General features: G+C 49.1%; 3 protein-coding genes across 4 annotated transcripts; 1 reads left to right on the top strand and 2 right to left on the bottom strand.

Moving 5' to 3' along the window:
- Positions 1–39,842: 39,842 nt before the first annotated feature.
- h1-10 (H1.10 linker histone) lies at positions 39,843–42,025 on the bottom strand. Its single transcript, XM_072473070.1, has one exon. It carries the CDS (start codon positions 41,808–41,810, stop codon positions 41,280–41,282), a length of 531 nt encoding a protein of 176 aa, XP_072329171.1. The 5' UTR covers positions 41,811–42,025; the 3' UTR covers positions 39,843–41,279.
- A 29,609-nt stretch (positions 42,026–71,634) lies between these two features.
- Positions 71,635–128,201, bottom strand: rab7a (RAB7a, member RAS oncogene family). Of its 2 annotated transcripts, none has more exons than XM_072473067.1 (6): positions 128,042–128,201; positions 93,881–93,942; positions 79,976–80,102; positions 74,991–75,209; positions 74,746–74,874; positions 71,635–72,655 (listed from the first exon to the last, which is right to left on the bottom strand). In XM_072473067.1, the coding sequence occupies exons 2-6, from the start codon at positions 93,931–93,933 to the stop codon at positions 72,560–72,562; spliced, it is 624 nt and encodes a 207-aa protein (XP_072329168.1). In that variant the 5' UTR covers positions 93,934–93,942; positions 128,042–128,201; the 3' UTR covers positions 71,635–72,559. The 2 variants fall into 2 exon arrangements, with proteins under 2 accessions (XP_072329168.1, XP_072329170.1); XM_072473069.1 differs by having other exon boundaries at positions 128,092–128,199.
- On the top strand, positions 124,782–125,138 carry LOC140387641 (DNA-directed RNA polymerases I and III subunit RPAC2-like). The gene has a single exon (XM_072470837.1). It carries the CDS (start codon positions 124,782–124,784, stop codon positions 125,136–125,138), a length of 357 nt encoding a protein of 118 aa, XP_072326938.1.
- Positions 128,202–144,179: the final 15,978 nt, after the last annotated feature.

Here is a 144,179-nt window from a genome sequence, read left to right as displayed (position 1 = left end):
GTGAGTGTAGTGTATTAAGAATAGTTAGAGGTTCCCAGTTTATTGTTTTGTAATGCATGTCCCTGTTTGACATAGCGCCCTTAGAATTGTTAGTTAACATTTTTTTGCATAGCTATGGTCAGTGCAGAGGCCATGAAGGAAGTGCCTCCCCCCAGGTCAGGGAATGGAAAGCAACATAGTTTTGTGATCCTTCACGCTTTGCGTTAGGATCACAAGGAGGGTATGTAGCCAGTTAAAATGGCTAACTCCCGATTTAGAATCGCTAACTCCCAATTTAAAATGGCGAACGGCAATGGCTGATGGGAAAGTCAGCCAACAGGACACAAACGAGCAGTTGCGGGTTGAGTGTGTGTTTACCTCTGGAAAGGCCAGACAAGATCGATACCAGCAACCATCAGCAGAACAAAACACCAGCCATCTGCATATTAATGAGCAATCCCCGGGAACAATGAGCAACATTTAGACACAAAGCCAAACCAGACTCTTTGGCGCCAGCAGAAGCCTACACAAAGGGAGGTGAACGACCACCTCAGGACCGCCCATCGATCAGGGAACCGCTCCAGCATTGGAGAAAATCGAACCAAGCGATTGGGACAAAGTCCAATCACTTGGGACCAGGTACAGGGTCCGCCCCAAAAGGCGGGAAGCCCCTGGGGACTATAAGAATCAAGCCCCAAGTTCAAATCGTCCTTCTTGATCGGGTCACTCAGCAACGCGAACCTACCCTTGACAGTTACCGGTTCAGCCGCCGCCGATATCCAGTAAGTCTTACTTCAACGCTCGCTACGAGCTAGGCGCTCCTAGCTACCAATCTGTACCAACTTCAAACCCCGCAGACTCAGAACCCAAACGAAAGGCCATTCGTTTCCCTGACCTGGTGGGCCAGTTCCAAGTATTGGCCTGTTAGTCGTAGAAGTTGCTTAGACGTAGAATTTGTACATGAGTAGTGATTACAGTGTATAATAAATGTGCTTTGATTTAAATCTTACTAAGCGGTGTATTGGATTATTGATCATTACTCGGACTTGAACCACGTGGCGGTATAAAGATACCTGGCGACTCGAGAGCAAAGGTGATAAAACAGAGCAATTAAACTAAGGCAAAAGTTAGCAACAGTACCCGGCGAGGTATGGTGTACTCTGTATGGGGTAGTGTACCCGGCAAGGTATGGTGTACTCAGTATGGGGTAGTGTACCCGGCGAGGTATGGTGTACTCTGTACGGGGTAGTGTACCTGGGAAGGTATGGTGTACTCTGTGTGGGGTAGCGTACCCGGCGAGGTATGGTGTACTCGGTATGGGGTAGTGTACCCGGTGAGGTATGGTGTACTCGGTATGGGGTAGCGTACCCGGCGAGGTATGGTGTACTCTGTATGGGGTAGTGTACCTGGCGAGGTATGGTGTACTCTGTATGGGGTAGTGTACCTGGCGAGGTATGGTGTACTCTGTATGAGGTAGTGTACCTGGCGAGGTATGGTGTACTCGGTATGGGGTAGTGTACCCGGCGAGGTATGGTGTACTCTGTATGGGGTAGTGTGCCTGGCGAGGTATGGTGTACTCTGTATGGGGTAGTGTACCCGGCGAGGTATGGTGTACTCTGTATGGGGTAGTGTACCCGGCGAGGTATGGTGTACTCTGTATGGGGTAATGTACCCGGCGAGGTATGGTGTACTCGGTATGGGGTAGTGTACCTGGGAAGGTATGGTGTACTCTGTATGGGGTAGCGTACCCGGCGAGGTATGGTGTACTCTGTATGGGATGGTGTACCCGGCGAGGTATGGTGTACTCTGTATGGGGTAGTGTACCTGGCGAGGTATGGTGTACTCTGTATGGGGTAGTGTACCCGGCGAGGTATGGTGTACTCTGTATGGGGTAGTGTACCCGGCGAGGTATGGTGTACTCTGTATGGGGTAGTGTACCTGGCGAGGTATGGTGTACTCTGTATGGGGTAGTGTACCCGGCGAGGTATGGTGTACTCTGTATGGGGTAATGTACCCGGCGAGGTATGGTGTACTCGGTATGGGGTGGTGTACCTGGGAAGGTATGGTGTACTCTGTATGGGGTAGCGTACCCGGCGAGGTATGGTGTACTCTGTATGGGATGGTGTACCCGGCGAGGTATGGTGTACTCTGTATGGGGTAGTGTACCCGGCGAGGTATGGTGTACTCTGTATGGGATGGTGTACCCGGCGAGGTATGGTGTACTCTGTATGGGGTAGTGTACCCGGCGAGGTATGGTGTACTCTGTATGGGATGGTGTACCCGGCGAGGTATGGTGTACTCTGTATGGGGTAGTGTACCCGGCGAGGTATGGTGTACTCTGTATAGGGTAGTGTACCCGGCAAGGTATGGTGTACTCTGTATGGGGTAGTGTACCCGGCGAGGTATGGTGTACTCTGTATGGGGTTGTGTACCCAGCGAGGTATGGTGTACTCTGTATGGGATGGTGTACCCGGCGAGGTATGGTGTAGTCGGTATGGGGTAGTGTACCCGGCGAGGTATGGTGTACTCTGTATGGGGTAGCGTACCCGGCGAGGTATGGTGTACTCCGTATGGGGTGGTGTACCTGGCGAGGTATGGTGTACTCGGTATGGGGTAGTGTACCCGGCGAGGTATGGTGTACTCTGTATGGGGTAGTGTACCCGGCGAGGTATGATGTACTCTGTATGGGGTAGTGTACACAGCGAGGTATGGTGTACTCTGTATGGGGTAGTGTACCCGGCGAGGTATGGTGTACTCGGTATGGGGTAGTGTACCCGGCGAGGTATGATGTACTCTGTATGGGGTAGTGTACAAGGCGAGGTATGGTGTACTCGGTATGGGGTAGTGTACCCGGCGAGGTATGGTGTACTCGGTATGGGGTAGTGTACCCGGCGAGGTATGGTGTACTCTGTATGGGGTAGTGTACCCGGCGAGGTATGGTGTACTCTGTATGGGGTAGTGTACCCGGCGAGGTATGGTGTACTCGGTATGGGGTAGTGTACCCGGCGAGGTATGATGTACTCTGTATGGGGTAGTGTACACGGCGAGGTATGGTGTACTCTGTATGGGATAGTGTACACGGCGAGGTATGGTGTACTCGGTATGGGGTAGTGTACCCGGCGAGGTATGGTGTACTCTGTATGGGGTGGTGTACCCGGCGAGGTATGGTGTACTCGGTATGGGGTAGTGTACCCGGCGAGGTATGGTGTACTCGGTATGGGGTAGTGTACCCGGCGAGGTAAGGTGTACTCTGTATGGGATGGTGTACCTGGCGAGGTATGGTGTACTCTGTATGGGGTAGTGTACCCGGGAAGTGACTTTTGAATCAATAGTCTATTTTTTTGATGCGCTGGTGAACGCGTGGGCATTTGTAAGAAATCAGAGGATGGGAGTGAGTTGATTGGGGTTTGTGTGGGGTATTCAGATGTGGGGTTTGTTATGTATGTTGATATTTCCTTGTTCTTGGGTGTGTTGATGATTTCAAACGTTGGTTTTGGGTGAGGGCTCAGGGTTATGAGGGGGTAATTGGTCTTTGTGTTATAATTGTTGAGGGGAAATGGTGGTTCCCTGTTGGAGTTTGTGCTGGCAAGGCGTTGTGTTCTATTTTCGTGCTGTTGTCAATATTTTTCTTAACTCTGGACAGGAGCCGCCCTGCTGGCTGTACTGTTAGCTAGTTAACGGGAGCGGAGTGGGGGGGACGGGATGCTAGCTGCAGCTTATTGTCTTAGTTTAGATAATTGGCATTAGTCTTTTTGTTAAGTTTGGGGTTAGGGGTAAGATTTTGAGGTTTGCCTTTTTGCTATGTGTATATACTTTTGGGTGTGGTTCCGTTTGGGGGTGGGGAGGTGGGGGGTTGGGGTTGGGGTTGGGGTGGGGGGGATCGAGATAGTTTGCTGATGGTGACAACTGATTCTTTTGAATTGTTGGTGGGTTTAGTGGCCATCTTGGGCGGGCCTGGTGCCTGTCCTCTCGAAGTAATTGTTGGATGACACCTCTTGATGCAAATGGCTGACTCCGGATCAAAGTGGGTTGGGAGGCTCCCAATTCGGTTGGTCACCTGGAACATAAGGGGGTTGATTGGCCCAGTGAAAAACTCGAGTGTATCTGCGTACCTGAAAAGTGTGAGTGTTGCTGCAGAGACCCATTTGCAGTGAGGGACCAGACAAGGTACGTAAGGGTGGGTGAGCCAAGTATTTCACTCGGGTTTCGATGGTTGGGCCGTGGGGCGAAAGGTTTGATCAATAAAAGGGTCCAGTGTTCGGCTGCTGGAGCTGTGTCAGATACTAATGGTGGATGTGTGATTGTGAGTGGGTCCTGGGCAGGCACCCTGTGGTCCTGGTTAACTTTTATTATTTTTGTTTTAAAAATTCCAATTAAGGGGCAATTTAGCGTGGCCAATTCACCTACCCTGCACATCTTTGGGTTGTGGGGGTGAGACCCCCACAAATATGGGGAGAACATGCAAACTCCACTGGTTAACATTTATGCGCCAAATTGGGATGATACGGATTATGTCAATAAATTGTGGGCTCCATTCCTGAATTGAACTCTCATCAACTAATCCGGGGGGTTGGGCAGCACAGTCGCGCAGTGGTTAGCACTGCAGTCTCACGACGCTGAGGTCCCGGGTTCGATCCCGGCTCTGGGTCACTGTCCGTGTGGAGTTTGCACATTCGCCCCGTGTCTGCGTGGGTTTCACCCCCACAACCCAAAGGTGTGCAGGTTAGGTGGATTGGCCACGCTAAATTGCCCCTTAGTTGGAAAAAATGAATTGGCCACTCTAAATTTTTTTTAAAAACTAATCCAGGGTGAGACAGAAACAGTGTTGTTGCACCAAGAATAGATGGATGCAGGCCCAGATTGCTGGCTCCTTCTGGGATGGCGGAGACATTGTTAGTTTTTATGGAACAGATAATGGGGGCGAATCTGTTATAAACTCGGGGATAAAGACTTTTCTTTTTTCCTATGTCCACCAGGTTTATTCACGGATTTACCTTTTTTGATGGGAAGGTCTCTCCTGTCCTGGGTGAAGGGGGTGGGATATTTGGCGATTTTTAATTTCAGACCATGCTACTGTGGATTTGACCCTCCAGTCAGGTGCCTCCCTACACCCGCCCTGGAGGTTGGATGCGGCACTGCTGGCAGACAAAGGTTTTTGCGAGCGTACGTCCTCCGCTATTGGGGAGTATATCAAATTCAATAAAAGCGAGTCTTTTCTCACCTTCTACACTGTGGGAAGCCCTTTATGTGGTCATTAGGGGGAACAATTTTGTACGAGGCAAAGGCCAGTGAGGCTAGAGCGGCAGAGACTGGTGGACTCTATCCTGGAAGTGGACCAACGGTCCCCGCTTGCCCCTACCCCGGAGTTACTCGCAAGCAGGAAAAAACTACACACGCAATTTGATTTATTAAGGGGGAGGCAGTGGCGTAGTGGTATTGTCACTGGACTAGTAATCCAGAGACCCAGAGTATTGCTCTGGGGTCCCAGGTTCAAATCCCGCACTGCAGACGGTGAAATTTGAATTCAATAAAAATCTGGAATGAAAACTCTAATGATGACCATGAAACCATTGTCGATTGCCGTAAAAACCCATCTGGTTCACTAATGTCCTTTAGGGAAGGAAATCTGCCGTCCTCACCTGGTCTGGCCTACATGCGACCTCAGACCCACAGCAATGTGGTTGACTCTTAAGTGCTCCTCAAGGGCAATTAGGGATGGGCGATAAATGCTGTTACAGTCTGCGACGGCCACGTCCCGTCAACAAATACAAAAATATATCAACAAATAGGGCAGTGAGTCTGTTGCAGCTCCAAACATTTTATAGGGATCTCCATAGATTGGAGGACCCGGAGGAAGTTTCGGACATGATAACGTGTTTGGATGGGTTGACCTTCCCGGTGGTGGAGAGAGAGAGACGGGGGGAGTTGGAATCTCCGTTAGGTCATGAGGAAATTACGAGATGTATTGGGTTAATACAGACGGGTAAAGCTCCCGACATTAATGGATTCCCCATTGAGATTTACAAAACGTTTGCAGGTCAGTTGATCCCGGTAATATTGGACATGTTTATCATAGAATCTCAACTGTGCAGAAGGAGATTCTGGGGATTCATTGCCTCTATTTCACTGATCTTGAAGAAGGATAAGGACCCTACAGATTGTGGGTCGCATCGTCCCATTTCGCTTTTGAATGTGAATGTTAAACTGCTCAAAAAGGTCCTGCGCTGCGGTTGGAACCCTGCCTTCCAGAGATGATCAAGGAAGAACAGACAGACTCCGTTAAGGGGTGGCAAATGTTAGCCAATACACAGCCGCTGTTGAATGTCATTCTTTCCCCTTCTCTTGTGTCCGAACCAGAGGTGTTTGTGCCCATGGTTGCCGAAAAGGAGTTCAATAGGGTGGAGCGGGGCTTTTTTGTTGGTATTTGTGGGAGGTTTGGTTTTGGGCCAAGTTCATTTCTTGGATTTGTTTAGTGTTCCGGGGCCCACTGCTCGTGTTCGCACCAACACGTTACGGTCGGAGTATTTTCCGTTGAGTAGGGGTACGACGCAGGGATGCCCATTGTCTCGCTTCTGTTTACTTTAGCAATTGAACCACTGGCCATAGCTTTAAGATCCGCCAGTAAGTGGAGGGGGGTAAGTTGGGGCAGGAGGGACCGGAGGGTGTCCTTGCACACACATGATCTACTTCCTTATATTAATGGACCCAGTTTCCACTATGGATGAGATAATGAAGATACTGAGGAGTTTGGGCTCCTTCTCTGGTTGAATGTGGACAGGAACGAATGCTGACTGGTTAACCCCCGGGGAGGGCAGCTATTTGGGGATGTCGCCTTTTTTCCAGGCCGGATCTAGCTTTTGTTATCTGGGAAATCCACGATTGGGTCTTGCTTCAGAATTTAAATTCTGCTAGTCTGGTGAATGGGGTCAAGTCAGACTTGCAGACGTGGAATAACCTCCCTCTTCCCTTGGCGGACACGGTGCAGGCTATTGAAATGAATGTCCTCCCGTTGCTTTTGTTTCTTTTTCAGTCGCCCCCACTTTTCTCCCTAAATCCTTTTTTGCTGGTTAACAAGTTAATGTCCTCCTTTATTTGGGTTGTCAAGAACCCAAGAATCGGTTGGGTGTTTCTGCAGAGGGATAGTTTGCTCTCTTTTGGTTGGTTCTTAATTTGGCTCTGTTTAATCACGTTTGCTCAAGAGTCGCCAGGTATCTTTCGACACCGCCACAAGGTTCAGAACCGAATACTGATCAATGACTCGATACACCAGTTAGTAAATTCAAAAGCAATGCTCATTTATTTACACACGGTCAAATCTACTCATGCATAAACTCTACAAACTAAACTACCACTATTACTAAAGCCTATACTTAGCTTCGGGTGCCCACTCAGTCAGAGGAACAATGGCCGTTGCTCGGTTCTGAGGCTGTTGGGTTGAGCTGGTTACAGGGTAGCAACTAGGAGCGTCTATCTCGTAGCGTGCATTGACTTGGGACTTACTTGGTCTGGCGTAGCTGCTCGGCTGGTCTCTCTCTTCGCTGAGAGCCAAGGCCAAAGAAGAAAGATTCTCTCTTGGGGAATACCTTTTATACCTAAAATTGCTTCGCGCGCTTTTGGGCGGGCCTTGAACTTGGCCTCAATTAATTGGGCCTTTCCCAATCATTAGTATGTAGATGGCTTAGCAGTTTCTGTCCTGCCTGAGAGTCAAGGCTCTAGTCAACAGAAAACCTTGCACCCTCAATTCGGTGACGTTTACGTTAATGATGGAAAGGGATAAGTATACACCACAGGGCAAGAGTTATAGCTGGGGGAAGGGCAATTATGATGCCATTAGACGTGACTTGGGGGGGATAAGGTGGAGAAGTAGGCTGCAAGTGTTGGGCACACTGGATAAGTGGGGCTTGTTCAAGGATCAGCTACTGCGTGTTCTTGATAAGTATGTACCGGTCAGGCAGGGAGGAAGGCATCGAGCGAGGGAACCGTGGTTTACCAAGGAAGTGGAATCTCTTGTTAAGAGGAAGAAGGAGGCCTATGTGAAGATGAGGTGTGAAGTTTCGGTTGGGGCGATGGATAGTTACAAGGTAGCGAGGAAGGATCTAAAGAGAGAGCTAAGACGAGCAAGGAGGGGACATGAGAAGTATTTGGCAGGAAGGATCAAGGAAAACCCAAAAGCTTTCTATAAGTATGTCAGGAATAAGCGAATGACTAGGGAAAGAGTAGGACCAGTCAAGGACAGGGATGGGAAATTGTGTGTGGAGTCTGAAGAGATAGGCGAGATACTAAATGAATATTTTTCGTCAGTATTCACTCAGGAAAAAGAGAATGTTGTGGAGGAGAATGCTGAGCCCCAGGCTAATAGAATAGATGGCATTGAGGTACGTAGGGAAGAGGTGTTGGCAATTCTGGACAGGCTGAAAATAGATAAGTCCCCGGGACCTGATGGGATTTATCCTAGGATTCTCTGGGAGGCCAGGGAAGTGATTGCTGGACCTTTGGCTTTGATTTTTATGTCATCATTGGCTACAGGAATAGTGCCAGAGGACTGGAGGACAGCAAATGTGGTCCCTTTGTTCAAAAAGGGGAGCAGAGACAACCCCGGCAACTATAGACCGATGAGCCTCACGTCTGTAGTGGGTAAAGTCTTGGAGGAGATTATAAGAGACAAGATTTATAATCATCTAGATAGGAATAATATGATCAGGGATAGTCAGCATGGCTTTGTGAAGGGTAGGTCATGCCTCACAAACCTTATTGAGTTCTTTGAGAAGGTGACTGAACAGGTAGACGAGGGTAGAGCAGTTGATGTGGTGTATATGGATTTCAGCAAAGCATTTGATAAGGTTCCCCATGGTAGGCTATTGCAGAAAATACGGAGGCTGGGGATTGAGGGTGATTTAGAGATGTGGATCAGAAATTGGCTAGCTGAAAGAAGACAGAGGGTGGTGGTTGATGGGAAATGTTCAGAATGGAGTACAGTCACAAGTGGAGTACCACAAGGATCTGTTCTGGGGCTGTTGCTGTTTGTCATTTTTATCAATGACCTAGAGGAAGGCGCAGAAGGGTGGGTGAGTAAATTTGCAGACGATACTAAAGTCGGTGGTGTTGTCGATAGTGTGGAAGGATGTAGCAGGTTACAGAGGGATATAGATAAGCTGCAGAGCTGGGCTGAGAGGTGGCAAATGGAGTTTAATGTAGAGAAGTGTGAGGTGATTCACTTTGGAAGGAATAACAGGAATGCGGAATATTTGGCTAATGGTAAAGTTCTTGAAAGTGTGGATGAGCAGAGGAATCTAGGTGTCCATGTACATAGATCCCTGAAAGTTGCCACCCAGGTTGATAGGGTTGTGAAGAAGGCCTATGGAGTGTTGGCCTTTATTGGTAGAGGGATTGAGTTCCGGAGTCGGGAGGTCATGTTGCAGCTGTACAGAACTCTGGTACGGCCGCATTTGGAGTATTGCGTACAGTTCTGGTCACCGCATTATAGGAAGGACGTGGAGGCTTTGGAGCGGGTGCAGAGGAGATTTACCAGGATGTTGCCTGGTATGGAGGGAAAATCTTATGAGGAAAGGCTGATGGACTTGAGGTTGTTTTCGTTGGAGAGAAGAAGGTTAAGAGGAGACTTAATAGAGGCATACAAAATGATCAGGGGGTTGGATAGGGTGGACAGTGAGAGCCTTCTCCCGCGGATGGAAATGGCTGGCACGAGGGGACATAGCTTTAAACTGAGGGGTAATAGATATAGGACAGAGGCCAGAGGTAGGTTCTTTACGCAAAGAGTAGTGAGGCCGTGGAATGCCCTACCTGCTACAGTAGTGAACTCGCCAACATTGAGGGCATTTAAAAGTTTATTGGATAAACATATGGATGATAATGGCATAGTGTAGGTTAGATGGCTTTTGTTTTGGTGCAACATCGTGGGCCGAAGGGCCTGTACTGCGCTGTATTGTTCTATGTTCTATGTTCTATGCTCGTTTCTCAGTATTGTCCAATTTTCCCTGCATTCTTTGCAAGTGCCCATTTTGTAATGGGGACGTGGCCATCCCAGATGGCTACAATAGACAGTCAGGTGGTTTACCTTTACCCCATTTGTTATTTAATTACTGGGCTGCCAATATTGAGAGAGTGCTGGAGTGGCTCAGTGATTCGAGCTCCATTTGGGGGGAAATGGAGGTGAGTTCTTGTCGGGACTCCAGTTTGGGTGTTGGTGATTGCCTCACTTCCTTTCTCACCTGCGAGATTTTCTCTGAATCCGCCATCCACCCTGAGAACCTGGAAGCAGTTCAGGCGGCATTTTAAATTTAGCTCCAGGCCGTTGTCGACCTCGCTTGGACCCGACATTTAGGACATGGGAGGGGAAGGATCTAGAAAGGTTTGGGACGACTGGGTGGAGGGAAGGTTTACCAGTTTTGAGGAAATATTTCAACCCCCTGCGACCAGTTTGTTCCGATTGTTTGAGATCCGTGAATTTTTGCGGAAGGCTATTCCGCCCTCTTTTCCCTCCGGCATTACCGTCCTCCCTGCTGAAGAGGATTTTATCCTTGGCCAGATCTGGTGGGGAGAGTAAATGTGGAGCTCGAGACCCTGTTGGATGCAGTGGAGGAGAGGCGGGGTCACCTGTTCCCCGGGGTGGGAAGGAGGTTGCCACCCAACGCCGTACTCCAGGCCTGGGCACAGCCGTGAGCGCCATGGGCCCCACCGCCAGGACTGACCAGCAGTGCCGTAAAAAGCTGCACAACCTCCTCACGACATTCAGGGTGAGTAACCAGCACCGTGCCCCTGGCACACTCAGGCCACTAGCTGCCCACCCCCTGTGCTGCCCGTGTCCCACTGCCTCACACTGCATTTTCTGTTCCCCCCCGCCCAAGAGGAGGCGGCGCATAATCACAGGGAGAGAGATCAGACTGGGGGGGCTCGCCAGACCTGCGGCTCCCTCACCCCACGAAGCGACGGGCACTGGACCTTGTCGGTGGGCAGTCGCCAAGGCGGGGGTTAGCATCGGAGAACCAAGTGAGCTCCTGCTGAGTTGGCACCATCGCACCACCCATCACCCCCCTCCTCAGCACCCACCACCTCCACACCGTCCCTCCACCACCCCCACCCCAGCACCTACACCTCCCCCCCCCCCCAGCACCACATCAACTCCACATCGCCCATCCATCACCCCCACCCCAGCACCTACACTCCCTCCCCCCCACCACCACATCAACTCCACATCGCCCATCCATCACCCCCACCCCAGCACCTACACCTCTTCCCCCCCAGCACCCCATCAACTCCACATCGCCTCTCCACCACCCCCATCCCAGCACCAACACCTCCCCCCCCAGCACCCCATCAACTCCACACCGCCCATCCATCACCCCCACCCCAGCACCTACACTCCCTCCCCCCCAGCACCCCACCAACTCCACACCGTCCCTCCACCACCCCCACCCCAGCACCAACACCTCCCCCCCAGCACCCCATCAACTCCACATCGCCTCTCCACCACCCCACCAACTCCACACCGCCCATCCACCACCCCCATCCCAGCACCTACACCTCCCCCCGCCCCCAGCACCCCATTCACCTCCCACTACCCCTCCGCCACCCCCACCCCCACGCCAGTGGGAAGATGGTGGCTTTGATCAGTGGGCGGGCTTTGTCCGCATAGTTGGGGACCCACTGGGCGTAATAGGAAAAGAACCCGAGGCATCTTTTCAGGGCCTTGGGGCAGTGGGGGAGGGGGAGTTGCAGGAGGGGGCGCATACGGTCGGGGTCGGGCCCTAGGACACCGCTTTCCACGACATAGCCGAGGATGGCCAGTTGGGTTGTGCGGAAAACGCATTTCTCCTTGTAAAAAGTGAGGTTGAGGGCTTGGGCGGTTTGGAGAAACTTCTGAAGGTTGGTGTCGTGGTCCTACTGGTCGTGGCCGCCGTTGATGACGTTGTCCAAGCACGGAAATGTGGCCCGCAGCCCGTACTGGTCCACCATTCGGTCCATCGTTCTTTGGGAGACCGAGACCCCGTTGGTGACGCCGAAGGGGACCTGGAGGAAGTGGAAGAGGCGGCCGTCTGCCTTAAAGGCCGTGTAGTGGCGGTCTTCCGGGCGAATTGGGAGCTGGTGGTATGCGGACTTCAGATCTACCGCGGAGAACACCCGGTTGTGTGCAATCTGATTCACCATGTCCACTATCCGGGGAAGGGAGTACGCATCGAGTTGCGTGTACCGGTTTATGGTCTGGCTGTAGTCTATCCGGTTCTTTTCCCCGATCCTAACGACCACCACCTGGGCTCTCCAGGGGCTGTTACTGGCCTCAATGATCCCCTCCCTCAAGAGCCGCTGGACCTCGGACTTGATAAAAGTCCTGTACTGGGCACTGTACCGCCTTGTCCTGGTGGCAACGGGTTTACAGTCGGCGGTGAGGTTCGCAAAGAGCGGGGGAAGGTCGACCTTTAGGGTCGCGAGGCTACATATGGTGAGAGGGGGTAGGGGCCCGCCGATCTTCAGGGTCAGGCTCCTGAGGTTACACTGGAAGTCCAGTCCCAACAGGAGAGGGGCGCAGAGATCGGGGAGGACATATGGTTTAAAATTTGCGTACTCGGCGCCCTGTATCGTGAGGTTCGCGACAGTGTACCCCCGGATCTGCACTGAGTGCGATCCAGAAGCGAGGGAGATTGTTTGAAGTGCGGGGGAGATTTGGAGAGAACAGCGCCTTACCGTGTCTGGGTGTACGAAGCTCTCCGTGCTCCCGGAGTCAAACAGGCTGGGCGTTTCGTGCCCATTGACCCGGACGGTCATCATCGAGTTCCTGAGGTGCTTTGGGCGTGACTGGTCGAGGGTGACCGCGCCGAGTTGCGGATAGCCGGCGTGGTCGGTGGTAGCGGGGTGGTCCCATGATGGCTGCCCTGATAGGTCGCACGTGTCAGGCGGCGATGAAGATGGCGGCCAAGGTGGCAGCCCCCATGAGTTGCACATGGCGGGCCGCGTGGGGGACGCCGGCCAAGATGGCACACGTGTTGTGTCGAGTCGAGGATGGCTGCCCCCACGTGCAACACGAGGCGGATGACGCGTCCGAAGGGGGCGGAGCCGGCAGGCACGCAGCGGGGTCTACGGGACTGTGAGTCTGAGAGTCGGGCCTGTGATTTGGAGGACTTGGGCCGGGCCAGGCAAACTTTGGCAAAGTGTCCTTTCTTGCCACTGTCGCTACAGGTCGCGTTCCGAGCCGGGCAGCGCTGCCTGGGGTGCTGGTGCTGGCCGCAGAAATAGCAGGGCAGCCCCCCGGGTTGGGCGGGCAGCCGCACGGCACAGGCCTGGGGTACTCTCTGATCGGGGGTCCACGAGGGGGTCGCGTGGTCGGAGGGGAAAGCGTTGAGGCTCTGAAACGCTACTTCTAGGGAGGTGGCTAGTTTTACCGTCTCTTCTAGGTCGAGGGCGCCCTTCTCGAGCAGGCGCTGTCTGCCGTAGTTGGACCAGACTCCAGCCACATAGGCGTCCCGGATGGCGAGTTCCAAGTGTTGTGAGGCCGTGACGGCCTGGTAGTTGCAGCTTCGCGCGAATACTTTCAGGTCACGTAGGTACTCCTCCAGTGATTCCCCGGGGCGTTGGTGGTGAGGAGATGCCGCGCGAACACTTCGTTCACCGGCCTCCCGTATTGCCGCTCCAGGATCGCGACCGCGTCTGCGTATGTGGTCGTTTCCTCGATTTGCACGGAGATTCGATGGCTCACCCGGGCGTGGAGGAGACTCAGCTTCTGTTCGCCGGTGACGGAGGGCGAGGAGGAGGCGGCGAGGTAGGCCTCAAAACAGCGGAGCCAGTGCGAAAAAATCCCTTTGGCTTCAGCGGCCTGGGGGCCGAGTTCCAGTGGGTCGGGTTTGACGGCTGCTGCCATCGTGATGTTATAGCTGATTAAATTGATGCGACCATCAATTCACACGAGACGGAGAGTTGAAGTGAACAGTGGCTTTAATCAGCTAGAACAGTGCCTGCCTGCGACTGCTCTGCACTGGGAGCTGCCTACAGGACAGCAGCTCTATATACCTCCCCCAAGGGGGCGGAGCCCACAAAGGCACCAACATGATAAAATGCGGTGTAATACAATGCAATGGTCCACAGGTGGCGCCCACAAGGGCAACAACATAGTACAATGCAATACAGTGGTGAATGGCTGCCATAATACATTCACCACAGTATCAAACTATACGGAAGGACAGAGTGGATGGTAAGGGAATAACTGAGGTGTAGCTCTGTTATTTAAGGATGACATCCGGGCAATAGTAAGGAATGACATCGGTGGTATGGAGGATAAGGTTGAATTGATTTGGGTGGAAATCAGGAATAGTAAGGCGAAAAAGTCACTGATAGGAGTAGTCTATAGGCCACCAAATAGTAACATTATGGTGGGGCATGCAATAAACAAAGAAATAACAGATGCATGTAGAAATGGTACCGCAGTTATCATGGGGGATTTTAATCTACATGTCGATTGGTTTAACCAGGTGGGTCAAGGCAGCCTTGAGGAGGAGTTTATAGAATGTATCCACGATAATTTCTTAGAACAATATGTAATGGAACCTATGAGGGAACAAGCGGTCCTGGATCTGGTCCTGTGTAATGAGACAGGATTGATTAATGATCTCAAAGTTAGGGATCCTCTCGGAAGGAGCGATCACAATATGGTGGAATTTAAAATACAGATGAAGGGTGAGAAGGTAAAATCAAACACTAGTGTTTTGTGCTTAAACAAAGGAGATTACAATGGGATGCGAGAAGAGTTAGCTAAGGTAGACTGGGAGCAAAGACTTTATGGTGAAACAGTTGAGGAACAGTGGAGAACCTTCCAAGCGATTTTTCACCTTGCTCAGCAAAGGTTTATACCAACAAAAAGGAAGGATGGTAGAAAGAGGGAAAATTGACTGTGGATATCTAACGAAATAAGGGAGAGTATCAAATTGAAGGAAAAAGCATACAAAGTGGCAAAGATTAGTGGGAGACTAGAGGACTGGGAAATCTTTAGGGGGCAACAGAAAGTTACTAAAAAAGCTATAAAGAAGAGTAAGATAGATTATGAGAGTAAACTTGCTCAGAATATAAAAACAGATAGTAAAAGTTTCTACAAATACATAAAACAAAAAAGAGTGGCTAAGGTAAATATTGGTCCTTTAGAGGATGAGAAGGGAGATTTAATAATGGGAGATGAGGAAATGGCTGAGGAACTGAACAGGTTTTTTGGGTCGGTCTTCACAGTGGAAGACACAAATAACATGCCAGTGACTGATGGAAATGAGGCTATGACAGGTGAGGACCTTGAGAGGATTGTTATCACTAAGGAGGTAGTGATGGGCAAGCTAATGGGGCTAAAGGTAGTTAAGTCTCCTGGCTCTGATGGAATGCATCCCAGAGTGCTCAAAGAGATGGCTAGGGAAATTGCAAATGCACTAGTGATAATTTACCAAAATTCACTAGACTCTGGGGTGCTCCCGGCGGATTGGAAATTAGCAAACGTGACACCATTGTTTAAAAAAGGGGGTAAAGGGCAGCACAGTGGCACTATGGGTTAGCACTGCAGTCTCACGGCGCCGAGGACCCAGGTTTGATCCCGGCTCTGGGTCACTGTGCGTGTGGAGTTTGCACATTCTCCCCGTGTTTGCGTGGGTTTCACCCCCACAACCCAAAGATGTGCAGGCTAAGTGGATTGAACATGATAAATTGCCCCTTAAATTGGAAAAAATTAATTGGGTACTCTAAAAAAAAATTTTTTTTTTAAAGGGGTAGGCAGAAAGCGGGTAATTATAGGCCTGTAAGCTTAACTTCGGTAGTAGGGAAGATGCTGGAATCTATCATCAAGGAAGAAATAGCGATGCATCTGGATGGAAATTGGGCCATTGGGCAGACGCAGCATGGGTTCATAAAGGGCAGGTCGTGCCTAACTAATTTAGTGGAATATTTTGAGGACATTACCAGTGCGATAGATAACGGGGAGCCAATGGATGTGGTATATCTGGATTTCCAGAAAGCTGTTGACAAGGTGCCACACAAAAGGTTGCTGCATAAGATAAAGATGCATGGCATTAAGGGTAAAGTAGTAGCATGGATAGAGGATTGGTTCATTAATAGAAAGCAAAGAGTGGGGATAAATGGGTTTTTCTCTGGTTGGCAATCAGTAGCTAGTGGTGTCCCTCAGGGATCAGTGTTGGGCCCACAACTGTTCACAATTTACATAGATGATTTGGAGTTGGGGACCAAGGGCAATGTGTCCAAATTTGCAGACGACACTAAGATGAGTGGTAAAGCAAAAAGTGCAGAGGATACTGGAAGTCTGCAGAGGGATTTGGATAGGTTAAGTGAAGGGGCTAGGCTCTGGCAGATGGAATACAATGTTGACAAATGTGAGGTTATCCATTTTGGTAGGAATAACAGCAAAAGGGATTATTATTTAAATGATAAAATATTGAAACATGCTGCTGTGCAAAGAGACCTGGGTGTGCTAGTGCATGAGTCGCAAAAAAAGTTGGTTTACAGGTGCAACAGGTGATTAAGAAGGCAAATGGAGTTTTGTCCTTCATTGCTAGAGGGATGGAGCTTATGACGAGGGAGATTATGCTGCAATTGTATAAGGTGTTAGTGAGGCCACACCTGGAGTATTGTGTTCAGTTTTGGTCTCCTTACCTGAGAAAGGACATACTGGCACTGGAGGGCGTGCAGAGGAAATTCACTAGGTTAATCACAGAGCTGAAGGGGTTGGATTATGAGGAGAGGTTGAGTAGACTGGGACTGTACTCGTTGGAGTTGAGAAGGATACAGGGGGATCTTATAGAAACATGTAAAATTATGAAGGAAATAGATAGGATAGATGTGGGCAGGTTATTTCCACTGGCGGGTGAAAGCAAAACTAGGGGGCATAGCCTCAAAATAAGGGGAAGTAGATTTAGGACTGAGCTTAGGAGGAACTTCTTCACCCAAAGGGTTGTGAATCTATGGAATTTCTTGCCCAGTGAAGCAGTTGAGGCTCCTTCATTAAATGTTTTTAAGATAAAGATAAAGTCCCGAAAGGCCTTACTCACCCCTGCCGAGTCCCCAACTAAGTTCCCATCCCCGTTAATAACTTTCCCTATTTCCCTAGCTGCCTCCCTCTTTCTGAGCTGCTGTGCAAGCATCCTGCTGGCCTTCTCCCCGTGCTCGTAGATCGCCCCCCTCGCCATTCTGAGCTGCTCCACTGCCCTCCCTGTGGTTAACAAACCAAATTCCGCCTGTAGCTTCCGGTGTTCCCTTAAAAGCCCTGCCTCTGGAGCCTCCGCATACCTCCTATCAACTCGTAAAATCTCCTTTACCAGTCGGACTGTCTCTGCCCTGTCCGTCCTGTCCCTGTGAGCCCGGATCGAGATCAGCTCTCCTCTCACCACTGCCTTCAGCGCTTCCCAGACCACCGCTGCTGAGACCTCCCCCGTATCATTTACCTGCAGGTAATTCAGCGTGCACTTCCTCAGCCTCTCTCTCGCACACCGCTTCGTCCGCCATCAGCCCTACATCCAACCTCCATTGCGGGCGCTGCTCGCTATCCATACTCACCTGCAGGTCCACCCAGTGCGGAGCATGTTCCGAGATCGTGATTGCCGAGTACCCCGTGTCCACCACCCCAGCCAGTAGGGCCCTACCCAAGACAAAGAAATCGATCCGCGAATACACCTTATGTACGTGGGAGTAAAAAGAAAATTCCTTCGCCCTTGGCTGCTTAAATCTCCATGAATACACCCCCCCCCCCCCATCAGCTCCATGAACCCTTTCAGCTCCTTTGCCATTGCGGGCATCCTGCCCGTTCTCGAGCTTGACCGGTCCAGGCCGGGATCAATAACTGTATTAAAATCCCCTCCCATGATCAGCTTGTGCGAGTCCAGGTCCGGAATCGTACCCAGCACCCTCGTTATAAAATCCCCGTCATCCCAATTTGGCGCATATACGTTGACCAGCACCACCTTCATCCCCTGCAGCCTGCCACTAACCATGATATATCGACCTCCCACATCCGAGACTATTCTCCCTGCCTCAAATGCCACCCGTTTGTTAACCAGGATCGCAATCCCTCTAGACTTTGTATCCAGCCCCGAGTGGAAAACCTGACGAATCCAGCCTTTCCTCAATCTAATCTGGTCCGCTACCCTAAGGTGCGTCTCCTGCAGCATTACCACGTCCACCTTCAGTCCCCTCAGGTGCGCAAACACATGTGCCCTCTTAACCGGCCCACTTAGCCCCCGAACATTCCAGGTGATCAGCCTAGTTGGGGGCAAAGTGCCCCCCCCCCCCCAGCTGATCAGCCATCCCCTTGCTTGGGCCCGCCTCCAGCCCCTGCGCCGCACCTCCGGCCCGCCCCACAGCGGCCCCCACCCCCGACCTCCTCAGTGTCCCTCCACTGAAGTCCCTCCCTCGTCAGCAGAACCCATCCCCACCCCCAGCAACACTACTCTAAAACCTAACCCACCTAGTAAACTAAACATATGCACACCCCCCACTGTGCTTCCGTGAGCTGGCTCACCCAGCTAGCTTGGTGGCCCCCGTCCCCAGTGCCAAGAAGTCTCCCACCTATTGTTCCCTCGCTCCCCTCCCACCGCTCATACAAACAAACTCCCTCATCTAACAAACCCCAAGCAAACACCCAACAGCAAGAAGACACAAAAACAAAAGCACCACCCACCGAAACTCAAACAGGCACGTCTCCATCCCACAAAAGTGCACATCAATAAAAACAAAAGGGACATTGCCAACATCCACCGAGAAAAAGAACCCCAAAATGAAAAATCGACTTTCCCCCCCTCTCTTTTTCTTAAACAGAACCCCCAGAACAGACACGAAACAATCAGAGAAGGCAAAACTAATTTAAAAACAGGGAAACAAAACCCCCAAAACCAAGGGGGAAAAACAGAAAAAAGGGGCCCAATATAGGCCAACAAGTTGTCTCAAAGTCCGAGAGTTCTCAGACCCCCACCAGTCCTTTTCTTTTAGAAAAGTCCAGCGCCTCCTCGGGCGACTCAAAATAGTGATGCTGGTCCTCGTGCGTGACCCAGAGACGCGCCGGGTACAGCAGACCGAACTTCACCTGCTTCTTGAAGAAAATAGCCTTGACTTGGTTAAAGCCTGCCCTCTTCCTCGCCACCTCCACGCTCAGGTCCTGGTACACCCGCAGGATGCTGTTGTCCCATTTACACCTCCGCGTTCGCTTGGCACACCGAAGAATGCATTCCTTGAATCTCACCACCATTGCCCTCGGAGGGTCCCCCGCTCGCGGCGTCCTTGCAAGTGCTCGGTACGCCCTGTCCCCCTCCAACGGATGGGGGAATGCCCCCTCCCCCAGCAGCTTTTCGAACATACCCACTATGTATGCCCCAGCGTCTGCTCCCTCTGCCCCCTCCGGGAGCCCGACAATTCTTAAGTTCTGCCGGCGGGACCAGTTCTCAAGGTCCTCCACCTTCTCCAGGAGCCTTTTCTGCTGTTCCCGAAGAATCCCCACCTCCAGCTCCACCGCTGTTTGATGCTCCTCCTGTTCAGCCAGCGCCTTCTCGACCTTCTGAATTGTCCAATCTGCTCTCCAGCCGATCAATCGATTCTTTAATCGGGTCCAAACATTCCCGCTGCTGCCTGGCAAAACCATCCTGGTTGGCCTGCATCACCGGGTCCGTTGGTCGCTGCGCTGCCACCCCAGGGGTCCGGTCCTCGCCCATACTGCCTCCCGCTGCAGCTTCAACACAGCTCGTGGCTAAATTCTTATTTCTGTCCTTTCGTGCACTTCTGGTCCTTTGCGCCATACACCGAATCGTGGAAACGGTGCCCAATTGCCTCAGCTTTCGAGTCCACCGTTCAAAACCAGAGAAAAGTCCGGGGGGGGAAGGTCCAAAAACCCGACCCGAGCGGGAGCCACCAAATGTGCGACTTACTCCTCCATAGCCGCCACCGGAAGCTGTAATGGTTGACTCTTAATTGCCCCCCTCTGAAATGGCCAAGCACGGAAGTGATATGTGGGGAGCAACCAAGTTAGATAGGGATCTAGCCGGGGGGGGGGGGGGGGGGACAACTGGGTTGCTGCTGCGGAAATCCAAAAGGAAATGGCTAAAGAGAAGGTGGTCGGGGGCGGAATGCGACGCTGGGGGAGCGAGCGGGAGCGCGGAGGCGGGATATGGGACTGGCCTAGAGAAGGTAATGGCTAGTCGACATGGGAGGGGGGGCAGGTAGCCCCCCAGTGAGGCTGATCACGTGGAACGTGAGAGGCCTGAACGGACCGATAAAAAGGGCCCGAGCGCTCGCGCATTTGAAAGGACTAAGGGCAGATGTGGTTATGCTCCAAGAGACGCACCTAAAAGTGGCGGACCAAGTTAGGCTAAGGAAAGGATGGGTGGGACAGGTGTTCCACTCAGGACTGGACACAAAGAATAGAGGGGTGGCCATTTTGGTGGGGAAACGGGTAGCATTTGAAGCAAAGAACATCGTAGCAGATAGTGGAGGTAGATATGTAATGGTGAGTGGTAGGCTGGAGGGAATGGAGGTCGTGTTGGTTAATGTGTATGCCCCAAATTGGGACGATGCGGGGTTCATGAGACGGATGCTGGGGCGTATTCCGGACCTGGAGGTAGGAAACTTGATTTTAGGAGGGGACTTCAATACGGTGCTGGACCCGGGGCTAGATAGATCCAGCTCAAGGACTGGAAGAAGGCCGGCAGCGGCCAAGGTACTTAAGGGGTTTATGGACCAAATGGGGGGAGTGGATCCATGGCGATTTCTTAGACCCAGGGCTAGGAAGTATTCCTTCTTCTCCCACGTCCATAAAGTGTACTCCCGGATAGATTTTTTTGTTCTAGGAAGGTCGTTGATCTCTAGGGTGGAAGAAGCTGAGTACTCAGCCATAGCGGTTTCGGATCATGCCCCACATTGGGTGGACCTGGAAGTAGGAGAGGACAGGGAGCAGAGAACACTCTGGCGATTAGATGTGGGACTGATGGCGGATGAGGGAGTGTGTGCAAGAGTGAGGGGGTGTATCGAGAGATATCTGGAGGTCAATGACGACGGCGAGGTCCCTGTGGGAGTGGTCTGGGAAGCACTAAAAGCGGTGGTCAGAGGAGAGCTGATTTCTATTGGGGCCCACAAAAGGAAAACAGAGGCCAAGGAAAGGGATAGATTACTGGGGGAGATTTTAAGGGTGGACAGGGAATTTGCAGAGACCCCAGAGGAGGAGCTGTACAGGGAGAGGAGACGACTCCAGACCGAGTTTGACCTTCTGACCACCAGAAAGGCGGAGGTACTGTGGAGGAAGGCACAGGGGAGGAGGTATGAATATGTGGAAAAGGCTAGTCGCCTGATGGCGCACCAACTGCGAAAGAGGGCAGCAGCGAGGGAGATAGGAGGAATTAGGGATGAAAGGGGAGACACCGTGCGAAGGGCAAGAAAGATAAATGAGGTGTTTAAGACCTTTTATGAAGAACTGTATAGGTCTCAGCCCCCAGAGGGAGAGGAGGGGATGCGGCAGTTCCTGGACCAGTTGAGGTTCCCAAAAGTGGAGGAGCAGGCGGTGGCAGGCCTGGGGGCGCCGATTGAGGTGGACGAGGTTATTAAGGGACTGGGAAGCATGCAAGCAGGGAAGGCCCCGGGGCCAGACGGGTTCCCGGTGAAATTCTACAGAAAATATGTGGACTTGTTGGCCCCGTTGTTGGCGAGGACGTTCAATGAGGCCAGGGAAGGGGGGATACTACCCCCGACAATGTCGGAGGCGGCGATATCGCTAATTTTGAAGAGGGACAAAGATCCGATGCAGTGTGGGTCCTATAGACCAATTTCATTATTGAACGTGGACGCCAAACTGCTAGCAAAGGTGCTGGCATCGAGGATAGAGGACTGTCCCAGGGGTGGTGCACGAAGACCAGACAGGGTTCGTAAAAGGGAGACAATTGAATGTTAACGTGCAACGGCTATTAGGGGTGATAATGATGCCCTCAGTGGAGGGGGAGGCAGAGATAGTGGCGGCAATGGACGCAGAGAAGGCATTTGATAGGGTGGAGTGGGAGTATTTATGGGAAGTGTTAAGGAGGTTTGGGTTTGGGAACGGATTTACTCGCTGGGTTAGACTACTTTATGGGGCACCAATGGCAAGCGTAGTTACAGGTCGACATAGATCGGAGTATTTCCGATTATATAGGGGAACAAGACAGGGATGCCCGCTGTCTCCATTGTTTGCACTGGCAATTGAACCTCTGGCCATGGCGCTGAGAGACTCCAGGAAATGGAGAGGGGTGACTAGAGGGGGAGAAGAACACCGAGTCTCGTTATACGCGGATGACCTATTGTTATACGTGTCGGACCCAGCGGGGGCAATGATACAGGTTATGCGAATCTTGAGGAGGTTCGGGGAATTTTCGGGGTATAGGTTAAACATGGGGAAGAGTGAATTATATGTGATACATCCAGGGGACCAGAGTAGAGAGATAGAAGGCTTACCGCTAAGGAAAGTGGAAAGAAACTTCCGATACTTGGGGATTCAGATCGCTAGGAGCTGGGGAACCTTGCACAGACTTAATCTGACACGGCTGGTAGAACAAATGGAGGAGGACTTCAAGAGGTGGGACATGCAGCCTCTGTCGCTGGCGGGCAGGTTCTTATTTGTATTTCAATGTCTCCCTATTTTAATCACCAGGACCTTTTTTAATAAAATAGATAGGAGCATTACGAGCTTTGTGTGGGCAGGGAAAGTTCCGAGAGTAAGGAGGGGGTTCCTGCAGCGCAGTAGGGACAGAGGAGGACTGGCACTACCGAACTTGGGAGATTATTATTGGGCCGCCAATGTGGCAATGATACGTAGATGGATGATGGAGGGTGAGGGAGCGGCGTGGAAAAGGCTGGAGAGAAGGCCCTGTAAAGGGACAAGTCTAGAGGCGCTGGTGACGGCGCCGCTACCGTTCTCACCAAAAAAGTACACCACGAACCTGGTGGCGGCAACACTGAACATATGGGGACAGTGGAGGCGACAGAGAGGGGTGCGGGGAGCCCTGGTGGGGTCCCCTATCAGGAACAACCATAGGTTCGCCCCAGGAAGAATGGATGGAGGATTTCAGAGCTGGTACCAGTTGGGAATTAGGAAGGTGGGAGATTTATTCATAGATGGGACTTTTGCGAGCTTGGGAGCACTGGAGGAAAAGTATAAGTTACCCCGGGGGAATTTCTTGAGATATATGCAGGTGAGGGCGTTTACTAGACAACAGGTGAGGGAATTTCCGCAGCTCCCGACACAGGGGATACAGGACAGGGTGCTTTCAGGGGTGTGGGTCGGAGAGGGCAAGGTGTCAGAGATTTATAGAGAGATGAGGGAAGAGGGGGAGGAGTCGGTGGGCGAACTAAAAAGAAAGTGGGAAGAAGAATTAGGGGAGGAGATAGAGGAGGGTATGTGGGCTGATGCCCTAAGCAGGGTAAATTCCTCTTCCTCATGCGCCAGGCTTAGCCTGATTCAATTTAAGGTGCTACATAGAGCACACATAACGGGAGCAAGATTGAGCAGGTTCTTTGGAGTGGAGGACAAATGTGGGAGGTGTGGCGGGAGCCCGGCAAACCATGCACATATGTTTTGGGCGTGCCCGGCACTGGCAGGGTATTGGAAGGGAGTGACGGGAGTGATTTCGCAGGTGGTGAAGGCCCGGGTCAAACCAGGCTGGGGGTTAGCTCTATTTGGAGTTGCGGAAGAGCCGGGAGTGCAGGAGGCGAAAGAGGCCGATGTCGTGGCCTTTGCGTCCCTAGTAGCCCGGCACAGGATCCTACTCATGTGGAAGGAGGTGAAACCCCCCGGACTGGAGGCCTGGGTAAACGATATGGCGGGGTTTATTAAACTGGAGCAGATAAAGTTTGCCCTGAGAGGGTCGGCTCAAGGGTTCACCAGGCGGTGGCAGCCATTTCTCGACCGCCTAGGGGAAAGTTAGAGGGAAGACGGATGACCAGCAGCAGCAACCCAGGGGGGAGAGGGGAGGGGGGAGGCAGTTGAGTATAGGTCAATAGAGTACGAGGTTTTGTTACTTGTATATTATTACTACTATTACTGTTATCATTTCGCTTGTTTTGTAAGCGGGAAAAATGTTGCTCAGGGAAAAAAATTTCAATAAAACATATTTAAAAAAAAAAAAAGAAATGGCCAAGCAAGCCACTCCGTTCAAGGGCAATTAGGGATGAGCAACAGCCCAGCGACACCCACATCCCAAGAACTAATACATTTTTAAAAACAGGCAGGATAAAGCAGCTTGTCTGATCGGACCCCAACCACAAACATTCACTCCCTCCACCACTGACGCACAGTGGCAGCCGTGTGTACCATCGACAAGATTCACTGCAGTAACTCACCAAGGCTCCTTCGACAGCATCTCCCAAACCCATGGCCACTGCCATCTAGAAGGACAAGAGCAGCAGATACCTGGGAACCCCACCACCTGGAGGTTCCCCTCCAAGTCACTCACCACCCTGACTTGCAAATATATCGGCCGTTCCTTCACTGTCGCTGGGGCAAAATCCTGGAACTCCCTCCCTCACAGCACAGTGGGTGTACCTACACCACATGGACCGCAGCGGCTCAAGAAATCAGCTCACCCCCACCTTCTCAAAGGCAACTAGAGATGGATAATAAATGGTGACCCAGCCAACGACACACACACCCCATGAATTAATTTTTTAAAAGCCCAATGTCTTTGTTGTATTGTATTGTATTCTGTAAACGTGAGGTCATTCAAAATTGTACTGCCTGTGTCCAAACTCGCAACAAGTGTCATTCGTGTCACCCCTGTGTTCACTGACCAAATCTTAGGTAATGTTTCGATTTTATATTCTCAATGTTATTTTAAAACCCTTCCGTGGCCTCACTTCTCCCTATCTCTGTAATATTCTCTGACCCCATGACCCCCGAGATACGACCATAAGCCGCAGGAGCAGGAGTCGGCCATTCGGCCCGTCGAGTCTGCTCCGCCAGACAATGAGATCATGACTGATCTGAAGTGATAATCCTCAACTCCACTTTCCCGCCTTATCCTCATTATCCTCGACTCCTTTACTGATTAAAAATCTCAGCACTCCTCGAATTCCGATCTATTCCGCAGCCTCCGGTTTTTAAAAAATAAATTTAGAGTACTCGATTCATTTTTTCCAATTTAGGGGCAATTTAGCGCGGCCAATCCACCTACCCTGCACTCTGTGGATTGTGGGGGCGAAACCCACGCAGACAGGGGGAGAATGTGCAAACTCCACACGGACAGTGACCCAGAGCCGGGATCGAACCTGGGACCTCGGCGCCGTGAGGCAGCAGTGCTAACCCACTGGGCCACCGTGCTGCCTCTTTATCCTCCGATTTTAATCGATGTACCATTGGCTGCTGTGCCTGGACCCTAAGCTCTGGGATTCCCTCCCAAAACCTCTTTCTCTTAACCTCTTTAAAACCGGCCTCTTGATCAAGTGTATAGTGACCTCCCCCAATTTCCTCTATGACTCCATAAGACCATAAGACATAGGAGCGGAAGTAAGGCCATTCGGCCCATCAAGTCCACTCCGCCATTCAATCATGGCTGATTTCAACTCCATTTACCCGCTCTCTCTCCATAGCCCTTAATTCCTCGAGAAATCAAGAATTTATCAACTTCTGTCTTAAAGACACTCAACGTCCCGGCCTCCACCGCCCTCTGTGGCAATGAATTCCACAGACCCACCACTCTCTGGCTGAAGAAATTTCTCCTCATCTCTGTTCTAAAGTGACTCCCTTTTATTCTAAGGCTGTGCCCCCGGGTCCTAGTCTCCCCTGCTAATGGAAACAACTTCCCTACGTCCACCCTATCTAAGCCATTCATTATCTTGTAAGTTTCTATTAGATCTCCCCTCAACCTCCTAAACTCCAATGAATATAATCCCAGGATCCTCAGACGTTCATCGTATGTTAGGGATTCCTGGGATCATCCGTGTGATTCTCCGCTGGACCCGCTCCAGTGCCAGTATGTCCTTCCTGAGGTGTGGGGCCCAAAATTGCTCACAGTATTCTAAATGGGGCCTAACTAATGCTTTATAAAGCTTCAGAAGTACATCCCTGCTTTTATATTCCAAGCCTCTTGAGATAAATGACAACATTGCATTTGCTTTCTTAATTACGGACTCAACCTGCAAGTTTACCTTTAGAGAATCCTGGACTAGGACTCCCAAGTCCCTTTGCACTTCAGCATTATGAATTTTGTCACCGTTTAGAAAATAGTCCATGCCTCTATTCTTTTTTCCAAAGTGCAAGACCTCGCACTAGCCCACGTTGAATTTCATCAGCCATTTCTTGGACCACTCTCCTAAACTGTCTAAATCTTTCTGCAGCCTCCCCACCTCCTCCATACTACCTGCCCCTCCACCTATCTTTGTATCATCGGCAAACTTAGCCAGAATGCCCCCAGTCCCGTCATCTAGATCGTTAATATATAAAGAGAACAGCTGTGGCCCCAACACTGAACCCTGCGGGACACCACTCGTCACCGGTTGCCATTCTGAAAAAGAACCCTTTATCCCAACTCTCTGCCTTCTGCCTGACAGCCAATCGTCAATCCATGTTAGTACCTTGCCTCGAATACCATGAGCCCTTATTTTACTCAGCAGTCTCCCGTGAGGCACCTTATCAAAGGCCTTTTGGAAGTCAAGATAGATAACATCCATTGGCTCTCCTTGGTCTAACCTATTTGTTATCTCTTCAAAGAACTCTAACAGGTTTGTCAGGCACGACCTCCCCTTATTAAATCCATGCTAACTTGTCCTAATCCGACCCTGCACTTCCAAGAATTTCGAAATCTCATCCTTAACAATGGATTCTAGAATCTTGCCAACAACCGAGGTTAGGCTAATTGGCCTATAATTTCCATCTTTTTCCTTGTTCCCTTCTTGAACAGGGGGGTTACAACAGTGATTTTCCAATCCTCTGGGACTTTCCCTGACTCCAGTGACTTTTGAAAGATCATAACTAACGCCTCCACTATTTCTTCAGCTATCTCCTTTAGAACTCTATGATGTAGCCCATCTGGGCCTGGAGATTTATCAATTTTTAGACCTCTTAGTTTCTCTAGCATTTTCTCCTTTGTGATGGCTACCATATTCAACTCTGCCCCCTGACTCTCCGGAATTGGTGGGATATTCCTCATGTCTTCTACTGTGAAGACTGACGCAAAGTACTTATTTAGTTCCTCAGCTATTTCCTTGTCTCCCATCACTAGATTACCAGCGTCATTTTGGAGCGGCCCAATGTCTACTTTTGCCTCCCGTTTGTTTTTAATGTATATAAAGAAACTTTTACTATCATTCCTAATGTTACTGGCTAGCCTACCTTCATATTTGATCCTCTCTTTCCTTATTTCTCTCTTTGTTATCCTCAGTTTGTTTTTGTAGCCTTCCCAATCTTCTGACTTCCCACTACTCTTTGCCACATTATAGGCTTTCTCTTTTGCTTTGATGCATTCCCTAACTTCCTTTGTCAGCCATGGCTGCCTAATCCCCCCTCCGATAACCTTTCTTTTCTTTGGGATGAACCTCTGTATTGTGTCCTCAATTACTCCCAGAAACTCCTGCCATTGCTGTTCTACTGTCTTTCCCACTAGGCTCTGCTCCCAGTCGATTTTCGTCAGTTCCTCCCTCATGCCCCTGTAGTTACCTTTATTTAACTGTAACACCTTTACATCTGATTCTACCTTCTTTCTTTCAAATTGGAGATTGAATTCTACCATATTATGATCACTGCCTCCTAAGTGTTCCCTTACTTTAAGATCTTTAATCAAGTCTGGCTCATTACATAACACTAAGTTCAGAATGGCCTGTTCTCTCGTGGGCTCCATCACAAGCTGTTCCAAAAAGCCCTCCTGTAAACATTCAATGAATTCCCTTTCCTTGGGTCCACTGGCAGCATTATTTACCCAGTCCACCTGCATATTGAAGTCCCCCATGATCACTGTGACCTTGCCTTTCTGACATGCACTTTCTATTTTGTGGTGCATTTTGTGCCCCCGGTCCTGACCACTGTTAGGAGGCCTGTACATAACTCCCATTATGGTTCTTTTGCCTTTGTGGTTCCTCAACTCTACCCACACAGACTCCACATCATCTGACCCTATGTTGTTTAGTGCTATTGATTTAATTTCATTCCTAATTAACAAGGCAACCCCGCCCCCTCCGCCCACCTCTCTGTCTTTTCGATAGATTGTGAATCCCTGGATGTTTAAATGCCAGTCCTGAGCCCCCTGCAACCACGTCTCTGTGATGCCTACCACATCATACCTGCCAGTCACAATATGGGCCACAAGCTCATCTACCTTGTTCCGTACACTGCGCGCATTTAAATATAGCACCTTTAATTCTTTATTGACCGTCCCTTTTTGTTTTCTTAGTGTGGTGGACCTTGGTTTACTGAGCCTTTCCATACACTGTGTCATATTTTGTGGGATGGGGACTATCGTAACCTCTCCTGAGTTCTGTCTTTTCGTGCTTTTTTGTATTCCTAAGCAGCTACGCTTCCCACTGATTACTTCACCTCTTGGTTCCCTGACTTTCCCTTCCCCTCAGTGGTGTTTATAATGCTCTTGTGAAGTACTTTGGGATCTTTCATTCTAATAAAGGCACATGTCAGTTGCTGCTGGTTCTCACATTTGCTGTGCTTGTATTGCAGTTTTATTTTAAAAGAGCGACTCCTGGGGAACGCTGGGGCTGAGCCCATTTTAACTGCTGCTGATTGAGTGAACATAAAATTTGGTAATGCTGCACTACCTGCGGACGTGCAGCAGATGGCAGAGCTGAGCAGCATTCAGGCCCAATGACGATTCTCAGATTGTGGAATATCTCCCTGCCAGTGTCTCCAGTAAAGGGAACCAACATCTTACGTACAAGCATTAAAACAACTTGTATTTAATTAACACCTTTACACCAATAAAACATACCAGGGAGCGCTAGAAAGTAAAATTTCACACCAAGCCACATACGGTGATATTAGGCCAAATTACCAAAAGGCACCATAAATGCATTTAGATGAGGCTTCCGGGTGCGGCGATGACCAGCTAAGTCGCACGTTTCGGCAGCTCCCGGTGGTAAGGACTTTTGGGCTCTTAATAGGAGCCCCAACGGCAATTGTAACGGCTAAAAACACTGTGCGGTAAACCAGAAGGGAATCCCCCCTGGACACGGATGGAAAAAGGAGAGGAAAGTGGCCGGATTGCGGTGGATCCTCTAGAGCAGCGGCAAGGAAGGCAAGCACAAAGCAAGATGGCGTCGGAAGGAGGCAGTTTAATATGGGGCCCTGACCAACAAGAGTTCCTGCGGCGTTGCGTGGAAGAACTTAAAAAGGAGATGAAGAAGGAGCTGTTGGCCCCGATATTACAGGCGATTGAAGGGCTAAAGGAGGTGCAAAAGACCCAGGAGCAGGAGCTTCGGGTCGTGAAGGCAAAGGCTGCTGAGAATGAGGACGACATACAGGGCCTGGTGGTGAAAACGGAGATCCACGAGGCACAACACAAAAGGTGTGTGGAAAGGCTGGAGGTGCTGGAGAATAATGCGAGGAGGAAGAATTTAAGGATTCTTGGTCTTCCCGAAGGTGCGGAGGGGGCGGACGTCGGGGCATATGTGAGCACGATGCTGCACTCGTTAATGGGATCGGAGGCCCCGACGGGCCCGTTGGAGGTGGAGGGAGCCTATCGAGTTATGGCGCGAAGACCGAGGGCTGGAGAAATTCCTCGAGCCATAGTGGTGAGATTTCTCCGATATAAGGACAGAGAGATGGTCCTCAGATGGGCAACGAAAACCCGGAGCAGTAGGTGGGAGAACGCGGTGATCCGCGTATATCAAGACTGGAGTGCGGAGGTGGCGAGAAGGAGGGCGAGCTTTAATCGGGCCAAGGCGGTGCTGCACAAAAGGAAGGTTAAATTTGGAATGCTGCAACCAGCAAGACTGTGGGTCACACATCAAGGGAAACACCACTACTTTGAAACGGCAGAAGAGGCGTGGACATTTATTGTCGAGGAGAAGCTGGAATAAGCGGGCTAGAAAAAGAACGTTTGGGACAAAGTGGTGGGGCGAATATGTGGGGTGAAGAGGGGGGAAAAAGGGAGAAGAGATGATTTCCCAAGTTGTTAATCCTGCGACCCTGTAACTTTTCTCTCTTCCCCATGTCGTGGGGGAGGGGGGGAGGGAGGATGGGGAGCTGGGGGCGCCGGCCATTGGGGGTGGGGCCAAATGGGAAGCGCAGGCTTTGTTCCCGCGCAATGGTAATCATGGCGGGAACAGGGAAGCAGGAAGGAGGGGGCCTCGCACAGTGTGAGCCGAGGTCACGGGGGGAAGCCGAGGTCGGCCAGAGTTTGCTGACTTCTGGGAGCAACATGGGGGGGTGCAATTACGCTAGTGAGGGATCTAGCGGGAGGGGGTGGGGGGGGGGGTTAACTGGGTTGCTGCTGCTGGGGAGAAGGGGGAGCTGGTATGGGGTGGGGTGGTCGGGGCGGGAGGGTGCCGTTGGGGGGAGATACGGCTACGTGGGAACCGGGTGAGGAGCTGGATTGAAAAAGGAGATGGCTAGTCGACAAGGGGGGGGGGGGTAAAGAGCCCCCCAACCCGGCTGATCACGTGGAATGTGAGAGGGCTGAACGGGCCGATGAAGAGGGCACGGGTACTCGCACACCTAAAGAAACTTAAGGCAGATGTGGTTATGCTGCAGGGGACGCATTTGAAACTGATAGACCAGGTCAGACTTCGCAAAGGATGGGTGGGGCAGGTGTTTCATTCGGGGCTAGACGCAAAAAACAGGGGAGTGGCTATATTAGTGGGGAAGCAGGTAATGTTTGAGGCAAAGACCATAGTGGCGGATAGTGGGGGCAGATACGTGATGGTGAGTGGCAAATTGCAAGGGGAGGCGGTGGTCTTAGTGAACGTATATGCCCCGAACTGGGATGATGCCAACTTTATGAGGCGTATGTTAGGACGTATCCCGGACCTAGAGGTGGGGAAGTTGATAATGGGTGGAGATTTTAATACGGTGCTGGACCCAGGGCTGGACAGATCGAGGTCCAGGACCGGAAGGAGGCCGGCTGCAGCTAGGGTGCTTAAGGACTTTATGGAGCAGATGGGAGGAGTAGACCCCTGGAGATTTAGTAGACCTAGGAGTAAGGAGTTTTCGTTTTTCTCCTGTGTTCACAAAGTTTATTCACGGATAGACTTTTTTGTTTTGGGAAGGGCACTGATCCCGAAGGTGACGGGGACGGAGTACACGGCTAGAGCTATTTCGGATCACGCTCCACATTGGGTGGACTTGGAGATAGGGGAGGAAAAAGAACAGCGTCCACCCTGGAGAATGGACATGGGATGATTGGCAGATGAGGGGGTGTGTTTAAGGGTGAGGGGGTGTATTGAAAGGTACTTGGAACTCAATGATAATGGGGAGGTCCAGGTGGGAGTGGTCTGGGAGGCGCTGAAGGCAGTGGTTAGAGGGGAGCTGATATCTATTAGGGCACATAAAGGAAAGCAGGAGGGTAGGGAAAGGGAGCGGTTGTTGAAAGAACTTCTGAGGGTGGACAGACAATATGCGGAGGCACCGGAGGAGGGACTGTACAGGGAAAGGCAAAGGCTACATGTAGAATTTGACTTGTTGACTACGGGTAATGCAGAGGCACAATGGAGGAAGGCACAGGGTGTACAGTACGAATACGGGGAGAAGGCGAGCAGGTTGCTGGCCCACCAACTGAGGAAAAGGGGAGCAGCGAGGGAGATAGGGGGGGGTGAGAGATGAGGAGGGAGAGATGGAGCGGGGAGCGGAGAGAGTGAATGGAGTGTTCAAGGCATTTTATGAAAGATTATATGAAGCTCAGCCCCCGGATGGGAAGGAGAGAATGATGTGCTTTCTGGATCAGCTGGAATTTCCTAAGGTGGAGGAGCAGGAGAGGGCGGGACTGGGAGCACAGATTGAGAGGGAGGAAATGGTGAAAGGGATTGGGAGCATGCAGGCGGGGAAGGCCCCGGGACCAGACGGATTCCCAGTTGAATTCTATAGGAAATATATGGACTTGCTGGCCCCGCTACTGATGAGAACCTTTAATGAGGCGAGGGAAAGGGGGCAGCTGCCCCCGACTATGTCAGAGGCAACGATATCGCTCCTCCTAAAGAAGGAAAAAGACCCGCTGCAATGCGGGTCCTACAGGCCCATTTCCCTCCTGAATGTGGACGCTAAGATTCTGGCCAAGGTAGTGGCAATGAGGATAGAGGATTGTGTCCCGGGGGTGGTTCATGAGGACCAAACTGTGTTTGTGAAGGGGAGACAGCTGAATACGAATATACGGAGGCTGCTAGGGGTAATGATGATGCCCCCACCAGAGGGGGAAGCGGAGTTAGTGGTGCTGATGGATGAAGAGAAAGCATTTGATAGAGTGGAGTGGGATTATTTGTGGGAGGTGCTGAGGAGATTTGGCTTTGGAGACGGGTATATCAGATGGGTACAGTTGCTGTATAGGGCCCCGATGGCGAGCGTGGTCACGAATGGATGGGGGTCTGATTATTTTTGGCTCCATAGAGGGACGGGGCAGGGGTGTCCTCTGTCCCCGTTATTGTTTGCACTGGCGATTGAGCCCCTGGCCATAGCATTGAGGGGTTCCAGGAAGTGGAGGGGAGTACTTAGGGGGGGAGAAGAACACCGGGTATCTCTGTATGCGGATGATTTGTTGCTATATGTGGCGGACCCGGCGGAGGGGATGCCAGAGATAATGCGGATACTTGGGGAGTTTGGGGATTTTTCAGGGTATAAATTGAACATGGGGAAAAGTGAGTTGTTTGTGGTGCATCCAGGGGAGCAGAGCAGAGAAATAGAGGATTTACCGTTGAGGAAGGTAACAAGGGACTTTCGGTACTTGGGGATCCAGATAGCCAAGAATTGGGGTACATTACATAGGCTTAATTTAACGCGGTTGGTGGAACAGATGGAGGAGGACTTTAAGAGATGGGACATGGTATCCCTGTCACTGGCAGGTAGGGTGCAGGCGGTTAAAATGGTGGTCCTCCCGAGATTCCTTTTTGTGTTTCAGTGCCTCCCGGTGGTGGTCACGAAGGCTTTTTTCAAAAGAATCGAGAAGAGTATTATGAGTTTTGTGTGGGCCGGGAAGACCCCGAGAGTGAGGAGGGGATTTTTGCAGTGCAGTAGGGACAGGGGGGGGCTGGCACTACCGAGCCTAAGTGAGTACTACTGGGCCGCCAATATTTCAATGGTGTGTAAGTGGATGGGAGAAGAGGAGGGAGCGGCGTGGAAGAGATTGGAGAGGGCGTCCTGCAGGGGGACTAGCCTACAAGCTATGGTGACGGCGCCGTTGCCGTTCTCACCGAAGAAATACACCACAAGCCCGGTGGTGGTGGCTACATTGAAAATTTGGGGGCAGTGGAGACGGCATAGGGGAAAGACGGGAGCCTCGGTGCGGTCCCCGATAAGAAATAACCATAGGTTTGTTCCGGGGAGAATGGATGGGGGATTTGGAGCATGGCAAAGAGCAGGGGTAGCACAATTGAGAGATCTGTTCATAGATGGGACGTTTGTGAGTCTGGGAGCGCTGACGGAAAAATATGGGTTGCCCCAAGGGAATGCATTTCGGTATATGCAACTGAGGGCTTTTGCGAGGCAACAGGTGAGGGAATTCCCGCAGCTCCCGACGCAGGAGGTGCAGGATAGAGTGATCTCAGAGACATGGGTGGGGGATGGTAAGGTGTCGGACATATATAGGGAAATGAGGGACGAGGGGGAGATCATGGTAGATGAGCTGAAAGGGAAATGGGAAGAAGAGCTGGGGGAGGAGATTGAGGAGGGGCTGTGGGCTGATGCCCTACGTAGGGTAAACTCATCGTCCTCGTGTGCCAGGCTAAGCCTGATACAATTTAAGGTGTTACACAGGGCGCATATGACTGGAGCACGGCTCAGTAAATTTTTTGGGATAGAGGATAGGTGTGCGAGATGCTCGAGAAGCCCAGCGAATCACACCCACATGTTCTGGTCATGCCCGGCACTACAGGGGTTCTGGGTGGGGGTGGCAAAGGTGCTTTCGAAGGTGGTGGGGGTCCGGGTCGAACCAAGCTGGGGGTTGGCTATATTCGGGGTTGCAGAGGAGCCGGGAGTGCAGGAGGCGAAAGAGGCTGATGTTTTGGCCTTTGCGTCTCTAGTAGCCCGGCGCAGGATACTGTTAATGTGGAAGGAAGCCAAACCCCCGAGTGTGGAGACCTGGATAAACGACATGGCAGGGTTTATAAAGTTAGAACGGATTAAGTTCGTGTTAAGGGGTTCGGCTCAAGGGTTCACCAGGCGGTGGCAACCGTTCGTCAACTACCTCACAGAAAGATAGAGGGAATGGAAAAGAAGAGACAACAGCAGCAGCCCGGGGGGGGTGGGGGGGAGGGGGGGGGAGGAATCGGACGGACTCTCGGGGATGTTATTGTATATGTATAGGCACTTGTTTTAGGTAATGTATATTGGACTGTTGGATTGTATCTTTGGAGAGTATTTATTTTTGACAAGGCAGTTGCCATTTAGTTTGGTTTTTGTTTCTGTTCATATATTATTTATTTATTTGTTTAAAACTAGCCACTGTTATTTATATTGCTTTATTGTTGTTTAAAAGAAACACTACGTACTGTTATGTTTGGCCAAAAAATCTTGAATAAAATATATATATATTTTTTAAAAATGCATTTAGATAGCGCCTTCACATCCACGGGCCACTCCAAATCTCTTTGCAGACAATGACATACTTTTCATTGTTTGTTATTTACAGCACAGAAGGAGGCCATTCGGCCCATCATGTCTGCACCAGCTCCCGAAAGAGCTACCCAGCTAGTCCCATTCCCCAGCCCTGTCTCCGTAGCCCTCTAAATTTATCACTTTCAAATATATACCCAGCTCTCTTTTGAAACCTCCGATGGAATCCACCTCCAGCACTCTCCCAGGCAGCACATTCCAAACTCCAACAGCTCTCTGGGTAAAGACATTTCTCCTCATCTCACTCCCAGCTCTCTTGCTGACCTTCTTGAAATTGTGACCGCCCCTAGTCACTGACTTACCAACCAGTGGAAACAGAATATCCTTCTTTACCCTGTCAGAATTGTTCAGAATTTTGAACACCTCAATAAGGTCGCCTCTTAATCTTCTCTGCTCCAAGGAGAACAAACCCAATTTCTCCAATCTTTCCTTGTATCTAAAATTCCTCATTCCTGGTATCATTTTAATAAATCTCCTCTGCACTCTCTCCAGAGCTTTAACATCCTTCCTTAAACAAGGTGCCCAGAACTGAACACAATACTCCAAATGCGGCCTGACCAATGATTTGTAGAGGTGTAGCATTGCTTCCTTGCTTTTATACTCTTTGCCTCTATTTATAAACCCAAGGATGCTCTAAGCCTTCTTAACTGTTTCAACTTGCCTGGCCACCTTCAGAAAATTGTGCACTTGAACCCCGAGGTCCCTCTGCTCCTGTACTCCCCTCAAAGTTGTTCCATTGAGCCAGTATTGTCTCCCCATGTTTCTTCTACCAAAGTGCATTACCTCACATTTTGTTGCATTGCCATACCTTCTGCTTCATTGAGCAGCTTACCCTGATTGTTCCTTATGGGCCCCACTCTATCCTTCACTAATCTTCGACTGTTAATATGTTTTAAGATCATCTTTCTATTTATTTCAATGCAGCCTGCCATCCTCTTAGCCTTCCTTATTCCAGCCTGAGCCTCTCATCTGTAATTGAGATAATCTTCCTTATTTCTATTGCTATTTTTATTCCGGCATGTATCATATGCCCTCATTTTTCTTCCTTATTTTCTCCTCTCTAACCTTAGTCATCCAGGATACTCTAGTTTAGGATAACCCGTATTTCTCATGGGTACGTACCCAGCTTCCACTCTCTCCTTTCAAAGGCTCCCACTTTTCATCCACTGTTTTATTCACCAAAATGCGTTTCCAGTCCACCTGCTCCAACTTTTAGACCCTAAAGTTTGCTCTTTTCTAGTCTGGGATCTTAATCCGTGACTGATTTTTATTCTTTTCCAACTTGACGTTGAAGTGTATTATATTGTGATCGCTACTTCCCAACTGCTCCCCCACTCTGTTCTTCTCCACCTGGCCTGCCTCATTTCCTAGGACCAGATCCAGCACTGCTTACTCCCTGGTAGGACTGCAAAGTTCTCCTGCACACACTGCAGGAATTTCTCCCCTTCTGTGCCCCACACTCTACCCTTTTCCCAGTCTACCTCAGGGTAATTGAAATCCCCAACTATCACAACTCTACTTGTCCTGCAGATTTCCATAATCTGCCGGCAAATGCTCTTTTCCACTTCCTCCCCACTATTTGGATGTCTATAATAATTAACAAACAAGGTCACTGCTCCCTTCCTGTTTCTCACTCCAACCATCTGGATTCTAATTCAGGAGCTGCATCTTGTTCAAGAGCTCTGACACTATCTTTCACCAAGACTGCTCCACCTCCTCCCTTTTTACCCACCCTGTTTCTAGTAAAAACCTTATAACCCGGGATGTTAAGTATCCAGTCCTATTCTGCCTTGAGCCATATTTCTGTCAATGCGACTATGTCATATGCCCGAGAACAATTTCTGTTTCCAGTTCCCGAATCCTGTTCACTATACTCCGTGTATTTGCATACATACAATTCAACCCTGCCCATGGCTCTGTCATGAACTTTGGGAGGCGACCATTTATTTTCCCTGTTCCCCATCTTCTCTCTTTTGCCCTCACTGGCACTTCTCTAACTAGGTCCAATAGTCAATCCACCCCCACTACACAATTTACTCTCTCAGCCAGGAGTAGTGTTTGTAGGAAATGCAGCAGCCAATTTGTGCACAGCACAATCCCCAAAGCAGCAATGAGGTGATTAGTGGCCAATGTCTTTGTGATGTTGCTGGAAGTATGGGAGGGGTGGTTTTGTTAGAGAAACATAGAAAATAGGAGCTGGAGGAGGCCTTTGGGCCCTGCAAGCCTGCTCCGCCATTCAACATGATCAAGGCTGATCATCCAACTCAGTAACCGGTTCCTGCCTTCCTCCCATATCCTTTGATCCCATTTTCCCCCTAAGGATGGCGTAGAAGGATGGGTGAGTAAATTTGCCGATGACACTAAAGTCGGTGGAGTTGTGGACAGTGCGGAAGGATGTAACACGTTACAGAGGGACATACATAAGCTGCAGAGCTGGGCTGAGAGGTGGCAAATGGAGTTTAATGCAGAAAAATGTGAGGTAATTCATTTTGGAAGAAATAACAGGAAGACAGAGTACTGGGAAAATGGTAAGATTCTTGGTAGTGTGGATGAGCAGAGAGATCTTGGTGTCCATGTACATAGATCCCTGAAAGTTGCCACCCAGGTTGATAGGGTTATTAAGAAGGCGTACGGTGTGTTAGCTTTTATTGGTAGAGGGATTGAGTTTCAGAGCCATGAGGTCATGTTGCAGCTATACAAAACTCTGGTGTGGCCGCATTTGGAGTATTGTGTGCAATTCTGGTCGCCGCATTATAGGAAGGATGTGGAAGCATTGGAAAGGGTGCAGAGGAGATTTACCAGGATGTTGCCTGGTATGGAGAGAAGATCTTATGATGGAAGGCTGAGGGACTTGAGGTTATTTTCTTTAGAAAGGTTACGGAGGTGACGTAATTGAGGCATACAGGATGATCAGAGGATTGGATAGGGTGGACAGTGAGAGCCTTTTTCCTCGGATGGTGATGTCTAGCACGAGGGGACATAGCTTTAAATTGAGGGGAGATAGATATAGGACAGATGTCAGAGGTAGGTTCTTTACTCAGAGGGTATTAAGGGCGTGGAATGCCCTGCCTGCAACAGTAGTGGATTCACCAACATTAAGGGCATTTAAATGGTCATTGGATAGACATATGGATGATAAGGGAATAGTGTAAATGGGCTTTAGAGCGGTTTCACAGGTCGGCACAACATCGAGGGCCGAAGGGCCTGTACTGCGCTGTAATGTTCTAGGTATGGACCTGGTCTAGTCCGTTAGAATTTTATAGGTTTCTATATTATCCCTACCCCTCATTCCTCGGAGCTCCAGCAAATATAATCCTGACCGACTCAGTTTCTCCTCAAATGTCAGTCCCATCCCAGGAATCAGTCTGGTAAATCTTCGCTGCTCTCCCTCCCCAGCAAGAACATCCTTCCTCAGATAAGGAGACCAAAACTGCACAACATTCAGGTGTGGCCTCACCAAGGCTCCTGTATAATTGCAGCAAGACATCCCTGCTCCTGGATCCTCTCACTATGAAGGCCAACGTACAATTTGTCTGCTTTACCTCTGCTGAACCTGCACATTTACCTTCAGGTGACTGGTGTATGAGGACACCCAGGTCTCGTTGCACATTCCCCTCTTAATCTATAGCCATGGTGAGTATATAAATCATCACATTTCTATTATTTCTCAGTTTTGTAGAAGTCATCCAGACTCGTGTGTGATCTACTTCTGCTATTATGTCAAACTGCATTAACATTGTGTCCATCAGCCCAGTGGTGCTGTCCACGGTGAAGATATGGAATCAGCTGAGGAGGCATTTTAGGGTGGAAGGGATGTCGGTGCTAACGCCGCTGTGCGAGAATCATGGGTTTGAGCCGGGGGGGGGGGGGGGTGGATAGTGTATACAGGAGGTGGAGGGAAGTGAGGCTGGTCAAGGTGAGGGATCTGTATTTGGAGGAAGGGTTCGCCAGTCTGGAGGATCTAAGGGAGAGGGTAGAGCTGCCGAGGGGGAGTGAGTTCAGGTATCTACAGATTAGGGACTTTGCACGAAAGGTCTGGAAGGGGTTCCCTAGATTGCCGGGGTACACCCTGCTGGAGCGACTGCTGCTTCCGGATGTGGAAGGAGAAGGAAGAATTGGGGATATATATATATAAGTGGCTGGGGGAGCAGGGAGGCGAGCGGGTTGGTGAAGATCAAGGAGAAATGGGAAGCGGAGTTGGGAATGGAGATCAATTGGGGAGTATGGAGTGAGGCACTTCGAAGGGTAAACGGGACCTCCTCTTGTGCACGGATGAGCCTGATACAGTTTAAGGTGGTGCACAGGGTGCATGACTCGGGCGAGAATGAGTGGGTTCTTTCAGGGGGTAGCAGATGAGTGCGAGAGGTGTGGGCGGGGGCCAGCGAATCACACACACGTTTTGGTGTTGTGAAAAATTGGGAAGATTCTGGGCAGGAGTTTTCACGGTCAGAGCCATTCACCGGAGGAAGGAGCAGCGCTCCGAAAGCTAGTGACATCAAAACAAACCTGTTGGACTTTGACCTGGTGTTGTAAGACTTCGTACTGAGCCAGGATAGTGGAGGAGGGAGTGGACCCGGACCCTTTGGTGGCGATATTCGGGGTTTCAGAGAAGCCGGAGCTCATGGAGAGGAGGAAGGCCGATGTCTTGGCCTTCGCCGCTCTGATTGCACGGCGACGAATTTCGCTGGAGTGGCGGTCGGCATCGTCACCGGGGGTAGCAGCATGGTTGGGTGACCTGTAAGAGTTCCTGCGGTTAGAGAAGATAAAGCATGAGTTAAGGGGCTCTTCAGGGGGGTTTGAGGAAAGGTGGGGTATGTTTGCGACTGTGTTTGAGGGGCTGTTCGGCATGGGGGGCGGGGGGGGGGGGGAAAGAGGTGAAAAATCTGTAGACTTAATTGTTGGGAAGTATGTTTCCCAGGGGGTTTATTCGCTTTAACCTATTTGATGCGTTTGTAATAAAATACATATTTTTTTAAACTACAAAATGTGGTTTTTTTTTTTTTTAAATTGACCCTCCGTTCTCTAGGGGAGTTCCAGTTGCCTACCTGTGTGGAACAGTGCTTCCTGACCATAGAGCTGCCCAAATGGACGAGGGAGAAGCAGACCAGTGATGTATTTTTAAAACATTTATTAAGTTTGCACGTAGACTACACTGTTGTAGGTTTACAGTTGCAGCATTAAGAACATCTCCACAGTTCTGACGAGTTATACAAACTGCTCCATAAAGAAATTCATTGGGAAACATCAAAATCTGGAAACAAATCGGAAAAGTCACTTTCCCCTTGGGACCCCCCCCCCCCCCCCCCAGGCAGAGCAGAGTCCGATTGAAATCGATATGACCCCCCCCCCAAACAAGGCACACGACGAGATTCTTGCAACGCACTGGGACACACTGGGCTCCAGAGGCATCCAAGGAGCTGGGAGGGCGGATCCCAGAGGGTGCACATCCTTGCGTTGCTGTAAAGAATGAGAAAGCGACCTGCAAAAAAATACTGATGGATGTCAGTTGTCTTTTCGACTTCAGTCAGGTGTTGGGGAAGCAAACACATCGTCAACCGTTGGTCCCTTTTGTTTTTGCATTTCAGGTACAACCTGGTGTCCCCACCCCCACCCACCCGACTGCAATTTGTTTCTAAAGGGAAAAAACAGGGGGGTGGGGGGTTCAAAAAAATAGAACATTTAAATGGTTGGTGGGGGGGGGCGAGATGCAAGTTGCAGACTGGGACTTCCGGATGGAAGAGGGTGATTCCAACCGCCAATCAGCGCGGAGATCACACTCCCGCCACCAATGTAACTAATTATTTTGGCTGCAGCCATTGGCTGACACTCCGAATGTGGCAACGTGTTGCCAAGGGAGCGGCCAATCAGCGGTCCCCTCCTCTTTTTAAAAGATTTTAAAATTTAAACGACATGAAACAGCGGCGGGAACAAAAATCAAACTGAAAACATCCGAAAACCCAATTTGCAAATCTGGGGGGGGGGGGGGGGGGGGGGGGGGAATGTTTTAATTTCGAATCATACTTTTTTATTTTTTTTAAAAGTAGTAATGACCCAACACGATATCTTTGCGACAAAACGAACTGCATCGAGAAATCAAACCATTGCCACCAAATTCGAGACACGAATTCACTTTTATTCCGTCCGACTGTTGCAAATTTTTTTTTTTTTTTTCAGTAACAAACACAAATCTGAGGCGATTTCCAGGAAATCCATCACCCCGCGACCCATTTCCCATCCCGGAGATTTCCCACCATGATTCAGATGAATTTAAACTTTAGGCGATTAAAATAACACAAACTTTTTTTAAAAAAAAAAAGCTACAAGCAAATTTGTAAAATTTGCAAAGAAGACAATCTTCCCGCGGTCTCAAATCCAACAGGCGGCACATGATGGACCCCCCCCCCCACAAACAATAAAATAAAAAGACCCCCCAAAAAAGAGGTGATACAATGAGTGGAAAATGGGTGAATATCAAAAGTCAGCTGCACTTTTTTTTTTAATTTTTGCAACAGACAAAAAAATAAAATCACAACCCCCCCCCCTGCAAGGTTTAAGCTTTCTTCGACTTCTTGCTGCCTTTGCTCTTACTCCTGCTCTTGCTGGGGGTCCCCGAGCGGCTCTTGGTCTCCTTCCTCTTCTCTGTGTTTTTGCTGGAGGCGCCTTTCTTGTGGGACCTCTTGGCGGAGGTGCTGGCGGCTGCAGCGGCGGATTTCTTCTTCTTGGCCGCCTGGCCCGCCTCCCCCTTCTTGGTGATCTTGAAGGAGCCGTTCGCCCCCTTGCCCCTCACCTGGTCCAGGGTGCCGTTGAGCACCAGCGCCCGCAGGGCGTAGCGCAGGTAGGTGCGCCCCTGCCGCTCGTTGAACCAGGACACGTTCTTGGCCTCCTTGTAGATGGTGGCGAGCGAGGAGCCGTTGCGGGCCCCCAGGCGGCCCACGATCTCCACCAGCAGCGCGCTGTACTTGCCCTGCTGGTTCTTGCCCTTGCCCGACTTCTTCTTCTTGGAGCCCGCTTTCCTGGCCGGGCTCTTCTCCTCCTCCTCCTCGGCGGGAGCGACGGGCAGGGTTTCCACGTCTGCGGACATGGCGGCGGCGGCGTGGGGGGGGGGGGGGAGACCGAAAACAGGGCCGAAGCGGCGGGGGGGCGATTGCAGATGTGAAATTGCAGAGAGGGCTGCGGAATGCAGGCGGCGGCGGCCGGGCTGCGCGGCGGCTCCGGTTGCACGGGGTGGGGGCGGATTGGGCGCAGCGCTTTCCGCTGCCGCCGTCTCTCTCTCTGAAGCTGCGGAATTCTCTGCGCAGCCGCCTATTTGAGCGCTCGGAGAGAACGTCAATGAAAACATCAACAGCCGGGGCCAGGATCCGCACCAACTTGTGCTTCTTGCACCACCTTCCCGGCGGCTTCCCGGCCGGACGCGGGGCCGGGAAACCCCGCCCGGGGCGCGGGGCTGCGGCCCGGGCTCTTCCCCGCCCGGTGCCCGCGGCGGGCGGGTTCCCCGCCGCCCCCAAAGGCCGAATATCCCGCATCTCGCACCGGCTCCCCACCCACATCAGGCACCCAGAGATGGGGGTGGTCACTTCAGGGGGCGATTTGGGGGCCGCCCGGGGGCTGCACCCGGATCACAGCAGCCCCCCGGCCCGGGGGGGAGACTGCGCCGCCCGGCCCGCTCACATTTACCCCCTTTGGGGGCGAAACACGGCAATAAATTGCCTTTTAATTTGTTGCAACTAACACAATGCGCGCCCCCGCGCGGCCGCGCTCAGAAAGGCGGCAGAGATTTGGGGCGAGTTACAATTTCTCTGAAATCTGCATCCAGTAAAGTGACAAAACTGCTCCATACCATTGGCAACATTCCTGCCCCTCGCCACACAGAGAATCAGCTTGTAAATAACCCCCCCCCCCCCTCCTCTCCCCAGCCCCTCTCCCTCGGGCAAACTTCATTCACAAATGATTCTTGGTCATTTTAAAATATTTTATTTTGAAGTTCTGTTCAGTTAACAATTCACTTCATTCCCGCGAATTTTTAAAATATCGGGTTCCCTGTGAATCCCAGTGAGTCGACAGTGGTGCAAATTGTAAAAGCCCTCAGTCTGCAGCATTTTATCTTACAGCCACTGAGGACACACTGAAGACAGCGAGGAAATGGTGTGGACGCACTGAGGACAGAGTGGACACTGAAGACAGTGGACGCGGTGAGAACACTGTATGGACACAGTGAGATCAGATACAGTGCAGACACAGTGTTGACACACTGTAGCACTGTTCTGAATCTGTCTATATATATATGTTTCTGGTACATACCTCTTCATTCACCTGAGGAAGGAGCAGCGCTCCGAAAGCTAGTGACATTGAAACAAACCTGTTGGACTTTAACCTGGTGTTGTAAAACTTCTTACAGTGTAGATAAGCACAGTTAAGACAGAGTAGACATAGTGAAGACACTGAAGACAGTGTGGCACAGTGATGACAGTGAAGACAGTGTTGACACAGTCTAGACAGTGTTGACACACTGTAGCACAGTGAAGATTCAGTGAGGACACAGTGAAGATTCAGTGAGGACACAGTGAAGATTGGACACTGAAGATACAGTATTGACACAGTGAAGACACAGTCTAGACAGTGTTGACACTGCAGACACAGTGAAGATTCAGTGAGGACACAGTGAAGATTCAGTGAGGACACAGTGAAGATACAGTATTGACACAGTGAAGACACAGTCTAGACAGTGTTGACACCGCAGACACAATGAAGATTCAGTGAGGACACGGTGAAGATACAGTGTTGACACCACAGACACAGTGAAGATTCAGTGAGGACACAGTGAAGATACAGTGTTGACACCGCAGACACAGTGAAGATTCAGTGAGGACACAGTGAAGATACAGTGTTGACACCGCAGACACAGTGAAGATTCAGTGAGGACACAGTGAAGATACAGTGTTGACACCGCAGACACAGTGAAGATTCAGTGAGGACACAGTGTAGACACTGAAGACACAGTGAAGATACAACGTAGACACAGTGAACACAGTGGAGATACACAATGTAGACACAGTGAAGACAGACACAGTGTAGACGGGCACAGTGAGGACACAGAGTAGACAGAGTGAAGACACTGAAGATGGTGTGGCACAATGATGACACTGTAGATAGTGAAGACACAGTGTTGACGCACTGTAGCACAGTGAAGACACTGCAGACACAGTGAAGATTCAGTGAGGTTGAATAAACTCGGTTTGTTCTCACTGGAACGAAGGAGGTTGAGGGGCGACCTGATAGAGGTCTACAATATTATGAGGGGCATAGACAGAGTGGATAGTCAGAGGCTTTTCCCCAGGGTAGAGGGGTCAATTACTAGGGGGCATAGGTTTAAGGTGAGAGGGGCAAGGTTTAGAGTAGATGTACGAGGCAAGTTTTTTACACAGAGGGTAGTGGGTGCCTGGAACTCGCTACCGGAGGAGGTGGTGGAAGCAGGGACGATAGTGACATTTAAGGGGCGTCTTGACAAATACATGAATAGGATGGGAATAGAGGGATATGGACCCAGGAAGTGTAGAAGATTGTAGTTTAGTCGGGCAGCATGGTCGGCACGGGCTTGGAGGGCCGAAGGGCCAGTTCCTGTGCTGTACATTTCTTTGTTCTTTGAGGTCACAGTGAAGATACAGTGTAGGCACAGTGAAGACAGGGTTGACACAGTGAAGACATGATAAAGACACAGTGAAGTCGCTGTGTTGACACCGTGAGGATACAGTGAAGACTGGGCACAGTGAGGATACAGTGGAGGATACAGTGTAGACACTGAGGATACAGTGAAGACAGTGTAGACACTGAGGATACAGTGGAGGATACAGTGCAGACACAGTGAGGATACAGTGTAGACACAATGTAGACATAGTGAGGATACAGTGGAGGATACAGTGTAGACACAGTGAGGATACAGTGTAAACACAGTGAGGATACAGTGTAGACACAGTGAGGATACAGTGTAGACACAGCAGAGATACAGAGCGGGATTCTCCGACCCCACGTGAGGTTGAAGAATCGGCGGCGGGCCGCACAAATCGAGCCACACCGCCCCGCTGCTGGCACGCGATTCTCCGCAGAGCGGAGAATTGGCGCCAGCCTGGTTGGTGCAGCGCTGGTCGCGGGCCGCTCTAGGTGGCCCCCCCATGATTCACCGTCCCGAATGGGCCGAGCAGCCGTAAGAAAAGAGCCGAGTCCAGCTGGCGCCGTTCTAACCTGCTCTGGGCCGGCGGGACCTCGGCGTGGAACGGTCGGGTGGCGGCCTTTGGGGGGGGGGGGAGGGGAGGGGGGAGGTCCGACCCCAGGGGGGGCCTCCGATGTGTTCTCGCACGTGATAGGGGCCCACCGATCGGCAGGCCGGCCTCTGTGGCTGGGGGCCTCCTTTCCTACGCGCCGGTCCCTGTAGTCCTGCACCATGTTGCGTCGGGGCCGGCGCGTTAAAGGAGGCCACTGCGCTTGTCCTCGTTGGCGCCGGCGCCACTGCGCATGTCCTCGTTGGCGCCGGCGCCACTGCGCATGCGCGGATCCCGCGGCGCACATTTCGCGCCGGGATCTGCAGCTGGACCGGCGTGTTCTGCCGAATGCGCAGAACCGCTGGCGTGATTCCTGCGCATACGCAGGGGGTTTCTTCTCCACGCCGACCATCGCGGAGCCTTACAGGGGCCGACGCGGAGGGAAAGAGTGCTCCCACGGCACAGGCCTGCCCGCTGATCGGTGGGCCCCGATCGCGGGCCAGGCCACCGTCCGGATCCCCCCGCAACCCCCCGAGGACCCCGCTATCCGCCCTCCAAGCCAGGTCCCACCGGGCTGGACCTTGTCTAATCCACGCCGGCGGGACTGGACGAAAACGGGTGGCTGCTCGGGGCCCGGAGAATCGCCAGGGGAGCCACTGCCAACGGCCCCGACCGGCGTGACGCGATCCCCGCCCCTTCCCAAAAACCGGCGCCCGAGAATTCGGCAGCCGGCGGCAGGGCAGGATTCACGTCGCCCCCCCGGCAATTCTCCGACCCGGCAGCTGCAGACACAGTCTAGACACAGTGAGGACACAGTGTAGATACAGTGAGGATACAGTGTAGACACAGTATAGATACAGTGTAGACACAGTGAAGACAGTGTAGATACAGTGTAGAAGGTGAAGACACAGTGTAGGCACTATAGACACAGTGTAGACACTGTAGACACAGTGAGGATACAGTGTAGACAGTGAGGATACAGTGTAGACAGTACAGACATAGTGTAGACTCTGTAGACACAGTGAGGATACAGTGGAGACACAGTGAAGACACTGTTGAGACAGTGCAGATAGAGTGTAGACACTATAGACACAGTGAGGATACAGTGTAGACAATGCAGACACAGTGTAAGCATTGTAGACACATACATAGAACATAGAAAATACAGCACAGAACAGGCCCTTCGGCCCACGATGTTGTGCCGAACCTTTGTCCTAGATTAATCATAGATTATCATTGAATTTACAGTGCAGAAGGAGGCCATTCGGCCCCCTGAGTCTGCACCGGCTCTTGGAAAGAGCACCCCACCCAAACTCAACACCTCCACCCAACACCAAGGGCAATTTTGGACACTAAGGCAATTTATCATGGCCAATCCACCTACCCTGCACATCTTTGGACTGTGGGAGGAAACCGGAGCACCCGGAGGAAACCCACGCAGACACGGGGAGGACGTGCAGACTCCGCACAGACAGTGACCCAAGTCGGAATTGAACCTGGGACCCTGGAGCTGTGAAGCAATTGTGCTATCCACAATGCTACCGTGCTGCCCTTAAGAACAAATAAATCTACACTATATCATTTTACCGTAATCCATGTACCTATCCAATAGCTGCTTGAAGGTCCCTAATGTTTCCGACTCAACTACTTCCACAGGCAGTGCATTCCATGCCCCCCTACTCTCTGGGTAAAGAACCTACCTCTGATATCCCTCCTATATTTTCCACCTTTCACCTTAAATTTATGTCCCCTTGTAATGGTTTGTTCCACCCGGGGAAAAAGTCTCTGACTGTCTACTCTATCTATTCCCCTGATCACCTTATAAACCTCTATCAAGTTGCCCCTCATCCTTCTCCGTTCTAATGAGAAAAGGCCTAGCACCCTCAACCTTTCCTCGTAAGACCTACTCTCCATTCCAGGTAACATTCTGGTAAATCTTCTTTGCACCTTTTCCAAAGCTTCCACATCCTTCCTAAAATGAGGTGACCAGAACTGTACACAGTACTCCAAATGTGGCCTTACCAAAGCTTTGTACAGCTGCATCATCACCTCATGGCTCTTAAATTCAATCCCTCTGTTAATGAACGCGAGCACACCGTAGGCCTTCTTCACAGCTCTATCCACTTGAGTGGCAACTTTCAAAGATGTATGAACATAGACCCCAAAATCTCTCTGCTCCTCCACATTGCCAAGAACTCTACCGTTAACCCTGTATTCCGCATTCATATTTGTCCTTCCAAAATGGACAACCTCACACTTTTCAGGGTTAAACTCCATCTGCCACTTCTCAGCCCAGCTCTGCATCCTATCTATGTCTCTTTGCAGCCGACAACAGTCCTCCTTACTATCCACAACTCCACCAATCTTCGTATCGTCTGCAAATTTACTGACCCACCCTTCAACTCCCTCATCCAAGTCATTAATGAAAATCACAAACAGCAGAGGACCCAGAACTGATCCCTGCGGTACGCCACTGGTAACTGGGATCCAGGCTGAATATTTGCCATCCACCACCACTCTCTGACTTCTATCGGTTAGCCAGTTCGTTATCCAACTGGCCAAATTTCCCACTATCCCATGCCTCCTTACTTTCTGCAGAAGCCTACCATGGGGAACCTTATCAAATGCCTTACTAAAATCCATGTACACTACATCCACTGCTTTACCTTCATCCACATGCTTGGTCACCTCCTCAAAGAATTCAATAAGATTTGTAAGGCAAGACCTACCCCTCACAAATCCGTGCTGACTATCCCTAATCAAGCAGTGTCTTTCCAGATGCTCAGAAATCCTATCCTTCAGTACCCTTTCCATGACTTTGCCTACCACCGAAGTAAGACTAACTGGCCTGTAATTCCCAGGGTTATCCCTAGTCCCTTTTTTGAACAGGGGCATGACATTCGCCACTCTCCAATCCCCTGGTACCACCCCTGTTGACAGTGAGGACGAAAAGATCATTGCCAACGGTTCTGCAATTTCATCTCTTGCTTCCCATAGAATCCTTGGATATATCCCGTCAGGCCCGGGGGACTTGTCTATCCTCAAGTTTTTCAATACGCCCAACACATCTTCCTTCCTAACAAGTATTTCCTCGAGCTTACCAGTCTGTTTCACACTGTCCTCTCCAACAATATGGCCCCTCTCATTTGTAAATACAGAAGAAAAGTACTCGTTCAAGACCTCTCCTATCTCTTCAGACTCAATACACAATCTCCTGCTACTGTCCTTGATCGGACCTACCCTCGCTCTAGTCATTCTCATATTTCTCACATATGTGTAAAAGGCCTTGGGGTTTTCCTTGATCCCACCCGCCAAAGATTGTTCATGCCCTCTCCTAGCTCTCCTAATCCCTTTCTTCAGTTCCCTCCTGGCTATCTTGTATCCCTCCAATGCCCTGTCTGAACCTTGTTTCCTCAGCCTTACATAAGTCTCCTTTTTCCTCTTAACAAGACATTCAACCTCTCTTGTCAACCATGGTTCCCTCACTCAGCCATCTCTTCCCTGCCTGACAGGGACATACATATCAAGGACACGTAGTACCTGTTCCTTGAACAAGTTCCACATTTCACTTGTGTCCTTCCCTGACAGCCTATGTTCCCAACTTATGCACTTAAATTCTTGTCTGACAACATCGTATTTACCCTTCCCCCAATTGTAAACCTTGCCCTGTTGCACGCACCTATCCCTCTCCATTACTAAAGTGAAAGTCACAGAATTGTGGTCACTATCTCCAAAATGCTCCCCCACTAACAAATCTATCACTTGCCCTGGTTCATTACCAAGTACTAAATCCAATATTGCCCCTCCTCTGGTCGGACAATCTACATACTGTGTTAGAAAAACTTCCTGGACACACTGCACAAACACCACCCCGATAGTGCTTGTAGACACAGTGAGGATACAGTGTAGACACAGTGAGGATACCGTGTAGACACAGTGAAGACACAGTGCAGGCACAGTGTAGACACAGTGAGGACAGTGCAGACACAGTGTAAGCACTGTAGACACAGTGAGGATACAGTGTAGACACAGTGAGGATACAGTGTAGACACAGTGAGGATACAGTGTAGACAGTGCCGACGCAGTGTAGACACTGTAGACAGTGAGGATACAGTGTAAACACAATGCAGACACAGTGTAGACACAGTGAGGATACAGTGTAGACAGTGCAGACACAGTGTAGACACATTGAGGATACAGTGTAGACACTGTAGACACAGTGTAGACACAGTGAGGAGACATGGTAGACACAGTGAGGATACAGTGTAGACAGTGCAGACACAGTGAGGATACAGTGTAGACAGTGCAGACACAGTGTAAGCACTGTAGACACAGTGAGGATACAGTGTAGACACAGTGAGGATACAGTGTAGACACAGTGAGGATACAGTGTAGACAGTGCCGACGCAGTGTAGACACAGTGAGGATACAGTGTAGACACAGTGAGGATACAGTGTAGACAGTGCCGACGCAGTGTAGACACTGTAGACAGTGAGGATACAGTGTAAACACAATGCAGACACAGTGTAGACACAGTGAGGATACAGTGTAGACAGTGCAGACACAGTGTAGACACATTGAGGATACAGTGTAGACACTGTAGACACAGTGTAGACACAGTGAGGAGACATGGTAGACACAGTGAGGATACAGTGTAGACAGTGCAGACACAGTGAGGATACAGTGTAGACAGTGCAGACACAGTGAGGATACAGTGTAGACAGTGCAGACACAGTGAGGATACAGCATAGACAGTGCAGACACAGTGAGGATACAGTGTAGAGAGTGCAGACACAGTGAGGATACAGTGTAGACAGTGCAGACACAGTGAGGATACAGTGTGGACAGTGCAGACACAGTGAGGATACAGTGTAGACAGTGCAGACACAGTGAGGATACAGTGTAGAGAGTGCAGACACAGTGAGGATACAGTGTAGAGAGTGCAGACACAGTGAGGATTCAGTGTAGACAGTGCAGACACAGTGGGGATACAGTGTAGACAGTGCAGACACAGTGAGGATACAGTGTAGACAGTGCAGACACAGTGAGGATACAGTGTAGAGAGTGCAGACACAGTGAGGATACAGTGTAGACAGTGCAGACACTGAGGATACAGTGTAGAGAGTGCAGACACAGTGAGGATACAGTGTAGACAGTGCAGACACAGTGAGGATACAGTCTAGACAGTGCAGACACAGTGAGGATACAGTGTAGACAGTGCAGACACAGTGAGGATACAGTGTAGAGAGTGCAGACACAGTGAGGATACAGTGTAGAGAGTGCAGACACAGTAAGGATACAGTGTAGACAGTGCAGACACAGTGAGGATACAGTGTAGAGAGTGCAGACACAGTGAGGATTCAGTGTAGACAGTGCAGACACAGTGAGGATACAGTGTAGACAGTGCAGACACAGTGAGGATACAGTGTAGACAGTGCAGACACAGTGAGGATACAGTGTAGACAGTGCAGACACAGTGAGGATACAGTGTAGACAGTGCAGACACAGTGAGGATACAGTGTAGACAGTGCAGACACAGTGAGGATACAGTGTAGAGAGTGCAGACACAGTGAGGATACAGTGTAGACAGTGCAGACACAGTGAGGATTCAGTGTAGACAGTGCAGACACAATGAGGATACAGTGTAGAGAGTGCAGACACAGTGAGGATTCAGTGTAGACAGTGCAGACACAGTGAGGATACAGTGTAGACAGTGCAGACACAGTGAGGATACAGTGTAGACAGTGCAGACACAGTGAGGATACAGTGTAGACAGTGCAGACACAGTGAGGATACAGTGTAGACAGTGCAGACACAGTGGGGATACAGTGTAGACAGTGCAGACACAGTGAGGATTCAGTGTAGACAGTGCAGACACAGTGGGGATACAGTGTAGACAGTGCAGACACAGTGAGGATACAGTGTAGACAGTGCAGACACAGTGAGGATACAGTGTAGACAGTGCAGACACAGTGAGGATACAGTGTAGACAGTGCAGACACAGTGAGGATACAGTGTAGACAGTGCAGACACAGTGGGGATACAGTGTAGACAGTGCAGACACAGTGAGGATTCAGTGTAGACAGTGCAGACACAGTGGGGATACAGTGTAGACAGTGCAGACACAGTGAGGATTCAGTGTAGACAGTGCAGGCACAGTGAGGATACAGTGTAGACAGTGCAGACACTGAGGATTCAGTGTAGACAGTGCAGACACAGTGAGGATACAGTGTAGACAGTGCAGACACAGTGGGGATGCAGTGTAGACAGTGCAGACACAGTGAGGATTCAGTGTAGACAGTGCAGACACAGTGAGGATACAGTGTAGAGAGTGCAGACACAGTGAGGATTCAGTGTAGACAGTGCAGACACAGTGGGGATACAGTGTAGACAGTGCAGACACAGTGGGGATACAGTGTAGACAGTGCAGACACAGTGAGGATTCAGTGTAGACAGTGCAGACACAGTGAGGATTCAGTGTAGACAGTGCAGACACAGTGAGGATTCAGTGTAGAGAGTGCAGACACAGTGAGGATACAGTGTAGACAGTGCAGACACAGTGAGGATTCAGTGTAGACAGTGCAGACACAGTGAGGATACAGTGTAGACAATGCAGACACAGTGAGGATACAGTGTAGAGAGTGCAGACACAGTGAGGATACAGTGTAGACAGTGCAGACACAGTGAGGATTCAGTGTAGACAGTGCAGACACAGTGGGGATACAGTGTAGACAGTGCAGACACAGTGAGGATTCAGTGTAGAGAGTGCAGACACAGTGAGGATACAGTGTAGACAGTGCAGACACAGTGAGGATTCAGTGTAGAGAGTGCAGACACAGTGAGGATTCAGTGTAGACAGTGCAGACACAGTGGGGATACAGTGTGGACAGTGCAGACACAGTGAGGATACAGTGTAGACAGTGCAGACACAGTGAGGATACAGTGTAGACAGTGCAGACACAGTGAGGATTCAGTGTAGACAGTGCAGACACAGTGAGGATTCAGTGTAGAGAGTGCAGACACAGTGGGGATACAGTGTAGAGAGTGCAGACACAGTGGGGATACAGTGTAGACAGTGCAGACACAGTGGGGATACAGTGTAGACAGTGCAGACACAGTGAGGATTCAGTGTAGACAGTGCAGACACAGTGAGGATACAGTGTAGACAGTGCAGACACAGTGAGGATACAGTGTAGATAGTGCAGACACAGTGAGGATTCAGTGTAGAGAGTGCAGACACAGTGAGGATTCAGTGTAGACAGTGCAGACACAGTGAGGATACAGTGTAGAAAGTGCAGACACAGTGAGGATACAGTGTAGACAGTGCAGACACAGTGAGGATTCAGTGTAGACAGTGCAGACACAGTGAGGATACAGTGTAGACACAGTGAGGATACAGTGTAGACAGTGCAGACACAGTGAGGATACAGTGTAGAGAGTGAAGACACAGTGAGGATACAGTGTAGAGAGTGCAGACACAGTGAGGATACAGTGTAGAGAGTGCAGACACAGTGACGATACAGTGTAGACAGTGCAGACACAGTGAGGATACAGTGTAGAGAGTGCAAACACAGTGAGGATACAGTGTAGACAGTGCAGACACAGTGAGGATACAGTGTAGAGAGTGAAGAGTTTGTTTTGTTGAATTGACCTTTACGCTGATCTCAGGTTGTGCTTTCTATTGAAAAAAGAGTGGGTGGGAAACAGTTCCTGGGGATTAAACCGATACCGACTGGAATTGAAATCTATGGAGACTGAGATTTAACCTAATTTCTACCATCTCCTTTCTGATAAAAACCTGAGTTTTACAGATAAAAAATTTACCCAGATTAAATTATATGAAATCAGTGTCATCATTGGAAAAAGTTCTGGGAGACAGAATTAATCTCCACTTGGAGAGGAATGGATTAATCAAGGATAGTTCAGCATTAGACCATAAGATATAGGAGCAGAATTGGGCCATTCTGCCCATCAAATCTGCTCCACCATTCGATCACAGCTGAAACATTCGTCATCCCCATTCTCCTGCCCACTCCCCATAACCCCTGATCCCCTTATTTAAAAAAAAAGTACCCAATTCATTTTTTCCAATAAAGGGGCAATTTAGCGTGGCCAATCCACCTAGCCTGCACATCTTTGGGTTGTGGGGGCGAAACCCACGCAGACACGGGGAGAATGTGCAAACTCCACACGGACAGTGACCCGGGGCCGGGATCCAAACTGGGACCTCGGCGCCGTGAGGCAGCAGTGCGACCCACTGACCCACCGTGCTATCCCTGATCCCCTTATTAATCAAGAACACCAGATTTGCGCTTGAGGTCCTCTGCTTGAACTGGAAGGTGGAATTAGACAGAATAGTTATTTCTTAGAACATAAGAACTAGGAACAGGAGTCGGCAATTCAGCCTCTCAAGGCTGCTCCACCGTTCAATACAATTATGGCTGATCTCCCCCTGGCTGCAACTCCACCATCCTGTCCGTCCTCCATAACCCTTCAACCCATTACCAATTAAAAATCTGTCTAACCCCTCCTTAAACTTACTCACTGTCCCAGCATCCACCGCACTCTGGGTAGCAAATTCCAGATTCACAACCCTTTGGGAGAAGTAGTTTCCCCTCATGTCTGTTTTATATTTACTACCTCTTACCCTGAGACTGTGACCTTCTCGTTCTCGAATCCTTCACAACAGGAAGCATCTGCTCCACGTCTACTTTATCCACACCTTTTAGCACCTTGTATACCTCAATTTGATCTCCCCTCATTCTTCTCAACTCCAGAGAGTATCGGCCTAAACTGTTCAATCTCTCCTCATACGACAAACCCCTCTCTCTGGAATTGACCTGTGAACCTCCTCTGAACTGCCTCCAATGCCACTACATCTTTCCTCAAGTAAGGGGACCAAAACCGTGCGCAATACCCCAGGTGCGGTCTCCCCACTGCCTTGTACAGTTCCCACAACACTTCCTTACCTTTATACTCTATTCCTTTAGCTAAAAATGCCAACATTCCGTTCGCTGTCTTTATTACCTGCTGTACCTGCTCGTTTCCTGTGACTCATGCACGCGGACACCCAGATCCCTCTGTAATGGAGCACCCCAAAGTCTCTCCCCACTTAGATAAAAGTTGCCTTTCAATTTTTCCAAAATGACCTCATGCTTATCCACATTAAACTCCATCTGCCATGGGCAGCACGGTGGCGAAGTGGTTAGCACAGCTGCCTCATGGCGCCGAGGTCCCAGGTTCGATCCCAGCTCTGGGTCACTGTCCGTGTGGAGTTTGCACATTCTCCCCGTGTGGGTTTCACCCCCACAACCCAAAGATGCGCAGGGTAGGTGGATTGGCCGCGCTAAATTTTTTTAAAACTCCATCTGCAGTCCACTCGCCCAATCTATCGATATCCATTTGTAAGGTTCTTCTTTCCTCATTACAAATTATTGTCCCATCTATTTGTCATCTGCAAATTTGGCTATACAACCTTCTATCCCTGTATCCAAGTCGTTAATTTGGATTGTAAATAGCTGAGGCCCAAGGACTTCACTGCGTCAACACTGTGTCTACACTGGGGCCCCCCACTACTTACATCTTGCCATCCAGAAAAAGATCCATTTATCCCGACTTTCTGTCTTCTGTCCGTCAGCCAGTCTTCTATCCAAGCTAATAAATTACCCCTAACCCCATGTGATCTAACCTTGCGTATTAACTTTCTAAGCGGCATCTTATCAAATCCATGGTAGGATTTGAACCAGAGTTTCACTCTGGGTCTCTGGGTATGGGCAGCATGGTAGCACAGTGGTTAGCACAAGGGCTTCACAGCGCCAGGGTCCCAGGTTTGATTCCTGCCTTGGGTCACTGTCTGTGCGGAGTCTGCACGTTCTCCCCATGTCTGCGTGGGTTTCCTCCGGGTGCTCCGGTTTGCTCCCACAGTCCAAAGATGTGTAGCGGTAGGTGGCTCTTTCCAGGGGCCAGTGCAGACTCGATGGGCCGAATGGCCTCCTTCTGCACTGTAAATTCTGTGAATCTGTGATTGCTGGTCTAGTGACAATACCACTCTGCCATCACCTCCCCTGTCAAAGGGAGATCATGACTAACAACCTGTTCAAATTTTTCAAGGAGGTGACTAGGTGTGCAGATGAGGGCAGTGCAGTTGATGTATCCATAGAATCTCTACAGTGCAGAAGGAGGCCATTCGGCCTATCGCGTTTGCACCAATCCTCATCCTATTTGGAACCCCACCGCATTGATCATGACCAATCGACCTAACCTACACATCTTTGTAGTCTACATGGACTTCAGTAAGGCTTTTGACAAGGCCCCACATGGGAGACTGGTCAAGAAGGGAAGAGCCCATGGGATCCGGGCCAATTTGGCAAATTAGTTCCAAAATTGGCTCCGTGACAGGAGGCAGAGTGTGATGGTGGAAGGTTGTTTTTGTGACTGGAAACCTGTGTCCTGTGGGGTTCCACAGGGATCTGTGCTGCCTCTCTTACTGTTTGCAGTGTACATTAATGATCTAGATGTGAATGTGGGGCAATGATCAGTATGTTCACAGCTGACACAAAAATTGGTGGCGTGGCAAATAGTGAGGATGAAAGCCTTCGATTACAGGACGATACAGATAGGCTGGTCAGATGGGCGGAACAGTGGCAAATGGAATTTTTTTTTTAAAAAAAATCTTTATTGTCACAAGTAGGCTTACATTAACATCTGCAATGAAGTTACTGTGAAAAGCCCCTCGTCGCCACACTCCGGCGCCTGTTCGGGTACACTGAGAGAGAATCCAGAATGTCCAAATTACCTAACAGCACATCTTTTGGGACTTGTGGGAGGAAACCGGAGCACCCGGAGGAAACCCATGCAGACACGGGGAGAACGTGCAGACTCCGCACAGACAGTGACCCAAGCGGGAATCGAACCTGGGACCCTGGAGCTGTGAAGCAACAGTGCTAACCACTGTGCTACCCTAAAAGTGCGAGATGATGCATTTGGGAGAACTAACAAGGCATGGGAATACGCAATGAATTATAGGATTCTAGGAAGTGCAGAGAACCAGAGGGACCTTGGGGTGCATGTCCATATCCATATTGCCCCTAAAAAGCAGGACCTCTAGGGTTGTAATCTCAGGATCAATCCCCGTGCCACGTGCCAGTAAGGCTAGAAATAGGAGGATAGTTCAGCTAAACACGTGGCTAAACTGATGGTGTAGGAGGGAGGGTTTCAAATCTCTGGACCATTGGGATGTCTTCCGGGGCCGGTGGGACCTGTACAAGAAGGACGGGTTGCATCTAAACTGGAGGGGCACCGATATTCTGGCTGGGAGGTTTGCTATAGTTATTCGGGAGGATTTAAACTAGTATGGCAGATGGGTGGGAACCAGAGTGTTAGCTTAGAAGGGTTCATAACTGAAGGGGAAGAGAACAAAAATAAGAGAACAACATCACCCTCAGGCAGAGCAAAAAAGGTGACAAGTGTGAGAAAGGAGGTGGTCAATGCAGGACTGAGGGTGATGTACCTAAATGCACGCAGTACACGGAACAAGGTAAATGAGCTTGTTGCGCACATTGAAATTGGCTGGTACGATGTTGTGGGCATCACAGAGACGTGGCTGCAAGGGGATCAGGGCTGGGATCTAAATATCCAAGATATGAGTCCTATCGAAAGGACAGGCAGATGGGCAAAGGGAGAGGGGTTGCATTGTTAGTAAGGAATGAAGTTAAATCGATAGCAAGGAGCGATATAGGATCAGAAGGCATAGAATCTCTGTGGGTAGAGTTGAGGAATCGCAAAGGTAAAAAGACCCTGATGGGAGTTATGTTCAGGCTCCCTAGCCGTAGTCAGGATGTAGGGCAGAAAATAAATGAGGAGATAGAAAAGGCATGTAAAAAAGGCAATATCACAATAATCATGGGGGACTTCAATATGCAGGTGGACTGGGAAAATCAGGTTGGTAGTGGATCCCAAGAAATGGAATTTGTGGAATGTCCAAGGGATTGTTTTTTGGAGCAGCTTGTGACAGAGCCCACTAGGGAACAGGCAATTCTGGATTTGTGATGTGTAATGAAGCAGACTTGATTCGGGAACTTAAGGTGAAGGAACCCATGGGGAGCAGTGACCACAATATGATAGAATTTACCCTGCAGTTTAAGGGGGAGAAGCTGGAATCAGATATAGATACATATAGAAGATAGGAGCACGAGGCTTTTTGGCCCTTCGAGCCATTTATCACAATCATGTCTGATCATCCAACTCAATAGCCTAATCCTGCTTTCTCTCCATAGCCTTTGATCCCATTCTCCCCAAGTGCTATATCCAGCCGCCTCTTGAATATATTCAATGTTTTAGCATCAACTACTTCCTGTGGTAATGAATTCCACAGGCTCATCACTCTTTGGGTGAAGAAATGTCTCCTCATCTCTGTCCGAAATGGTTTCCCCTGAATCCTCAGGCTGTGACCCCTGGTTCTGGGCACACCCACCATCGGGAAACATCTTCCCTGCATCTACCCTGTCTAGTCCTGTTAGAATTTTATAAGTCTCGGCAGCACGGTGGCGCAGTGGGTTAGCCCTGTTGCTTCACGGCGCTGAGGTCCCAGGTTCGATCCCGGCTCTGGGTCACTGTCCGTGTGGAGTTTGCACATTCTCCCTGTGTTTGTGTCGGTTTTGCCCCCACAACCCAAAGATGTGCAGGCTAGGTGGATTGGCCACTCTAAATTGCCCCTTAAATGGAAAAAATGAATTGGGTACTCTAAATTTATTTAAAATAAAAGAAAGAATTTTATAAGTCTCTATGAGATCCCCCCTCATTCTTCTGAACTCCAGCGAGAACAATCCCAACCTAGTCAATCTCTCCTCATATGACAGTCCCGCCATCCCAGGAATCAGTCTGGTAAACCTTCGCTGCACTCCCTCGAGAGCAAGAACATCCTTCCTCAGAGAAGGAGACCAAAACTGCACACAATACTCCAGGTGTGGCCTCACCAAGACCCTGTATAATTGCAGCAACACATCCCTGCTTCGATACTCGAAACCTCTCGCAATGAAGGCCAACATACCATTAGCCTTCTTTACCGCCTGCTGCACCTGCATGCTTACCTTCAGCGACTGATGCACAAGGACACCCAGGTCCCGCTGCACACTCCCCTCTCCCAATTTACAACCATTCAGGTAGTAATCTGCCTTCCTGTTTTTGCTTCCAAAGTGAATAACCTCACACTTATCCAAATTATACTGCATCTACCATTGGTTTGCCCACTTGCCCAACCTGTCCAGATCTTGCTGTAGGATCCCTGCATCCTCGTCACAGTTCACCCTCCCACCCAACTTGGTATCATCTGCAAACTTTGAGATGTTACATTTTGTTCCCTCATCCAAATCATTAATATATATTGTGAATAGCTGGGGTCTCAGCACCGGTCCCTGTGATACCCCACTAGTTACTGCCTGCCAATTTGAAAAGGACACATTAATTCCTACTCTTTGTTTCCTCTCTGCCAACCAGTTTTCTATCCACTTCAATACACTTCCCCCAATCCCATGCTCTTTAATTTTACACAATAATGGGACAACAAACAAAGAACAAAGAAATGTACAGCACAGGAACAGGCCCTTCGGCCCTCCAAGCCCGTGCCGACCATGCTGCCCGACTAAACTACAATTTTCTACACTTCCTGGGTCCGTATCCCTCTATTCCCATCCTATTCATGTATTTGTCAAGATGCCCCTTAAATGTCACTATCGTCCCTGCTTCCACCACCTCCCCCGGTAGCGGGTTCCAGGCACCCACTACCCTCTGCGTAAAAAACCTGCCTCGTACATCTACTCTAAACCTTGCCCCTCTCACCTTAAACCTATGCCCCCTAGTAATTGACCCCTCTACCCTGGGGAAAAGCCTCTGACTATCCACTCTGTCTATGCCCCTCATAATTTTGTAGACCTCTATCAGGTCGCCCCTCAACCTCCGTCGTTCCAGTGAGAACAAACCGAGTTTATTCAACTAATCTCTTAAAAGCAGTTGCATTATCAAAATGAGTTATGTTTAAACAGATTAGGATGTGTAAACACATTATGGATTGCAGCTAAGAACCTCTATCAGGTCGCCCCTCAACCTCCTTCGTTCCAATGAGAACAAACCGAGTTTATTCAACCGCTCCTCATAGCTAATGCCCTCCATACCAGGCAACATTCTGATAAATCTCTTCTGCACCCTCTCTAAAGCCTCCACATCCTTCTGGTAGTGTGGCGACCAGAATTGAACACTATACTCCAAGTGTGGCCTAACTAAGGTTCTATACAGCTGCAACATGACTTGCTAATTCTTATACTCAATGCCCCGGCCAATGAAGGCAAGCAAGCCGTATGCCTTCTTGACTACCTTCTCCACCTGTGTTGCCCCTTTCAGTGACCTGTGGACCTGTACTCCTAGATCTCTTTGACTTTCAATACTCTTGAGGGTTCTACCATTCACTGTATATTCCCTATCTGCATTAGACCTTCCAAAATGCATCACCTCACATTTGTCCGGATTAAACTCCATCTGCCATCTCTCCGCCCAAGTCTCCAAACAATCTAAATCCTGCTGTATCCTCTGACAGTCCTCATCGCTATCCGCACTTCGACGAACCTTTGTGTCGTCTGCAAACTTACTAATCAGACCAGTTACATTTTCCTCCAAATCATTTATATATACTACAAACAGCAAAGGTCCCAGCACTGATCCCTGTGGAACACCACTGGTCACAGCCCTCCAATTAGAAAAGCATCCTTCCATTGCTACTCTCTGCCTTCTATGACCTAGCCAGTTCTGTATCCACCTTGCCAGCTCACCCCTGATCCCGTGTGACTTCACCTTTTGTACTAGTCTACCATGAGGGATCTTGTCAAAGGCCTTACTAAAGTCCATATAGACAACATCCACTGCCCTACCTTGTCAAATGCCTTCTGAAAGTCCAAATATACCACAGACTGGCTCCCCATTGTCAACTGTACTGGTTACATCTTCAAAAAATTCCCCACAGATTTGATAAGCATGATTTTCCCTTCATAAATTCATGCTGACTCGGACTGATCCTGCCACTGCTTTCTAAATGTTCCGCTATAAAGTCCTTGATAATGGATTCAAGAATTTGCCCCACTACCGATGTTAGGCTTACTGGTCTATAATTCCCTGCTTTCTCTCTACCTGCCTTTTTAAATATTGGAGTGACATAGCTACCCTCCAATCTGCAGGGACAGTTCTAGAGTGTACAGAATCCCAGAAGATGACCACCAATGCATCCACTATTTCCAGAGCCACCTGCTTAAGCATTCTGGGCTGCAGATTCTCAGGCCCTGGGGATTTATCCGCCTTCAATCCCATCAATTTTCCAGCACTTATCTCTGCTAATGTTGATCTCCCTCAGTTCTTCCCTCTCACTAAACCTTTCATTCTCCAACATTTCTGGTATCTGATTTGTGTCCTCATTTGTGAAGACAGAACCAAAGTATGTATTCAATTGCTCAGCCATTTCTTTGTTCCTTATTATGCATTCCCCTGTTTCTGTCTGTAGGAGGCCTACATTTGTCTTTACCATTCTCTTTCTCTTCACATATCTATAGAAACTCTTGGTGTCAGTCTTTATGTTCCCTGCAAGCTTCCTTTCGTACTGTACCTTCCCCTTCTTAATCAATCCCTTCGTCCTTCTTTGCTGAATTTTAAACTGCTCCCAATCCTCAGACCTATTATTTTTCTTGGCCAATCTGTATGCTTCTTCCTTGGATCAGATACTATTTCTAATTTCCTTTGTAAGCCATGGATTGGCCCTCTTACCCATTTTGCTTTTGTGCCAGACAGGAATGAACAGTTGTTGCAGTTCCCCCATCTGTTCCTTGAATGATTGCCATTGCCGATCAACTGTCATCCCTTTAGATGATAATGGTATTACAATTAAATAAGAGTAACTACAAAGACATGAGGGAGGAGCTGGCCAGAGTTGATTGGAAAAGGAGCCTAGCAGGGAAGACAGTGGAACAGCAATGGCAGGAGTTTTGGGGGGTTATTAGGGAGGCACAACAGAAATTCATCCCAAGGGCAGGACAAGGCATCCATGGCTGACGAGGGAAGTCAAGGACAGCATAAAAGCAAAAGAAAACATGGCGAAGGTTAGTGGGAGGCCAGAGGATTGGGAAGCCTTTAAAAGCGAGCAGAGGACAACTAAAAAAGCAATAGGGGGGGGGGGGGGGGGGGGAGAAGATGAAATATGAGTGCAAGCTAGCTCGTAATATAAGATAGGAAGAGTTTTTTTCAATATATAAAAGGTAAGAGAGAGGCAAAAATAGATATTGGACCACTAGAAAATGTGGCTGGAGAAGTAATAATAGGAAACAAAGAAATGGCAGATGAACTGAATAGTTACTTTGCATCAGACTTCACAGTGGAAGACACCAGTGGGATGCCAGAGCTCCAGGAGAACCAGGGGGCAGAGGTGAGTGCAGTGGCGATCACTAAGGAGAAGGTTCTGAGGAAACTGAAAGATCTGAAGGTGGATAAGTCACCTCGACCCCCAGGGTTCTGAAAGAGATAGCTGAGGAAATTGTGGAGGCATTAGTGATGATCTTTCAGGAATCACCGATGGTAGGAAGGGTCCAGAGGACTGGAAAGTGGCTAACGTAACACGCTGTTTAAGAAGGGAGGGAGGCAGAAGACGGGAAATTATAGGCCGGTTAGGCTGACTTGGATCATTGGTAAGATTTTAGAGTCGTTATTAAAGATGAGATCACGGAGTACTTGGAAGTGCATGGTAAAATAGGACTGAGTCAACACGGCTTCGTCAAAGGGAGGTCGTGTCTGACAAATCTGTGGTAACAATGAAGTTAAAGGAGAACCAGTGGACGTGATTTATTACGATTTCCAGAAGGCCTTTGAAAAGGTGCCACATAGGAGACTATTAAATAAGTTAAGAGCCCATGGTGTTAAGGGTAAGATCATGGCATGGATAGAGGATTGGCTGACTGGCAGAAGGCAGAGAGTGGGGATAAAGGGGTCTTTTTCAGAATGGCAGCCGGTGACTAGTGGTGTGCCTCAGGGGTCTGTGCTGGGACCACAACTTTTCACAATATACATTAATGATCTGGAAGAAGGTACTGAAGGCACTGTTGCTAAGTTTGCAGATGATACAAAGATCTGTAGAGGGACAGGTAGTATTGAGGAAGCAGGGGGGCTGCAGAAGGACTTGGACAGGCTGGGAGAGTGGGCAAAGAAGTGGCAGGTGGAATACAATGTGGAAAAGTGTGAGGTTATGCACTTTGAGGAATGGAGGCATAGACTATTTTCTAAATGGGAAAATGCTTAGGAAATCAGAAGCACAAAGGGACTTGGGAGTCCTTGTTCACGATTCTCTTAAGGTTAATATGCAGGTTAGTGGGTCATATAGGCCCATATCACTTCTGAATGTGGACGCGAAAGTGTTGGCGAAGGTACTGGCGGGTAGGCTGGAGGAGTGCCTCCCGAAGGTGATAGGGGAGGATCAGATGGGGTTCGTGAAAGGGAGGCAGCTGTTTTCGAACATTAGGAGGGTTTTGAAAGTTGTTATGGCACCGGCAGAAGGGAAGGAAACAGAGGTAGTTGTGGCATTGGACGCCGAGAAGGCGTTTGATCGGGTAGAATGGGGGTACCTGATGGCAGTGCTGGAGCGGTTTGGGATTGGACCAAGGTTTGTGAACGGGGTAAAGCTATTATATAAGGAGCTGAAGGCGAGTGTCTGCACAAATAATATCAGTTCAAGATACTTTTCTCTCCACTGTGGGAAGAGACAGGGATGTCCTATGGCCCCCCCCCCCCCCTGCTGTTTGCACTTGCGATTGAGCGGTTGGCCATCGCATTGCGAAGTTCGGGAGTATGGAAAGGAATAGTGAGGGGGGGTGGACAGAGCAGAGGGTGTCCTTATATTCTGACGACTTGCTGCTGTATGTGTCGGAACCGACCGAGTGCGTTGATAGGAGGAATATTGGAGCTACTGTGGGTATTTGGGTCTTTCTCGGGGTACAAGCTGAACCTGGACAAGAGTGAGTATTTTGTGGTGTCTCGGCCGGGGGTGGGGCAGGGGAGGGGGAGCTGCCATTCCGTAGAGCAGGAACTCATTTTAGGTATCTGGGGGTGCAGGTTGCCCTTCGCAGGTACAACATCACTAGTTTGGTGGGGAGAGTGAAAGCCGATCTGGCAAGGTGGGACGGCCTTCCTCTGTCACTGGCGGGTCGGGTACAGGCGGTTAAAATGAATGTGTTGCCGTGATTCCGGTTTATTTTTCAATGCCTACCGATTTTCCTGCCAAAGTCTTTTTTCAGGGAGATTGAGGGAAGGATTACCTCATTCATATGGGGAGGGAAGGTGGCCAGAGTGAGAAAGGTGCTGCTACAGAGGGGAAGGCAGGCAGGGGGTTTGGGTCTCCGGAACCTGTTGTACTACTACTGGGCGGCGAATGTGGAGAAGGTGCGGAGCTGGGTCAGAGATGTTGATTCTCAGTGGGTCAGAATAAACAAAGAACAAAGAACAAAGAAATGTACAGCACAGGAACAGGCCCTTCGGCCCTCCAAGCCCGTGCCGACCATACTGCCCGACTAAACTACAATCTTCTACACTTCCTGGGTCCGTATCCTTCTATTCCCATCCTATTCATATATTTGTCAAGATGCCCCTTAAATGTCCCTATCGTCCCTGCCTCCACTACCTCCTCCGGTAGTGAGTTCCAGGCACCCACTACCCTCTGCGTAAAAAACTTGCCTCGTACATCTACTCTAAACTTTGCCCCTCTCACCTTAAACCTATGCCCCCTAGTAATTGACCCCTCTACCCTGGGGAAAAGCCTCTGACTATCCACTCTGTCTATGCCCCTCATAATTTTGTATACCTCTATCAGGTCGCCCCTCAACCTCCTTCGTTCCAGTGAGAACAAACCGAGTTTATTCAATCGCTCCTCATAGCTTATGCCCTCCATACCAGGCAACATTCTGGTAAATCTCTTCTGCACCCTCTCTAAAGCCTCCACATCCTTCTGGTAGTGTGGCGACCAGAATTGAACACTATACTCCAAGTGTGGCCTAACTAAGGTTCTATACAGCTGCAACATGACTTGCCAATTCTTATACTCAATGCCCCGGCCAATGAAGGCAAGCATGCCGTATGCCTTCTTGACTACCTTCTCCACCTGTGTAGCCCCTTTCAGTGATCTGTGGACCTGTACTCCTAGATCTCTTTGACTTTCAATACTCTTGAGGGTTCTACCATTCACTGTATATTCCCTACCTGCATTAGCCCTTCCAAAATGCATTACCTCACATTTGTCCAGGTTAAACTCCATCTGCCATCTCTCCGCCCAAGTCTCCAGACAATCTAAATCCTGCTGTATCCTCAGACAGTCCTCATCGCTATCCGCAATTCCACCAACCTTTGTGTCGTCTGCAAACTTACTAATCAGACCAGTTACATTTTCCTCCAAATCATTTATATATACTACAAAGAGCAAAGGTCCCAGCACTGATCCCTGTGGAACACCACTGGTCACAGCCCTCCAATTAGAAAAGCATCCCTCCATTGCTACCCTCTGCCTTCTATGGCCTAGCCAGTTCTGTATCCACCTTGCCAGTTCACCCCTGATCCCGTGTGACTTCACCTTTTGTACTAGTCTACCATGAGGGACCTTGTCAAAGGCCTTACTGAAGTCCATATAGACAACATCTACTGCCCTACCTGCATCAATCATCTTAGTGACCTCCTCGAAAAACTCTATCAAGTTAGTGAGACACGACCTCCCCTTCACAAAACCGTGCTGCCTCTCACTAATACGTCCATTTGCTTCCAAATGGGAGTAGATCCTGTCTCGAAGAATTCTCTCCAGTAATTTCCCTACCACTGAAGTAAGGCTCACCGGCCTGTAGTTCCCGGGATTATCCCTGCCACCCTTCTTAAACAGAGGAACAACATTGGCTATTCTCCAGTCCTCCGGGACATCCCCTGAAGACAGCGAGGATCCAAAGATTTCTGTCAAGGCCTCAGCAATTTCCTCTCCAGCCTCCTTCAGTATTCTGGGGTAGATCCCATCCGGCCCTGGGGACTTATCTACCTTAATATTTTTTAAGACACCCAACACCTCGTCTTTTTGGATCACAATGTGACCCAGGCTATCTACACCCCCTTCTCCAGACTCAACATCTACCAATTCCTTCTCTTTGGTGAATACTGATGCAAATGGAGGAGAGTTTGTGCAGGGGGTCGGGGCTGAAGGCACTAGCAACAGCGCCGCTCCCGATAGCTCCGGGGAAATATTCAGGGAGTCCAGTAATAATAGCTTCATTGAAAATCTGGAGGCAGTTTCGCCAACACTTCGGGTTGGGTTTAGGGTCAAGGGAAATGCCGATTCGGGGGAACCACAGATTTGAGCCAGGGAGGTGGGATGGAAGTTTTCGGAAATGGGAAGAGAAGGGGATTAAGACGCTAAAAGATTTGTTTCTTCGGGGTCGGTTTGCAGGATTGAGGGAGCTGGAAGCGAAGTATGGGCTAGAGCAGGGAGAAGTGTTTAGGTACATGCAGGTTCGGGATTTTGCCAGGAAGGAGATACAGAGCGCTTCCCAGAGGAACCGGCCTCCACATTGCTGGAGGAGGTGCTGACGACAGGGGGACTGGAGAAGGGGGCAGTGTCAGCAGTGTACGGAGCTATTCTGGAAGAGGATAAGGCACCACTGGAAGGGATCAAAGCAAAGTGGGAGGAAGAGTTGGGAGAGGATAAGGAGGAGGGGTTCTGGTGTGAGGTGCTCCGGAGGGTGAACGCCTCCACCTCATGTGCGAGGTTGGGGCTGATACAGCTGAAGGTGGTATATAGAGCGCACCTCACGAGGGCGAGGATGAGCCGATTTTTTGAAAGAGTAGAGGATGTGTGAGCGTTGCAGGGGGAGACTCGCTAATCACGTTCATATGTTTTGGTCCTGTCCAAAGCTAGGGGAGTAGTGGAAGGAGGTGTTTAGGGTAACTTCCAAGGTGGTGCGTGTGAAACTGGACCCGGGTCCCCAGGAGGCCATATTCGGGGTGTCGGACCAGCCAGGGTTGGAAACAGGTGCGGAGGCAGATATCATAGCCTTCGCCTCGTTGATCGCCCGAAGGCGGATCCTGCTGGGATGGAGAGCAGCCTCTCCACCCAGTGCCCTGGCGTGGCGGGGGGACCTATTGGAATACTTGACCATTGAGAAGGTTAAGTTCGAACTGAGGGGAAGCTCGGAGGGGTTCTTCAAGTCATGGGCACTATTTATTATGCACTTTCAAGAACTGGATAACATCGAACACGAGTTTGGGGGGGGGGGGGGGCTGTGTAGATTAAGGGTGACTCTGGGTAATCACCGATTCCTTTTTGTCATTTGTTTATGTAAACATGCGGGCTGATGTTTGGGGGTTGGTGGGCGGATGGGATCGTTGTTATTATGGGGATTGACATATCTTGTTGATGGGTGTAAATGCGGGAGAAAATGTGAAAAAGGAGAATAAAAATATATATTTTTTTTTAAAAAGTTAATATGCAGGTTCAATTGGCAGTTAGGAAGGCAAATGCAATGTTAAGATTCATGTCGAGAGGGCTAGAATACAAGATCAGGGATGTACTTCTGAGGCTGTATAAGGCTCTGGTCAGACCCCATTTGGAGTATTGTGAGCAGTTTTGGGTCCCGTATCTAAGGAAGGATGTGCTGGCCTTGGAAAGGGTCCAGAGGAGATTCACAAGAATGATCCCTGGAATGAAGAGCTTGTCGTATGAGGAACGGTTGAGGACTCTGGGTCTGTACTCGGAGTTTAGGAGGAGGAGGGGGGATTTTATTGAAACCTACAGGATGCTGCGAGGCCTGGATAGAGTGGACGTGGCGAGGATGTTTCCACTTGTAGGAAAAACTAGAACCAGAGGACACCATCTCAGACTAAAGGGACGATCCTTCAAAACAGAGATGAGGAGGAATTTCTTCAGCCAGAGGGTGGTGAACCTGTGGAACTCTTTGCCGCAGAAGGCTGTGGAGGCCAAATCACCGAGTGACTTTAAGACAGAGATAGATAGGTTCTTGATTAATAAGGGGATCAGGGGTTTGGGGAGAATGGGGATGAGAAAAAGATCTAATACAACAAGATGCTTTAACGAACAAACCTCGATACTGAGCCACATAATTAGAATCGTTAAGTGCTTGATGGCCGGTACAGACACGATTGCCCAACGGGCCTCTTTCTGTGCTGTAAATCTATGACTCTATAGGAAGGAACTTTTCCTCTTGGTACAGGGGACAATAACCAGGGGCAGGCGATTTAGAGCGGATTGGAGGAGAAACATTTTCATCCAGAGGGGGCTGGGAATTTGGGACTCACTTCCTGAAAGGGTGGTTGAGGTGGGAACCCTCACATTTAAGCAGCATTTCGTGAGCACTTGAAACGCCACAACGTACAAGGTTCCGGACTCGAAACATCACAACATACAAGGTTACAGACTAAATGCTGGAAAATGGGATTAGAGTAGATTAGTGCTTGATGCCTGGCACAGACACTATGGGTCGAAGGATGCCAGTTGTGTTCCAGACCCACCCGAGTGCCTGGTTGCATCAAGTATATAATCATCGGATGGTCATAGCACAGCAGGGGGGCCATAATTAACTTTGCCACCACCACACTCCCAGGCAGAGCCAGACCTTTCACTGTAACTTCAGTGTGAATGCAAGCCTATTTGTGACAATAATAATTTAGCCACTTCTGCTGCATTAAAAATCATGTGGACATTGCCAATCATCTTAAATCAATATCCTCAGAGTCTCACTCCACCTGCCAACGGCAACAGGGGGAGATGGTGGTGTAGTGATGTCCCAACTGAAGCCAGACTAGCGCTCTCGTGGGACATGGGTTCAAAACCCACTGTGGCAGCCGGTGAAATTTGAGTTCAATTAATAAATCTGGAATATAAAGCCAGTGTCAGTAATAGTGACCATGAAACTATCAATTGTTGTAAAAACCCAACTGATTCACTGATGTCCTTTAGGATGGAAATCTGCCATCCTTACCTGGTCTGGCCTAAAGTAAAGTCTCCACAAGTCCCAGATGACCTTAGACTGCTTTCCCCTTTGGGAGCCAGCCACGCCTTCATTCATGAAAAGAATCTCTCCATAACCCTCCCTCTTCAAAGAGAGAACCAGAGCCAAATTACCCATATGATTGTCTTTTCAGTTGCATTTTCTAATCCAATCTTTGTAAAGATTTTTTTGCTCCCTTTATTCTGCAGGTTTTCCCATCAAAAGCAATATTTTGAAAATTAATCTTCCAACACTGAAGGAAGTTACCCAGTTTAGTGTATCTGTGATAGCTTCAGAAAAGCTATTTAAATAATCCCCCCTCCTTCACCATCGCTCAGCAAAATCCTTCCCTTTCAGTATTTCTTGAATTCCCCTTGTGAAAGTTATTATTGAATCTGCTTCCATCACTCTTTCAGGCAGCTTCTTCCAGATCACAACTTGGGTGAATGTAATTATCTTAAATCACTCTTTTCTGCTTATTGGCACACCTGCCAATGAAAGAAAACCTTTTACTTCACAACACTTCAGTTTTGAGCAACTCTATTAAAGCTCCTTTTGGAATTCTCGACTCAAATGTATATTTTTAAGGGAAAGTCTCCCACTGCTCCACAGGAGCATTATATCAAATTTAACACTGAGCCACACAAGGTGAAATTAGGTCAGATGGCGACACTTCCACAGAGGCAGGTTGGGTAGCACGGTAGCAGTGGTTATCATTATGGCTTCACAGCACCAGGGTCACAGATTCCCGGCTTGGGTCACTGTGTGCAGAGTCTGCATGTTCTCCGTTGTCTGCATGGGTTTCCTTCCACAAGTCCCAAAAGACATGCTATTATGTAATTTGGACATAGAGCTCCCTCAATGTATCCGAACAGGTGGCAGAATGTAGCGACTAGGGGCTTTTCACAGTAACTTCATTACAGTGTTTGCCTACTTGTGAAAATAAAGATTAATGAGGAGAGCGAGTTAGAGGGGGAATTCAGAGCTTGGTATGTAGGCAGCTGAAGGCATGGCCACCAATGGGGTAAGTGATTAAAATCAGAGATGGTCAAGAGGCCAGAATTAGAAGAGTGCAGAGCTGAGGATTGTGGGACTGGAGGAGATTAGAGATAGGGAAGGCCTTGGAGGAATTTGAAAAGACTCCAATTTTGCTACAATAGCAAAATTGAATTCAATGGGAATTAGGGAGAACCCTCTACTGGTTAGAGTCGTACCAGGCACAAAGGAAGAGTGTGGTGATTGCAGACCAATCATCTCAGCTCCGAGATGCCATAGGAGTTCAGTTGTGTCCTAAACCCAATCTTCACCTAACATCAGTGATCTTCCTCTATCATTTAAAAAAAAATGGAGTGTATCCAATTAAGGGACAATTTAGCGTGGCCAATCCACCTACCCTGCACATCTTTGGGTTGTGGGGGTGGGGGGGACCCACGCAGACAGGAAAATGTGCAAACTCCACAGGGACAGTTGGGGCCAATATCGAACCCAGGTCCTCCAAGTGCTGTGAGGCAGCAGTGCTAACCACTGCATCACCATACCTTCCTCTATTGTAAGGTCAAAAGTGGGGATGTTTGCTGATGACTGCACAAATGGTCAGCACCATCTGCAACTCCTCAGACTGAAGCAATCTATGTCCATATGTAGCAAGAAATGACAATGTTCAAGCTTGGACTGATATACTCACACCACACAAGCCAATGCTCTTCTCCAACTAAAAAAAAAAATCTAGCCATCTCCCATTGCCTCAACAACCTGGGATTTACTAGTGGCCAGAAACTGCACTAGACCAACAAATTAAATACTGTTGGTACAAGAGCAGACAGGGAATTCTGTGGTGTAATCCATCCCAACGCCAAAGCCTGTCCACCATCTACAAGGCACAAGTCAGGAGTGTGATGGAATATTCTCCACTTGCCTGGATGAGTGCAGCTCCAGCAACACTCAAGAAGCTCGACACCATCTAGGACAAAGGAGCCCCACATGATTGGCACCATTTCCATAAACATTCAAATCCTCCCAACACTGATGGCAGTGGCAGCTGAGTACCATCTACAAGATGCACTGCAGTAACTCAACAAGGCTCCTGCCACAGCATTTACACATTTTTCCTTTGGCCAAGGGGAAACTTGTAGGATTAGGGGGGGGGGGGGGGGGGGGAAAGAGAGAAGAGAGAAAGAGAAAGGAGAGAAAAGAGGAAGTAAGTACCTTTAGGGTTAATGATTTTCACTTGCCTGCTGAAATATTGTTTCTTTGAAATCTTAGAAGAGGCATGGTCAGTGCTGGGTGTAGCTCAGACACAGCCATGAATAGGCAGTTTGGAGAAAACCATTAAAGCGACAGGGTTTTGGAGAAAAAAAGTCTGATCTGGGCAATCATGAGGCCAGAAGGAAAGAAGGGCAGAGGGTTTGGGGAAACTGAGTTCCATCTGCCAGAGTTCACAATTCTTTTCCAAAAAGGCTGTGTCTGGAGACGAGGGAAAAACAGAAACAAATCATTTGAAGACCTTCAGGATAGATTAAGAAACGGTTCTCACTAGAGCCAGAATCTTTGTAATGCATGCATCACAAAGCCTTGCTGGTTTAAACTAGACTACATCTCAGGGAATAGCACTAATTGCTCATTCTGGAATAGTCTTGGATGATAAATGTTCCATTTGACAACCCTGGAATGTGTGCAAGGTTTTGTTCAATAAGATTTGTGCATGTGATTGACCTGGTGTCCTCATACACATAGCTGCAGCCAGTCAATCAATCAGCAATTTCTTTCGGAAAACACATTTAAGGGGCAGAACAATGGCAGTGTTTAGCACTGCTGTCTTATGGTGCCAAGGACCCAGGTTTGATCCCAGCTCAGGAACACTGGAGTTTTCCTTCATGGGAGGTACAAATTATTGGCAGTGTCTAGGGTATTTTCTTGAATCACAATGGTCCACTTTGAAAGAGGTGCTCCTGGGTGCTGTTGATGGCATTCTAAAACACTTCTTAGCAAAGTACTTCAAACAATTGTAGTGAAGGGCTTTAGCACAAACAATATATAAATGGTGTTTCTCTCCAGAGATGCAGCTTGGCAGAGTGTACTTGCAGAATTTCAATATCAAAGCTCAGCCAATTATCAAGTTTCTTTGCCTAGCATGCAAAGGTGTGTATTATTGCGGAGTGCTCAGCCAGCACACTCCCAAGTAAAATAAGTTCTTGGGCCCAACGTGACTCAAAAAAACAGCTTCCTCAGCAAGACACCAGACAGAATCCTTGAACTCGCGTGATGAGCATAGCATCCCACTCCTGGAGTAATAGTAGAGTGCATGAGGTGAATAGAACTGCAATGTCCTGCAACTTGTCCAATTCAAGGAGTGCCTCCTGCTGTATTGAGACACTGGTTGCACCTTCTCCACAAGAAACCTGGTGGCTCAGAACAGGGAAGGTGAATCAACCAGTTTTTTGGGGGGGGGGGGGGGACAGAAGAATTAAAAACTAGGCAACAGGGCAAAGAAAGGAATTCAAGGCTGGAGATAGAACTTGGGTCGGATAGGAGTGTTATTTCTCCGAGCCAGAATGAACCATCTCAAACACAAGGGGGAAAAAATGACAAGAATCAAACACCATACAGCAAAGTCACTCCTGTTCTATTTATTGGCAATATCCTCATGATTACAGAAATTTATCCCACTTACTAGAATGTGAACCTTTTTAGGAAGTACACTGAAGTGTTGTAATTTTAAGCTAAGAAGCAAGACTAGTAACTTTGGCAAGTAGTCACTAGTACAGGACATGCTACTGGCAAGTCTGTTCAGAAGCAACTTCATGTTACTAATCTCATCAATGGGTAGCTACAGACAAACCAAGTGGACTTTCTAATTAACTTAATACTGATTTTTGCATACAGTACTTCAAGCAAGTAAATCAATTTAAGAACACTTATAAACTGAAAAACCCAGATGCAAAGATAAAGCAATATAGAATATTGGACCAAAGTTTACTTTTAATTGCCAATAAAAGAGTACTGGACTGGTCATGCCATCTCCCAAGAATTGCTCGTGCCCATTTAGCATTTCATCCCCCTGTCCCAAGATTAATCTGCAAATGTGGGCTCTGGGAGGCAAGGTGCAACACTAAACAGGGAGCAGAGAAGGAACAGGGTGAACACAACCCACAGCAAGATGTGTTTTGCTCATCTCAAAGATCTGGGTTCAAAATGAGCTTCAAAGAGGATTTGGGGAGAACATTGGCCATTTCCAGTTCTCGTCTTCAGACAGAACAGACTTAAAAATGCTCAATTATTCATTTTACAGTACAATTGTAAAACATGGGTCTTCAGACAATAAACTTAGTTCAGTATACATTAGTTTTTCCTTCCAATGTTACTACCAGTTATACAACAGCTCTGCTAATTAGATGCAGCTCTTCCTTGTGCACACAAGCACGATGCAAGGTGCATGAAGGAATCTTGGCTTGTGGTTGGAGGAAGGGGAAGGGCAGGATGAGGACTGGTGTCAAAGGCCTGATTTGTAGAAACTATCCCTCCCACACTCAGCAGCTGCAACTCTCCGCTGAAGTCTTCGCCCGGTCATTCTTGTCTAGTTTGATTGGTTCTGGGAATTCGTTGTAGAGTTCCACTTCAGTTTCCTAGGAGACAGATTACATTATATTTTAACTCTACCTACAAATTTACAGTTACATACAATAGCTGGTTTGAGCAACAATGCTTTTGCTATGAAAGCTTGATTAGTTGTCACTGGTTAACACATGCACATGAACCCTCAAACACCACAACCCTGATGGGAATAGAGCCAAGTAACTTAAACCAGGGCTCAAGGCAGCTGGCAAATATGGCCGCAGTCGCCATGTGCTTTAAAATCAGACCTGATGTAATTGGGAGAGGGGGAAAACACCAATGTAGGGTAACTGCACAAGACACAATGAGCCAGTGTTGAGAAGTGGATTTGCAAGTAAAGCAGGGGTGACCAATCTATGGGTTGCAACCCCTTCTGGGACTGTTTGGGGTGATAGCAACTCTGGCTGCAATGCAAATTTTCCCCACAAATGGTTCAACAGGACAGCTTTTCACCACCCTCATTGGACTTCATGTCTTGAATGGCCAATTGGAGACTACAGATGCACTAATGAGGTAGGTAATTTGAACACATACTGTGGCAAATATCAAGGCAGCCCTGAGATCAAGGGCATAGAGACTCCATAATATGTTCATGATTCTTAGCTTAAGGCCCTCAAGAGTTTTCAAAATGTGTGTGGACCCAGTCCTTTCCCCTTCCACCCCATTCCTGTGGAGCAACTCTCCCACTCGAGGGTCACACCCAATTTAAGCACTAAAATGGGCCAGTTGGAAAATACCGGAGTGCAACTAATCAGACTTCAATAAACCCCAAATTAATGTGTTACCAGTAGCAGTAACATTTAGATAGAAATGGGCGAATACAGCAAGGAGGTTAACAATGTAGGGAAATTGGAGACACAGGTTTGAGACAAGGGCCAAGTGGAAAAGAATTGGGAGCAGGTATGGATGCAATGGAGCATCTGGCTTGAAGAAACCACCACAACTAGGCTAAAAACCCACTGAATATGCTAATAAGGAAAAAGATGGTGGCAGAGAACAGTCTCAAGGAATAAGGCTAACAGTAAAAGGGAAAGTGCAAACAATTCAAACAGCTCCAGGAACAATATTGGGAGAATCACTCCACCAGAGCCTGGGTAACACCCTACTCCCACCCACTAACAGCTTTTGACAGATTTTGCATGTTGATTTTTTATTTTTTATTCTCTTGGGGCCAGTGTCACTGACTAGGGCAGCACTGTCCAGTCCCAATTTCCCTCAAAGTGGCAGTGAGTTACCTTCTTGAACAGTAGGTACAGTGCTGTTGGGAGCGTTCTTCACCCAGTGAACATAGATACAATTTAAATTCAGGATGGCAAGGGACTGAGGGAACATGCATGCAAGGGCAGTGCCAAATTGGATCGATTAATGAAGGTCAAGTTTCATTTCTTCCAATTCATTTTTTCCAATTTTAGGGGCAATTTAAGGTAGCCAATCCACCTACCCTGCACATCTTTGGGTTGTGGGGGCAACCACAAGCAGAATGTGCAAACTCCACACGGTCATGGTCTGTGTGGAGTTTGCACATTCTGCCCGTGAGGCAGCAATGCTAACCATTGTGCCACCATGCTGCCCTTAAAATTCAGTCATAATGCAAACTTCTCACCAGGAAGTACAGGAATCCAATGTTTGATGGTGCAATGTTTGAAGGGAGAGCTGAATTTTGTGAAAATATCTGTTGGACTCAAAGGTGACCACAAATTCACTTGGGTTGGTTGGTTACCATTTGTAATTTAGCTCCAATTTGTGAAACTTTTCCCAATCTGGAAAGGGGTGAAGAAAAGCCAGAGAATCAGTAGGAAATGTGGGAAAGGGAAGATGACTTACCAAATCCATCCCTTCAGATAAGATGGCTGAATTTGACAAGACCCATAAATTTGACCAAAGTTACCGACTGTTAAGTATCAAGTTACTCTGCTGCATTTAAGTTTCTGGCTTGGAAGAAAGAACCAAATAAAAGCCAATTGCAGGAGTTCTACAGGATAATACCACATCCTGTTTCCCCAAACCTCAGACAGAACGCTGTACTTGTGTAAATATCCCATGACAGCTATGCACCAAAATTATAACTACATGCTAGTTATACTGGTAAAGCAGATTGTACCTGTTTAAGTGCATTTCGTGCAATTGTTTGAAAAGCCTGTTCCACATTTATTGCCTCCTTGGCACTGGTTTCAAAATAAGGGATATTATTTTTGCTCTGACACCATGCCTGTGCTCTTTTTGCAGTGACCTGAAAAGAGGAGACATGTGAAATCATTCAGAAGGTGGCAGCAACCAGGTTATATAGCATGGGGGCCACAGGCAAGGGTGGAAAGGTTAAGCAGGTGATATTGAAATTATACATACTTGTCTGTTTTCCAAATCGATCTTGTTCCCAAGGACAACAAATGGGAAGTTTTCTGGATCTCGTGGGCTAGCTTGAATAAGAAACTCATCCCTCCAGCTATCTAGTGTTTTGAACGTGTTGGGTGCCGTTACATCAAAGACCAGCACACAGCAGTCAGCTCCTCTGTAGAATGCCACTCCCAACGACTGAAACCGCTCTTGCCCTGCTGTATCCCAGATCTGAAGACAAGAAACAAAGTTGAAAAGCCACAACACCCCTGTGGAGAACCTAGCTACACTGCACCCAAACAATGTGTGGTGTACTTGTATTTCCAAAACAGAATTAGGCAGTTCTTTGATCTTTAATACATTTCAGGTGATGAGAATCAAGCTATATTTTTAAATTCAAGGCACCAACATTTGGGTCAAAGTTTGAGCTCAACTATGTCAAAGATTGGATTCATACGATGTCCAGTAAAACCTCAGGGTAAGTTGTCAGTAATAGATTAAGCTACTAGTCACAAAACCTGTCAAGCAGCAGGAGTGTCCAAATGGGGCAACAATGGATATAGAGGCCCTGAAGCTAAATGCCCTTTTAAACAGATGGAGATTTAACTGTAAACCCCATTGCTCAATGCATGCCTGCCAGCCAGTGACTCAGAACTGCCTGAAGTTACATAAACCCTGGAGCATCGGAAAACATCCATTTAGCACTATTATTCTGTCAAATTTGTAACCAGTTTAAGTTGCACAATTTCAAAAAGCTAGAAAAAAGATTGTGCATATCATAATAGCCCCTCAAGCTTAATGTCATTCAATAGAGTGTTTTTATAAATTTAGAGTACCCAATTAATTTGTTTTTCCAATTAAGGGGCAATTTAGTGTGTTCAATCCACCTACCCTGCACACAAACAAAGAACAAAGAACAAAGAAATGTACAGCACAGGAACAGGCCCTTCGGCCCTCCAAGCCCGTGCCGACCATACTGCCCGACTAAACTACAATCTTCTACACTTCCTGGGTCCGTATCCTTCTATTCCCATCCTATTCATATATTTGTCAAGATGCCCCTTAAATGTCCCTATCGTCCCTGCCTCCACTACCTCCTCCGGTAGTGAGTTCCAGGCACCCACTACCCGCTGCGTAAAAAACTTGCCTCGTACATCTACTCTAAACTTTGCCCCTCTCACCTTAAACCTATGCCCCCTAGTGATTGACCCCTCTACCCTGGGGAAAAGCCTCTGACTATCCACTCTGTCTATGCCCCTCATAATTTTGTATACCTCTATCAGGTCGCCCCTCAACCTCCTTCGTTCCAGTGAGAACAAACCGAGTTTATTCAATCGCTCCTCATAGCTTATGCCCTCCATACCAGGCAACATTCTGGTAAATCTCTTCTGCACCCTCTCTAAAGCCTCCACATCCTTCTGGTAGTGTGGCGACCAGAATTGAACACTATACTCCAAGTGTGGCCTAACTAAGGTTCTATACAGCTGCAACATGACTTGCCAATTCTTATACTCAATGCCCCGGCCAATGAAGGCAAGCATGCCGTATGCCTTCTTGACTACCTTCTCCACCTGTGTAGCCCCTTTCAGTGATCTGTGGACCTGTACTCCTAGATCTCTTTGACTTTCAATACTCTTGAGGGTTCTACCATTCACTGTATATTCCCTACCTGCATTAGCCCTTCCAAAATGCATTACCTCACATTTGTCCAGGTTAAACTCCATCTGCCATCTCTCCGCCCAAGTCTCCAGACAATCTAAATCCTGCTGTATCCTCAGACAGTCCTCATCGCTATCCGCAATTCCACCAACCTTTGTGTCGTCTGCAAATTTACTAATCAGACCAGTTACATTTTCCTCCAAATCATTTATATATACTACAAAGAGCAAAGGTCCCAGCACTGATCCCTGTGGAACACCACTGGTCACAGCCCTCCAATTAGAAAAGCATCCCTCCATTGCTACCCTCTGCCTTCTATGGCCTAGCCAGTTCTGTATCCACCTTGCCAGTTCACCCCTGATCCCGTGTGACTTCACCTTTTGTACTAGTCTACCATGAGGGACCTTGTCAAAGGCCTTACTGAAGTCCATATAGACAACATCTACTGCCCTACCTGCATCAATCATCTTAGTGACCTCCTCGAAAAACTCTATCAAGTTAGTGAGACACGACCTCCCCTTCACAAAACCGTGCTGCCTCTCACACCTTTGGGTTGTGGGGGTGAAAACCACGCAAACACAGGGAGAATGTGCAAACTCCACACGGACAGTGACCCAGAGCCAGGATCAAACCTGGGACCTCGGCGCTGAGAGGCAGCAATTTTTTTATTTTATTTTTTATATAAAAAAAAAAAAAAAAGAGTACCCAATTCATTTTTTCCAATTAAGGGGCAATTTAGCGTGGCCAATCCAGCTAGCCTGCACATCTTTGTGTTGTGGGGGCGAAACCCACGCAAACACGGGGAGAATGTGCAAACTCCACACGGACAGTGACCCAGAGCCGTGATCGAACCTGGGACCTCGGCTCCGTGAGGCAACAGGGCTAACCCACTGTGCCGCCCTCGTGAGGCAGCAATGTTCACCACTGCTGCCCATCATTCAATAGAGTTGGAGGTCTTCACTTTCCTGTTTGCCCTCAACTCCCTTATCAAACTTAAGCCTTGAATATTAAAAGTGACCCAGCCTCACCTGCTCAGATGAAAATTCAAATCACCCAAAAAATGTCCTCCTCACCTGCACCTTTAGAATCTGTTCACCCCTGTGGTCTAGACTCCTCCCACCACCCCCTTTATTTTCTCCTCTCTCCTCCCCCCCCCCCCCCCACTTTAAAAAGGGGGAAACAGCCTTTCAGTATTCACCCAGTCTGGCTCACACAACAAGATCACCTCATTCTCCTCGATTCCAAGTATAGGTCCAAGCCATCCAATCTTTCCTCAAAACCCTTTGTCCAGGGAATCCGTTTAGTGAACCTTGAGCTGCTACCAATGAAATTGCGTCCAAAAGACTGTACAGTTTAACACTTGCCTACCTTTTACATTCCACAGGGGAATGGAATAAAGCATTCTCTTCCCATCTGCCCCATGACAACCTGTTCCTACCCATCTTAGCTACCATCACCATCCTCTCATCCCAAATCCATAGAGACTGTAAATAGTTTTAAGGCCAGTAGCAAGGCAGTCCATTGGTTAGTTTGCCAACCTGAAAATTATCCACTGATCCTCACTTCAAGAAACCCTCTACCAAATGCTATCGTTACCCCCAATGAGCTCTTACCTTGTGAGCAATGAAGCACCTGGTGAGCAATGAGGCACCTTATCAAATACACATCAGGTTCCCCTTATTCACTGCTTATTACATCCTTGCTGATTTCTTTCTCATTCACGCAACAGGCAGAGTCAGCATGGTTGTGTTTGCAGCATATTCCCATGACAGATATTAGACCAACTGGCTTAGTCTTCCCTTCTTGAATAGTTACATTTGCAGCTTTCCAATTTGCTGGGACCTTTCCAAGTCCAACTTTTCACAAGATGACAACCAATGTACCCATCATCTCCACAGGTAGGCCCTAGGATATAGGCACCAAGTCTAGTGATCTCAGCTGCTCCAAGTCTCCAGTAACTTTTCCCTAGAGATCATATTATTCCAAGTCTCCAGTAACTTTTCCCTAGAGATCATATTATTCCAAGTCCCCAGTACCTTTTCCCTAGAGATCATATCATTCCAAGCTCATCCTTCCCTTTTCCTTCATTTCCAATTTGCACTTGGGATGCTTTGTCTACTGTGAAGACTTGTGGGACAGTCTGGTTTACAAAGAATACAGCACTGAAACAGGCCCTTTGGCCCTCCAAGCCTGTACCAGTTGTGATATCAACCCTTTGCCAAAACTTCAGCACTTCCTTGCACCATGTCCCTCTATACCCATCCTATCCATGCGTTTGTCAAGATACCTTTTGAACGCCGTTATGTATCTGCTTCCACAACCCCCCCCCCTCGCATCATGTTCCAGGCACAGTGTAAAAAAACCTGCCATGCGCATCTCAACTTTGCCCCACGGACCTTAAACCTATGCCCCCTGGAGACTGACCCCTCCACCCTAGTAAAAAGTGCCTGCCCATCAGTTCTATCCATGCCCCTCAATCTTGTAGACCTCCATCAGGTCGCCCCTCAACCTCCATCTTTCTAATGAAAACAGTCAGTCTATTCAGCCTCTCCACATAGCTAACACCCTCCAGAGGTAACATCCTGGTAAATGTCCTCTGCACCCTCTCCAAATCCTTCTGGTAGTGTGGTGACCAGAATTGTGCGCAACTATAGCACAACTTGCCAGTTTTTATACTCTATGTCCCGTATGAAGGCAAGCATTCCAAATGCTTTTTTGACTTGTGTTGCCACCTTCAAAGATCTCTATATTCCTAAGAGTTTTGCCATTTACAGTATATTTCCTCTCATGTTAGACCTACCAAAATGCATTACCTCATTTGTCCAGATTAAACTCCATTTGCCATTTCTCTGCCCAAGTCTCCAACCTATGTCCTGCTGTATCTTCTGACAATTCTCAACCCTATCTGCCACTCCACCAACTATGGTGTCATCCGTGAACTTACGAATCAGACCGGCTACACTTTCCTCCAAATAGTTATGTACACCACAAACACCAGAGGCCCCAGCACAGATCCCTGTGGAACACTAGTCACAACCTTCCATTCAGAAAAATACCCTTCACCTTCTGTGACCCCAGTCTCATCCTCTACAGAACCAACACTTGCTACCTGCAGAAGCAGATTATTTCTAGCTAGTTCACGAATCGCTATTTGGAGAAATCTTGCTGGTTTCTCAAATTTGTCCAATCTTCTGACCTAGAACTGAATTCTGGAGTTGAGATTTTTCAATTGGATACCATTAGCGGATGGTAGATCCCTCAGAATAGTGGAAAAATGAGCTCAGCTCCCAAGTCAGAGAAAATGACCAGACCTTAGAGTAAATTGGATTTAGGATTACCTGCATCGTCACCAATCGATCATCCACCATCACCTCCTTTGTTAGAAAGTCTGCCCCTATTGTTGCCTTGTACTGGTTACTGAACTTTTTGTTTACATATTGGTTCATCAATGAGGTTTTCCCTACCCTAAAAAAGAAAGTTTGGCAAATGAGAGCAGTCCAACCTGGAAATTATGGGTATAGATTAAACAGTGCAACAAACAGAGTAAGAGGGCTCTGGTTACCAGTTAGCCCACTGGCATTCAATTTACCAGGCTTCAAGAGAAAAGGCAGTGTTCATCCCCTAGATGCATTGGAATCAGAATCTGGTTTTAGGTAAAGAAAACTAAAACCAGAGTTGTCAGGCAGAGCCAACTTCACTGACTGGAAGGAAGGCCAGAGTTTTAATCTCATAGTTTCAAATTGGGAATCTGATCCCAAGTGGGAGAATCTACGATGGTGAAAAATGAAATGAAATAAAAATTGCTCGTCACAAGTAGGCTTCAAATGAAGTTACTGTGAAAAGCCCCTAGTTGCCACATTCCAGCACCTGTTTGGGAGGCTGGTATGGGAATTGAACAGTGCTGCTGGCCTGCCTTGGTCTGCTTTCAAAGCCAGCGATTTAGCCCTGTGCTAAACCAACCCCCAAGCTTGGGGTTTGCCTCAAAGCTTGGGGCAAAGAAAGTAACAAGATTAGTATGCAAGTATTGAAAAGTAATCAGAACAAGGGACTGAGGCACCCAGTCAAGAGACAGCAAATTAAAGTTTTACCTTGGCCAAGGAGAATTCTCCCAAGGACTGTGGCACTTGTGGGCAGTCCTGACAGAAATTAGAGACTACTGGTCTCAAGTTCATAACATGTAGTTTAAAGCTATGGTGTCAAGCTTTGTATAGATTTCACGTGAAATTCTGTGGCATATCTATTGGTCAAAATAAGGTATTTAGATTTTTTTTTTTTTTTTTTTTTTAAATAAATGTTTCAACAGTCCAGTGATGGTTAACTATTCTCCATGGATAGCAAGGTATTGGAAGGTTTTGCACCACAGCTGTGAGCTCCTAGGCTTCAAACAAATCCTACCATAGTTCAATTTTTAATATTAGAACCCAGGATTACAATTTGCATCACGTACAATCCCAATTTTTCATGAAGCCTTCCTGTTGTGCTAGAATTTGTATTAAAAACAGGGCTCAGGCAACTGCAATGTTGAGGTTTTACCACTGCCAGTAGATGGCAGCATGTGGAAGCATGTCACAAACTACCTCTCCAACTGGAATGGTAATAACTGAGACAATACTGTTTGGTACATCAGAGACCCTCTTAGATGGATGTTAAAATTAACCCATAGCATAGCTCAGAAGCAAGCAGTTATCCTGGTACAATAGAAAATGCTGGACAATCTCAGCAGGTCAGACAGCATCTGCAACGAGAGGATAGAGCTAATGTAGGAGGTCAGCTGGAGAGAACCAGGTGCTGGGTAGAAGTTATTGCGGATAAAAAGACAAAGGGAACGTAAATGGTTGTGAAGGATGCTGATAAGAGATCAGAATGTGTTAGTGGCAGCAGGTGTCAGAGGACAACTTAACAGGGAATAGATGGCAATTGGGGGGGGGGGGGGGGGGAAAGAAGAGAAAGAGAAACAGATTGATGGATGAAAGTAAAAGTGGAGTTAACACTAGTTGCAGAATTAAAAACAGTGTTCCTCCAGCGTGTTGGCCTTCGAATTTGGTCGCAAACAGTTGGTGTGCAGGTGCCACAGGTGATTAAGGCGGCTAATCGAGTTTGGTCTTTCATTGCTAGAGGGATGGAGTTCAAGACTAGGGAGGTTATGCTGCAATTGTATAAGGTGTTGGTGAGGCCACATCTGGAGTATTGTGTTCAGTTTTGGTCTCCTTACCTGAGAAAGGACATATTGGCACTGGAGGGAGTGCAGAGGAGATTCACTAGGTTGATCCCAGAGTTGAGGGGATTAGATTATGACGAGAGGTTGAGTAGACTGGGACTGTACTCATTGGACTTTGGAAGGATGCGGGGGGATCTTATTGAAACATACAAGATTATGAAGGGAATAGATAGGATAGATGTGGGCAGGTTGTTTCCACTGGTTGGGGAAAGCAGAACTAGGGGGCATAGCCTCAAAATAAGGGGAAGTAGATTTAGGACGGAGTGTAGGAGGCACGTCTTCACCCAAAGGGTTGTGAATCTCTGGAATTCCTTGCCCAGTGAAGCAGTTGAGGCTCCTTCTTTAAACGTTTTTAAGAAAAAGATAGATACCTTTCTAAAGAATAAAGGGATTCGGGGATATGGTGTACGGGCCGGAGAGTGGAGCTGAGTCCACAAAGATCAGCCATGATCTCATTAAATGGCGGTGCAGGCTCAAGGGGCCAGATGGCCTACTCCTGTTCCTAGTTCTTGTGTACGCAACCCTCGGGATTCTTAATTCATGTTTTTTGACCGTTATAATTCCTGCACCTGGGCTTTGCTGGGCACTACACCTTGCAGGACGTGCTCAGACATCAGCAGTAATACATCTCGACAGACTTCACTAGCAACCAATCAACTCCATTGCAATCCTGGAGCTAAGTAGATCCTTGATATGTGGATTGGTGCTTTATTCTGGAATGCCCTGCTAGGTGACTATTCGGTTTCAGTTTAATTTGGAACAGCAGAGCTGAGCAGAATGGAATCTCTCCCAGAAGGGGTGGCATTCTTTCTCAAATCGGAGCTGGAACTCCCTTCAGGTAAACAGAGCAGCTAGTGTACATTCAAAGGCTGAAGAGGAGCTGGGGAGGGGGAACTCCCCAGATTACTCTCCCATTAACCTCTTGAAGGCCTCATGAAAACTGCTGCCCTGATATGGTTTTACTGCGACAAGGTATTGGAGAGTCAAGCTGACCACATCAGAAACTGAAACACCTGAAGTACATCTTCTGTGGGCAAGGCTCAGCTTAAATTGGTGTCCTGGAGGGAATCACACAATGAGAATTCAGCCCGAGTGGGCCTTGAAGATCCAAACCAACCAATGGTTTTCAACCTCACATTCTGAAGAGATCACTGCCGACATTGAGATTAGAATGAGAGAATGACTGCCATTCACACATTCCAATCTCAAATCAGCACCCTTCTTAGCCTTAATCACTCCATTGACATAAAGATGGTGGACAAAAGTGTCAATCTCCACCTAGCGCTGGCCCCCTACCCAGTCCCCCAGAACCGCATAAATTACCCCATCTCCAATTCTCTCCAGCCTTGACAAAGTCATCCAGATTTGAAACGTTATCTCCTTCTCCCTCTACAGTTAGTGATGCAGCGACAGTGAAACTACTGATGTACTGAGAGTTGAAAAAGAGTGGGCTGTAACAGGAAATGTTCCACATTTCCCCATGCAGGCAAAACTGGGACCCATAGCCATGCCATTGGTTTGGAGGAAGAGACAACTGTTCAGTGAAAGGACAGTTCAGCCAGATAGAGTGGCAGTGGATGGGGATGGTTCAGGCCTCTGTTTGAGCAAGTGGAGAGCCCTTAGACCATTCTGGTGGGAAATTGAGGTATGGGATATTGGACATCCGTGGTGAAAAGGGGGCAGTTAGGGCCAGGGAACTGGAAGTTCAGAATCCCTGTGCAGGAGGCCATTCAGCCCATCAAGTCTACATTGACCTCCTAGGTAGGGTTAATTCCTCCTCCTCGTGTGCCAGGCTCAGCCTGATACAATTTAAGGTGGTCCACAGAGCACGCTTGACAGGGGCGAGGTTGAGTAAGTTCTTTGGGGTGGAGGACAGATGTGGAAGGTGCTCAGGGAGCCCAGCAAACCATGTCCATATGTTTTGGTCATGCCCAGCACTGGAGGGGTTCTGGAGAGGAGTGGCGGGTGCAATATCTCAGGTGGTGAAAGTCCGGGTCAAGCCAAGCTGGGGGCTAGCAATATTTGTAGTGGACGAACCGGGAGTGCAGGAGGCGAAAGAGGCCGGCATTCTGGCCTTTGCGTCCCTAGCAGCCCGGCGAAGGATCTTGCTAATGTGGAAGGAGGCGAAGCCCCCCCAGCCTGGATAAATGATATGGCTGGGTTCATAAAGTTGGAGGGGATTAAGTTCGCCTTGAGGGGGTCTGCGCAGGGCTTTTACAGGCGGTGGCAACCATTCCTAGACTATCTCGTGGAGCGTTAGAGGAAGGTCAGTCAGCAGCAGCAACCTTAGCAAGAGATAACATGAAGGGTTGGGGAAACTGGCATGTACAGGTGAGGGCCAGTGTACAAAGCTGTGTAAATATCATTTTGCCATGTATATATCTTGCTCTGCACAATTTCTCATGGGGGGGGGGGGGGGTTATTGTTTGTAAGGGAGAAAAAACTTTAATAAATATATATTTTTAAAAAGTCTACATTGACCTTCTAAATAGTTTTGTTCAAGGAGCAATTTAACACAGCCAATCCACCCAACCTGCACATGGTGTAACTGTGGGAGGAAACCGAACACCTGGAGGAAACCCACAACATGGGGAGAACATGCAAATGCTATAGAGTCACCAAGGTCTGAATCAAATCTGGGTTGATGGTGCAGAGAGACAGCAGTGCTAACACTGCCACCAATATGTAGGAATCAAGGATGTAGGTGGAGCATATGGAGTCAAGACAGGGCAAAGTGCAGTTGGGCAGAACAGGCAGTTCTGGTGCACATAGTTGGCACAGACTTGTTTACCTACACAACTCACGATATGAAGGAAGCACTACGCTGCTACAAATCTTTAACCAATATTGAAGCCAAAGGCAATTTCAGTTTGAACAAGAATTTCAGAGGCTGGATTTATTTTGGAAAAGGTTTGGTCCCACCAAACTGAAAAACAACCCAACTAGTGTTACAGCAACCAATTGGCCTGATATCAGCCTTAATCTGAAGTTTATCTACAAATTTAAAAAAATTAAATGTTACCATCATGTTGCAACTGAGATTGCAAGAGATTATGCTAGAATTTAGATCACAAGACACTGGGGAAAGGAACAAACCATCTTGGGCAATGTAATCGGAGATTGTCCATTTTATTATGCACCACTTGTTTTGCTGGATGAAGGCATGATGTCAGATTTGTTTATGTGCAGGCTGCAGCTCCAGTTACAGCCACAAGTACAGAGCTCACTGTGGCAACAGCCTGTCTTCATAATCTGCAGCTACATACAACTGATGAAACATCAAGCCTTTGTTCCACTTGGTTTCTCTCAGGAACCCATAATGGGCCTGCAAATGCAGGAACAAATTTTCCAGTCACTATTATTCACATGCCCCTTAAACTGCAGCATAACAATGCTCAGTTATTCCAACAAACTGAATTTTAATGAGGACTGCTACTAAATCAAACAGGGAAACCTCAATTCAGTGATCATACTGATAACCCTGCTAAACCAGTCCTCCACCAAATACCCCACACACGAGCCAACAGTTTCCTCAACTACTACCAGACCTCACGTCATGGGGTGGAAGTGGTTAGCACTGCTGCCTCATGGCATTGAGGACCTGGGTTCAATCCCAACCCCATCACTGACCGCGTGCAGTTGCACATTCTTCCTGTGGGTCTCAACCCCAGAACCCAAAAGGTGCAGATTGGCCATGCTAAATTACCCCTTAATTGGAAAAGAATTGGTTACTCTAATTTGTCATATCATGCAACTGGCATATTTAACAAGTCACTGCATTTAAAACAAATGAACCATATGAACAAAAGTCTAACAGTCACTAGGATCCTGCACCCTCAGCAGCAGGGAGTCACTGGATCGCAGCTAGTTCACCTCCTTGTCCCAGAAGCCACCCAGTGCCAACACTTAGCCAAACCAGAAAATCCAAGACATTTCTGGTCGCAAAAGTGCGAGGCGTAATTTCAGGTAAACTTTTTTCTGTCATTCATTTTGTAATCAGATTACCCAACCCCACAAGGTTATGTACTTAGCCTCCTATTATACCCTCTATACACACAACTGTGGCAAAATGTCACTCCAACTCCATCTACACATTTGCTGACGGCATGACCATAGTGGATTGGATCGAATCGGAGTACAGGAGGGAGATAGACAATCTAGTCGCATAGCATAACAATCTCTCCCTCTGTCAGCAAAACCAAGGAGCTGGTTATTGACTTCAGGAAGCAAAGGATCATGCACATCCCTGTCTGCATCAACAAGGCCGAGGTGGAGATGGTTGACAGCTTCAAATTCCTAAGTGCACAGGACAGCATGGTGGCACAGTGGTTAGCACTGCTGCCTCAGCATCAAGATCCCAGCTCTGGGTCACTGGTCTTGTGGAGTTTGCACATTGTCCCCATGTTTGCGTGGGTTTTACTTCCACAATCCAAACATGTGCAGGGTAGGTGGATTGGGCACACTAAAAACTGCCATTGAATTGGGTACAAGTGCACACATCAATCCATCCTGGTCCACCCTTGTTGATACTACGACCAAGAAAGCACAGCGCCTATACCTCAAGAAATTCAGTATGTCCACAAAGCATCCCATCATAGAATTTAGTGCAGAAGGAGGCCATTCGGCCCATCGAGTCTGCACCAGCTCTTGGAAAGAGCACCCTACCCAAGGTCAACACCTCCACACTATCCCCCATAACCCAGTAACCCCACCCAACTAAGGGCAATTTTGGACACCAAGGGCAATTTATCATGGCCAATCCACTTAACCCGCACATCTTTGGACTGTGGGAGGAAACCGGAGCACCCGGAGAAAACCCACGCACACACGGGGAGGATGTGCAGCCTCCGCACAGACAGTGCCCCAAGCCGGAATCGAACCTGGGACCCTGCCGCTGTGAAGCAATTGTGCTATCCACAATGCTACCGTGCTGCCTATCTGGCTGCATCACTGGCCCAATTTTTACAGATGCACTGAAAGCATCCTATCTGGGTTCATCACAGCCTGGTCCCAAGACCACAAGAACTAGAGTTGTGAACAACAGTCGCGAACATAGTCCATCACATGAACCCACCTCCCACCCATCAGTGAAAACCTCCCACCGCCTTGGGAAAATAACTAGCATAAACAAAAAACCCTCCCACCTTGGTTATTCTCTTCCACATCAGACAGGAGATACAAAGTCTGAGAACATGCACTAAGATTCAAAAACAGCTTCTTCCCCACTGTTACCAGAGTCCTGAATGACCCTATTGTAGACTGAACTGATCTCTCCACACATCTCTTCGAGTAGCACTACACACCAATATGCTTCACCCAATGTCTATGTATTTAATGTCCTATGTTTTTCATGCATGGGATGATCTGCCTGGACTGCAAGAAGAATACTTTTCATTGTACCTTGGTACATGTGACAATAAATCCAAACCAAATCAAAGGTGACAAAGTAATCTGAATAAAAAATGAAATTCTATCACTACTTGAACACCTTTGCAGTCCTACAGGTACAATGACAACAATAATCACTGATTGTAATGTAAGGAACACAGTATGGTCCTACAAACAACAATGAGAGAACAGGAGTAGGCCATTCAGCCCCTTGAGCCTGCCCTGCCAGTCAATGAGATCAGGCTGATCTGTGGCCCACCACTTTGCTTAACAAAAACAATCTCCAAATTACTGTCATAGCTGCAACTGCTTGTGGGAGAGAGTTCCAAATCTCTAACACCCCTTTGAGTGAAGCAGTTCTTCCTAACAGCTCACCTGAATGGTCTAGCCCTAATGTTTAGACGATGCCCCCTAGTTTTAGATGCTGGAGGGATAAATATTGGCCACAACCCCTGTTGTTCAAAGTGAAGAATCTTATTCATTTTAGGGGAAAATCAAAAGATGGCAGCTCCAATGTTGCACTCCCCTCAGTACTGCTGAAGCATCAGCCTTTCAGTGCTAAAGTCCTGTAGTGGGACTTGAATCCACATTCTTCTGGCTTCAGTGCTATAAACAGAGGCTTTGCAGCACAGAGTAAAGAGAGTGGGGCTAAATGAAAGACACACGATTACCTTCATTTTGAAAGGAAAATTTACAGAAAGTCCCATGTGCACTGAGTGTTCTCTAGCCTAATCTTGCTTTTCAGCTCAATCTGTAGCTCTGTTGGTTACAATACTCACTATAACCCTGGCAGCAACATCACCTGGGGTGAAAAAATACTTGAAGTGGGACCATGTATCTGGTACCCACCACTGTCAGTTGACCAGCAATCTCTACAGTACTAGACTACACACTTTGCATGTAACACCAACTTGAAGGATGGCATGTGATGGAGCCACAGCCTCCTCCACTGAAAAGGGAAAGAACTAGCCAAGATTCAACAGCTGGAAGGACAGAGCATACAGCCATTGCACCAACCCTCTTAAGCCCTCACTTCCACCCCATCCCTGTAACCAATAACCCCTCCTAACCTTTTTGGACATTAAGGGAATTTAGCATGGCCAATCCACCCAACCTGCACGTCTTTGGACCGTGGGAGGAAACCAGAGCACCCGGAGGAAACCCACGTAGACACGGGGAGAACGTGCAGACTCCGCACAGACAGTGACCCAGCGGGGAATCGAACCTGGGACGCTGGCACTGTGAAGCCAATGCTATCCACTTGTGCTACCATGATGCCCCTAATGCGGACTATTTCTTGCAGCCTGTGAAAGGCAGAGGCTTGTCACAGCATGCTCAGCCTGCGTAGCAAAGGAATAATCAAATCAAAGATTAAAGTCAGTGAGTTCAGTTAAAATAACTATACAAATTATATAAAAGGCATTTGTAACCAGTGAAAGGGAGTTCACTAGTGCCAATTGTGGCAACACAAATACACAGGTTCCAATCAAGGGAAGTCATTTGCCCATTTAAATTAGATGGACTGAGGGATGCAGTGAACCCATTTACACATGGAACATAGTAAGAGACAGCAGGTCAAATAGATTTTGCTTGGGTTAAAATGGTCATTGTACCGATTTTCCTGCCAAAGTCTTTTTTCAGGGCGATTGAGGGAAAGATTACCTCATTCATATGGGGAGGGAAGCTGGCCAGAGTGAGAAAGGTGCTGCTACAGAGGGGAAGGGGGCTTGGGGTCTTGCGAACCTGTTGTACTACTACTGGGCGGCGAACGTGGAGAAAGTGCGGAGCTGGGTCAGAGGGGTTGATTCTCAGTGGGTCAGAATGGAGGAGAGTTTGTGCAGGGGGTCGGGGCTGAAGTTACTTGCAACAGCGCCGCTCCCGATAGCTCCGGGGAAATATTCAGGGAGTCCGGTAATAATAGCTTCATTGAAAATCTGGAGGCAGTTTCGCCAACACTTTAGGGTTTAGGGTCAAGGGAAATGCCGATTTGGGGGAAACACAGATTTGAGCAGGGGAGGTGGGATGGAAGTTTTCGGAAATGGGAAGAGAAGGGGGTTAAGACGTTAAAAGATGTGTTTCTTCGGGGTCGGTTTGCAGGATTGAGGGAGCTGGAAGCGAAGTATGGGCTAGAGCAGGGAGAAGTGTTTAGGTACATGCAGGTTTGGGATTTTGCCAGGAAGGAGATACAGAGCGCTTCCCAGAGGAACCGGCCTCCACATTGCTGGAGGAGGTGTTGACGACAAGGGGACTGGAGAAGGGGGCAGTGTCAGCAGTGTACGGAGCTATTCTGGAAGAGGATAAGGCACCACTGGAAGGGATCAAAGCAAAGTGGGAGGAAGAGCTGGGAGAGGTTATAGAGGAGGGGGTCTGGTGTGAGGTGCTCCGGAGAGTGAATGCCTCCACCTCATGTGCGAGGTTGGGGCTGATACAGCTGAAGGTGGTATATAGAGCGCACCTCATAAGTGCAAGGATAAGCCGATTTTTTGAAGGAGTAGAGGACATGTGTGAGCGTTGCGGGGGGTGGGGGGGGCCACAGGCACGAATCACATTCATATGTTTCAGTCCTGTCCATGTTATTATGGGGATTGACATATCTTGCTGATTATTAATTATTGTTGATGGGTGTAAATGTGGGAGAAAATGTGAAAAAGGAGAATAAAAATATATATATTTTTTTTTAAATGGTCATTGATTGGAATGCATCAAATAGACAATGAAGTGGATGGCAAGATAATCTAATGTCAGAAAATATTTGGCGATTCAGAACAAAGAATGATGAACAGATACAGGGGATGAAATCCATTTCACTGACTAGGTAAAGCCTGAAAGCCATGTGACCAGAGCAGTTTGGGTTTAACAGGTGGCAGAGTAAAATGTACAGAACCCAGTTAGAGTAATGTCACTTTTGGTGTCCATTTGTAGAAAGTCACTGATTAATTAATACCAAAAATTGAAATCAATAGTTTTAATAAAAGTAGTAAAGGTCTATGGCTCTGGAAGAGGCGTTTTCTTGCAACTTGCAGTAAAGACTGACATTAGATAATTAATGAACTAGCATTTACTTTCAACATCTGGATAGAGATTAAGCACTGGCTGGGATATATGGTGACAGCAGAATAAAGGCAGCAGAATAATGGCTACAGAGCCCATTCCTAGGCTTAAATACTGGACAGAACATTTCAGTCTGGCCAAAAACTGCACACTGACTGATGCAAAAAGCAAGGCTGTAAAAATGGGAGATTTTAAAGTGGTGGTCGAGATTAATAATGCTGATTTTAGTGCAGGAAAACAAAGACAGCAAACTGAACAAGCCAAACTATCACAGAAGATCAGTTGGACAGGAATCAATGAAATCAGTACAATGCCAGAAAGTTTATTCAGATATGCAATGCCAACATATTGTCAAGTGTGTGAAATAGAAAGCCTACTGGCTTGTGACAGCTCTTTGACAAGAGCAATCCCATTAATCCTACTCCGCTGTTCACTCAAACCACAATTCTCAGTTCCCCGATCCAACCTGCTTTAGGCAGTACATTCAAATTCCTTCATGCCAATTACCCCCTTCTGCCACCAGCAGGATCCAAATTTCTCCTCTATTTGTTCCAACTCCACAAATATACACAATGTCCCTTGTACAACAAGTCAGCAGGTTATGTGCACAGGAATAATGAGACATCACCTGCCTTAGGTGGTTGGGTGTCATTGTTTGACATCTTGGGATGCAAGGCCTACTGTACAAATTGGACATAAATCCTGGTGATGCTGTCCAATTATCCAGCATCTCTTTGCAGGACCATTTCCTTTATAATTGTTCTTTGAATTCAAAGAGGGGAAAATATACTTGCCCTACAAAATACAAGTTCACAGGAAATGCAATTCCATAAACCCTTTTCCAGTCTTTAATGGGAAATGCAGGTGTTTAAAACAGAGCAATTTGATCAGGACTTGGAAGGTTCACATGCTGTATTCTTTAATACTCCTACATCTCACAAACTGCAGAACCTTTAAAATTATCTTATTTTAAATGCAAGAACCTGCACAAGGCGATTGGGTCTGCTGCACAAGTTTGATCTGAAACTAAGAGCATGGTTTTAGATGTACAATAGGCAAGGTTCCTTAAAATGACTGTGCGCTTGGATCATGTTCCTGTTCAGAAGTCGGGTTCACTGAGTAGAACTAGCTATGTCACATTGACCAGCAACAATGAATGTTACTTTAAATATGCACAATGATCAAATTTCTTAATCTGGCAGCAACTAAGGATATTACACAGGAGGATCTGGGCTATAGAATGAGATTCTAATAGGGCGGAAGTGGTGCGAGCACAGCTACCTACAGCACTGAGGACCCGGGTTCGATCCCAGCCCCAGGACACTGTTCTGGAGTTTGCACATTCTCCCTGTATCCGTGGGGATCTCCTCCCCACAACCCAAAGATGTGCAGGGTAGGTGGATTGGCCACACTAAATTGTCTCGCAGAGTACAATGAGATTCTAAGATCACTTTAAATCCTAGGATTCTCTGGGAAGCTAGGGAGGAGATTGCTGAGCCTTTGATCGTTAAGCCATCTTTGTCTACAGGAATAGTGCCAGAAGACGAGGATAGCAAATGTTGTCCCCTTGTTCAAGAAGGGGAGTAGAGATAACCCCGGTAACTATAGACCAGTGAGCCTTACTTCTGTTGTGGGCAAAATCTTGGAAAGGTTTATAAGAGATAGGATGTATAATCATCTGGAAAGGAATAATTTGATTAGAGATAGTCAACACGGTTTTGTGAAGGGTAGGTAGTGCCTCACAAACCTTATTGAGTTCTTTGAGAAGGTGATCAAGCAGGTGGATGAGGGTAAAGCAGTTGGTGGTGTATATGGATTTCAGTAAAGCGTTTGATAAGGTTCCCCACAGTAGGCTACTGCAGAAAATAGAGGCATGGGATTCAGGGTGGTTTAGCAGTTTGGATCAGAAATTGGCTAGCTGGAAGACGACAAAGGGTGGTGGTTGATGGGAAATGTTCAGACTGGAGTCCAGTTACTAGTGGTTTACCACATGTATCTGTTTTGGGGCCACTGCTGTTTGTCATTTTTATAAATGACCTGGAGGAGGGCGTAGAAGGATGGGTGAGTAAATTTACAGATGACACTAAAGTCGGGGGAGTTGTGGACAGTGCGGAAGGATGTTACAAGTTACAGAGGGACATAGATAAGCTGCAGCACTGGGCTGAGAGGTGGCAAATGGAGTTTAATGCAGAAAAGTGTGAGGTGATTCATTTTGGAAGGAATAACAGGAAGACTGAGTACTGGGCTAATGGTGAGATTCTTGGCAGTGTGGATGAGCAGAGAGATCTCGGTGTCCATGTACATAGATCCCTGAAAGTTGCCACCCAGGTTGAGGGTTTAAGGCGGCGTACGGTGTGTTAGCTTTTATTGGTAGAGGGATTGAGTTGGAGCTACGAAATCATGTTGCAGCTGTACAAAACTGGTGCTTCCGCATTTGGAGTATTGCGTGCAATTCTGGTCACTGCATTATAGGAAGGATGTGAAAGCATTGGAAAGGGTGCAGAGGAGATTTACCAGAATGTTGCATGGTATGGAGGGAAGATCTTACGAGGAAAGGCTGAGGGACTTGAGGCTGTTTTCGTTAGAAAGAAGAAGGTTAAGAGGTGACTTAATTGAGGCATACAAGATGATCAGAGGATGGGATAGGGTGGACAGCGAGAGTCTTCTTCCTCGGATGGTGATGTCGAGCACGAGGGGACATAGCTTTAAATCAAAGCTAAGACAGATGTCAGAGGTAGGTGCTTCACTCAGTAGTAAGGGCATGGAATGCCCTGCCTGCAACAGTAGTGGACTTGCCAACACCAAGGGCATTCAAATGATCATTGGATAGACATATGGACGATAAGGGAATAGTGTAGATGGGCTTTAGAGTGGTTTCACAGGTTGGCGCAACATCGAGGGCCGAAGGGCCTGTACTGCGCTGTAATGTTCTATGGATTGGGATCGGAGAGTACGGTAGCATTGTGGATAGCACAATTGCTTCACAGCTCCAGGGTCCCAGGTTAGATTCCAGCTTGGGTCACTGTCTGTGCGGAGTCTGCACATCCTCCCAGTGTGTGCGTGGGTTTCCTCCGGGTGCTCCAGTTACCTCCCACAGTCCAAAGATGTGCAGGTTAGGTGGATTGGCCATGATAAATTGCCCTTGGTGTCCAAAATTGCCCTTAGTGTTGGGTGGGGTTACTGGGTTATGGGGATGGGGGGGGGGGGGGGGGGAGAAAGAGAGGTGTTGACATTGGGTAGGGTGCTCTTTCCAAGAGCCGGTGCAGACTCTATGGGCTGAATGGCCTCCTTCCGCACTGTAAATCTAGGATCTATGCTTGTGTTTGAATGGAAGTAAAGATAGCAGTTAGGGTTTGTGTAACTGTATTGATAGCATTGTTCAGAGGCAATTGCAAGCCATTTTCTTATGTTAAAGATATAATTAAATAAATAAAAATTAGATTTTAATTTTAGTAATAAAGTTGGTTTTAATGTACAAATCCCTATTTGCGAAATCACTCCTGGAGAACACAATTTAAACATTGGGGTCTGGTCCAGGATCACAATTTTCAGCTTCTGTAAAACAAGTAGCAGAAATAAACCTTACCCGGAATCTCCCAGGATGATGACTTTCAGCAAAACCTTCTTCCTTGACGTCATCTTTTAAAGCTGGAAAAAATGGATTTTGTTTAGGCAAATATATTGGTCAGAGGGTTGCTGATTGGTTAAGACAGGACATTACTAATGTTCCTTTTCCTATAATGCAATATTGCAGGCATGAACCACATTCTTCAGAGAAGGGAGCTCGCTACACCTGCCTGGTTGGACCTGCATATGACTCCAGTCACTATACTACAAGTCCCAAGTATGAGGAAGTTAACACACTACATTCCAAGAATTAACTTATTCTGGGAAATGTACACAATGTTTCCAAAACAGATCCATTTGATTTTTCCCTCGAAGAGTAAACTGGTCATAATAGTAAATGCAAGGGGGGGGGGGGGGGGAAACGAGAGCACGAGAGAGCAAGAGCCAGACAGACAAGGTCCAGCTGAAGATTACAACGTTCAAATTCTGATTCAACATTAAACCCATATATTTTACTGTCATGCTGCGAGTGCACCTTTAAGAAATGGATGTTTAAATTGGTGTATATAAGTATCTGTAGTGAGTTTACAAAATGGGTGTTTATTACTGCAGTGATGTCAGAGAGTGGCAGTGATGTCAGAGAGTGGGTGGAGCTGGGCTGTCGGTCAGCTTTTTAGTTTCATTTTAGGCTGTTTGCTGCAGGGTGTTTTAGTTTAGTTTTCAGAGCTGGATAGCTGCAGTCACGGCCAGAAGGAAAATCGATCCTTTGATAATTTAAAACTAATAGCTGCTCTTAGTAGTGACTTTAACTTGATGTGCTTCTGCTGAAAACAGTTTGTTGTTAATAAAGTCTTCTGGATGTTAAAAGGACAGTTTAAGAATTACTTGAAGTGTATTCTTTGGGGGTTGTATTTGAATTAATGGTTGCCAAGATGTTCACTGTAGGTTTAACAAAGGTTAACTGGAGTTCATAGTATAAACATTTTGCTTTAAAAACACTTCTCCATTTCAGCTGTACCACACCTGTAGAGTGGGCCGTGCGCTCCCCATACCACAATCTATTTAAAGTTGTGGGTCAGGCGAACTCCATGATACACTTTGGGGTTCTCTAAACCCTGACCCATAACATTACAATCAGACAACTTTGCAGGGCACCTTCATCTTTACACCTGTAGTTTGATCAGGTGTATAAACTTCCTATACAGTATAGTTCAAAACAGACTAACCCTTGACTGTTTCTCCAATGTCACCCTACCCTCCCACCTCCTTTTAGCACAGGGCTAAAATCACTGACTTTGAAAGACCAAGGCAGGCCAGCAGCACGGTTCAATTCCCGTAACAGCCTCCCCGAACAGGTGTCGGAATGTGGCGACTAGGGGCTTTTCACAGTAACTTCATTTGAAGCCTACTTGTGACAATAAGTGATTTTCATTTCATCTCAACTAACTAAATTAGTATCCATAACCACACAAAGCACCTTACAGTCAAAGTGCTGAAATGCAACAAACACAGCAAACAATAGCATGACCAGATTACTTTATCAAAAGAATGGTGCTCCAAGGGATAATGATTTTCTCGAAACAGATACTGACCAAAGGGGGCAGACAGTCTCATCCAAAAGATGCATCTCCAATAAGAACATACGAATTTGCAGACCACTCGTGATTCAATAAAACCACAGCCTCTTTTTTTGTAAAGTATATTTTATCCCAAATTTTACATTTGCAATAGCAACAAAGCTCACCCAACACATTGAACGCCTTTCCACCCCCCAACCCTTCTCCTCCCCCAACAGTAACCAACTCTCCAAAAATGCAACATTAACCTAACTTTTGTAGAACCCATCACTTGTCCTGTCCTCTTTCCCCACACCTTTTAAGCACATTTCAACTTCTCCAGGGCCAAGAACTATAGCAGCCCCGCCCCCCCCCCCCCCGTCATGCCATTGCACAGGGTGGAGGAGCTGACCTCCACCCCATTAAGACCTGCCTGCAAGCAATCAGCAAGGTGAAGGCCAAGACATCTGCCTCTGCAGCAGTCTGCAATGCCAAATACTGAACCAAAACATATATACGTCACTCATAAGACATCATCCACCCCCTCCCTCCTCCTCCCTCTCCCCCCCCCCCCCCCCCCCACCCCTCAAGCCCAGCCCGGAACCTTCTCTGCATTTGCCACCCAATAATAGTATATCAGATTCAGGAGGCCCAATTCCCCTAACTGTATCACCTTCCTTATCCTGGCTGCCTTCCCTGCCCAGACAAACCTTGGGCAGGCACAGAAACAAAAGTCACAGTAAAATATTCCTCTTCCACTTTACACCCAGCCCGCTAATGACAAAGGAAGATAATCCCATCTCACAAACCAGCCTTCACCCTCTCCACCAAGCTAGAGAAATTGAACTTCTGAGACCTGCTCAATCCTGGGCCACCTGCATGCCAGGACATCCAAAGAGACGCTGCCTGATGGAATGGCAGCACCCCCCCCTACCCTGACTCACTCTTCTTTCTCCCCCCCCCCCTTACCCTGACTCACCCCTTCTTCCCCCCCCCCCCCCCCAAATTCAGCTCAAACCAAAAACATCCTAAATCTTTTGAAGCAACCCATTATGTTCCCCACCAAGGAGCCTGGTTCTGGAATATACAAAACAGCCACATACAAGGACACCTGATGCACCACAGCCCACCCTCCCTCACTACCCCTTCCACAACAGAGCTCCTTAGCACAACAGCAAGGGGTTTATCCCCAATGCGAGTAAGGGGGCTCGGGGCACCCCTACCTTGTTCCCCAGTGTAAAGAAAAATACCCTGAATTCATACCAATTGTGCATATGCTTGCCATTGGCTCTTTATACAGCATGTGCACCCATGTCACAAATTTCCACCCAATTTCTCCAACACTACCAAATAAGTCCACCAAATCAAACTCTTCCACATCTAATGCCACCACCACCTTCCCCTCTAAAACACCACATTCAGCAGCTGCCTCACATGAGATGGCAACATGTCTGCCCTTAACAAATCCCATCACATCCTCCCCAATCACCCTCGGACAACACCCCTCTGTGGGTAGCATGGTCGCGCAGTGGTTAGCACTGCTGCCTCAGCACCAAGGTCCCAGATTCGATCCCAGCTCTTCACATTCGGCATGTTTGCGTGGGTTTCTCCTCCGCAACCCAAAGATATGCAGGGTTGGTGGATTGGACACTAAATTGCCCCAAAGCACCCCTCCAACCTTACACCAGCACTGTTGCAAATATCTTAGCAGCAAGGTAGCACAGTGGTTAGCACAGTTGTTTCAAAGCTCCAGGGTCCCAGGCTAGATCCCAGCTTGGGCCACTGTCTGTGTGGAGTCTGCACGTTTTCCCAGTGTCAGTGTGGGTTTCCTCCGGGTGCTCCCACAGTCCAAACATGTGCAGATTAGGTGGATTGGTCATGCTAAATTGCCCTCAAGTGTCCAAAAAGGATAGGTGGGGTTACGGAGATACAGGGATAAGGTGGATGCATGGGCTTAAGTAGGGTGCTCTTTCCAAAGAGCCAGTGCAGATCGATGGGACAAATGGCCTCCTTCTGCACTGTAAATTCGATGACTCTAGGCATCCACATTCAGCAGAGATATGGGCTTGTATGAGCCACACTCCACCAGGTCCTTAACCTGGAGGCCTGCCCCATCATTTTCTCAAATATTTCCAACAGCTCCAGCTTGTCCCCATCTCTTAATTCAATAATGATCTTCGTCACAAGTAGACTTACATTAACATTGCAATGAAGTTAGTGAAAATCCTCTAGTCATCACACTCTGGTGCCTGTTCAGGTACACACAATTCAGAATGTACGAATTACCCAACAGCACATCTTTCAGTACTTGTGGGAGGAAACCCATGCCGGGAACCCATCCAGCCCCACCACCTACATTTTCCCCAATTCCTGCCTTCCACTTCCTCTATCCCCACTTCACCCAACCTTGGGCACTCATGCTAATCCTCCAACTTGAAGTCCCTATAAAACTCAAACACCATCTATTCTGGAGCCACCAACTCCATCCTATCCTGAACCATCTCCCTTGCTGCAGCAGCACACCTGCTTTCTCACCATACTAACAGACACCCCTTCTCACCTTCACCAGCTGATGCTCTGCTTTCCCTGTGGACAGCAGCTTGAACCTCACCTGCAACTCCTTCCTCCTGCCAGGAGCACTGGATCCAGGACCCCCCTCATACCTTGCACCCATCACCATTGGCATTCCTCCCTCACTCTTCACCAGTCTGCCTAACCCCCTCCGTTCCATGTCACCATTCTGACCGAGGGGGGTCTCGCAACCCCCCCATACATCACCAGGCTCTGCCCATCCGGCTAGATCCAAGATTATAGCCTGATGCAACTGCTGTCCTTCCTTTTGATTTGCCTTTGTTCCCATTTATTTGTCAGGTATTGTTAAATTATACACATTAAGTCGAGCAGTACAGAAGTTTCAAATGGTTTGACAACTAGAACAGTGTCCTCATTTGGGAAAGGAAATCCCTTCTGACATCCAGCTGACAAGAGGAATTTGGTTCAAATAGTTGGCTAGTGGCCAATGGATTGGCTAGGAATTGTGTTCTGCCTGGCATACAGCAATTGGTTCCTGCAAGATAGTTTTTTTTGGAGAGAACCCAGTGGAAGACACAAGAACCTCAAAAGAAGCTGCTTTCCCTTCATCCTCCCTCTTGGCTGTAAACTGTCTCTGCAAGTCTACAAGGAAGACCATTACAAGCAGAAGGAAAATGTAACATCCAACACAAGGTCTAAACTGGGAGAAAGAAATTAACTGGAAGGTATCCATTAGAAGTCAAATGTCCCATGTTTATTCATTTTCTTCCCTCACCACCACATTTCCTCTCAATGTTAAATAATAAAAGGTAGCGTTCATTCCCTCAGGTACCAGAATATGCGTGAAGATTGCTCAGTTTGGGCTGGGGAGGAAAGAGAAAAAAAGGTGGTTGGGATGGCAGGACACTGCCTTCATGAAAACATTGTGGAGATCATCATAGAATTTACAGTGCAGAAGGAGGCCATTCGGCCCATCGAGTCTGCACCGGCTCTTGGAAAGAGCACCCTACCCAAGGTCAACACCTCCACCCTATCCCCATAACCCAGTAACCCCACCCAACACTAAGGGCAATTTTGGACACCAAGGGCAATTTATCATGGCCAATCCACCTAACCTACACATCTTTGGACTGTGGGAGGAAACCGGAGCACCTGGAGGAAACCCACGCACACACGGGGAGGATGTGCAGACTCCGCACAGGCAGTGACCCAAGCTGGAATCTAACCTGGGACCCTGGAGCTGTGAAGCAATTGTGCTATCCACAATGCTACCATGCTGCCCGCAAGGGAGATAGGATGGATTTGATGCACAAGTAATGTCCCGAGTAAACACAACCAGCTCCTGCGCAAGGATGAGTTTTATGGTGCATAGGGTCCACATCACTTGGCCTGGACTAGTTGACCCACGCAGACACGGGGAGAATGTGCAAACGCCACACGTACAGCGACCTGGGGCCAGGATTGAACTGTAGTCCTCAGCATCATGAGGTAGCAATGCTGACCACTGTACCACCCCACTCAAAGAACAAACGAAGAAATGTACAGCACAGGAACAGGCCCTCCGGCCCTCCAAGCCCATGCCGACCATGCTGCCCAACTAAACTACAATCTTCTACACTTCCTGGGTCCGTATCCCTCTATTCCCATCCTTTTCATGTATTTGTCAAGATGCCCCTTAAATGTCACTATCATCTCTACTTCCACCACCTCCTCCGGCAGCGAGTTCCAGGCACCCACTACCCTCTGCGTAAAAAACGTGTCTCGTACATCTACTCTAAACCTTGCCCCTCTCACCTTACACCTATGCCCCCTAGTAATTGACCCCTCTACCCCGGGGAAAAGCCTCTGACTATCCACTCTGTCTATGCCCCTCAATTTTGTAGACCTCTATCAGGTCTCCCCTCAACCTCCTTCGTTCCAGTGAGAACAAACAGTTTATTCAACCGCTCCTCATTGCTAATGCCCTCCATACCAGGCAACATTCTGGTAAATCTCTTCTGCACCCTCTCTAAAGCCTCCACATCCTTCTGGTAGTGTGGCGACCAGAATTGAACACTATACTCCAAGTGTGGCCTAACTAAGGTTCTATACAGCTGCAACATGAGTTGCCAATTCTTATACTCAATGCCCTGGCCAATGAAGGCAAGCATGCCATATGCCTTCTTGACTACCTTCTCCACCTGTGTTGCCCCTTTCAGTGACCTGTACTCCTAGATCTGACTTTCAATACTCGAGGGTTCTACCATTCACTGTATATTCCCTACCTGCATTAGACCTTCCAAAATGCATTACCTCATTTGTCCGGATTAAACTCCATCTGCCATCTCTCCGCCCAAGTCTCCAAACAATCTAAATCCTGCTGTATCCTCTGACAGTCCTCACCGCTATCTGCAATTCCACCAACCTTTGTGTCGTCTGCCAACTTAATAATCAGACCAGTTACATTTGCCTCCAAATCATTTATATATACTACAAACAGCAAAGGTCCCGGCACTGATCCCTGTGGAACACCACTAGTCACAGCCCTCCAATAAGAAAAGCACCCTTCCATTGCTACTCTCTGCCTTCTATGGCCTAGCCAGTTCTGTATCCACCTTGCCAGCTCACCCCTGATCCCGTGTGACTTCACCTTTTGTACTAGTCTACCATGAGGGACCTTGTCAAAGGCCTTACTGAAGTCCATATAGACAACATCTACTGCCCTACCTGCATCAATCATCTTTGTGACCTCCTCGAAAAACTCTATCAAGTTAGTGAGACACGACCTCCCCTTCACAAAACCATGCTGCCTCACTAATACGTCCATTTGCTTCCAAATGGGAGTAGCTCCTGTCTCGAAGAATTTTCTCCAGTAATTTCCCTACCACTGAAGTAAGGCTCACCGGCCTGTAGTTCCCTGGATTATCCTTGCTACCCTTCTTAAACAGAGGAACAACATTGGCTATTCTCTCCAGTCCTCCAGGACATCAGGATCTTAGTTCGTCAAGTCACCTCTTAGAAGTGGCTACAAACCAGGTGACAGTGGCTAGCACTGCTGGCTCATGGCACAGAGATCCCAGGTTCAACCACGACATTGGGTCACTGCCCATGTGGAGTTTGCTGCCCATGTGGAGTTTGCACATTCTCCCCTTGTCTGCATGGGTCTCACCCCCACAATCCAAAGTTGTTCAGGGTAGGTGGATTGGTCATGCTAAATTGCCCCTTAAATTGGGACAAGTGTACATTCTAAATCCTCACTACTTTGCCAGCAAGGAAAATAGGAATTAGGAGAAGTAGGCAATTCAGCCCATGCAGCCTACTCTGCTATTCAATCAGATCATGACTGATCTCCCTTTAGCCAAAATCAGAAATGTATATCCACCTTCCTCTTGAAACCATTTAATGAATAAAATGAGGCATTATGTGATGGAGAGTGGTAGGTTGCACAGGGTGCAGGTGGTGCTGGTGAACGTATATGCCCCGAATTGGGATGATGCCGGATTTGTGAAACGCATGCTGGGTCGGATTCCAGATCTGGAGGAAGGAAGCTTGATAATGGGGGGGGGCTTAAATCACGGTGCTGGACCTAGCACTGGACCGTTCTAGGGTCCAGCTGCAGCCGAGGTGCTCAGGGGGTTTATGGACCAGATTTTTGAAGGGGGGGGAAAGAGTGGATCCATGGAGGTTTGCCAGGCCACTGGCCAGGGAATCTTCCTTCTTTTCCCACATCCGTAGAGCCTACTCCCAGATAGACATTTCATTTGGAGTAGGGCGCTAATCCCGAAAGTGGAGGGAACGGAATATTCTGCCATAGCCATCTCGGACCACACCCTGCATTGGGTAGAGCTGGATGAGGGACCAGCGCCCGCTGTGGCACCACGATGTGGGACAGTTGCTGGATGAGGGGGGTGTGTGGGCAGGTGCATTGAAAGATACTTGGAGGCCAATGACAACAGGGGGGTGCAGGTGGGGGTAGTCTGGGAGGCATTGAAGGCAGTGCTCAGGGGAGAGCTAATCTCCATTAGGGCCCACAGGGAGGAGGGGAGGGAGAGGTTGGTGGGGGAGAGTTTAAGGGTGGACAGGAGTTATGCAACAAGGAGGGGCTACTTAGGGAGCGACGGAACCTCCAGACAGAATTCGACCTGTTGACCACAGGGAAAGCAGAGGCACAGTGGAGGAAAGCACAGGGGGCGGCCTATGAGTATGGGGAGAAGGAGAGTCAGATGCTGGCGTATCAGTTTCATACGAGGGAGGCAGCGAGTGAGATTGGTGGAGTCAAGGATAGAGGGGGGGGAAATATGGTGCAGAGTGCGGTGAGAATAAAAGAGGTATTAGGGACTTCTATGGAGATCTGTACAGGTCTGAGCCCCCAGCAGGGGAGGGGATGTGACAATTCCCGGATCAGCTGTGGTTCCCAAGGGTGGGAGGAGGTGGCTGGTTTGGGGGTGCCAATTGGGCTGGAGGAGCTGATTAAAGGATTGGGGAGCATGCAGACAGCAAAGGCCCCGGCACCAGATGGGTTCCCGGTTGAATTTTACAGGAAATAAGTGGACCTGTGGGCCCGTTGCTAGTGAGGACTTTTAGTAAGGCGAGGGAGGGGGGGGAAACCTTGCCCCTGGCAATGTCCAGGGCGCTGATTTCTTTGATCTTGAAGCAGGACAGGGTTCCATTGCAATGTGGGTCGTATACACTGATCTCGCTCAATGTTGACGCTAAGTTGCTGGCGAAGGTGCTGGCTACGAGAATTGAGGACTGTGTCCGGGGGGTGATTGATGAGGATCAGACGGGATGTGTGAAGGGTAGGCAGCTAAATACAAATGAAGCGGAGGTAGTGGCAGCTATGGACACGGAGAAGTCCTTTGATTGGGTGGAGTGGGAGTATCTTTGGGAAGTGTTGTGGAGGTTTGGGTTCAGGGAGGGGTTCATCAGTTGGGTCAGCCTGCTATAATGGGGGGGGGGAAGAGGAGGCAGTGTGGAAGAGGCTAGAGATGGCGTCCTGTGTGGGCACGAGCCAGAGGGCGCTGGTGATGGCACTGCTGCCGCTCTCGCCGACAAGGTACACCATGATTCCAGTGGCGGCGGTGACGCTGAAGATCTGGGGGCAGTGGAGCAGACACAGGGGCGAGGTGGGAGCCTCGGTTTGGTCCCCGATTCAGGAGAACCATTGGTTCGTCCCAGGAAGAATGGATGGGGGCTTTCGGAGCTGGCATCGGGCAGGGATTAGAAGAATGGGGGACCTGTTCATCGATGGGACGTTTGCGAGCCTAGGGGCGTTGGAGGAGAAGTTTGGGTTACCCCCAGGAAACACTTTCAGGTACATGCAAGTGAGGGCATTTGAGAGGCGACAAGGGAGGGAATTCCCACTGCTTCCGGCACGTGGGATTCAGGATAGGGTGATTTCAGGTGTATGGATTGGAGAAGGCAAGGTTTTGACAATTTACCAGGAGCGGAAGGAAGAGGCGGCAGCCTCAGTGGAGGAGTTAAAGGGCAAGTGGGAGGAGGAGCTTGGGGAGGAGATAGATGAGGGTCTGCGGGCTGATGCCCCGAGTAGGTCAATTCTTCCTCCTCTTGCACCAGGCTCAGCCTAATACAGTTCAAAGTTACTCAGAGCGCATATGACAGGGGTGAGGTGGAGTAGGCTCTTTGGGGTGGAGGACAGATGTGGGAGGTGCTCCGGGAGCCTGGCAAACCACACCCATATGTTCTGGTCGTGTCCAGCACTGGATGGGTTTTGCGAGGACTATGTCCAAGGTGGTGAACGCCCGGGTCAAGCAGAGCTGGGGATTAGCATTATTTCGGACTAGCCGGGAGTGCAGGAGGCGAAAGAGGCCGGTATTCCGGCCTTTGCGTCCCTGGTAGCCTGGCGGAGGATTTTGTTACTGTGGAAAGATGCGAAGCCCCCGAGCGTGGAAGCTTGGATCAATGACATGGCAGGGTTCATCAAGCTGGAGGAGATAAAGTTTGCCTTGCGAGGGTCTGTGCAAGGGTTCCTCAGGCAGTGGCAACCATTCCTAGACTATCTCGTGGAGCGTTAGGAGGAGGTCAGCAGCAGCCCAAGGGTGGGAAGTTTTCCTTATTTGTGTTTTTAAATGTTATATGGGGGGTTATCGTATATGGGGGAAATCCAATGTATAATTTCTGATTGTTGTGTTTTTGTTTCTTTTTCTTGTTGGGGGGGGGGGGTTGTTGAAAAGTTGAATAAATACATTTTTAAAACCAAAGAAACCATTTAATGACACCAATTCCACTGCACTATGGGACAGAGAGTTCCACAAATTCACTACCCTCTGAGAAGTAGTTCCTCATTTCAATTCTAAATCTACTGCTTTTCAATCTACATAAGCCATCATACAATTTGCAGTGCAGAAGGTAACCATTCAGCCCATAGAGTCTACACCAGGCCCCGAAAGAGCACCATAACCGAAATGACACTATGGGGCAATTTAGCTCAACCTAACATGCCCACCTTTGGGTTGTGGGGTGAAATCTATGGGGAGAATGTGGAAACTCCACAGGCAGTGACCCAGGGCCTGGATTGAACCCAGGTCCTCAGCAGCACTAGCCACTGTACCACCATGCTGACTTTCTGCAATTCATGAACAAAGACACGTAGATTCCTCTGCTCAGGTGTATTTTAAATCTGCTATCCATTTAGATATAATTCAGCCAAATGGATAATCTTATTTATCTACATTAAACTCCATCTGCCAAATTTTGTCCCAATCTCCTAGCCTCTCTCCTTCACTGTCTGCTTTCCCACCGACTACTATCATCTGCAAATTTGGCTAGGTTGCACTCTGCCCATGCTCGCAGATAATTTACATAGATTGAGGTCAGAGGACTGACCCCTGCCACGTCCCACTAGTCACAGTTCACCAGCCAGAGAAGGGCTCAATTTATCTCGACCCTGTGCTTTGTCCGTCAGCCAGCCAATACTCAATCCAATCTAGTACACACCGCCAATATCCCTCCTTCTGGAAGTTTAGATATATCACATCCATAGGCTCCCCATTATTCACCTTGCTGGTTATGTCCTCAAAGTTGCCAAGCATGACTTTAACAGTCATAAAACTATACTGACATGGTGGATTGAGCTTTGTCATCTCCTCAGGATTGATTCCAACAACTTCCCACCACAGATCAAGCTAACCAGTATAGTTCCCTACTTAAATAGGGCTGTCATATTAGTGTTTCCAATCCACTGGACCAGTCCAGAATCCAGGGAATTCCGAAATATCATTACCAACGCATCACCATCTCTGCTGCCACCTTTCTTATTACCCTAGGATGCAGGTCATCATGTCCTTGAGACTTCTGCATTTAATCCTATTAGTTTATTGTTTATTCAATACTGTCTCCCTAGGTGATGGCTATTGCACCAAGTTATTCTGCATTTAGTTTTTGGAAAATGTAATTCTACTGCAAAGACAGGCAAAATATTGTTTGTGTCTACACCATCTGTGTTCCCCATTTTTACCTCAAGAATCAGCCTCAAGGGCCAAATTTACTTTAAGTATATAAAGAGGAAGAGAATAGCTTTAGAAGTTTTTGGCATTAGTGCTTTTCCTGCTAGTTTCCTTTCATAGTTCATCTTCGAATACAAGAGATCTCCCTGAACATTGACCATTGTTCAACTGCCCTACTCATTTGCGCCCAGTCTACTTGGGCCAGCTCTTTCCTCTGGCCTGCATAATTATCTCGGTCGAACACCAAATCTCTAATATGGCACACTGATGTGGTGATCACTCCTCCTTGACTGTCACTTTGTTACACAATACTAAATCTAAAATAGCCTGCTCCCTAGTTGGCTCCAAAATTTAATACATTTAGAGTACCCAATTACTTTTTTTCCCCCAATTAAGGGGCAATTTAGAGTTGCCAATCCACCAAACCATGCACACCTTTGGGTTGTGGGAGCAAGACCAACGCAGACACCGGGAGAATGTGCAGACTCAGTGACCCAAAGCCAGGATTGAACTCAGGTCCTCAGCACTGTGAGGCAGCACAAAGAACAAAGAAATGTACAGCACAGGAACAAACCCTTCAGCCCTCCAAGCCCATGCCGACCATGCTGCCCGACTAAACTACAATCTTCTACACTTCCTGGGTCCGTATCCCTCTATTCCCATCCTATTCATGTATTTGTCAAGATGCCCCTTAAACGTCACTATCATCTCTACTTCCACCACCTCCTCCAGCAGCGAGTTCCAGGCACCCACTACCCGCTGCGTTTATATTAAAAAAACAACAAAAAAAAAAAAACTTGCCTCTTACATCTACTCTAAACCTTGCCCCTCTCACCTTAAACTTATGCTCCCTAGTAATTGACCCTTGTACCTGGGGAAAAGCCTCCGACTATCCACTCTGTCTATGCCCCTCAATTTTGTAGACCTCTATCAGGTCACCCCTCAACCTCCATCGTTCCAGTGAGAACAAACAGAGTTTATTCAACCGCTCCTCATAGCTAATGCCCTCCATACCAGGCAACATTCTGGTAAATCTCTTCTGCACCCTCTCTAAAGCCTCCACATCCTTCTGGTAGTGTGGCGACCAGAATTGAACACTATACTCCAAGTGTGGCCTAACTAAGGTTCTATACAGCTGCAACATGACTTGCTAATTCTTATACTCAATGCCCCGGCCAATGAAGGCAAGCAAGCCATATGCCTTCTGGACTACCTTCGCCACCCGTGTTGCCCCTTTCAGTGACCTGTACTCCTAGATCTCTGACTTTCAATACTCGAGGGTTCTACCATTCACTGTATATTCCCTACCTGCATTAGACCTTCCAAAATGCATTACCTCATTTGTCCGGATTAAACTCCATCTGCCATCTCTCCGCCCAAGTCTCCAAACAATCTAAATCCTGCTGTATCCTCTGACAGTCCTCACCGCTATCTGCAATTCCACCAACCTTTGTGTCGTCTGCCAACTTAATCAGACCAGTTACATTTGCCTCCAAATCATTTATATATACACTACAAAACAGCAAAGGTCCCGGCACTGATCCCTGCGGAACTCCACTGGTCACAGCCCTCCAATTAGAAAAGCATCCTCCCATTGCTACTCTCTGCCTTCTATGACCTAGCCAGTTCTGTATCCACCTTGCCAGCTCACCCTGATCCCGTGTGACTTCACCTTTTGTACTAGTCCACCATGAGGGACCTTGTCAAAGGCCTTACTGAAGTCCATATAGACAACATCCACTGCCCTACCTGCATCAATCATCTTTGTGACCTCCTCGAAAAACTCTATCAAGTTAGTGAGACACGACCTCCCCTTCACAAAACCATGCTGCCTTGCACTAATACATCCATTTGCTTCCAAATAGGAGTAGATCTGGTCTCGAAGAATTCTCTCCAGTAATTTCCCTACCAATGAAGTAAGGCTCACCAGCCGGTAGTTCCCTGGATTATCCTTGCTACCCTTCTTAAACAAAGGAACAACATTGGCTATTCTCCAGTCCTCCGGGACATCACCTGAAGACAGTGAAGATCCAAAGATTTGTCAAGGCCTCAGCAATTTCCTCTCCAGCCTCCTTCAGTATTCTGGGGTAGATCCCATCAGGCCCTGGGGACTTTTCTACCGTAATATTTTTTAAGACGCCCAACACCTCGTCTTTTTGGATCTCAATGTGACCCAGGCTATCTACGCACCCTTCTTCAGACTCAACATCTACCAATTCCTTCTTTGGTGAATACTGATGCAAAGTATTCATTTAGTACCTCACCCATTTCCTCTGGCTCTACACATGGATTCCCTTGCCTATCCTTCAGTGGGCCAACCCTTTCCCTGACTACCCTCTTGCTTTTTATGTACGTGTAAAAAGCCTTGGGATTTTCCTTAACCCTATTTGCCAATGACTTTGTGACCCCTACTAGCCCTCCTGACTCCTTGCTTAAGTTCATTCCTACTTTCCTTATATTCCACACAGGCTTAGTCTGTTCCCAGCCTTTTAGCCCTGACAAATGCCTCCTTTTTCTTTTTGATGAGGCCTACAATAACTTAGTTATCCAAGGTTGCCAAAAATTGCCATATTTATCCTTCTTCCTCACAGGAACGTGCCGGTCCCGAATTCCTTTCAACTGACACTTGAAAGCCTCCCACATGTCAGATGTTGATTTGCCCTCAAACATCCGCCCCCAATCTAGGTTCTTCAGTTCCCACCAATATTGTTATAATTAGCCTTCCCCCAATTTAGCACATTCACCCTAGGACCACTTATCCTTGTCCACCAGCACTTTAAAACTTACTGAATTGTGGTCACTGTTCCTGAAATACTCCTACTGAAACTTCTACCACCTGGCCGGGCTCATTCCCCAATACCAGGTCCAGTACTGCCCCTTCCCTAGTTGGACTGTCTACATATTGTTTTAAGAAGCCCTCCTGGATGCTCCTTACAAACTCTGCCCCCTTTAAGCCCCTGGCACTAAGTGAGTCCCAGTCAATATTGGGGAAGTTGAAGTCTCCCATCACCACAACCCTGTTGTTTTTACTCTTTTCCAAAATCGGTCTACCTATCTGCTCCTCTATCTCCCGCTGGCTGTTGAGGCCGGTAGTAAACCCCCAACATTGTGACTGCACCCTTCTTATTCCTGATCTCTAACCATATAGCCTCACTGCCCTCCGAGGTGTCCTCCCGTAGCACAGCTGTGCTATCCTCCCTAACCAGTAGCACAACTCCACCACCCCTTTTACATCCCCCTCTATCCCACCTGAAACATCTAAATCCTGGAATGTTTAGCTGCCAATCCTGTCCTTCCCTCAACCAGGTCTCTGTAATGGCAACAACATCATAGTTCCAAGTACTAATCCAAGCTAAGTTCATCTGCCTTACCCATAATACTTCTTGCATTAAAACATATGCACTTCAGGCCACCAGACCCGCTGTGTTCAGCAACTTCTCCCTGTCTGCTCTGCCTCAGAGCCACATTGTCCCTATTCCCTAGTTCTCCCTCAGTGCTCTCACCTTCTGACCTATTGCTCCCGTGCCCACTCCCCTGCCATACTAGTTTAAACCCTCCAGTGTGACACTAGCAAACCTCACGGCCAGGATATTTATGCCTCGCCAGTTTAGATGCAACCAGTCCTTCTTATATAGGTCACACCTGCCCTGGAATAGCTCCCAGTGGTCCAGATAACAGAAACCCTCCCTCCTACACCAGCTGTTTAGCCACGTGTTTAGCTGCTCTATCTGCCTATTTCTAGCCTCACTGGCACGTGGCACAGGGAGTAATCCAGAGATCCTGTCTTTTAACTTTCTGCCTAGCTCCCTGAACCCCTGCTGCAGGACCTCATGCCCCTTCCTGTTAGTACCAATATGTACAATGACCTCTGCCTGTTTGCCCTCCCCCTTCAGGATGCCCTCTACCCATATGGAGACATCCTGGACCCTGACACCAGGGAGGCAACATACCATCCTGGAGTCTTTCACGCCCACAGAAGCGCCTATCTGTGCCCCTGACTATAGAGTCCCCTATTACTATTGCTCTTCTGTGCTTTGACCCTCCCTTCTGAACATCAGAGCCAGCCATGGTGCCACTGCTCTGGCTGCTGCTGTTTTCCCCTGATAGGCTATCCCCCCTGACAGTATCCAAAGGGGTATACCTGTTTGAGGGGAGGACAACCACAGGTGATTCCTGCACTGACTGCCTGCCCTTTCTGCTGGTCATCCATTTCTCTGCCTGCACCTTGGGTGTGACCACATTTATATAACTGCTATCTATGACACTTTCCGCCACCTGCATGCTCCCAAGTGCATCCAATTGCTGCTCCAACCGAACCATGCGGTCTGTGAGGAGCTCCAGTTGGGTGCACTTTCTGCAGAGGAATCCATACGGGACACTGGAAGCCTTCCAGACCTGCCATATCTCACAGTCAGAGCACTGCACCCCTCTAACTGACATTGCGTCAATTAATTAGTAAATTAAAATTAAAAGCATATGATAGTTCTGTTAACTATCAGTTTCCTAGCACTAGATTTCTACTATAAATATGAAAGCTAAATATAGTACTCTCCGATCTCTGGCTTAGATACCCCTCTAAATTATAATTAAGTAATTATGTTTAATTCGTTACCAAAGCTTAATTTTTATTTTTTTTATTTTTTAATTTAGTGTAGATTCCCAACCAGCCACTCAGGTCACAGCTTTTCTGTGATGTCACTTTAGTTTCTCCCCCCCCCCCCACCAATACAATTTCTTAATACAGCCATGATGTCATCTTTAACAATTAAAGCAATTCCACCTCCTGTTCGTAACAAGAGTACCCTTGGACATTCAACTCCCAGCTCTGGTCTTCCAGCAACCATATTTCACTTAATCTCCATTTGTCTCTATTTGCACCGTCAGCTCACCTAACCACTGTGCCACCTCTTTTTGGGAGAAATTTGTAATTAGAGCAGGCTCCTTCATACACCAGTATGATTTGGCAATTGGATTCCAGTCAAGTAGGCGAACACCAGCCAAGCCAGATCCAGAATTTTAATCTAATTGTAATCAAAATAACTAGAGAAGCAAAGGAAACCATAAAGGAAACAGATTTACCAAATTTCACTATGAAGCTCTATTGAGTGCCTATTACCCTCCAAACACTGGTTGTTATGGCACAAGCCAACTGGGAGCATTGAGGGAGGCAGCCACGCAGCCCATCTAACTCATTCTTCCAGCATTTGATCTCTTATTGCATTAAGTATTTTCCTCTCTTCCCCCCCCCCTCCAATTACCTCACCAGGAACAGATAACTATGGACCTATTGCAGCATGGTGGCAGTGGTTAGCACTGCTGCCTCATGGAGCAGAGGACCCGGGTTCAATCCCAGCCTCTGTTCACTGTCCACAAGTTTGCACGTGCATGGGTCTCACCCCCATAACCCAAAGCCAAATTGCCCCTTTGGGAAAAAGAATTGGGTATAAGAAATATGGGTATAAAGAGGGGAGGAAAGGTTTTATGGATATTAGAAAGAAACCTTGCCTTACACTTCAAAATCCTCCCAGCCAATCTAACCAGCTGTCGATTCTGCTCCATTCCTCATGTTTATTAGGTAGCAACCCAACTGCTTCCCCAACACGAGTCAACCACATTGCTGTGGGGATCTGAAGCAGATCAAGGATGGCAAATTTTCTTCCTTTAAATAAACTGGCCAACTGTCATCATTGACTTGAATCCAGCTCTTTCTCTGATTACTAATCTAGTGACAAGACCACTGCTTCCCTGAACGCACGGTAGCCTTGTGGATAGCACAATTGTTTCACAGCTCCAGGTTCAATTCCGGCTTGGGTCACTGTCTGTGCAGAGTCTGCACATCCTCCCAGTGTGCGCGTGGGTTTCCTCCGGTTTCCTCCCACAGTCCAAAGATGTGCAGGTTAGGTGGATTGGCCATGATAAATTGCCCATAATGTCCAAAATTGCCCTTAGTGTTGGGTGGGGTTGCGGGGATAGGGTGGAGGTGTTGACCTTGGGTAGGGTGCTCTTTCCAAGAGCCGGTGCAGACTCGATGGGCCGAATTGCCTCCTTCTGCACTGTAAATTCTATGATTAGAAAGGTTCCGAGTCTATTAATATATTGTAGTAACCTCAGATTGTAACTAGTACAGGTGAAATGTTTGCTGCTGGCAGCACCTTCCCAAGGGTAACTTGAATAGCTTTTTGCATTTTAGATTACAAGCCAAATGCTTTTATGAACAAATTAAAATTGGGTAGCAGCAGCAAAATCCTAAATACACTTGATAATCCCTTGGGGCCAGAATCACCATTTGCTCCTGCAAACAGACCCTGCATTCCCAACCTGCTCACCCTACCTCCATGATCAGCAGTACACTTCTTTCTAGTGTAGTGACATACTTAACGTCACAACACCTAACGTCACAACACCTGGAGAGCACACTTGGCCACAAGTCTCTAGTTCACAAGGAACAATACCAATCATGTTCAATCAATGCCCTTATGGAAATTGATATGGGCCTGCTTCTTGGGGACTAAACCTTCAGTTTAGCCATAAAGTGAAGATAAGGTTTGACCTCAGCAGCTGCAAGATTTGCAGCTTACAACCTCCAATGGCATTCACCTCCTTCCAGAAATTTGAGTAAAATGTATGGAGCATGAAGGCTTTTTATGAAAGATAGTAATCCTGGTACCATTTCAGTAAATCACCTCTACATCCTTAATATGGTGCCCAGAATTTGAAACACTTCAGCATCTAACCAGTTGTTTGTAGCTACTGATACAATTTCCTTTGTATTGTATGCCTCTATTTATAAATCCAAAAAGGTCCTTTATATCAACTTTGTTCATTAATGCTTCATGTGGAAGCAACTTACAACCTTGGTGCACAATGAGACAGTACTAACATTGAGCCACACGTCTCCTCACACATTATACTCCGAAGCCTCCACTGGTTTGCTCACTATCTGCTAAAAGCCTCTTTCATATCCTGTCCCAAATATTCTAGACACGAGGGAGGGTTCATAGAGTTTGTTGGCTCCTACATTTCACTCCATGGTAATGGCCAGATCCTGCCTTATTCAAATAAAATCTACCTTCCATAATCCAATTTTGCAGATCATCTTTTGCTTTTTCCAAGCACAAAGCTGTTCCCAGTTGTCACTTTGAAAACCTGCCCAGCTTTGTTCCCCAGAATTAGAACCAGCACTGCACCTTGTTGGACCATCTACATATTGACAGAAGCTCTGAATACATCAAGAAATCAGCCCCCTCTAAACACTGTTGGGAAGTGCAAATCACCATTTTTATAACACCTTAAGTGAATTGTCCACATATCTGCTCCTCTATTGCTTGCTGACTGTTGGGGAAGTATGTGACTTACCCAAGCTTGCTGACTGCTAGGGAAGAATGCGACTTACCCAAACTCTGACAGCACAGTGGTTAGCACTGCTGTCACATGTCACCAAGGACTAGTTTGATCCTGTCGAAACTCCACTTGTCTGCCAGTTTGCCAATGACATGCATATTGAATGACATTATGAATGAACTGAGATTTGCTTCATCCATGGAGTTTGGATCTTGAAGCAGAATTAAAGCCACCCAAGGAGGTGTCTTTAACTTAGACCCATAATCATGCCATGAACACAAACTTAAAATAGTGGCTCTTTAGGTTGTAGGCCCCTATATCAGCACTTGTTTTGCAGCAGTGTCCAAGGCACCCTTGTCATTCTTGTAAAATAAAAGGACTGAGGCAGCTGTGCTGCAGACATGACCCAAAATTAACAGGCAGTTGAATCCAAATTGGCTTGTCGAGGGTGTTTTGTTGTTGTGCTTGGATAGCAAGAAACATGCTAATCCGAAGTTGAAACTACAGAACCACTTTATTTTAAAAAAATAACTGAGTACCCAATTATTTTGGTTCCAATTAAGAGGCAATCCACCTAACCAGCACATCTTTGGGCTGTGGGGGTGAAACCCACAAAGACATGGGGAGAATGTGCAAACTCCACATGGACAATGACCCAGGGCCAGGATTCGAACCCGGGTCCTCCGCACCACAATCCCAGTGCTATCCACTGCACCACATGCCACCCGTAAAACCACTATTCATAACAAATAAGACTACATGGCCTAGTGAATAGGATCATGGCTGATCTTGGACACATTGCATTTTCCAATCATATCAATTCCCTGAGACACAAGCCACCCTTTTTCTGGAGACTTGTTTTAAATTCCCTCAAGCCCCTCCAAAAGTTTGCCTCATTCTTCTAAACTGCAGAGAATACAAGCCCAATTTACTCAGCCTCAATTGATCATAAATATAAGTGAATTCCAAGTATTGGGGGGGGGGGGGGATATAACTTAGAGGATGTAAAGAGTTTGGAAAGCTTCCACATGCTTCAGATAATCTAAAAGCTAAGGATGCTGAATGCGTCATGTGATTTAAGACTGGTTACCAGCAAAGACCTGAATATTTGTAGTTACATTAGTTTGATGTAGTATTTCTAAACATCGAATTCTCAATCAGTCATTCTTCCAAAGGCTTCAAATTAATTCTGGAAAAGCAGCAATGCTCTTATGAAAACAAATCTAAGACAGCGAAAATTTAACCTCTCACTTGTTTATCATTGAATTTAGAAAATTGGGAATGCTTGGAGCTGAAAGATAGCTTGCATCCAGCATCCAACAGACACAGAATGAATGAACGAATTTTGCATGCAATTTCAGTATCATTGATAAACCTTCTACTAATCATGTTCCATGACAAAGCCTTTGTTCTGGATTAAAGTGTCAGCCTCGAACTGAAGCTTGTGCTGTAGGATGTCCACTGGATTTGATCTTGGGTCTTGCACACTGAAGTATGCCAGCTCATCCATATTTCACAAATGCTTGCAATAATTGTTTGCGCCACAGCTTTTATTTGTCATCATCTCATCCACTCCTCCCTCCCATGTCATTCCATCCTTCCAATAGCTCCACAACCTCTCCAGCTAGGATTTTAAAATTTTATTTAAATATTTGTTTGGGGATGTGGATGTCACTTGCTCAGCCAGCATTTATTTTCCATTCCCAATTGCCCTTTGCCATGTCATTTCAGAGTCAGCCACCTTGCTGTGGTCTGGAATCACCTGTAGGCCAGACCAGACTTACTTAAACTACAATAGACAAACCAGACATCTAATTCCAGATTATTTGGATTCAAATTTCACCATCTGTTGTGTTGAGATTCTGACCCATATCGCCAGAGCATTTCAGAGTCTCTTGATTACTCCAGTGACATTTGATACCCCCCCCCCCTCCCCCACCAACTATGAGCAACCATCAACCCACCAGATGAGCCCCTTTGAAAAGATTAATTTGCAATTGTGACACTTGGAGAAAGTGAACAAATGGAGATGATCAGAATTGTTATTAAAATCACATCTGTCAGTCAGGAAAATCTGCAAGATTCTTTTTGGAGTTACTCCCTACATTAACTTTTTCTTCAGTCAAAAAATGCTTACATTGCAATCCTGTTGAGGAAGAATGTGCAGGGCTATGGAGAAGGCGGGGAGTGGTATCAGGCAAGTTGCTTCTACGGAGAAGCAGCAGTCAGGTGACAGGTTAAAGGGCCTCCTGTGTTATAACAATAGTGATTCACAGTTCCTGGTCTGTCTAGTTAGTGGAGCCCAGAAGGACTGTTACAACTTCATTCAGGGGGATGTATAATCCAAACTCGGCATCTGCTTTGATTCAAGGTTGCTGAATAGTAAAATTATTGACAAGGGCAGTTGGATCACAGCAGTGTTTTCTCCCCTTTGTCAGATAGCATCATGGACACTTGGTTTGTTAAGTTAGTGAAGATGCTCATAGCTACAGAGTCATGGAAGGTGCTATGAAATATTCTAGTCACTGTTGAGTGCAGGAAACCACAGCCAAGTTTTCACAAACAGGAATGTGGTCAGTGAAATAAATATTGACTAGGCCAACTCCACTGCCATGGATTTTTAAAATCCACTAAGATCCTTTCAGAGCAAATCAGCATTTGAGGAAAAACTTATGCAGAGACTCTTACCACTAATTACATCATCTATATTCCAGTTAGTTGCATGACCTGCTTCGCTAGGACTAAGTGAAATCTCTAAAAGTTGTTGCCACCCTTCAGCTCTGGCTGCAACATTACTGCAAAAACAATAACAAACTTCTACATTCACAATATTTTAACTCCCACAGTAACTCATTCCTACAAGTGGCTGATGTAATATGCAGCTCAACTTTATGGAGGGTAAACATAGGTCAGTGAACTAAAACATATACAATAAGCTGCTATCTGACCTGCTCCATGGTTTTTATTTCAGGTTTGTCACATTCAAGACTTGGCACAGTTGTCAAATAGCTGGGTCATCAGGTTAATTGCTAGCACTAGAATAATTTGGAAAGCAGTAACCTCTACCATCTAGAAAGTAAAAGGGCAGCCGATACATAGGAAACAAGTCCCTCTCCAAGCCACCATCATCCCGACTTGGAAATACGTCACCATTCCTTCACTGTTGCTGGGTTAAAATCCTAGAACACCCTGCCCAATAGCCAGTGGGTGTACCTACACCACACTGCAGCAGATCAAGGCAGCTCATCACCTTCTCAAGGGCAATTAGGGATGGGCAACAACATCTGGATGAATAAAGAAAGAGCTGATGCTGTGACTGCTGGAATTGTGGACTTCAGAGGACAAGATTGGATTCTGCTCACACCCAGCAGAATTAACCAGTTTGTTAGTACTTCAGACCCAATTGTATGCACATAAATTGATGACCAAGATGGAGGATAAAATTAGCCTCTTCAGAGGAGAAAGCTGGTCATGAAAGATCAAATTAAGCCATTATACTAGTGTTAAAAGGAAGAGTGCAGCATATCAAGAGGGGCTTTGTATAAACTACTACAGATAGGAAGAGCTTGAGCAACAAATAGTGCAACAGACAGATTACAAGCTTAATCAGGTGCATTGCATTAAGCTGCATGGTAGCAGTGGTTAACGCTGCTGCTTCACAGCTCCAGGGACCCAAGTTCGATTCCTGGCAGAGTCTGCACATTCGCCCCATGTCTGCATGGGTTTCCTCCCACAAGTTCAGAAAGACATGCTGGTTAGGTGAATTTGACGTTTTACATCCTCCCTCAGTGTACACGAACAGGCGGCAGGTGTGTGACGACTTGGGAATTTTCACAGTAACTTCATTGTAGTGTTACTGGAAGCCTACTTGTGACACTAATAAAGATTATTATTAAGGACAGGGGAGGAGAGAGAAAGTGCGTAGTGGTAATGTCTAAATCTAGGCAGGATTAGTAAATCCCCGATGTACAGGTTATGTGGATTGGCCACACTAAATTGCCCCTTAATGGAAAATAATAATTGGGTACTCTTTTTAAAAAATCTTAATACACTTTCGGATCCGAGAACCATGTCAGCTGACAATAATGCAGAGTTACTTTAAATGAAAAGATGGACGATCCAGGGAAGGGTCATCTATGGCAGGAATATGGCAAGGATCAACTAATTAACTAAAGCTGATAAAGTAACAGACAACAATAAAATGCTGGAAACATTTGAGATTCACTAGCAGTTGGTGCTGGGTCCATAAGAACTGTGCAATAGGACACTAGCTAAACTAGAGAAAGTAAAATGACAATTGTCATTTCAGAGATTAGTAGGTGACCACAGGATCAGTGCAAGATGGGACTCCAATCAGTATTTATATAGCACTGTTTAACATAATATTCCTGTGAAGCAGATAATCCCGACACCAAGCCACATGATATATTTGGATGAATAGAACATTGATCAAAGAGGTAGATTAAAGGAGAACATAAAGGAGAATGTTTAGGAGTTCCAGAGCTTACAGCCTTTGCAGCTGATGACCCAGCCAATGGAGGAGCGAGGCAGGAATTAGAAGTATGCAGATCTGAGGTTGTGCAGCTGGAAGCGATAAAGATAATGGGAGGCCATGATAGGGGAAAAAGAATGGCATATTGGTAATTTTAATGGAATTCTTGGAAGAGGGGGAAAAAGCAGCATGCCGGATGGGGTCCGCATGGAAGCATGTGGAATCTGTACAAGCAGTTGCCTGGGGCCAGGCTCAGGTCCCTGGCAGAGCAGCACTTAGCACTGCCAGTGCTGCCCTTCTGCAGTGCAGGGGAAGGTTGCTTGGCACATCAGATCTGTACCAACCCTCTAGGGGAATATTACCTGGATAATTCCCCTGCCCACTGCACCCCCGAACCTGCCCTGCATGTCCTTGGTCACTAGTTTGACGTGGTCAGTCCACCAGAGCACCCAGGGGCCCTACATGGATGTGGGGGCATACAGAATCCACATGGGCAGTTGCCCAGGGTTTCAGCATTTTAATTTCAAAGATCTGGTCAGTTGTAAAAGTCTTCCCCTCTGATGGCCCTCCCAGCACGTCAATTTCAAAGATCTTGGAGATAGATAAGAGGGATTTCTTCTGAGTGTAGTGAAGCTGTGGACTTATTTGCAACAGAGGGGTTTTTGAGGTTCAGATAGACAGAGACATTTTTTTAAAAATCAGCAAGGGAGTCAAGGTTATGGGGGCAAGGTGGAAAGTGAGTTGATGTGGGCAGCAGGGGTTAGCACTGCTGCTTCATGGTGCCAAGGACCCAGATTCAATCCCAGGTCACTGTCCGTGGAGATTGCACATTGCATGGGTCTCAACTTCCACAATCCAAAGATGTGCAGGGTAGGTGGATTGGCCATGCTAAATTGCCCTCAATTGGAAAAAAGAATGGGGTGCTCATTTGGTTTAAAAAAGGAGTTGAATAATAATCTTCATTAATATCACAATTAGACTTACATTAACACTGCAATAAAGTTACTGTGAAAATCACCTAGTCACCACACACTGGCACCTGTTCAAGTACACTAAAGGAGATTTCAGAATGTCCAATTCACCTAACAAGCATGTCTTACAGGACTTTCTGGCAGGAAACTTGAGCACCTGGAGGAAACCCATGCAGACACAGGGAGAACATGCAGACTCCACACAGAGCCAAGCTGGGATCGAACCTGGGTCCCTGGTGGCGAGGCAACAGTGCTATCCACTGTGCCGCCCAACATTATATCAGATCAATCATGATCCTTTAAAAAATAAAAATTTAGAGTACCCAATTCAGGGCAATTTGACATGACCAATCCACCTACCCTGCACATCGTTTGGGTTGTGGGGGGTGTGACCCATGAAGGCAGAGAGGGAGAATTTGCAAACTCCACACAGACAGTGACCTGGGGGCCAGGATCGAACCTGGAGCCACTGTGCTGCCCTGATCAGTCATGACCTCTTGAATGGCAGAACAGACTCATGGGAATGGCAGAGTAGACGCATGGGCTAAATGGCATACTTCTGCATCTTACAGTCAAAGCAGCATGGAATTGGAATTCAATGAATAAAATCGGGAATTTAAATCTAGTCTCAATAACAGCGATTGTGAAATGATCATCCCACCTGGTTTACTAATGTCCTTTAGGGAGGGAATATTTTTAATAATTTGTTCATGGAATGTGGATGCCACTGGCTGGGTCAGCATTTGTCACCCATCCACAAAGGCATTTCAGAATCAACCACATTGCTGTGGCTCTGGAGTCACATGTAGACCAGGCAGAAATGGCAAATTTCCTTCCCTAAAAGGACATTAGTGAACCAGATGGGTTTTTACAACAATCAACAATGGTTTCATAGTCATCATTAGACACCACCTGCAAGTTTCACTCTGGATAACAAAGGGCTCAGCCAACAGGAATTATCTGTACCCAATTTAGGCTGAACAGTTCACAGGCACCAATTTCATCCAAGTAGTGACCTGTTCAAGACCAAAACCAATTCTACTCATTTCTCATACTGGCCAATATCCTCAAGGCACTTTACAGCTTGGGCCAGATTCAGCAGGAGCAAGAAATAGGCAGGTTAAGCAGACAGATATTACAAGGAAGATAGATTTGAGGTAGTATGTGGAGGCAAAAGTGCCAACACCAATGTTAGTATTGCAACTCCCCACCCAACTTGGAATGAGGAATCCTGAACCATACAAGCAGTTTGTAACTTCCACAAACTGATGTTTATAGGCAGAGAGAGACAAGTGTGAAGGTAGAGTCTGCAGGTGATGGGAATGATGAGTTTCCAGCAGTGTTTGGTGATATTATTGGCTGCAATAAAAAGTCTTGCAAAGTAAGAACAATTTGCAGATATTAAAAATTAGATCATGGGGCAGCACGGTGGCGCAGTGGGTTAGCACTGCTGCCTCACGGTGCCGAGGTCCCAGGTTCGATCACGGCTCTTGGTCACTGTCAGTGTGGAGTTTGCACATTTCTCCCCGGGTTTCGCCCCCACAACCCAAAGATGTGCAGGCTTGGTTGATTGGCCATGCTAAATTGCCCCTTAATTGGAAAAAATGAATTGGGATTTTTAAATTTTTTTTTATTAGATCATGAGCAAAAATTCCTAATTTGCTCCATGAAGTTTAGCTTGAAGTGTAAGCCTCAAAGCCCAATTTAGCTACATAACCAAGTTCATGCTCACTAAACACAATGAGGACAGTGCCATTTTAACCAGTTCAAGGCAACCTGCTTGCAGATTTCAGTATGGCAGGCAACAAGCTGCTACTTGCAATGTCTGGAACAAAACACCAATTTACAAATATCCACAATAGGATACACTAGTGGGATACTTGCCCCTCCCAATTTTCCAATTCATTTACATCCATTTCAGATAGTGTAGGAGTAGGTGACTAATCCCAAATTATTTCTTGAAAAGTATGACAATTCAGAACCTCCATTCACGAGGTTTATGGAATCAAGAGTGCACAGTAATTTGGCTCATTGTGCCACTTACCACTGTCCCTCACCCAATAACCTGCAAGTGTCTCACCAAGTATATATCCAATTTGGCTTCCAACACGGAGACTGTGCATTTCAGCTCAAAACCCACTTAAAATCTCATCCTTCAGGTAAATTTTGCCAATTAATAAATTTGTCTCCTTTGATTACTGTCCTGCAAGTGGAAACAGTAATTTAAACATTTCTTCACCTCCTAAATCTCCCCCTTTGCTCAAATACCACAACCAGTGCCATTCTAGTTAAGTATACTGCGGACACAGCCTGTATCATTCCAGTAAATGTACGGCTGACACAGCATTGGACATCAAACGGTCTTGTTTTTGTGCTCGTCACCAAGTTCTGTATTTTTTTTTTTTTTTTTTAAATGGTTCAGAAATTGTCCCTTCACCTATCCATTTCTGTTCCTATACATTACCCCACCTCATTCTGCATCTCAAAATCAATCCCTTGCAGCCCTGCTGTGGCCTCAGCAGCACAGAGCCTTTACCTGGTTATTCACTGGTCATTATTCAAGTAAAAGTAACAATGTTACTTTGGAGCCCAGTCACCAGCGGTGTACCACACAGGGATCAGTGCTGGGTCCTCTGCTATTTGTGATTTTTATCAATGACTTGGATGATGGAGTTGAAGGTTGGATTAGCAAATTTGCTGATGACACAAAGATTGGTGGAGTAGTGGATAATGTGGAGGGCTGTTGTATGCTGCAAAGAGACATTGATAGGATGCAGAGCTGGGCTGAAAAGTGGCAGATGGAGTTTAATCCAGTGATTCATTTTGGTGGGACAAATTTGAAATGCAGATTACAGGGTTAATGGCAGGCTTCTGAAGAATGTGGAGGAGGGATCTCGGAGTTCATGTCCATAGATCTCTGAAAGTTGCCACCCAAGTGAATAGAGCCATGAAGAAAGCCTACATAGTGTTAGCATTTATTAACAGGGGGATTGAGTTTAAGAGCCGTGAGGTTATGCTGCAAGTGTACAAGACCTTGGTTAGACCACATTTGGAGTATTGTGTGCAGTTCTGATCACCTCATTATAGGAAGGATGTGGAAGCATTGGAAAGGGTGCAAAGGAGATTTACCAGGATGCTGCCTGGATTGGAGGGTAGGTCTTATGAGGAAAGGTTGAGGGAGCTAGAGCTTTTCTCATTGGAGCAGAGGAGGGAGAGGTGACTTAATTGAGGTGTACAAGATGATGAGAGGGATAGATAGTGGAGTGGACGTTCAGCGACTTTTTCCTCGGGTGGATGTATCTGTTACAAGGGGGCATAACTATAAAGGTTAATGGTGGAAGATATAGGAGGGATGTCAGAGGTAGATTCTTTACTCAGTGGTTGGGGCGTGGAATGCACTCCCAGCTATGGCAGTGGAGTCGGACACTAGGAACTTTCAAGCGGTTATTGGATAGGCATAGAATGATTGGGAGTAGGTGGATTTGATCTTAGTTTCAGATTAGTTCGGCACAACATCGTGGGCCGAAGGGCCTGTACTGTGCTGTACAGTTCTATGTGGACAATATAAATATCAAAGGGTCTAATTGAATGCGACGCTGTGAAACCTCTTTCCCAAAAAGAGGATTTGGGGTTAACCAGAGGCTGCTATATGCAACAATAATCAGAACAGTTTAACCTCAGACAGTCTGTTAAGGGTGCACATTGTACAGGGCTGTAACAAGTGGAAAATATTGACACATACAATGAAGACCATCAAAAATACCAAGCTATAGCTGCCTGTGAAATAAATGAAATTGACAGCAGCCAGAGAGCAGCTGATGGCCCGTATAGTTTGGGTTCTGCATCAAATTCAGGGGAGCAGCTGAAACATGTCCTTTCACAAATACTGACCAACTCACAGCAACACCTGACTGAGAATGTGTCTGTACTCACTACAGGCAATCTCAACATCCTCAATGTAAGATACTCAATCCCATCTAGTTTTAGCACTGTACTAGAATGCAGAAGCATCATAATGACTGTGTGAGCACTGCACTACTTCATTCTCACTCTTCAATTAATTCCCAGGACACAGGGAATGGGAGCAAGGATTTTAACCTGGTCAAATTATCAAAATGAAGATTCAGTTTTGATATCTGGGCACATAATAAACAGAATCTGAACTCTTGCAGAAAAAAAAATACCCCATCTAGGCCTACACTCCAACCCTATCCCCACCTATCCTTTTGGACACTAAAAGGGGCAATAACCTGCATATCTTTTGACTGTGGGAGGAAACCACAGCTTCAAATTCCTAGGTGTGCCTATCACCAAAAATCTGTCCTGGTCCACCCACTTTGACACTACCACCAAGAAAGCACCTTTTCTTTCTCAGGAAATTCAGCATGTCCACACCTACTCTTCAGATGCACCATAGAAAGCATCCCATTTGGCTGCATCACAGCCTGGTATGGCAACTGCTCGGCCCAAGACTGCAAAAACCTCAGAGTGAAAACAGCCCAGTCCATCACACAAACCCACCTCCCATCCATTTACTATCTACACCTCCTGCTGCCTTGGGAGAGAGCAGGCAGCATAATCAAAGATCCCTCCCACCCAGCGTATTCACTGCCAACTTCTTCCATCAGGCAGGATACAAAAGTCTGAGAACATGCACCAACAGATTAAAAAACAGCTTCTTCCCCACTGTTACCAGATTCCTAAACAACCCTCTTATGGACGGACCGGATTAATACTATACTCCTCTAGGGCAGCATGCGGTGCAGTGGTTAGCACTGGGCCCATGGTGCTGAGGACCCAGGTTCGAATCCCAGCCCTGGGTCACTGTCCGTATGGAGTTAAATTTTTTTTTAAACTATACTCTTATGCTCCACCTGATGCCGGTGTCTATGTATTTACATTATGAACCTTGTGTTGCCCTATTATGTATTTTCTTTCCTTTAATGTACTAAATGATCTGTTTGAACTACTTGCGGAAAAATACTTTCACTGTACCACGGTACACATGACAATAAACCAATCCAATCCAGAGCAAGCCCACAGACACAGGAAGAAACAATCACCAGAGGCTTGAATTGAACCTGGGTCCCTGGTGCGAGGTGGCAGTGCTAAACAAAAGCAAGCAATTAATTCACTGGGAACACAGGAACAAGGGTTGCACAGTAGCTAGCATTTGCCTCATGGCACCAAGGACCTAGGGCCGATCTCAGCCCCAGGTCACCTCCATGTGGAGTTTGCACATTCTCCCAGTCTGTGTGGGTCTCACCCAAGCAACCCAAAGATGCACTAGGTAGGTGAATTGGACATTCCAAATTGCCCCTCAACTGGAAAGGGTTGAACAGATCAATCCTCTGAAAGGCCCAACATTTACAATCTCAGTAATTTGTCAAAATCTCAAAACAAAGTCAAGTCAGTGTATCCTGATGGCAGGTACACTACCACACACACCAACTCCAGCAGGAATGGGAGGGACGTCAGTGCAGGAAAGAACCACAGGGATTCCCACACAAAATGCAGATATTCACTATCTCAAGTTCCTGGATGAAGAATGATCAATCACATGGTGAAGTGACAGGAAAATGGTACTTGAGGAACAGGAACCAGGGAAGTAAACACATTGAGGTGAGGATCCTGCGATGTTGAACCACAACTGCGTGTCATGGTAACATGATTCTACTACCCATTGTGGTGACACCATGATACTACCTGGGTTTTTGAACATTAATACTGTGGTTACCAGGGTAGGTCAAAGGCTAGGAAGCCTATGACAAATAACTCGCCTCCTGACTCCCCAAAGCCTTTCAATTATCCACAAGTTAGGAGCGTTAGGGCAGCACAGTGGGTCAGCACAGCTGCCTCACAGCACCGAGGTCCCAGGTTCGATCCCGGCTCTGGGTCACTGTCCATGTGGAGTTTGCACATTCTCCCCGTGTTTGTGCAAATTTCACCCCCACAACCCAAAATGTGCAGGATAGGAGAGTTGGTCACACTAAAGTGCCCCTTAATTGGAAAAATTGAATTGGGTGCTTAATTTTTTTAAAATATAAAAGTCAGGAATGTGATGGAATACTCTCCACTTGCCTGGATGAGTGCAGCTCCAATAACACAAGAAGCTCGACATCATCCAGAACAAAGCAGCCTGCTTGATTCCACAAACATTCAAACCCTCCACCACCAACAAACAGTGGCAGCCGTGTGTACCATCTACAAGATGCACTGCAGTAACTCATCAAGGTTGCTTAGACACCACCTTCCAAACCCACGGCCACTACCATCTAGCAGGGCAAGAAACAGCAGATACCTGGAAACCGCACCCTCTCCCAAGTCACTCACCACCCTGACTTTTGCCGTTCCTTCAGTCATTGGGACAAAATCCTGGAACTCGCTCCAACAGCACAGTGGGCATACCTACACCTGAAGGACTGCAGCGGTTCAAGAAGGCAACTCACCCCCACCTTCACTAGGGATGGGCAATAAATGCTGGCCAAAAACCCACAAATTCCACAAATGAATTTAAAAACAACTTGCAGCTAATGGCCAATTACTGACCAAAACGCTCCAGGCTGAGTGTGACGACGTGAGCATGGCAACAGCCGAGGGAGCAAAGAAACCAGTCTTGGAAGTGGTACAGGCAGAAGGTTGCGATGACTCCAGTGTTACATTTGTGTTGCACGACGAGGACCACACTCTTGGGAATGCCCTACAATACATGATTATGAAGAACCCAGATGTAGAATTTTGCGGCTACAGCATTACTCATCCATCAGAAAGTAAAATTAACTTCAGAATTCAAACAAGAGGGAGAATTCCATCTGTCGAACCTTTTCGCAGAGGTCTCAATGAACTAATGACGGTCTGTCAACATGTGCTGAATACATTGGAGGTCAGTATGAAGGCATATAAAGAGCAGCATAAACAGGAAGCAATGGATCAATTGTGATAAGGCACATGCATGTTTAATACTGTACATTTTATATATTTTGAAAAATAAAAAGATTTTAAAAATAAGTTACTGACCAAAACACACAAGTCAAATAAACCTTGCCACTGGAAAACATTTAAACTCCATATTTATACAATGCCTTATGATCACATGATGTCCCAGGGAACTTCAAAAAAAGAAACACCTTGGTATCGACAATGCTTAAGAAATGTAAATTTCTTCTCTGCTCTTCCCCAAAGTAGTATTAAAAACATGCAGCCAATCCCTGAATTGGGTGGCATTACTGCATGCCACTGTCCATCTACAACAGTTTCATGGGGACAAAAGGCAACTGGCCAGCAGGCAAGTTATCAGCTGGCTTGGCAGAGGAGGAAGTTTCAAACCCCCTCTGCAAAATTGCTGTCCACTCTCCTGTGAACAGGTAGTGAGCAAGTACCCAAGGGCAGCACAGTGGCAAGCACGGAAATGAAAATCACTTATTGTCACAAGTAGGCTTCAAATGAAGCTACTGTGAAAAGCCCCTAGTCGCCACATTACAGCACCTGTTCGGAGAGGCTGGTACAGGAATTGAACCGTGCTGCTGGCCTGCTTTCAAAGCCAGCTCTTTAGCCCTATGCTAAACCAGCCCCACTGGGACTGCAGCACCGAGGACCCGGGTTTGAATCCTGGCCTGGGTCACTGTCCGTGTGGGGTTTGCACATTCTCCCCGTGTCTATGTGGGTTTCACCCCAACACAAAGATGTGCAGATTAGGTAGATTGCCCCTTAATTGGGAAAAAATAAATAATTGGGTACTCTAAATTTTAAAAAACACCAGCCAGCATCCTTGCTGCAACACCTCTACAAGGAAATAAAGTCAAGACCTCAGCTTCCGTTAATGCTCAGCTGAATCACACTAGGTACTTAAGTGACATGAGTTATTGACAGCAGTACTAAAATACACTACACAGCACTTAATTCTCACCTACAACTGCTTCCACACCACAATTCATATTATTGGAATCCCAATGACATAATGACATTGTAAATTGCCAAGTTTCAGCATGCCACAATCAATACTTCACAGGAGTACAAAATACTTCACTCCATAAATGAGTTGCTATCCAAAACCCCACAAGCCCGAAGTCATTCAGTCTCTTGGCTGACCATTTACAAAATGTACTTCCTGTTTCCCCTCATGCCCAAATGAATATATGAAAAGTTTTTTTTAAAACTCAACAACTGAGCAGCCACTGCTCAGCTAGAAAATTCCACAAGCATGGTGTTCAACAATCAACCACTTCCCAATACAGTCCCCTAGTTCTAGGCTCTTCCAACCAGGGGAACCCCTTGTGCTTTTCATGAAAATTACTTTTCATTCCAACCTCAGAAAATATAGCACTATTCTACTGCAAATCTCACAAGTGGTGCTCAGGGGAACAAGTTGAGTGATAAACCTCAAGCAGTAACCTAAACATGTACATCTGTACCTGGGAAACATTCCCAATACTATGAAATTTCTATGTAGAAAAAACTAAGCACATTTTGAAAATACTACAAATAAAAACAAGCTGTCAGGAAGTCTAACACACCAAACACAGCCTCACTGCAGGATAGGCAACAGCAATGTGACTGGGTCATCAGAAGCAAAACCAAAGTATCCTAACATAAGGAAACACCCTTCGTAACGTATGAATCCAGTGTTCAAGCCCTGTTACCCGTGTAATGACAAGTCATGTGTTTTATCAGCTGCACGGATCACGAGGAGCAAGTCTCAGACATCCAGTGCCAAGCAGCATCACAATCTTATTTACACAGCAGAACCACCCCCAGCCTCTCCCAATTGGACAGAGACTGCAACACGAATCCCATCTAAACACAAAGTAGGTCCCAGTTGGTTCATTTAGCTGTTCATCTTCCAGCCTGGATACAAAGCCAGTCAACACCCAGTAAACAGGCAATGGGACACTTCAGCACACAAAAGTAAACGACAGCAAATAAAAGCAAAACTGGACTCCCAACAAAAAGGATCATAAATCCTCTGCCATTTTGACAGGAGGCAAATTCAAATTTCACTTTTGCACACTAAAAAAAAAACCCTGAACAAGCCTCAAATAAACACTGCACACTAGCCTGATGTGCTATACTTTAGCATAAACAAGGAAATATAGGTTCTCAAACCTTTATAACAGAAAAGGCGGCGTTAAAGGTAGAGTAAAGAAATTGAGCTTAGTCACCCTGAAGCCCAAATAAAGGCTCTTGGTCAGTTTAAAAGTTACCACTGGGTCCACAGATGCACTGATCTGTCAATAACTCAAATCAAACAGCCCATGTTTGCTGTTATAAATTATAGAGGGGGGGGGGGGGGGGAGAGCAAATCAAATAGAGAGATCACAGAACTACATTAAAAATCCTCAGAGGCAGTGAAGTGGTGAAAATTTGAAGGCTGCGGATTGCAAACGCAGTAAAGATTGGAAAACTACACGGGGGGGGGGGGGTAGAAGTTGGCAGCAGACGCAGCGAGCGGCACAGCATACTGGCTAATGTTTGACTTATGGTTTAGAGCCGAATGACTGTCATGGGGGGGGGGGAAAAGAGATCGGGATGGACCCAGCCCCGGAGGGACGAGAGGGTGGGATCGGGATCCCCACCCCCGGGACGGGAAGCTGGGCCCGCCAGCGTCCGTCACTCACTCCCGTTGCCAGGGGCCCGGGAACGGTTGCCAGGGCCCCGCGGGCGGATGCCAGGGGCCCGGTTGCCAGGCAGCCGGAGCGCCGGCAGCGGAGCGCGAGCGGCAGCCGTTGAGGGGGAGAGGCGCCGCCTCTCGCCCGGGCCTCCCGCTGGGCCCGGCGCCCGAAAGGCCGCACCCGCTCCAGGCCGAGAGCGGGCGGAGCCGCTTCCTCCGCGGCCGGCCGGACTGACCTGAAGCGGGCGGGTAGCTGAGGGGGTTGGTGTCGCGGCGGCTTCCGCACCTGGTTGTCTCTCTCGGCTCCTTCCTGTCGCTGGCGAAGCTGCGTCTCCCACTCGGCGCTTATCAGCCGGAGGGTGCGTCACTGCGTCTGACGTCATAACGCAGGCCCGCCCCCTTGTCTTCCGGGTGCGAAATCAGCCGCCTGGTCCTAGCGCCCGCACAATTCAACATCCACTCTTCCGAATTGGGGGAGGGGTCACGGTGAGTCGGGTTGCCAACCCTCCCGGAGTGCCCTGGATTGCTCGGGAGAATCCTGTTCTGTGCAATCCGGAGAAAAATCGTCTGGATATTATAAAATATTGTTTTTTTGCCCTCATTTTTTTTCTGAACATGTCCCTGTACCAGATATAAAAATATTGAAAAAGCACTCTCTGGCATCATCCAGTCAGGTAATTAGTCCTTTAGCTTCCCTGTTGGTGAAAGAGGAATGCAGGATGCCACAGGGATGGATGTGTTGGCCAAGTAATGGCTGGAGCAAGCATGTGATGAAGCTGCCACGAATACATTTAATCAGTTGGCAAACTGACAAGGGAGGAAGCTGGAGAGGGTTGAGAGTGAGGAGATGGGGCGATCGTGGGTTAGGGTTAAGCTAGAGGAGAAAGGACAAGGTTGCTGATGGGGTACGGTGTGGGCATGGTGAGTGCAGAGATTTCCCTCTCTAGCCCGTACCCATCTTTACCACTCCTCTCCTTCAGTTCCTGACTGGTTTAGCACAGGGGGCTAAACAGCTGGCTTGTAATGCAGAACAAGGCCAGCAGCGCGGATTCAATTCCTGTACCGGCCTCCCCGAACAGGTGCCGGAATGTGGCGACTAGGGGCTTTTCACAGTAACTTCATTTAAGCCTACTTGTGACAATAAGTGATTATGATTATTATTATTACAGCTTTCCATAGACCTCATGTGCCATCTGGAATCTCATCCATCTAGTCAATATATGAGCCTGAGGGGCAGCACTGTGGTGCAGTGGTTAGCATTGCTGCCTCATGGTGCCGAAGTCCCAGGTTCGATCCTGGCTCTGGGTCATTGTCCATGTGGAGTTTGCACATTCTCCCCGTGTTTGCGTGGGTTTCACCCCTACAATGCAAAGATGTGCAGGGTAGCTGGATTGGTCACGTTAAATTGCCCCTTAATTGGAAAAAATGAATTGGGTACTTTAAGTTTATATTAAAAAATATATGAGCCTGTACAGGCCTGGTTTAGCACAGTGGGCTAAACAGCTGGCTTATAATGCAGAACAAGGCCAGCAGCGCGGGTTCAATTTCCGTATCAGCCTCCCCAAACAGGCGGCAGAATGTTGCGACTAGGGGCTTTTCACAGTAACTTCATTGAAGCCTACTTGTGACAATTAGCGATTATTATTATTATAAACCAACAGGACACCACAGCAGTACCCTTCCCCTTCTTGGGCAGTCCCTCAGGGTTGAGGATGACCTGCTTCCACTCCGGAAGGTGGGTTCTGCAGTGGTGAATAGTCCAATCCTGGATCCACAGACTTCGCCACAGGTTTGAGGTGGTGTTTGATGAGGTGGATGGGACGCTCTGGATTCCGGGCTCTCCTTCTGCTGTTTACGCTTGGCCTCCACGTGCTCCATCCTGCAACACTCAAGGTGATTGGTGCCCTCGAGGGTGCTTCTTCTCCATTTTGTGCGATCTGAGGCAGTGATTCCCACGTGTCGATGGCGATGTTGCATTTATTTAGGGAGGCTTTCAGAGTGTCCTTGTAGCATTTCCTCTGCCCTCCTAATGGTGCCACTGCGGAGCTCGGAGTAGAGCACTTGTTTTGGGAATCTTGTGTTAGGCATGTGGGCAATGTGACCCGCCAATCACAGCTGGCTGAGCGTGACCAGTGCCTCGATACTGGGGATATTGACCTTGGAGTGTGCAGCGGGACCTGGGTGTCCTTGTGCATCAGTCGCTGAAGGTAAGCATGCAGGTGCAGCAGGCGGTAAAGAAGGCTAATGGTATGTTGGCCTTCATTGCGAGAGGTTTCAAATATAGAAGCAGGGATGTGTTGCTGCAATTGTACAGGGCCTTGGTGCAGTCACACCTGGAGTATTGTGTGCAGTTTTGGTCTCCTTTTCTGAGGAAGGATGTTCTTGCTCTCGAGGGAGTGCAGCGAAGGTTTACCAGACTGATCCCAGGGATGGCGGAACTGTCATATGAGGAGAGATTGACTAGGTTAGGATTGTTCTCGCTGGAGTTCAGAAGAATGAGGGGGGATCTCATAGAGACTTATAAAATTCTAACAGGACTAGACAGGGTAGATGCAGGAAGATATTCCCGATGGTGGGTGTGTCCAGGACCAGGGGTCACAGTCTGAGGATTCATTTCGGACAGAGATGAGGAGACATTTCTTCACACAAAGAGCGGTGAGCCTGTGGAATTCATTACCACAGGAAGTAGTTGATGCTAAAACTTAAAAATGTACATGTATCTATGATGCCAGTGTCTTGACACTATCCTGCAACACGCTACTCACCACCATCTCAGAGCAACCCCAGCTTGTCGTGAGGTCAAATATTACAGAGGAATTTTCCCTACTCTCCGCCACAGGCAAGGTTATCACAAGAATACTCCTCAGCCGCCTCCTCCCAGTGGCTGAAGAGCTCCTCCCAGAGTCTCAGTGCAGCTTCCGCCCATCAAGGGGCTCAATGGACATGATCTTCAGCACGCGATAAATCTAGGAAAAGTTCAGGGAGCAGTATCAACCTCTGTACATGGCCTTCTTCGTGGAGGAGCACCCCCACCAAGGTGATAGAGGAAGACCAGACAGGGTTTGAGAAAGGAAGGCAGTTATTTTCCAATATCAGGAGGTTAGTAAATGTAATCATGACTGAGATACCCTCAATTACAACTCGAGAGAGATGATTGGTAATACAAAGTCTTTAATTAGCAGAGAACCAGACAGCTGCCGGTAAGTGTGCTCACTGCATGCTGCCCACTGAACATTACCTTATATATGGCTCCCTGAGGGGGTGGAACCAGAGGCGGAGTCCCCCAAGGTTCCAAACCCGGTCTTAAAGGGATCATGACATTAAAGGTACAGTTATCATTCATCACATTCACCCCCTGTTTTTAAAAAAAAACGCATAGTCCATCGGGGGTGAATTGGAATTACATGTCCAGTCTTTTGGGTGGTCTGATTGTCCGTGTTGATCTTCTCAGCTCCGGCGGTGGTGCGGCCAACACAGTTGTCTTCAGTGGGGGTATACCCGGGAGCACGGTGGTCTGAGCCTTTGCCCGTGTTGGAGCAGGGGGGGTTATCTGGGGTGACTAGGGTGATTGGTGCCGGTGCCGGGAGGAGGTAAGGAGGCGCTGGGGGGGGGGGGGGGGGGGGGCGCTGTCGGGGTCGGCAGCAGGTGCGGGGACGGGGAGCATCGATAGAAGGGAGAGCCAGCGGCTGCCAGGTCTCGCAGGGAAACTGTGTCGTGCCTTCCGTCGAGGTGCTCGACGTAGGCGTATTGAGGGTTTGCATGCAGCAGCTGGACCCTCTCAACTAGAGGGTCCGTCTTATGGCTCCTCGCTTACCTCCGGAGTAGAACTGGTCCCGGAGGCGCCAGCCAAAGTGGAAGCGAGACCCCAGAGGTGGACTTCCTGGGGAAGACAAACAAACGATTGTGAGGGGTCTCGTTCGTGGCCGTGCAGAGGAGCGACCTAATGGAATGTAGGGCATCGGGTCGGACCTCCTGCCAGCGGCTGTTTGGGAGACTTCTTGACCGTAGGGCTAGAAGGACAGCCTTCCAAACTGTCGCGTTCTCCCTCTCCACCTGTCTGTTTCCCCGCGGGTTATAGCTGGTCATTCTGCTCGAGGCGATGCCCTTGTTGAGCAGATACCGACACAGCTCATCGCTCATGAACAATGTACCCCAGTCGCTGTGGACATAGGCGGGGAAGCCGAACAGGGTGAAGATGCTGTGCAGTGCCTTGATTACGGAGGCCGAGGTCATATCGGGACGGGGATGTGAATGGGATGCGGGAGAATTCGTCGATGACAGTGAGGAAATAATTGTTGTGGTTGGTGGACGGGAGGGGCCCTTGAAGTCCACGCTTAGTCACTCAAAGGGCCCAGAGGCTTTCACCAGGCAAGCCTTGTCTGGTCGGTAGAAGTGCGGTTTGCACTCCGCACAGATCTGGCAAGCCTTGGTCATGGCCTTGACCTCCTCGGTGGAGTAAGGTAGGTTGCGGGACTTGATGAAATGAGCAAGCCGGGTGACCCCCGGGTGACAGAGGTCATCGTGGATGGCCCACAGATGGTCTTTCTGCGCGTTGGCGCACGTGCCGCGGGACAGGGCATCTGGGGACTCATTGAGCTTCTCCGGACGATATGTAATATACGTGTATAGGTGGAGAGTTCGATCCGCCACGTTGTGCGTTATCAAACATGAAGGCTACCGACCATTGGTCAGTGAAGAGGGCGAACCTCCTACCAGCTAGGTAGTACCTCCAGTGCCGCACGGCCTCCACAATGGCTTGTGCCTCCTTCTCGACTGCAGAGTGCCGAATTTCCGAGGCGGTGAGGGTTCGGGAGAAAAAAGCTACTGGCCTGCCTGCCTGGTTGAGGGTAGCAGCCAGGGCGACATCTGATGCATCGCTTTCTACCTGGAAGGGGATGGTTTCGTCCACCGTGTGCATGGCGGCCTGATGATATCGGCCTTGATATGACTGAAGGCTGACCGGGCCTCAACTGTCAGGGGGAAAAACCTTGGTCTTAATGAGTGGTCGGGCTTTGTCCGCATATCTGGGGACCCAGTGGGCGTAATAGGAAAAGAGCAGCAGGGGGGCGCAGAGGTGAGGGAGGATATAAAGTTTGAAACGGGCGTATTCGGCGCCCTGGATCGCGAGGTTCGTGACACAATACCCCGTGATCTGGACCGAGTGGGACCCGGACACGAGGGCGATAGTTTGGGAGGCGGGAGAGGTGTGCAAGGAGCAGCGTCTTACCGTTTCTGGGTGAATAAAGCTCTCCGTACTCCCAGAGTCGAAAAGGCAGGGGGTGTCGCGCCCGGTTGATTTGGACCTGCATCATGGAGTTCCGCAGGTGCTTTGGCCGTGATTGATCGAGAGTGATCGCTCCCAGTTGCGGGTAGTCAGAGTCCTCAGTTGAGTCGTGTCATGATATTCATATAAACATATCATGGTGCAATCACACACACACTGATGGACAGATCAATGGACCAATCAACACACACGCAACAGCACAGCCAATCACCAGTGAGAGCACACGCACTATAAAACAGGGAACACCACAGTTCCCGCTCATTCTACCAGGAGATAGCTCAGAGCACAGAGCTCACAGCGCGCCACTCAGACATACACCATGTGCTGAGTGCCTCACTAAGATAGTGATAGGGCTGGGTCCACAGGTTAGCTGGTGAAGCACGTACCCAAGCCAGCAGCTATTAGTTGTTATTGTACAAGGCAATAAAACAGAGTTGTACCATCTACAACCGTGTTGGTTCGTCTGTGTATCGGAACACCCAACACGACATAGTACCAGGGTTGGAACCCAGCAACTGTGAGACCTACCTGCACATCTTCAGCGATCCGCCATCCTGCGCCATGGACACCATCAGCCCGCCGCAGCCGCTCCAAATCGCTGGAAACCTCGGCGTCAACTGGAAGCTGTTTAAACAGCGTTTCCAGTTCTTCCTAGAAGCCACAGACAGGGGAATGCATCGGACACCAGGAAGATCGCCCTCCTCTCCACGGCGGGCAACACGCCATCCACATCTACAACTCCCTGGTGTTCGCGGAAGACGAAGTACAAGACGGTCCTTCTAAAACTTGAGCAACACTTCAGCGTGGAAGTTAATGAGAGCTTCGAGAGGTACCTCTTCCAGCAGCGCCTGCAGGGTAAGGATGAGCCTTTTCAATCTTTTTTGACACACCTCCGTATCCTCGCGCAGTCCTGCGGCTATGAGGCCACCTCCGATTCCATACCAGATAGTTTTTGGGGTCACCTCGGGCACCCTACACCAGCAGCTCCTCAAAATAAAGAGCCTCACCCTAGCCACCGCCATCGAAACCTGCGTCCTCCATGAAAACGCAACCAGCAGGTACTCCCAATTCCAGGCGGCCGAATCGGCACGACAGGGATCCCACGAGGCCGAGCGGGTCCACTCCATCGAGTACCTCCCGACCCGCGGCCCAGACGAGGGCGGCCGAGCGGGTCCACTCCATCAAGTACCTCCCGACCCGCGGCCCAGACGAGGGCGGCCGTTTCGCGCCCTTTCCGCGGCCTCCCGCGCTTGTTCACACCAAAAGAGACGTCGACGCAGAGGGACGTGACGCGCAGGTCGCTCTACGCAGGACCGAACTGCATGCGCGGTGGCACAACGAACCCCATGACGTCACGACATGCGGCAACTGTGGATCCGCACATTTAAAGCGGCAATGTCCAGTGAAAAATCGACAAAGCCTCCGCTGTGGCAAGATGGGCCACTACGCTGCCTGCTGTCGAGCAGCTCAACCTACCAACACTCCCCAATTCCGCCAGCCTCGCAGGGACGTGCGGGCCATTCAGCCTCCATACACCGAGTCATACCCTGATGACGTACAGACCGGTGATACCGACGACCGGGAAGCCTTCCGCATTGCGATAATAGACAGAAATCGGGGGCAAAATTCTCCGTTATCGGCGGAAAGTCCGCGATCGGCGCAAAAAACGGCGCAAATCCCACTTGCGTCACGTCATAAAAATGGGCCGATAGTCTCCGGCCCGAAATGGGCTAGCAGCGACGTAACGGGATCCGCGCTTGCGCAGTGGTTCACGCCGTGCAGCGTCATACGCGCCGCACGGCGTGACGGCTCATAAGGCCGCGCAGCTCCCCCCTACCCGACCAGAACACCCGACCGCAACACCCGACTGGATGGCTGGCCGTCGCTCAGCCCCGAGGTTCGAGTCACGCGATGTGGAGGCGCTCCTGGACGCGGTGGAGCAGAGGAGGGACGCCCTGTATCCCGGGCAGGGCCGCAGAGTTGTCCCACGCCACAGCCGGCGTCTGTGGAGGGAAGTGGCAGAGGCCGTCACCGCTGTGGCCCTGACACCACGGACAGGCACCCAGTGCCACAAGAAGGTGAACGACCTCGTCAGAGCAGGCAGGGTGAGCCTCCCCATATCCCCCCTCCCCCATATCCCCCTCCCCCATATCCCCCCTCCCCCATATCCCCCCCCTCCCCCATATCTCCCATATCCCCCATATCCCCCCTCCCCCATATCCCCATATCCCCCCTCCCCCATATCCCCCCTCCCCCATATCCCCCTCCCCCATATCCCCCCTCCCCCATATCCCCCTCCCCCATATCCCCCCTCCCCATATCCCCCCTCCCCCATATCCCCATATCCCCCCTCCCCATATCCCCCCTCCCCCATATCCCCCCTCCCCCATATCCCCCTCCCCATATCCCCCCTCCCCATATTCCCCCTCCCCCATATCCCCCATATCCCCCCTCCCCCATATCCCCCATATCCCCCTCCCCCCATATCCCCCCTCCCCCATATCCCCCCTCCCCATACCCCCCATATCCCCCCTCCCCATATCCCCCTCCCCCATATCCCCCATATCCCCCCTCCCCCATATCCCCCTCCCCCATATCCCCCCTCCCCCATATCCCCCCTCCCCATATCCCCCATATCCCCCCTCCCCATATCCCCCCTCCCCCATATCCCCCCTCCCCCATATCCCCCCTCCCCCATATCCCCCCTCCCCCATATCCCCCCTCCCCCATATCCCCCATATCCCCAAGTGAATCCCGCAGGATGCCCCTCGGAGACCACGGGAGACGGAGAGACCCGGACCCTCCAGCATGCGACGCCCGCAGGATGCCCCTCGGAGACCACGGGAGACGGAGAGAACCGGACCCTCCAGCATGCGACGCCCGCAGGATGCCCCTCGCACATCACGGGAGACGGAGAAACCTGGAGCAACAGGGAGACGACACCCCCGTCACGTGCGGGAGCGACCACCCAGCGATGAGGGGGGCAGCCACAGGCCCATCACATCCGAGCCAGGACACCACTACCCAGGACACCACTATCCAGGACACCCCTACCCGGGACACCACTACCCGGGACACCACTACCCGGGACAGCACTACCCAGGACACCCCTACCCGGGACAGCACTACCCGGGACAGCACTACCCGGGACAGCACTACCCGGGACAGCACTACCCAGGACACCCCTACCCGGGACAGCACTACCCAGGACACCCCTACCCGGGAAGACGAAATACAGGACTGTGACTCAGAGTGGATGGGTGGAGACGAACCCCCACCCCAAAGTGCCATGGAGTCAGAGTGGGACGAAGAGCACGACACAACGCCACTGCTGTCACCAACACCCTCCACCATCGCAGAAACACTCACCACGGTTGGGCACTTTAGTGATGAGGCGTCTGGTACACTCACTGGTGCGCACAACACAGCCGTCCCGGTACAGCAGGTGGAGGTAGGAGCAGCAGAGGGACCGGGCGGTTGGAGGGCAGCCCAGGCCAAGCGAACATCTGCCGCCCAGATGGATCCCGAGTTCCTGCAGTTACCACACCCACACATAGATCCGATGCAACCACCGACACGGAGACGAGCGAATAGGGTGACGGGTGGCTTGCGGCGGCTGCGGTCGCAGGTGGAGGAGTCCACCCACGTCCAGGAGCTGGGAGTGGTCCCGGTCATGCATACCACCCAGGCTGACACCGCACGGGTGGCGTCTGCGGTGGAGGCAATGGGTGCGACGGTGTCAGACATGGGGAACGGTTTGCGAGGCCTGGGGCCTTCCGTGCAGGCGGCGTCTGTGGCCCAGGAAATGGCTGCCCTCTCACAGGAGGCCATGAGCCAGTGCCAGCGCCAGATGGCAGAGGCGCTCAACGCCATAGCCCAGTCTCAGCAGGCCATGGCCCAGTCTCTGCAGGCCATGGCCCAGTCTCAGCAGGCCATGGCCCAGTCTCAGCAGGCCATGGCCCAGTCTCAGCAGGCCATGGCCCAGTCTCAGCAGGCCATCGCTGAGGGCATCGGCGCCAGTGGCCATGTGCGAGCCGGCGTCGCACTGTCACAGACAGGTTTTGACAACCCCCTGGGCTCCATGGCTGCAAACCTGCAGACCCCTGTCGATACCAGCACGGGCCTCCAGGACTGGCAGCGCCAGATGTCGGGGGCGCGTCGGATGGCCAGTCCGTTCGCACCCCCACCCATGTAGAGGCCTGGGGGCCATCGGGCACCCCGAGGGAGGAGGAGGTGGTGTGGTCCGTCCCGGCTCCCTCTGTAGGGGAGGTCCCGGTACACCGCGACACCTCGGACTCCCCCCCCTTCCGTCCCAGGTGCATCGGGTGGGCAACGGGCAGGACAGGCTGGCAGCTCGCCATCCCAGTCGCCCGGGCCGCAGCCTAGCCCATCTAGGCCAGGACGCCCCAGGAAACGGCCGCCAAAGGGATCCAGTGTCAGAGGGCAGGAATCACAGGAGTCCACCTCCAGTTCTGCTGTACCGTCTGGGGAACCACGTAGACGTAGTCAAAGGGCCCGTAAGGCCAAACAATTAGACACTGAGTAAGTTGGCACGGGTGCAGGGCACAGATGAGTTTTAGGGGCTAGGGCACGTGCATGAACTCCTTTGGTTATTAAAGTCAATGTTACACCTACCGCAGCTGCCTTTGTGCTCTGTCCAAAGTGTGCGGGCGTGTCATGTACGTTGAGCGCAAGTGTGTGTGTGAGGGGTGGTCTTACCTCAGCCCCAGGTGAGTCTGCCCCCTTCCCCCTGGGCCGCCATCAACATCCCCCGGGCAGAGGACGGGACCGTGCGCTGCAGTGTCACAGCCGCATGCAGGGATGGTCCGGGTGGATGGTGGTACTGTGGCCATGGGTCAGACATAGTCCAACGATGTAGAGCCAGGAGCTCATCGCAGGGCGGGTTGTCATCATCCTCCATGGCCTGCGATAGACACGCGTCCACCCGCAACTGGGTGAGCCCGGCCCGTTGTGCCGCCGGTGGATCGGCAATTGGGGGGGGGGGGTGGTGTGCATGCGGGTGGGGTGTGTGGGGTTGGGGAGGGGGGTGAGGGTGCTGGGTGGGTGGATGGGTGGGGGGTGTGGGTGGTCGGCTGTTGCCATGGTGTGCGGTCTGTGGCCATACTACCCGATTCCCACGCCCATCTAGTCAGTGAAGCGGGCGGCTATCAGTCTGTCCCGTGCCCGCTGGGCCAGCCGGTAACGGTGGACAGCCACCCGCCTGTGTCTACCCCGTCTGCCCTGACCATTGCCCCCATCCCCCTCATCTGGGGAGGACTGCGCCTCTTCCTGCTGCTCCTCCACTCCGCCCTCCTCTGCCTGCGGCACATCGCCCCTCTGCTGGGCTATGTTGTGCAGGACGCAGCACACCACAATGATGCGGCCGACCCTATCTGACCGATACTGGAGGGCGCCCCCAGAGAGGTCCAGGCACCTGAAACGCATCTTCAGCACGCCAAAGCACCTCTCGATCACTCCCCTTGTCGCTACATGGGCATCATTGTAGCGGTTCTCCGCCTCATTGCGTGGCCTCCGTATAGGCGTCATCAGCCACGATCGCAATGGGTAGCCCCTGTCGCCCAGCAACCAGCCCCTCAGCCGGGGATGGCGTCCCTCGTACATGCCGGGGATGGATGACCGCGACAACACGAATGAGTCGTGTACACTGCCTGGGTGACGGGCGCAGACGTGCAGGATCATCATGCGGTGGTCGCAGACCACCTGTACGTTCATCGAATAGGTCCCCTTCCTATTAGTGAACACGGCCCTGTTATCTGCAGGTGGCCGCACGGCGACGTGCATCCCATCGATCGCGCCCTGGACCATGGGGAACCCGGCAACGGCAGAGAAGCCCATGGCCCGGGCATCTTGGCTGGCCCGGTCCACGGGGAAGCGGATGTAGCGGTGCGCCATGGCATAAAGGGCATCTGTCACTGCCCGGATGCACCGGTGCACCAATGTCTGCGATATGCCGGACAGGTCCCCACTCGGTGCCTGGAATGACCCCGTTGCATAAAAGTTCAGGGCCACCGTAACCTTGACGGACACGGGGAGAGGGTGTCCCCCGCCAGTGCCACGCGGTGACAGGTGTGCCAGCAGGTGGCAGATGTGTGCCACGGTTTCCCGGCTCATCCGGAGTCTCCTCCTGCATTCCCGGTCCGTGAGGTCCTGGTATGACTGCCGGGGCCGGTACACACGGGGCGCCCTCGGGTGCCTCCGTTGCCGTGGGGCCGCGACGTCCTCCTCCCCCTCCTCGTCCTGTCGGTCAGGTGTCCCTCCAGCCTGGGCGGCTGCCGCCTGCCCCTCTGCGGCAGCCTGCGCCGCCTCTCTGGCACGCTCCTCCTCCTCCTCCTCATCCAGGGCAACATAGACATGAGCGGCTGCCACCACGGCGGCCAACATCGCTGGATGGTCTGAAAACATGACGGCCTGGTGGGGGGGAGGGGAACGACGACATGTCATCATTGCCCATATCCCCTCCTCCCCCCAGCCAGGTGGCATGGACCGCATGGGTCCAACTGTTGGAGGCTGGCACCTGGCCAGGTGGACCAACTCATTTGCCCTCCCATCACCCTCCTCGGCACGGACCCCCTCCCCAACCTCCACCCCAGCACGGACCCCCCCCAATCCCCAACCTCCACCCCAGCACGGACCCCCCCCCCAACCTCTACCCCGGCACGGACCCCCCCCCCCAACCTCCACCCCAGCACGGACCCCCCCCCAACCTCCACCCCGGCACGGACCACCTCCCCAACCCCCAACCTCCACCCCGGCACGGACCCCCCCCCCCAACCTCCACCCCAGCACGGACCCCTTCCCCAACCTCCACCCCAGCACGGACCCCCCCCAACCCCCAACCTCCACCCCAGCACGGACCCCCCCCCCAACCTCCACCCCGGCACGGACCCCCCCCCAACCTCCACCCCAGCACGGACCCCCCCCCAACCTCCACCCTGGCACGGACCCCCTCCCCAACCCCCAACCTCCACCCCGGCACGGACCCCCCCCCAACCTCCACCCCAGCACGGACCCCCCCCAACCCCCAACCTCCACCCCGGCACGGACCCCCTCCCCAACCTCCACCCCAGCACGGACCCCCCCCCCCAACCTCCACCCCAGCACGGACCCCCCCCCAACCTCCACCCCGGCACGGACCCCCCCCCCAACCTCCACCCCGGCACGGACCCCCTCCCCAACCTCCACCCCAGCACGGACCCCCCCCAACCCCCAACCTCCACCCCAGCACGGACCCCCCCCCCCAACCTCCACCCCGGCACGGACCCCCCCCCCCCCCAACCCTCCACCCCGGCACGGACCCCCTCCCCAACCTCCCCAACCTCCACCCCAGCACGGACCCCCCCCAACCCCCAACCTCCACCCCAGCACGGACCCCCCCCCCAACCTCCACCCCGGCACGGACCCCCCCCCCAAACCTCCACCCCGGCACGGACCCCCCCCCCAACCTCCACCCCGGCACGGACCCCCCCCCAACCTCCACCCCGGCACGGACCCCCTCCCGGCACTCCCCCGGAGCCCAGCCTACTCTAACCACCCCCCCCCCCCCCCCCCGCCGCACACACACACACACACACAAGCCGAGACACTCCTCTCCTCACGCAATCAGTCTGCGGCCACGCCATTTCCTGCCCAGAGCCAACCCCCCAGGCCGTCACTCACCTCCTCGCTGGTCGGCGTGAGCCTGGAGCACCGGGTCACGCCGATGAAAAGGAGGTTTGATTCACGTCGACGTGAACGGTCATCACGTCGACGGGACTTCGGCCCATCCGGAAGGGAGAATATCGGCAGGCCGAAAATCGGCTGCCTTGCGCAGACCCGTGACATTCTCCGCGGCAGCGGCGCCATTAACGCCCCGCCGACTTTTCTCCCTTCGGAGACTTCGGCGGGGGCGGGGGCGGGATTCACGGCGGCCAACGGCCATTCTCCGACCCGGCGGGGGGTCGGAGAATGACGCCCCGGATGTCCCCAAGTAGGACCCACCAGCCGATGCCAGTGCACAGCGTTAATCCGGGCGATGAATGGTGTGCCACCCTAACAGTCAACCTATCACCAATCACATTCCGCTTAGACACTGGTGCCTCCGCCAATCTCATTGCATGGTCAACCTTCTACACCTTGAAGGTCAAACCACCGATTCGGCCATCCCACTGTCAGCTGGTTGATTACAACGGGAACGTTATCCCGGCCATGGGGTCCTGCCAGCTCGAAATTACACACAATTCATACACAGCCACACTGTCTTTTGAGATAGTTGGATCCTCGATGGACTCTCTGCTAGGCGCACAGGCGTGCAAAGTTCTCCACCTCGTTCAGCGGGTACACGCTCTGTCTCTGGAAGGCACGTTTCCCGGATGCAGACTTTAGGGCACAGCTCCACTCGCTCCTCGCCCACAACCAAGAGGCTTTCGAGGGCATGGGCACACTGCCCTACACTTACAGAATACGGCTCAAACCGGACGCCACCCCAGTCATTCACACACCTCGCAGAGTCCCAGCACCACTCAAGGACCGCCTCAAGCAGCAGCTGCAGGATCTCCAGGACCAAGGAGTGCTTTCCCGGGTTACGGAGCCCACGCCATGGGTCAGCTCCATGGTGCGCGTAAAACACACCATGGCGAACTCCGGATCTGCATCGACCCGAAAGACCTGAACAGTAACATCATGAGGAACACTACCCCATACCCAAATGGGAAGAGATCACGGGCGTCATTCTCCGACCCCCCGCCGGGTCGGAGAATGGCCTTTGGCCGCCGTGAATCCCGCCCCCGCCCCCGTCGAAGTCTCCGGTACCGGAGATTGGGCGGGGGGCGGGAATCGGGCCGCGCCGGTTGGCGGGACCCCCCGCTGGATTCTCCGGCCCGGATTTGCCGAAGTCCCGCCCAGGAATTGCCTGTCCCGCCGACGTAAATCAAACCTGGTATTTACCGGCGGGACCAGGCGGCGTGGGCGGGCTCCGGGGTCCTGGGGGGGGGCACGGGGCGATCTGACCCCGGGGGTTGCCCCCACGGTGGCCTGGCCCGCGATCGGGGCCCACCGATCCGCGGGCGGGCCTGTGCCGTGGGGGCACTCTTTCCCTTCCGCCTCCGCCACGGCCTCCACCATGGCGGAGGCGGAAGAGACTCTCCCCACTGCGCATGCGCGGGAAACTGACAGCGGCCGCTGACGCTCCCGCGCATGCGCCGGGAAACTGACCGCTGACGCTCCCGCGCATGCGCCGCATTTCCGCGCCAGCTGGCGGGGCAACAAACGCCATTTCCGCCAGCTGGTGGGGCGGAAATCCCTCCGGCGTCAGCCTAGCCCCTCAATGTTGGGGCTCGGCCCCCAAAGATGCGGAGCCTTCCGCACCTTTGGGCCGGCGCGATGCCCGTCAGATTGGCGCCGTCTTTGGTGCCAGTCGGCGGACATCCCGCCGTTGGGGGAGAATTTCGCCCCACGAGCGAAATGGCCCGGGCTAAAATTTTTACCAAGCTTGATGCCTCAAAGGGCTTTTGGCAGATTCGACTGGATCAGTCCAGCAGGAAGCTGTGCACCTTCAACACTCCCTTTGGCAGATACTGCTACAATAGGATGCCGTTTGGCATCATCTCGGCATCCGAGGTGTTTCATCGAATCATGAAACAGATGATGGAGGGCATTGAAGGGGTGCGCGTCTATGTTGACGATGTCATCATCTGGTCCACCACACCACGGGAGCACATCAGTCGTCTCCAGCGTGTCTTTGCGCGGATACGAGAGCACAGCCTGCGCCTCAACCGAGCCAAGTGTTCTTTCGGCCAAACTGAGCTAAAGTTTCTGGGGGACCACATATCCCGGTCAGGGGTGCGTCCGGATGCAGACAAAGTGACAGCTATTGCAGCCATGCCGCAGCCGGCAGACAAGAAGGCAGTGCTACGCTTTCTCGGGATGGTCAACTTCCTGGGGAAGTTTATTCCCAACCTTGCCTCCCACACAACAGCTCTTCGCCACCTGGTGAAGAAGACTACGGAGTTCCAGTGGCTGCCCGCCCACCAGAAGGAATGGGAGGAGCTCAAGATCAAGCTCACCACCGCCCCGGTACTGGCGTTCTTCGACACTACTCGAGATACGAAGATCTCGACTGATGCCAGCCAGTCCGGCATTGGGGCGATACTCCTGCCACGGGACGACACTGCATCATGGGCCCCGGTCGCCTATGCCGCGCAGGCCATGACCCCCACAGAACAGCGCTATGCGCAGATTGAGAAGGAGTGCCTGGGTTTGTAAACCGGCATAGATAAATTCCACTATGTGTATGGTCTCCCGCAGTTCACCGTGGAAACCGACCATCGCCCCCTGGTCGGCATCATACAAAAGGACCTTAATGACATGACCCCTCACCTCCAGCGCATTCTGCTCAAGCTCCGGAGGTACGACTTCCAACTGGTCTACACCCCGGGAAAGGACCTCATCATCGCGGATGCCCTGTCCAGAGCAGTGAGCACACCGCCCGAATCGGGGGGGGGTTCGTCTGTCAGGTCGAAGTGCATGTGGCCTTCACATCAACCAATCTGCCAGCTAATGATGCAAGTCTGGCCCGTATTCGCCGGGAGACTGCGGCTGACCCCCTTCTACAACGTGTGATGCGCCACATGACTGAAGGGTGGCTCAAAGGACATTGCCCACAATTCTACAATGTCCGGGACGACTTGGCCGTCATTGACGGTGTCCTCCTGAAGTTGGACCGGATTGTGATTCCACACAGCATGCACAGGCTGGTCCTCGAACAATTACACGAAGGCCATCTCGGGGTTGAGAAGTGCAGGCGGAGGGCCCGAGAAGCCGGGCATCAGCGACGACATCGCCAACATGGTGCTCAACTGCCCCACCTGCCAAAGGTTTCAGCCGGCGCAACCCCCTGAGACGCTTCAGCCCCATGAGTTCTGTTTAAACTTCTGTTTAGCCCTGCTGGCCTATCGCTCGGCCCCACTGTCCACAGGCCTCTCACCAGCCCAGCTGTTGATGGGTCGCGCCCTCAGGACCACTGTGCCGTCCATTCATGTTCCTAAACCCGACCATGCTCCAGTACTGCAAAGGATTCGACAGCAGCGTGCTCA

The sequence above is a fragment of the Scyliorhinus torazame genome, chromosome 13 (genome assembly GCF_047496885.1).
Source record: "Scyliorhinus torazame isolate Kashiwa2021f chromosome 13, sScyTor2.1, whole genome shotgun sequence".
Taxonomy (NCBI): domain Eukaryota; kingdom Metazoa; phylum Chordata; class Chondrichthyes; order Carcharhiniformes; family Scyliorhinidae; genus Scyliorhinus; species Scyliorhinus torazame.
The sequence above is the reverse complement of the archived record's forward strand: the minus strand, read 5'-3'. Positions and strand labels throughout refer to the sequence as shown.

Coding starts and splice junctions, on each gene's coding strand:
- rab7a (XM_072473067.1), bottom strand. CDS start 93,933: ATGACGTCAAGGAAGAAGGTTTTGCTGAAAGTCATCATCCTGGGAGAT. Junction 75,210..79,975: donor ATCGATTGGTGACGATGCAG/GTAATCCTAAAT, acceptor TCTTGTCTTCAG/ATCTGGGATACAGCAGGGCA. Junction 72,656..74,745: donor CACGAAATGCACTTAAACAG/GTACAATCTGCT, acceptor TCTGTCTCCTAG/GAAACTGAAGTGGAACTCTA.
- LOC140387641 (XM_072470837.1), top strand. CDS start 124,782: ATGGCAACAGCCGAGGGAGCAAAGAAACCAGTCTTGGAAGTGGTACAG.
- h1-10 (XM_072473070.1), bottom strand. CDS start 41,810: ATGTCCGCAGACGTGGAAACCCTGCCCGTCGCTCCCGCCGAGGAGGAG.